The sequence below is a fragment of the Cervus canadensis genome, chromosome 3 (assembly GCF_019320065.1).
Source record: "Cervus canadensis isolate Bull #8, Minnesota chromosome 3, ASM1932006v1, whole genome shotgun sequence".
Lineage (NCBI taxonomy): Eukaryota > Metazoa > Chordata > Mammalia > Artiodactyla > Cervidae > Cervus > Cervus canadensis.
Genome location: NC_057388.1, coordinates 65,882,242 through 66,026,420, shown reverse-complemented (window position 1 = coordinate 66,026,420; position 144,179 = coordinate 65,882,242). Strand labels below are relative to the sequence as shown.

General features: G+C 41.3%; 3 protein-coding genes across 8 annotated transcripts; 2 read left to right on the top strand and 1 right to left on the bottom strand.

Annotated features, from left to right (window-relative positions):
* The first annotated feature begins 42,525 nt into the window (after nt 1–42,525).
* NFE2L3 (nuclear factor, erythroid 2 like 3) lies at nt 42,526–74,048 on the top strand. The gene is made up of 4 exons (XM_043463360.1): nt 42,526–43,413; nt 63,144–63,311; nt 71,662–71,745; nt 72,360–74,048. Exons 1-4 carry the CDS (start codon nt 42,826–42,828, stop codon nt 73,602–73,604), a joined length of 2,085 nt encoding a protein of 694 aa, XP_043319295.1. The 5' UTR covers nt 42,526–42,825; the 3' UTR covers nt 73,605–74,048.
* A 3,477-nt stretch (nt 74,049–77,525) lies between these two features.
* Nucleotides 77,526–87,359, bottom strand: HNRNPA2B1 (heterogeneous nuclear ribonucleoprotein A2/B1). 6 transcript variants are annotated; one of them, XR_006268560.1, is made up of 13 exons: nt 85,434–85,460; nt 84,386–84,421; nt 84,178–84,288; nt 83,865–84,011; nt 83,421–83,631; nt 83,185–83,286; nt 83,029–83,109; nt 82,475–82,537; nt 81,173–81,292; nt 80,811–80,933; nt 80,133–80,215; nt 78,618–78,753; nt 77,526–78,073 (listed from the first exon to the last, which is right to left on the bottom strand). XR_006268560.1 is itself a non-coding variant. In XM_043463362.1 (12 exons), the coding sequence occupies exons 1-11, from the start codon at nt 85,443–85,445 to the stop codon at nt 80,154–80,156; spliced, it is 1,068 nt and encodes a 355-aa protein (XP_043319297.1). In that variant the 5' UTR covers nt 85,446–85,460; the 3' UTR covers nt 77,526–78,073; nt 80,133–80,153. The 6 variants fall into 6 exon arrangements, 4 of the variants coding, with proteins under 4 accessions (XP_043319297.1, XP_043319299.1, XP_043319296.1 ...); XR_006268561.1 differs by having other exon boundaries at nt 78,681–78,753; XM_043463362.1 differs by lacking the exon at nt 78,618–78,753.
* Nucleotides 87,360–88,290: 931 nt separating this feature from the next.
* On the top strand, nt 88,291–99,114 carry CBX3 (chromobox 3). Its single transcript, XM_043463366.1, has 6 exons — nt 88,291–88,434; nt 89,577–89,628; nt 92,541–92,683; nt 94,801–94,963; nt 97,167–97,261; nt 97,838–99,114. The coding sequence occupies exons 2-6, from the start codon at nt 89,605–89,607 to the stop codon at nt 97,962–97,964; spliced, it is 552 nt and encodes a 183-aa protein (XP_043319301.1). The 5' UTR covers nt 88,291–88,434; nt 89,577–89,604; the 3' UTR covers nt 97,965–99,114.
* The last annotated feature ends 45,065 nt before the right edge of the window (nt 99,115–144,179 follow it).

The window sequence follows — 144,179 nt, the reverse complement described above, 5'->3', positions numbered from 1 at the left end:
TAGGTTGTTTCCATATTTTGGCTATTATAAATAATGCCACTGTGAACTTTGGGGTACATGCATCTTTAAGAATTAGAGTTTTTGTTTTGTTCAGATATATTCTCTCAAGTTTGATTGCTGGGTCATATGGTAATTCTACATTTAGTTTCTTGAGAAACCTTCATACTGTTTTTCACAGTGACTGTGCCAATTAACAGTCCTACCAGTCATGTATAAGGGGAATAACCACTATCTTGACAATAACGCCGTGGACTAACTTTGCCTGATAAAAATGGAATCATACAGTATTAGCCCACTTTGTGAACCCAGCTAGTCAGAAAATCAAACCAAGAAACCAAAGCATTTAATTTGCTGAGCTGTGTACTGGAGCAGAATGAGTTACTTGGCACTTTTCGGTTACCCAAAGACAGAGCTGGACTCAGCAGACAAGGCATCATGCCTCACTAGAGGTTCCTCTGTAAGCAATGGAATCTTGCACCACCTCACTTTTCTTCTCCATCAAATGGAGCCAACAGGGGTGTTATAAGACATAATTGCTGTTTATAGAAAACCTCAGCGTGTTAGATGAAAGGTACTAGAGGTGGGTAAAGCTTGTCCAAGACAAGCTAACGCTTTGATTAGTGGAGACCAAGGAAGAAAAATATACCCCATGTCATCTGAGAATTATCCTGCCTGCCAGGAGAAGCAAAGTTTCACTTTACAGAGGACTTGGGGGTGTTTTTGTTCTCATTTGAATAGGGTTTACAATCCTTGAATTTCACTCCAGGTCTGGGGTTAGAGGAAGTCCTCAAACACAAAGGGAAATCCAACTCATTAGAAGCATAAGGCATTCAAATCATTCCTTCTGCGTAGCCAAGCGCAGAGTGAGTGCTCAGTAAATATTTACTACATGGCCCAATAAATTACTTTATTTACTCAAATCTGTCCTGACGTCCATGAAACAGGTCCCAAGGACCAGGTTGGCATAACAGTTTCAAATCACGAAAAGATGAAGAATCCTATGAAATTACATGACTGTTTTGAGTTATAGAAAATGTTCATGCTCCATTAGGAATAATTTAGAGAGCCATATTCATATTCCTTCAGGCTGAAGACAGCATGTAAGCAACAGCAAGCTGATGCATGGTTCAAATGTCGTTTGCATCTAGAGAGACACTAACTACTGTGACAGATGTTTAAACAAATGCATCCAAACTTACACAGCTTCATGAGTGCAAACCTGAGAAGTCTGCCCTCTAAGGTTCCTATTTAGAACTTTATACAGAGCTTGAGGCCTAGTCTCTTTAATATGTTACTGTGGCAAATCTTCATATTTGGAAGGTAACTTTGATTCTTTTACAGAGGTCAAAAGCATTAGGAACAGAGAGGTGATTGAGTATTCTAGGTTAAAGCCAAAGGGGGGATGTGATGGTGATATAGTGAGACTTAGAATTTTCTAACATAGTTGATAAACTGGCCCTGAAGCCAATCCAAAGAAGCAGGTCCAGAAATGGTCTTTGAGAGGTTGATTTGATCAGTCTCCTCACTCCCAGACTGGGGACAAAGCCAGAACAAAGAACACATCATAAGCATCATTACTCTGGGAATATATGCCCAGGAGTGAGAATGCTGGCTCATATGGCAACTCTATTTTTAGATTTTTGAGGAACCTCCATACTGTTTTCCATAGCAGCCGTACCAATTTACAATCCCACCAACATTATAAGATGGTTCCCTTTTCTCTACACCTTCTCCAGTATTTGTTATTTGTAGACTTTTTAATAATGGCCATCTGACTGGTGTGAGGTAATACCTCACTGTAATTTAGATTTGCATTTTTCTAATAATTAGTGTTTTGAACACCTTTTTGTGTGCCTATGGGCCACCCATGTGTCATCTTTTTTTTTTTTTGCATTAATTATGAGTGTATTTTATTTTTTAAATTGAAGTATAGTTGATTTACAATATTAATTTCAGGTATACAGCATAGTAATTCAGTATTTTCACAGATTATATTTCTTTACCACTGAAGATCAAGGTCAGTGGAGCATCTCCTTGATTGATTGTCCCAATAAACAGTTTTTCTGGAAAAAAAAAGTTATTACAAGATAATGGCTATAATCCCCTATGTCATGTGTCTTCATTGGAGAAATGTCTATTTAGTTCTTCTACTCATTTTTCTTTAAATTTTTTTATTATTTTTTTATTTTTTTTAATTTTTTTTTTTAATACTCATTTTTCAATTGGGTCGTTTGCTTTTTTGGTATTGAGCTGTATGAGCTATTTGTGTATTTTGGAAATTAAGCCCTTGTTGGTCACATCATCTGCAAATATTTTCTCCCATTCTGTAGGTTGTCTTTTCATTTTGTTTATGATTTCCTTTGCTGTGCAAAAGCTTGTAAGTTTGTAGGTCCCATTTGTTAATTTTTGTTTTTATTTCTATTTGCCTTGGGAGACTGACCTAAGAAAACATTGGCTTGTGTCAGAAAATGTTTTACTATGATCTCTTCTGGGAGTTTTATGGTACAAACAGGATTTTTAATTAATGAAATAAAATAGATCAAAACAAGCAGAAAATATTAGAGGACATTGCACACGGCAAGGAAGTATGTGTAAAGCATGTTGCAATTACATATGTATGTCCTTGTGTCCGTGTGCGTGCGTTCTGTCTCTGCAGTCGTGTCCACCTCTGTGCGACCCAATGGACTGCAACCCACCAGGCTTCTCTGCCCATGGGACTCTCCAGGCAAGATTACTGGAATGGGTTGCCATGCCATCCTCTAGGGGATCTTCCCAATCCAGGAATAGAACCCACGCCTCTTAAGTCTCCTGCCTTGGCAGGCAGGTTCTTTACCACTAATACCACCTGGGAAGTCCATGCCCATGTGTACTGGGTCTCATTGTTAAATTTATTGTTTGGTGTGGGTTTAAGGCAAACATTTAAACCAACAGATTAGATCATCTCCTAGTTTCCTGCTGGCTCTAGAATTTTGCAGTCCTAAAGAAGTCATTTTTGTAAACCATTTTTCTCTTTTATTATTGTAAAAGATCCTAGAATAAAAGTTACTGTTGCCCTACTTATAGCCCCCAGCACAAGGCCTTACAGTTAGTTCAGTCCCATTAAGTGTTTCTTATATTCCAACACACCCTCAAGAACACACTCCAACATTGGTGCCATCATTGGTGCCATCTTTTAGCGCCAACAAAAGCGAAAGTCCCAGATCTGAGTGACGGTCCCAACCAGCAGGAAAACATCCTCTTGAATATCATTGCCTTTCAGCTTGAGGGAATTCCAAGAGCTCAGTAAGTGCCACAATCATGCTGACTGCAGCCTCTCAGATGTAAACATTGACAATGGGATACAGTCCTGGTTTTAGGAACAATCTGATTTGGTTTCTAGAGAGATGAGCACTCTAGTGCTAAAGAGAAAAGAATAGGAGAGGAAAAAGGGAACAGATACATTCCAGAATTAAAAACAGGCGCACACTAACTACATATCAGCAATGACTTCTAGGAGCATGAAACATGACAGGTCCTGGGAAACCGCTAAGGAAAAACAGGTATAATGTTATGGATTGTTGCTTTGCAAAAGCAGGATATAGAAAGCATGAAAGTTAGCAACTTTTACGTCAGAAATCACAACCAGGGAACCCTTTTGCCACAATTGTGGAACTCTAATGCCCCCCTCTACAAAAAAAAAAAAAAGAAGAAGAAGAAAAAAGCTGTGCCAGAATTTTTATATAATCAAGGCTTCAAGTAAAAATTTTAGCATCCCACAAAATAAATGTCATTTCCTCATAAATTCTTTCCTCAGATAATTCTGATATTAGCTGATAAGATGGAAACAAAGAAGGTCCAATCTTTCAAAAATTAGGAAGTGATATTTCTTTTCCAAAATATAAGAGTGGATCAGAAATGAAAACAGCATTCACTCTGAAGTCTAAACGTGGGCTACGACTGGTCACAGGACAGGCTCGTCCCCAGATGAGGCACCCGAGACCCTGGGGCCACACCCCACACGGGGGTGAGCAGTAAGGGCAGTGAAGTAAGACTGCTGGGAGTGTGGGAGGGACGTGGAGAGACACGGGCTCAGGGCCGCAGGCAGATGGACTGTGCTAGTCAGGGCTTGCCCTGTCCACAGCAGGTCACACTGACAGGACTCACATGCCCAGGATGGGTTAGCAGCCAGGTCTCTCAGGAAGGCTGGGATCGCCACAGCCAACTGGCCACTCTGCTTCTACTGTCTGTTGTTTTTATTATGTTCCTCAACTCTACTTCCCTGGTGGCTCAGGTGGAAAAGCGCCAGCCTACAATCCGGGAGACCTGGGTTCAATCCCAGGTCGATTCCCAGACCTGAGTCGGGAAGACCCCCTGGAGAAGGAAAGGGAAACCCACTCCAGTACTCTTGCCTGGAAAATCCCATGGACAGAGGAGTGTGGTAGGCTACCGTCCATGGGGTCACAAAGAGTCAGACACGACTGGACTGAGCGACTTCACTTTCTTTCTTTCAACTCTAGATATAAATTAAACAACTTCAAAATTAATCCCCCAAATTTACAAAACTGGCACCTAATTTCCTCATGGTCTGTGATGACACTAGACTCCAAATTCCCAAGGAAAGAACCAGCTTGTCTCCAAAATATACCTCCAGCCCAACCCGGATGGCTGCCCTTGATTCACTTACCGCGTGGGCCGTGGCTGATGAGGGAGGCGCGCCCGGGGACTGGCGTGGCTGCTTAGCCAACAGGACTCAGGGCAGGTAAGCGCCACAAACCTGGTGACTCCAGAAGCCTCGGGAAGTTGGATCCCAGGGGAACAAAGAGGCAAATGCCAGCATGGATTCTGACTCAGGGGAACAATACAGGTAGCCAGCGAGTAAAACCAGGGCACCAGAGGGAGGCTTAATTACAGGAAAAAGATAGCAGTTGCCCAGTGTGGGGCATACAGTGAGGGGAGGACAGGGGACACAGTTGTACAATCGCCTCTTGCAGAGAGACCCAGCCCCAGAGCCCTACGCAGTGTAGCAAATCAATAAAGACTGACTCAGCAGCGTATTTAGCTAAAACAGATCTGCCCTCCCACATCAGAATCACGTGGGAGCATGTTTAAAATGCAGATATCAGGCTCCGAAGAACCCAGAAGGAATCCTGAGCTCCAGGGCTGGACCCAGGAATCTGTACCCCGCTGTGGGCTGCAGTGCTGCAGATGTGGGCCATCTGGATCCGCTCAAGAAACTGCTGCATCCTGAATCCTGTTTACCAGGAACTTCAGGTTAAAAGTAATTCTTCTCTGGTTGAACAAAATAGAAGCACTGATGGGCTTCACATAAAGGCGTCTGATGTGACTGGTCCACTGTTCAGGGGGATGTGGTCCAGGGTGGAGGTTCTCTCACTCTACGTGCACCCTGGACCGGCTTTCCCAGACTCTGTCTTACACACAGGCCCCAGCTGCAGGGCGGGCAGTCCTAGTTTCTGCCCTAATCCCAAGAGCAGGATCTCAGCCCCACCCTCTACCCACGGCCACTGATAATTAGGTCATCCTTTCGAGACCTGATGTCGTGGGCCCAGTCAGCCCAGTTCCTAATTGTTCTCAACCCAGAGGGTCAGAAGTGAGCCCTGTGGGTCCACAGACCTCTACGTCCCAGCATCTTACCCGCCTCACCATAACGACCCAGACCACAGAAATGGCTATTGCCTTCTGTTCCCTTACTAGTTTCTTTTTCTCATTGAGACCCAAATATTTATTGAGAACCCACTGTATACCAGGCACTGAGTAAGTAACCAAAGGGAAAGAGTTCTAAATTCCCTAGAGTCTTCAGTTCTCCAAAAGAGTATAAGTTGTGATTTGTTCTTTTTTTTTTCTCCAATTTTCTATCTTCATTTTGATGATAATCTTTTTTAAATTGATATTCTCCCATATAATTCAGAGCTCATATTTATATTTGAAAACATAATCTAATCAAGTGAATGCCCAATGATGCCATGTTATGATGAACAATGAAGGATCCAAAATAATTTAAATAATCTAAGTAGTTGGAATGCCAAGTGTTTTGGTGTCCAAACTGAAAGAAACCTTGGAGTAGGCAGAACTACATTCTCATTCTGTTTGCAGAGTCTGTGTTGCACCTGGCAGCTTGTAAAAGTTCATTTATTGTGAACATAGCAGTAAATGAACAATGAAGAACTTTTCTGTTCCTCACTTTTGCACTCATGTTACTAGACGCTCACTTAAGGCAGACTTCCAGGATCTGTCAGGGCTAACCTTACTTACAAATGAACAAGACAGTTCCACAGAGTTATCAAGTGGCATTTCATTAGAACTGGCATTTCAGAAATGCTCAAGGGTAGACTTTTAATTAACTATGAAGTCTAATTATTCTGCACTAGCAAACAAGACCAGGCTAACTGGTATTCTCTCCTTTAGCATTAAACCCCAGGGCCAAAATAAACACAGAACTGAACCTCAGACCACATCTTCCTACGGTTAAACCCAACATGACCAATTAGTTTCGGAACAATAGCATCATCTGTGACATTAAATGACTGTGACTTACTTGAATAATATTGGTTTTGCAGATGTGTTTGTGCTTTACTCATATATGGTTTGTGCTTCACTCTGTTTTAAAGATAATATAATAGCTTGTACGGAGAGCTTACTGCAGCCCAGGCACTGTGCTGCATACTTTACATGGTTTAGCTCATTTAATTCTTATAACAACTCTGAGATAGGTCCTATTACCCTCATGTTACCGGTGAGCTAACTAAGGCACAAAGAGATCAGCTTGCCTAATGTTACATACCAAGTAAATGGTGGCTCTAAAATTTGAATCCAAGTGGGTGTGGCTCCAGAGCCTGGGCTCTTAACCACAGCACTGTACTGTTTTATAATTGTATCACAGTGGGACTGGCATGGCATGGAATATACAACTGCCCCTTGAAGGCATCAACCCCCTACAGAGTCAAAAATCCACTTATAATTTTACAGTCAACCCTCTGCAGATTCAGCCAACCTCTGATTATGTACTGAGGAATACTAGAGTAGATAGTTATTGAAAAATATCTTCATAGTGGACTTGCACAGTTCAAACTCATGTTGTTCAAGGATCACCCACATATATTTCATACATAAATATAAATACGGAATTATGTAAACACTATGGACAAAAATTTACATAGCTTCATATTTTTACATACTTGAGTCAGTTCAGTTCAGTCACTCAGTCGTGTCCGACTCTTTGCGACCCCATGAATCGCAGCATGTCAGGCCTCCCCGTCCATCACCAACTCCCGGAGTTTACTCAAACTCATGTGCATCGAGTCGGTGACTCCATCCAGCCATCTCATCCTGTCGTCCCCTTCTCCTCCTGCCCCCAATCCCTCCCAGCATCAGGGTCTTTTCAAATGAGTCAGCTCTTCGCATGAGGTGGCCAAAGTACTGGAGTTTCAGCTTCAGCATCAGTCCTTCCAATGAACACCCAGGACCGATCTCCTTTAGGATGGACTGGTTGGATCTCCTTGCAGTCCAAGGGACTCTCAAGAGTCTTCTCCAATACCACAGTTCAAAATCATCGATTTTTTGGCGCTCAGCTTTCTTCACAGTCCAACTCTCACATCCATCCATGACCACTGGAAAGTTCCTCATACTTAAGTAGCTACAGTAAAAGCCATTTGATCCAATATCCAACTGAGAAGTTCTTTTTTTCTTGAGGAATAATTGACATGTAACATTATACTGTTTTCAGGTGTACAACATAATAATTCCTTATTTATATATATTGTGACCACAACAATAAGTCTAGCTAACAGAATTTTTCTTGATTAAAAATATATATATATATATCTATAGTCTATCTAAGTGAAAGAAATTCTGGTCTCGTGGTTTCTGCTCAGGGTAACTAGCACCCAGCCTAAATCCCAGTGATGACTTTGCAAGAGGAAGGAGCTCTGATACCCAGCTTAGCTCTGCAAGCCCCCTGTTCCCCACCTCTCCCTCTCCTCACACTCCAGCCCTCGCTCCCCCACCCCCAGGGAGGTCCTGCTATGCAAAGACCCCTGAACTCAGCTACTTCACCAAGTTTCTGAACATTGCAGTGTCTAGACCCCTGTGAAGGATTCTGCTGTTAGGTCAGACTTCCTGGTGTAGATGGATACTGGAATCACAGCTGAATTTAGAGCCTTTGAACCCAAGGTGTTGCTCAACCCAGCCCACCACCACCTCCACCCCCTTCTACAGGGCAGGTGGGTTCCCCCACTCTCCCCCACAGTTGACGCCTGACTGTGAGTTTTCTACCACAATCAGCTTCCCCACTCTCTTTCTCTCCTCCTTCCTGCCAGACTCACGATGCTGCAGTCCAGGTGCTTCTTCTCTGACTCGGTCAAAGCTCCAATCACTGCACTACTGAAGTCTCCAGTTCACCAGGCTGCTCTATAAAAAGTGAATTACACTATTAAAACTGCATTTCAAGGGAGTCAGAAAGATGCAAGCAATAAGTGCTTCCATTCTGCTGGAGGGTCTGTGAATTACTATCCTCCTTCTTTGCAATACAGAAGATATGACACATAATTATAAGTTAATGAAACTGATTTTTACATGTGACCAGAGAATTATGAAATTATAGAGCTGAAAGGGTCCTCAAAGTTAGATCATTCAGTTATAAGTTACTACTTGTTTACAAATGCAAACACTTTTACTGGCAGCCATTGCTTCAAACTTAAAAACAGAAACTCAATGATCTTGATGCCCTTGGATAGAGTCCTGTCCATTGTTTGATCCTCAGCTTCCTGAATGATGAGAAGTGGGCACAGTAATAGCCAAGTGGCTCCCTGGTCCCTAGGTCACAGCTGTGGCGCTGTGTTCCTGAAGTCAGGCGTTCCTGTCGCGGTCCAGTGGTCACCTTCCTGATGGTGGCACACAAGGCCGGTTTGCAACTGTTTTCCCTAAACCATTCCTCCAGCCAGGAGCCTGCTGCTCTAGCCTTTCATTGATTTCTATGTTCCTAATTTCATGCATCAAATTCCCTTTCTGATTCAAATACTCAGAGTGGTTCTTATTTCCTGACAAGAGCTCTGCCTGATACACTTGACTGATTCATGTAACAACCCTATTGTTACAGGGGGCAGTATCATTATTCCCTGCTTCCAATCTGAGGAAACTGAGGCACAGGAAGCTCATTAGGTTTGAAAGTGGCAGAACTGGGTTTCCAACTCAACATAGCTCCAAAAACCCTACTCTGAAGGGAACACTGCCTCCTTCATCTGCTACTTTAAGTAGCAGGAATTGATGGTGCATCACTGGGCTTGAATCAATTTCCTAATCTGATGCTATTTCACTTGTGATTCAAATTTGCAGAAGAGTCTAATTGGCCCACTTGGGTCTCAGATCCTGCCTCCCCTACCATCCTGATTGACAGTTCCACCAAGACTGTGCATTTCCAGCAAGAGGGAGTCTGGTGGTGAGACAGATCACTTGTAAGTGATGAATGAGCAGCAGGACCAGTCACTCTGGGGTAAACTATAACCATGGGGGCAACCACTCATTAGGAAGCACCAAAGAGGAATCCAGCCTTTTCATGGCAGAAGCTCAATTTTTTTTTTTTCAGAAGCTCAATTTATTTGCTTGAAAGTACCAAAAGAAGGCCTGCCTGACTTGCTGTCTTAAATTTCTTAGCTATGTGTGACCTTGAGCATGGGCACTTCCCTCCTCTGTATTGGGCCGTACAGGGAAACAAGAAAATATATTTCCTCTTCTCATATCAAGATTTCAAGAACAATTTATTTTGTTACCTCTTTTTAATCTTTAAATAAAATATTCTAATGTAATGTGAATACTAAAAAGATATTTGGGGAAAACCCATCACTATCCAGAGAAGGCAATGGCACCCCACTCCAGTACTCTTGCCTAGAAAATCCCATGGGTGGAAGAGCCTGGTAGGCTTCAGTCCTTGGGGTCGCTAAGAGTCAGACATGACTGAGAGACTTCACTTTCATGCATTGGAGAAGGAAATGGCAACCCACTCCAGTGTTCTTGCCTGGAGAATCCCAGGGATGGGGGAGCCTGGTGGGCTGCCGTCTATGGGGTCGCACAGAGTTGGACACGACTGAAGTGACTTAGCAGCAGCAGCAGCATCACTTTATCAAATTGCTCTGCTGAAGCTACCTTATCCCTCCTTCAGTTGTGCAAAGTTAAAATCTTGGTGGCCGTGTGCACTGTTTGTCTGCTCTCTTTACTTATCACTTATTGCTGCCGTTTAGTCACTCAGTCATGTCCAACTCTTTTGCAACCCCATGGACTGTAGCCCACCAGGCTCCTCTGTTACCCAGGCAAAAATACTGGAGTGGGTTGCCATTTCCTTCTCCAGGGGATCTTCCCAACCCAAGGGATTGAACCCATGTCTCCTGCTTGGCAGGCAGATTCTTTACCACTGAGCTACCTGGGAAGCCTTATGTATCATTATGGCAGGGATTTTCCCCGTTTCAAGTGTCATAATCATAATTTTTACAAAAGCATACATCACCATATTGTTGACCCTAACTTAGTAATTCATTTTCCTTTTACTAATTCAGGCTGAAAGAGTCCCTATTAGCACAAAGCCAAAGAAGCTTCCATTTGCTGATAAGAATGGAATTTGGAATTCTATTTGGAGAACATTAACTATATAAGCTCTACGTGACTCCTCGAGAGTGAGACCAACTCAACCGGAATAAGTACCCACTGCAGAGGGCTTAGGGGCTTGTGGAAAATTCCAGAAGCTGAGGCTCCATGCTAGAATTGGGACTAGGGTAACAGGAGAGAGGTGCCCACCTCATGTGCAAAAAGAACAACAAAAAAACAAAACCAAAAACCTCTACATGACAAATTTGACCCAGAATGAGTTATATTTAATATTGCTAATCTTTCACCTCTTAGTTACCAGCATTTAAACCTTTAACATGAATTAAAGGAAAAAAAATTTTTTTTTGTGGCCACACTACATGACTAGCTCCCCGACCAGGGATTGAACCCAAGCAACTGCAGTGAAAGCACCAATTCCTAACCACTAGAGTACCAAGGAACTCCCTTTTTTTCCTTTTGAAATTACTTTAATCATTACTTTTTTGTTAGTTTTTTATTTCATTGAAAAAGGAATAATGCATGTGGCTTTCTTTTCATTGAAGCACAGAGCAGATAATCTCTTACCCCCAGACAAGTATCCTTTATCAAGAAGCAGACATTTCTAATAGCGCCTCTGCATCCTTCCAGAAATTTCCTTTGTATATACATGCATACTGATATATGCATGTCCCTTTTTCTTGTTGACACAAATGAGGACACACATTGTACTGTGCTTGCTGTTTTTACTTGACTTCAGATGGCAGATTGATCCATCTTGGCATATCTAATCTACTTCATTATTTTTTAAAGAGCTGAATCGTTTTCCACTATATGAAAGTGTTATAATTTATTTAACCATTTCCCCATTGAGAGGCATTTTCACAGTTTCTAGATTTTTGTTTTTGTTTTGTAGACAAGTAATGTTGTCACCATAATGTTTTTTGATAGATTCAGGGCAACCAGAAGTCTTAGATCTCCTGGGCAATTTTAATTTAATATAAACAATTATTACTTATTTTTTTATTTGTCTGCACCAGGTCTTAGTTTTGCATGTGGGATCTAGTTTCCTGACCAGGGATTGAACTCAAGCCCCCTGCATTGGGAGTGCAGAGTCCCAGCCAATGGACTACCAGGGAAGCCCCTAAAAAATTATTTTCAATAAAATTATATAGATTCCAGAAAGGCATTTGATAAAACCTAACATTTTATCTCCAATTTAAAAATTCTCAGTAAAGAAAATAAAGTTTTTAAAATTTCACATTTAATAAGGAAATAATAGAAATTTTCCTATTAGAGTTACAAAACAGACAAAGATACCCACTCTCCCTACTATGGTTTAGTATTTCTCTAGAATTAGTAGTTACTGCAAAAGTAAGAAATAAGAGGTTTTAAAACTGGAAATAAGGAGGTAAAATTATCCTTATCTATGATGATGAATTCCAGTAAAGTGTCTGCCTAAAATGCAGGAGACCCAGGTTCGATCTCTGGGTGGGGAAGATCCTCTGGAGAAGGAAATGGCAACCCACTCCAGTATTCTTGCCTGGAAAATCCCATGGACAGAGGAGCCTGGTAGGCTACAGTCCATGGGGTCGCAAAGAGTCAGACACGACTGAGCAACTTCACACACACACACGTGATGATGAATTATATAACTGGAAAACACAGAAACAGAAAATTAACAGAAAAACTTTTAGAGCGTTCCATAAGAGGACTCTCGTATGTTCTCAGTGACTGGTAAACTGGCACAGCCCCTGGTGGGGACAGAGGGTGAAATTTGGATCATTTCTAATGGATACATTTCTTTTCACAAAATCCTTGATCAAATAGATGGACAGCCTTTGTTCAATAAAGAAAAACCTATTGATTGACAGGAGAGGGAAAGAAACAATACTTTAGGTTTTTTAGTGTTTTAGGTCATTGTTGTGCTAGCTCTTGTTGTGTTTTATTTTTTTAATTGAGACATAATCGAGTGTTTTAAGTCTTGAGAGTTTTGAAATGTTCTGACTGTGTCTCTACTCACCAAGTGACTTTACAGGTCAATATTCTTCAAGTGCTATGTCCAGGTACCAATCCATATCACTGAACATGGTGAATTCCCCTGGCAGATAATCCAAAACTGACATAGCTTTCCCAGGGATCTTTAGGGGTTCAGTCAAGTGGAGTGACACTGGCCCAAAGAGTCTAGTCCAGCAGGAGGGAGACAGAAAAGCCATCATGTGGCTGCTCCACTTGCTCAGGCTGCCTCCTCCACCCACAGTGACCATTCCCAGTGACAACATGGTTCTACTCTGAACCCATTCACGTCCTCTGAAGTTCACTGCTAATACATGAGGGGTGCTTGGGTAATTCGAGTGAATGGTATGTAACAAAGAAATCAGGACATATGCTGTTACCAGCAGAAAATTCTACATTTAACGTCAATAATATTTTAGCCTGAAAATTACCCATGACTAAACTATATTGATTACTTCCCAAACCCTAGACCATCAAGAGGGGCCTGGCTACTGCCCCCAAATCACTGGGGAACATCTTTAAATGGAAGAATGTCCCAGCTGCACCTCCAGAGATTTTGCTTCATTGGGTATAGGGTGAGATCTGGGAACCCTATTTTTAAGATTTTCCCCAAGATAATTCTAACGAGCAGCCAGACTTAGCAAACACAGGCGTAAATTATTCAGTTACACCCAGATTATTGTGAACCATGTAGCAGTCTAATAAATTTGGATGTGACCCTTTGGGGGAAAAAAGGCCCAGGAAAAATTGCTATCATAAAAGAATTAAATTAATCCTCAAGAGTGAGTAAATTAATCCCAGTAAACACATTATAGTCACTGCATTAAGTAAAAATTTTGTCTGCCTAATCAATAATGAAATAAGCAGAAAGAGGACATTTTAAAGCCTGCAGGAGACATTATAATTCAAATACTAGCCTAGATATGCTAAATATTTTATAGACAATCAATTTTATTTCACGCTACTTGAGAGATGAATAAGGGCCTACGTTGCTATTTGGCAGCATCAGGTTTTTGAATTGACTTGGAAGCATACAATGTTGGTTAAACGAAAGTGAATTTCTCCCTCAAGGTGAGTATTAGCAACCTCTTAACTAAGAACACCTGGGCACCTTTTCTCCCCAGGGTAGGCCACTTCACGTGGTCTTCAGACGCTGGCTCCCAAGCGCAGTGGGGATGTGCAAGCCTCTTACAGAGTCATGGTCCTGTGAAATGTCCGGCTTCTCCAAGAAGGCCACTCCTGTAGACCTCAGATGCAGATAGGGCAGGATTCTGGTCCTTCTCAATGTCCTCCTGAAGAGGACCTTGCAAAACCTCCGTTTCTTTTTCATTCATCAGATTATCAAGACCACAACAACTAACCGCAGACTTTAGGTAAGTTTATGGGAACGTATCCACACAAAGGGTGGATGTTTTCCCATGGGTTTGCTCTCCCATCCTAAATTAAGTTGTTTCCTAAAGGGTAAAATTAAGTCGACTTCGATAAACCTGGGTTTGACAAACTTACGAAGAGACTCTCTCATACAAACAAGGAATCTAGACTGAAATTTAGGCATTTGGGGGTCTCAGATACCGCCAAAAAATTTGGGACAGAGCAGACCAGCTTCACGTAAAAATGTACTAAAGACACTGGAGTTGTTCAGAAAAAGTGACTGTCAGACTTAAGGCCAAGATTTTTTTTCTAAGAGAAATAGCGACTTTAAAACGTTTCCCCCGTTTCCCTGATCCACTTCACCGCCGGTTGCTTAAGTTATTTCATTTGATGTCAAGGCGGAAGAGAACCTCCGCGGGATTTAACGGGCGTGGCTCAGCCGGCCTCTAGAGGGCGCATTGCGTTAGTGACCTTGGGCTTCCCGGGAGAAAAGGGAAGGGAGTTGTAAATCAAAGATCAAGCCCCCAGGCCCCAAGTTCCGCTTTGAAAGCTGTTCTTTTGGACACAGTGACTCCAGAAGACAGAAAACTAAGATACAGGAAATCGGAAAGCTGTATGCTGTATTTCAAGACAAAAGAGAAAGACACATGCGCGGGGTGTGTCCTGCTGCTGCCCCCAGCCCAGCCCCTTGGAACGGTGATCACCTTTAGTGCAAACTCTCCGCTGCTGTCTGAGAGAACTGTTGCTTGAAGAGAATGTCGTTCCGTTTTGGGGTGGAAAGAGGGGTCTCTGAGCAGGCTCTGTCTAGCAGAGGAGCCACAGGGCGGCAGTGATACGGAGATGCCACCTGACCTACCTAAGGAACTGTGCTTGAGACCCGAAGCTGCTGGGGGTGGGGGGACGGAGTTGGGGGGTGGGGCGGGAATGGAAAAGAAAGCAATGCTGGAGACTCTTCTAAAGAAGAATTTGCAGTCAGAGACGAAAAAAGATCGGGGGACAGTTGAAGATGCTAAATCTACAAGGTTCTTTCAAAGAGTGTCCTGGAACATCAGAGTCTTGTCTGGAAGTTGTTAAAACCACGGAGCCCAGGACCCTGAGAACACCTACCTCACCTTGGGAACAGCCAAGGTGTCTAAATTATTTTTTACAGCCCCCAAAAGTTTATTAGAAGTGTTTTTATTCCGTTGTGGTATATAGATCGTGTCACAAATGGAGCTAACACTGCTGATCCTCTCTCCTCACAATATCATTGTTGATTTATAATATTGTGTTAGCTTCAGTTGTACAGCAAAGTAATTAAGTAATAACCTATAGTGATGATATACCATGATAGGTTATTACACGATATTGAATATTTCCCTGTGCTATACAGTAAATGCTTGTTGCTTATCTATTTTATATATGGTAGTATATACTTCTAATTTATCTTTCTGCCCCTTCCCTCTCCAAAGGGGTGATCATGTTTGTTTTCTATACCTGTGAGTATGTTTCTGTTTTGTATATAGATTCATTTGTATTTTTTTTTTAGATTCCATATATAAGTGATATATCGTTTGTCCTTCTCTTTCTGACCTACTTTATTAAGTACAATATTCTCTAGGTCCATCCATGTTGCTCAGTTCGGTTCAGTAGCGTCCAGCTCTTTGTGACTCCATGGACTGCAGCACACCAGGCCTCCCTGTCCATCACCAACTCCCGGAGCTTGCTCAAATTCATCTCCATCGAGTGGGTGATGCCATCCAACCATCTCATCCTTTGTCATCCTCTTCTCCTCCTGCCTTCACTCTTTCCCAGAATCAGGGTCTTTTCAAATGGGTCAGTTCTTCACATCAGATGGCCAAAGTATTGGAGTTTCAGCAACAGTCCTTCCAATAAATATTCAGGACTGATTTCCTTTAGGATGGACTGGTTGGATCTCTTTGCAGTTCAAGGGACTCTCAAGAGTCTTCTCCAACACCATAGTTCAAAAGCATCAATTCTTCGGCGCTCAGCTTTCCTTGTAGTCCAACTCTAACATCCATACATGACTACTGGAAAAACCATAGCCTTGACCAGACAGACCTTTGTTGGCAAAGTAATGTCTCTGCTTTTTAATATGCTGTCTAGGTTCGTCATAGCTTTTCTTCCAAGGAGTAAGCGTCTTTTAATTTCATGGCCACAGTCACCATCTGCAGTGATTTGAGAGCCCAGGAAAACAAAGTCTCACTGTTTCCATTGTTTCCTTATCTATTTGCCATGAAGTGATGCCATGATCTTTGTTTTTTGAATGCTGAGTTTTAAACCAACTTTTTCGCTCTCCTCTTTCACTTTCATCAGGAGGCTCTTTAGTTCCTCTTTGCTTTCCGCCATAAGGGTGGTGTCATCTGCATATCTGAGGTTATTTATATTTCTCCCAGCCATCTTGACTCCCTTCTCCAGGGGATCTTTCAGGGGATTGAACCCAGGTCTCCTGCATTGCAGGCAGATTCTTTACTGTCTGAGCCACCAGAGAAGCCCATATATATGTTTATATGTGGGCTTCAATATATATAACACATTTTCTTAAGGCAGTCATCTGTTGATAGATACTGGATTGTTTCCATGTCTTGTCTATTATAAATAGTGCTACTATGAACACTGGGGTGCATTATCTTTTCAAATTAGAGTTTTTACTTTTTCCAGATATATGCTTAGGAGTAGGATCATATATACTGGATCATATGGTAGCAGGTCTATTTTTAGGTTTCTTAAGGAACCTCAATACTGTTTTTCATAGTGGCTGCATCAATTTTTATTCCCACCAATGGTGTGTGAGAATTCCCTTTTCTCCATATCCTCTCCAGTATTTATTTTTTGTAGACTTTTTGATGATAGCCTTTCCAACTGGTGTGAAGTAACACCTCATTGTAGTTTTGATTTATATTTCTCTGATGATTATCAATGTTGATCATCTTTTCATGTGCCTATTGATCATCTGTATGTCTTCTTTGGAAAAATGTCTATTTAAGTTTTTTACCCATTTTTCAATTGTTTTTTTTTAATTGAGTTGTATGAGCTATTTGTATATTTTAGACATTAACCCCTTGTTGGTCATATCATTTGCAAATATTTTCTCTCATTCTGTAGGTTGTTGTTTTATTTGGAATTTATTTCCTTTGCTGTGCAAAAGTTTTTAACTTTGATAAGGGGTCATTTGTTTATTTTGCTTTTATTTCTTTTGCCTTGGGAGACTGATCTAAGAAAATTTTGCTATGGTTTATATCATAGAATGTCTTGCCTATGTTCTCTTATAGGAGTTTTATAGTGTCATGTCTTGTATTTAGGTCTTTAAGCCATTCTGAATTTAGTCTTGAGTTTAGTGTGAGGGAATATTCTAATTTTGTTGATTTACATGCAGCTTTCCCTACACCACTTGCTGAAGAGACCATCTTTCACACTGTATATTCTTGCCTCCTTCATTGTAGATTCATTGATCCTAGGTATATGGGTTTATTTTGGGGTCTCTGTTCTGTTCCATTGATGCATGTCTGTTTTTGTGCCAATACCATGCTGTTTTCAGTATTGTATTTTGTGGTATTGTCTGAAGTATAGAAGAGTTGTACTTTCAGCTTTGTTCTTTTTCCTCAGGATTGCTTTGGCAATTCTGGGTCTTTTGTGGTCTTCTGTGATTTTTCTTGTTTCCTGAGGAAGGTCTGTATCACTATGAACTTCCATCTTAGAATTCCTTTGCTGCAACTCATAGATTTTGTAAGGTGGTGTTTTCATTTTCATTTGTCTCAGGATATTTTCTCACTTCTTTGATTTCCTTGTTGACCCATTGGTTTCCTTAGTAGCATGTTGTTTAATCTTCATATGGTCATTCATCTCCTATTTTTCTTTCTGTGGTTGACTTCTGGTTTCATTCCATTGTGGTCAGAAAAGATGTTTGAAATAATTTCTATCCTCTTAAAAGTGTTGAGGCTTATTTCGTGACCTAGCATGTGGTCTAACCTAGAGAATGTGTATTCTGGGTTTTTTGGATGTAGTGTCTCATAGATATCAATTAACTCCAGTTGGACTGTTATTTAGGACCTCTGTTGCCTTGTTGATTTTCTGTATGGATAGTCTGTCTATTGATGTCAGTGGGGTGTCATAGTCTCCTACTGTTATTGTATGATTGTCAATTTCTCCCTTTATGTCTGTAAGTATTTGTTTCATATATTTAGGTGTCCTTATATTGGGTGCATCCTCTTCTAATATTGATCCCTTTATCATTAAATAGTGCCTTCTTTGCCTTTCTCATGGCCTTTGTTTTAAAGTCTATTTTGTATGATGAGTTTTTCTACCCTTGCTTTCTTGCCATTTCTACTTGCATGAAATATATTTTTATCCCCTTATTTTCAGTCTGTTTGTATCTTTTGCCCTGAAGTGAGTCTCTTCTTGGCAACATATTGTAGGCTCTTGTTTGTTTGTTTTTTTTATCCAACCTGCCACTCTATGTCTTCTGATCAGATCATTTAGTCCATTGACATTTAAAATAATAATTGATAAGTATATACCTATTGACACTTTAATCCTTGTTTTTCAATTGTTTTTTAGTTCTTCTTTGTTCTTTTTCCTTTGTTTTTCTTTTTTTGGTTAATTTCCCCAACAAACTTCTGAGGTATTATCTCTGTTGAATAGATAAGGTAGTTGAGGTTCAACCCCGAGAATTGTCAGGGTCACACAGCTAATAAGTGTGGGCACCTGGATTCAATATTAAATTTGTCTACCTCTAGACCTCAGCTCTCAGCTATGATGCCATACACTTGCTATTTGGAATGGTCACTCCTGTTACCCTCTTGGGTACCCCAATACTAGAATTAGTTGTTTCCTTCATTGTGATTCCTCATATCACTTCAGCTATTCCTGTATTACCACACTTACCACATTGCATCATCAAGATTTAAATATGTGTGTTCATATTTAAATATATGAGCTCTATGAGTGCATGCACTTTAATCAACCAGTAGGCCAATTCCAACCACCTCATCCATACCCAGGTGCAGTTACAATAAGTGTTCAGCATCAGTCTCCCTCAATACCTCATTGTTATCTCCTAATAAATAAAACAGATGCCAATAATGAAGGTGGACAAATTAACCAAGTGAACAAACAGCTCAGAGGCAGATCAACTATATATGAGAACTTGACATATGAGATAATGGTAATGGGAAGAGGATGGAGTCAGGACATTTGGTTATCATGTTAAAGGAACAAAATTAGACCTCTATCATACACCATACAAAAATTAATTCTTAATGGATTAAAGACTTCCATGTGAAAACAAAACTTTCACATATATAAAATGAGTAACTGCAATGGTAATTATGGAAATAAAAATTAAGACCATGATAAAATGATGATTTTAAAACTACTAAACTGGCCAAAGTTAAGAAATCTGGTAATAGTGTTGGGAAGGTTTGGGTCACCAGAAACTCTAAATACATTTCAGATATAGAAATAGATATAGAGATATCTCTATAGCTATACATAGAGATACCTCTATACAAATGTAGATATAATACATGTAGATATATCTATATAGATATAATCTTAGGAAAAAGTTTGGCAATATCTAATAAGTAGTTATACTGTAATATATGCAGTTAAAAAAAAAAAAGAGTGATCAGGTATAGTTCCTATGAAAAATAGCATAACAATTCCTCAAAACATGGAACTGACTTTCAGCAATTTGACTTTCAGGTATATATGGCATGGAAATGAAAACAGGGACTTGAGCAAATATTTGTAGAGCCATGTTCATAGCAGCATTATTCACAGGAGCCAAAGCTGAGAGCAATCCAAGCATCTATCTATGGATGAATGGATAACAAAATGTGCTATGTATAAATATACAGTGGAATATTACTAAGCTTTAAAAAGGAGTAAACTTCCAATACATGATAATAACACAGATGAACTTTGAAAACATTATTCTAAGTAAAATAAATCAGTAACAAAAGACAAACACTGTACAATTCCACTTACATGAGGTACTTAGAACAGTCAAATTCATAGAGACAGGAAGCAGAATAGAGTTCACCAGAGGCTGAGGGAAATGGGACATGGGGAGTTAATGTTTAATGGGTACTGAGTTTCAGTTTGGGAAGATGAAAAATTTCTGCTGATGGTGATGGTTGCATAACAATGTGAATGTACTTAATTCCACAAAACTGTACACTTTAACATAGTTAAAATGGTACATTATATGTTATGTATATTTTACCACAAAAATAAAAAAGAATGCACAATGTATCTACTCATCCACCCATCAGTGGACATTTGACATAGTTCCAGTTTTGTTTGTTCATTTGTTTTTGTTGCTACTGTAGACAGTGTTACTATGTACATTCTTTTACATGTCCCCTGTGTATGTGCAAGAGATTCTATAGAGAATATACCTGAAAATGGAATTGTTGGGTCAACTTTACTATACCAAATTGTTTTCCAAAGTGGTTGTACTATTTTACATAATTTACATCATGAAGATGATAATTTGCAAAAGATGTTCAGAAAATGTTATAGTATAGTTAAAAGGAGATAGGTGAGTGTCTCGACATATCCAAACAGCCAGTACACTGCCCAGAAAAGGGCACCCTACCAGACCATACCTGCCATATTCCTTTCTTTGCTAGGCATCCCTTTTAAGACCATTGGCTAATGCTGGACCTCAGGATGTTAAAACATCTGGAAACTCTGAGAGGGAGGAAAGGCTGAATGAGATGGATGCTGGTCTAGAAAATGTTCATGGGCTCTTTGGAGAGTCTAGTTTAGAAGCACAGCTAATGTTCTTTGCTTGGCTGCAGCACTGTTTTCTGTCTGGGAAGTTCATTCTCTTTGATTAACTAAGCCACCCCAGAAGGATCTGGATCTACAGAATGATCCCGGAAAAGGAAAAGGCAAGTTAGAAGACACATGAGACCTAACTTCGGCTGTTAGAAAATCTGTCTTATAGAAGTGCATTCATTCTGGGACATTCAGAGAGCAGGCTGGGTGGTTAAAGGCCACGGGGAAACTATATAAGCTTAGATCTGAACAAGCACCCATGAAGTAGGCTGCCTGTGAAGTCTGGGGCAAGGTCAACCATCTAGCTTGTCAAAGATTCCAAGACTGGAGGCTGGGGAAGCTGGAGACAATAACGGGCAAGGTCCTCTCCCAACCGGTGATGATAGTTCAGATCCACCCAGATGGTTGACACCCCACCCGCCAGTAACAGTGCTCCAGTCCTAGAACCACTCAGTTGACATTTGAGTTGGGTTTTCTCTCATAACTCATTCTGATCTTACCATGAACCACATAAGCCCTTTGAACATAATCTGTGCTCCCCCAGAGAGTTAAAACTGCTGCCAGGGCTTAGGTTTTACTATTAAGCACGCCATGCACTCCACTAATAAAAAGCCACTTAAAGCAGATGCATACACTTTTTTATATGTTTCAGAAAAGTCATAGTTTGCTAGCTCTTCTATAAATGAGTCTACCATCTTTTCAAGATTTTTCTCCCACTTGCATTTTAAAACACTTCCCTATTCTGCCAACAAAGGTTCTGGAAGCTCACAAGATACTGAACTTAAAGATTCAGTAAATGGCCCCAGACAGGGCTGTCCAAGGCACAGCCATGAAGAAGGGGCCACAAATAAGCCAACTAATTACATGTCACTTTAAAACCACTGGGTGGAAACTACAGGCCACTGAAAGGTTTTGATCAATACTGACTCTGACTTGAACACCAGGAAGAATGTGAGGCATGATGCCGATGTCTTTTCCATCTGGCAATTTCTTTTCTCAGAAGTAATTAAATCAGTGAAAACTGAATATAGTCATGTGAGTTGCTCACATTTATTTTAGCAGCACGCATGAAACCCAAACCCCATTGACACTCTAAAAATCTACAACTGGTAAAATTTTAAATGTCAGGTCCTGTGAATTTATTTTGTAAGCCACTCCAGGGAAGCCAAGCAGCAGCCCAAGTCCTCCCTGTGGGCAGGAGGAAGGCTTGTCCACACAGCTGAAGGCAGACTGCATGGGCTCTGTGTCCCTTCCCTGACACCAGGTGGGTGGGATCACTGTGAAATTTTCTGCAGCCACTGCCAGCACTAGCAACCTGTCAAAATCCTAGTTCAATACTTCCAAGTGGGTGCTAAGGCAGAACAGGTGTAGGAATTACCTTCATTGTACCTTCATTTGCATATTGCAGCTCAAGAGCAAGCTGGCTCAGACGTGCTTCCTTCTTTCTTTGGTCATTGGTTTCCGCAGCCCGGGACAGGTTGGCTGCTGGGCACGACCTGGAGGGTTGCTTCATGGCTGATGTTTGATGCATTTCTGACAGCATGTTTGAAGTTGTCCTTTCATTCTTGCAAGGCAACTTCTTTCTGTTGTGGAATCAGTTCTCCCCTCAGAACATACCCGGGGCTGGAGACCCTCAGGAAAGGGGAGCAGTCATGACTTTCGTCTCAGGAGCATCTCACTACTTTTCTCCTCACCCAGAGTGTGAATCTGGGAAAAGAAACACAGGCCACCTTAAGAGACAGGGCTTCCCTTGTGGCTCAGCTGGTAAAGAATCTGCCTGCAGTGTGGGAGACCTGGGTTTGATCCCTGCGTTGGGAAGATCCTCTGGAGAAGGGAAGAGCTACCCGCTCCAGTATTCTGGCCTGGAGAATCCTTGGGGTCACAAAGAGTCAGACATGACTGAGCAACTTTCTCAGGGACAGGGAAAAGACTCTGATTCTGGGAAAGACTGAAGGCAAAAGGAGAAGAGGGTGGCAGAGGAGGAGATGTTTGGATAGCATCACCGACTCAATGGACATGAACCTGAGCAAACTCTGAGAGAGAGTGAAGGACAGGGAAGTCTGGCATGCTGCAGTCCATGGGGTTGCAAAGAGTCAGATACAACTGAGCAATTGTACAACAGCAACAGGTGAAGGAGAGTTACACAGCTCAAAACAGCCTGGAGTTAAAACGCCCCTCCAGGTCCTCCTCACCATTCTATGCAAAACAAAGAACTCTTTCACCGAAAGGAAAAAAAATGGACGTTAAGGTTGATTTGCCCAGCTCCCAGCCGCTCCAGCTTCTGGCCGATCTCCAGAATTCCTTGCCCCAGCCATTTAAGAGATAACTACTCCGAACAACCTTGGAGAAGAACAGGCCCCCTTAAGACAATAGATTTCCACATGTATGCCTATATATACTCACTCTTTTCTTGGGTTGGTGCAGCAGCTCACTAATCTGACTGCTGCCCCTTCTCGCCTCATTAAAGGTGTTACAGATGTTCCTGTAAAGTGCTGGTCCTGTTCTTTTTCCGAACCTCGCCTTCTCTGACTCCCTTACCCTACAACAGGGACAATAAGGAGCTGACTCAGATTCACAAAGAGCTTAGCCTTGAATAAGGCTAATAGTTCAGACTTAGCATCTCCTGCTTTCTGAATGAGCAGTGCCAATTACAGACCTAACTTTTTTTTTAACATTTACTTGGCTGCTCTGGGTCATAGTTCTGGAGTGCAGGATCTTTAGTTGTAGCATGTGGGATCAGTCCCCTGATGGGATCTAGTTCCCTGGACTGGGAATCCAACCTGGGCCCCCTGCATTGACAGCAGCGAGTCTTAGCCACTGGACCACCAGGGAAGTCCCTTGACTTAACTTTTTAAAGTTAATGGTGATTATGAATTGGGGGTTGGCTCTCAGTCTGATCCAGGGACTGAGGCTGCTGCTGGTGTGGGAACATGAAAGTAGTGGATGGGAAACCATCAAACAGTGAAGTTTGTCCTAAATATACCAAGCTGCTGTATGATCCCACAACAGAAAAGTGTGAACCCAGAGCTGGGATCCGCCAAATTGGTCCAGAGGTGGTGCTGATAGAGGGCAGAGGGACCCAGAGCAGGCAAGAGGTGGGAAGACATAGATGCCCAATATCCAGGATGCTTTCCTACCCAAGCACAGGGCTGAGGACACAGCTTAGAGAGGACAGGGCAAAGGTGAGAAAAAGAGGCAGGAAGGTGCTGGCAGAGTGGAGAGGAAGGCAGTTAGTTGCATTGACATCCTTAAACAATTTTTAAACATAAATCAAATATATATTTTTGGAGCCCAAAGTGGAAAGGACTAAATTCTTCCAAAACAAAAATGGGAGTAGGTAGGCTTAGGAGGCAAAAGGCCTGGTAAAAGCAGTGACTTGGTCTCAGTTCAGTTCAGTTCAGTTCGGTTGCTCAGTCGTGTCTGACTCTGCGACCCCATGAATTGCAGCATGCCAGGCCTCCCTGTCCATCACCAACTCCTGGAGTGTACCCAAACCCATGTCCATCGAGTCGGTGATGCCATCCAGCCTTCTCATCCTCTGTCGTCCCCTTCTCCTCCTGCCCCCAATCCCTCCCAGCATCAGGGTCTTTTCCAATGAGTCAACTCTTCGCATGAGGTGGCCAAAGTATTGGAGTTTCAGCTTCAGCATCAGTCCTTCCAATGAACACCCAGGACTTATCTCCTTCAGGATGGACTGTTTGAATCTCCTTGCGGTCCAAGGGACTTTCAAGAGTCTTCTCCAACACCACAGTTCAAAAGCATCAATTCTTCAGTGCTCAGCTTTCTTCACCATCCAACTCTCACATCCATACATGACCACTGGAAAAACCATAGCCTTGACTAGATGGACCTTTCTAGTTTTAGCTAATTATGTAATGAGATGAAACAGGTCCCATGTCACCATGAAGGGATGGAGCTGGAGTCCCACGCCGGGCTGGCTGGTGAGGGGGCTGGTTGTGAAAGCTGGGTGACTGAGCACATAGAGGCCCCAGGCAACAGGCCAGGCAGCAGGGGCAGGGGGACACAGAAGCCTCTGGACACTGTGGTGGGCAGACACTGGATTCTACTCACCTGGCCGTATCCAGGCAGTCCCCCACCCCAGCTTCACCGGGCTCTTGCCAAGAGAAAGGAAAGCTGTGGTTAGTAATCCCAGGGAAGGTTTCTCTCTCCTCCTGTGTGCTTAGTCACTCAGTCATGTACGACTTCTCGCGACCCCGTGAGCTGAAGCCCACCAGACTCCTCTGTCCATGGGTTTTTCCAGGTAAAAATACTGAAGTGGGTTGCCATTTCCTTCTCCATTTCTCATGTAGAAAATAAAGAGGAAAACAAGCTGAGTCATCAGGACAAACTTATAACCTGATACTAGAGAGGAGAGACGAGAGATACACAGGAAGCACTGGAGAGAAGGCCAGGAGGAGGCCCCAGGTAACCTAGGATGCGAGCGTGGCCATGACCCCCTCTTTCCTAGGGAAAAAGGGGCGAACTGTGGCCTGGGCCTACTGGAGTGGAAGGGGGCACTGAAGCCTCCCTGGTTCCAACACCAGGGAAGTCTGCTGAGTCCAGGATCCAGCTCTCCCTTCACCAACTCGCCCGTGTGCAGAGTCTCTTCCCTCCCTCCTTTGCTCACCTGCCCTGGAGCGACCCTGCTTTGCCTCCTTACCCAGTACCCCAGCAGCTCGCAGAGCCAGCAGCCTGAAATCACTGACCTGTCCTCTAGGCCCACAATTTAATCATAATAGGTAACTCTCAGCACCTTCCTATGTGCCAGGCACATAGGTGCTTTTGCATATCTTAACTCCTTTAATCCTCATAAAAGACCCTATGAGATAGGTGTTGCTTTTATCCCCTCCATGGGGTGATCAAGGCACAGAGAGGTGGAGCAACTTGCCCAAGGTCACACAGCTGTTGAGCAGCAGAGATAGGATTTGAACCATGGAAATCTAGCACTGACATCTGTGCTCTCAACCACTCCATTATGCTGCCTCTCAATGCCACCTGTCTGAGGATGCTTGATGCTAGGTCACGTGAGTTAGTTTTTCAGCCCTACTGGTTTAACTAAACAGGATTTTTGACTACACAACTTCCCGGGGGCTTTAGCACATGAGTGGGCAGTGCAGTCTGCAGCAAGGGCATCCATCATATCAGCTTTTCCCACTTTGTGGTCACCAGCCCTTTTCTCCCCCTTGTCTTCCCCTTGGAGGAGTGCATGAGCTTTATTGCCCAGAACAGTGCTGCTTTAATGTTAACTGAGGCTTCCATGTAAAGTAAAGTGGTTAGACCACCTCAACCTCTATGAGAATTGTGCTGTTGGATCCCTACTGGAATAGGCAGTGGTTTTCAGTGGTGGCTGAAATCAATAGATGAAATCAATAGATGAAAGGCCCACAGGGAACATTACCTTATATGGATCAAGCTGAAGCCAACTGAACCCACTGATGAGTCCTAGCACCACAAAAAAAGAGGCATCTCTAGGGACTAAAACAGGCATGCCAGCAAAACGGTACACAAATGTTCACAGCATCATTATTCACAGTGTTATAGCCACGCTTTCCGGGAAACAGACTCACTCAGAAGGACAATGCAGATAGTGGAGTGCAGTTTATTACACCGGCGGGCCCAAGGCAGAGTCTCCTCTTAGCCAAGGACCCCGTCCAGCATTTGTGAAAATCTTTTATACCCCATGCGTACGTGTCCAAACCCACCACCTACCCCATGTGTACGTGTCTAAGCCCACCACCTACCCCATGTGTACGTGTCCAAACAGTCAATAGTCAATAAGCCCGCAGTTACATTCCAACCAGTTAATAATCGATAAGCCTGTGATTACATCCTGATAGATACGAAAAAAAGTTTATGACCTGTCCGGAGACAGGGGTGATTACGGTATGCTTCCTCTTAGGTAATGAGTAGCCTGGATGTGAGCTTCAAGATTCCCCTGTCTGGAGGGGGTCTTATCCTTTCATTGTCGTCCCCACAGGCACTAAGCAGAGAGCTCAGAGTCCGCTGGAGAGGCAGCCGAGCACGGACAGGCCTGAGATGGAGTCCAGGCCCTATGAATTCCTTCTTCAACAGAAGTCAAAAGGTGGGAACAACCTAAACGTCCATCAGTGGAGAAAGGCATAAATAAAATATCCACAAATGGAGCATTATCCAGCCATAAAAAGATACCTGCTATAACTTGCATGAACCTTGAAAACATTATACTAGGTGAAAGAAGCCAGATGCAGAAGGCCATGTGTCTTATGATTCCATTCATATGAAAAATCGAGAGAGACCAAATGCAGATTCATGACTGCCAGGGGCTGGTGGGTGGGAGATGGGACATGACTACTTAATGGGTACAGAATTTCTTTTTGAGGTGACCGAAGAGTTCTGAAATAAGATAGTGGTGATGGTTGTACAACACTGTGAATGTACTAAATACCACTGAATTGTATTCTTTACTGTGGCTAAAATGCTAACTTGATATTATGTATATTACAAATGAAAGAGAAAGAGAAGCAGGGCATATTTCCTGATGGGGTGTAACAGGAAGTTCAAAAACTTCTCATGAGGTCTAGGCAAAAAAAAAAAAAAACCAATTTGGTTACGCCTATAGAACTAACTACCAGTTTAAAGGTGAAACAAGGGGAAAGAGGAACATATTCACAGTTCTATGGGGGAGGTAGTCAGCAAAATCCCAAATGAGGGACATCTAAGGAACCGAAGACCAAGTTTCTTCACAAATAAATGAAGAAAGAAAAAACAGCAACAACAGGGGGTGAATAGTCAGATCTTAAAAGATTTACAAGACCTAACACCCAAATGCAAAGTGCATGTTTGGATCCCAATTTAAACAAATCAGCTATTTTACATGTTGTTCTGTCCCATTCTATTCTATTCCAACCAGGGACGGAACCCTGCCCCCTGCGTTGGTAGTGCTGGGTCTTAACCACTGGACCACCAGGGAGGTCCCCAAATCAATGACTTTTAAAAAGCATTAAGGAGACAACCAGGAAAATTTGATGACTGACTGGATTTTTTTATGCTCTCAAGGAATTATCATTAAATTTGTAGGTGTGATAATGGTAATGTGGTAAAGTAAAAAAGAAAGATTTTCTTTTCAGAGATATATACTGAGGCATTCACAGATGAAAAGATGTGTCTGAGATTTGTAAAGTAATTCAGTGTGAGGAGGGGAAGGAAAATGGATACAGGAGAAACAAGATTAGCCATGAATTGATAATTGCTTGAAGCTGGGTGGTTCTAGCTTAATTTTGTTTTAAGCTTGAAAATACCCATAATAAGAAGTTTTTTAGAAAATAAATTGTCGAACAGCAAATGTAAAGAACCCAGTCCTGGATATGGGATAATTTTCTAATCACCAATCCTCTTTGTAGATGGAGGATGTTAAAATTGGACCTAAAGTTGTACGATCAGGATTTTTTTCAATATTAATGACGTTTTTTTTCTTCCAGTTTTATTGAGATATAATTGACATACAGCACTTACACAGGTAAGTTTACAGTACATAGCATAATGATTTGACTTACATCGTGAAGTGATTATCACTTCATGTATTTAAGTATTTAACAAACATCCATTATCTCAGATGGGTACAAAACTGAAGAAATAGAAAAATTTTTTCTTCTTATGATTTTCTTCTTAGGATTTATTCTCTTAACAACTTTCATATATGATGAGCATGCATACTCACTCAGTTGTGTCTGACTCTACAACCCCATGGAATGTAGCCCACCAGGTTCCTCTGTCCATGGGATTTTTCGGGCAAGAGTCCTGGAGTAGGTTGCCATTTCCTCCTCCAGGAGATCTTCCTGACCCAGGGATCAAACCCGTATCTCCTGTGTCTTCTGCACTGGCAGGTGGATTCTTTACCACTGAGCCACCTGGGAAGCCCAGCGGTGATAACTGTATTTATCATGTGGTACATTACATCCCTAGTGCTTAAGTTGTCTTATAACTGGAAGTTTGTGTCTTTTGACGCTCCCCTCCTCCAAACCCTCTCCCCTCACCCCTTGCCACTGGCAACCACAAATCTGATCTATAAGATCAGGATTTCTATCCTTTCTGCCATATTTTAGAATAAAAATGATCATTCTCATAAAGCAGAATGGAGGTTACCTTTAGAGTCAAGGAAGTAAAAATCTAGAATTTTGAGTACTTACTGTGCACAGTATTTTAAGTGTCTTGCGTGCATGCTAAGTCACTTCAGTTGTGTCCGACTCTGCAACCCCATGGACTGTAGTCTGCCAGGCTCCCCTGTCCATGGGATTCTCCAGGCCAGAATACTGGAGTGGGTTGCCATGCCCTCCTCCAGGGGATCTTCCTGACCCAGGGATTGAACCCACATCTCTAATGTCTCCTGCATTGGCAGGCGAGTCCTTTGCCACTAACGCCACCTGGCAAGCCTTAAGTGTCTTACATGTATTAATCTCTTGTTACAAGTTTCTATTGGCTTTCCATCCCACTCAGAGCAAAATACAAAACCTTCACGAGGTGTGATATCCAGCGTGAGTTGGTGCCTGACACTGCTCTCCCTCATACCACACAGCCCCCCCTTATTCCTTGAACATAGTTGGTGCTCTTCTGCCTCAGAGCCTGGGAACTTACTACTCTGCCTTCCTGAAGTTCTCCTTCCCCCAACTGAACTCCCTCACCTCCTGCAGGTCAGACTTTCCATATCTCCCTCATGTAATGTGTACCTGAACACCCAATTTGCTCCCCGCAGGCCTTCCCCCCGGTTTTACCTATTTATCTTTAGCATATATCAACCCCTGACAAACTATTTGTTTATTGTCTGTCTGCTCCCAATAGATGAAAAGTGAAAGTGCTGGTCATTCAGTTGTGTCTGACTCTTTGTGATCCCATGGACTGTAGCCCACCAGGCTCCTCTCTCTGCCCATGGAATTCTCCAGGCAAGAATACTGGAGTGGGTAGCCATTCCCTTCCCCAGGGGATCTTCCCACCCAGGGGATCAAACCCAGGTCTCCTGCATTGCAGGCAGATTCTTTACCATCTGAGCTACCAGGTACAAACCCCAATAAACCTGAGGTTTTATTCACAGAAACATGTTCTCAGAACAAAGCCTGATGCAGAGTAATATTTATTAAGTATTTATTGAATGAATGCATGCACTTAATCCATGTAAAATCCATTAGATAAACATACCTATGTATCTTTAGGGGATGAAATATATGTTTCTATAGTGGCCAAGACCCTCCTGGATTAGCTGGATCTAGTGAACCTGGGCCAAGATGCCCAAGATGCAGAGCAATGTGGGAAGATCTGCCCTCCTGGTCCATTCCAGCCTGCAGTAGGGACAGCTAGTGGGGGTGGCCTACAGCCCTCTTGAGGCCAGGATAGCTACTCTTTTCCTGAGAAGAACAAAAATAGATGAAGGTCCTGCCGAGGGCTGGCAGCATCTGCTGGAAATAAACTTGGAAGAAATGCCAGAGCTGAATGGCATGTTTGGGGATCACCAGAATGTTGTGGACTCAGGCTCTACAGATGGTTCAAGATTCCTAAATGAATGTATTCTCTGGGGAGAGCTGGACAACACACAGATGGATTGACATTCTGAGTGGCAAACATCCCACTGAGCACTACTCTGAAGGAGGAGGACCAGGCCCTGAGAGCCATCTAATGTATTTTGAAGGATTTCACTCAGACCCAAGATGATGTCTTTAATTACTCTTCAGGTTTCTGCTCATGGGAATCTGGGTTTTCTCCAAGGGAAGTCAGGTAGCCAGGTTCCATAAGGAACCTAAGTCAGGCAACTAATGGTATTTCAGAAGCAGGGCTCTGTGTCTTATGCCTCCCCTCTAAAACTGCAACAGAACTGAGCTTCCATATGTCATAGAAGAAAGTAGGAGGCTTATTTGCTTAAGAAACAGCATGGTTGAAATAATCGAACTCTAAGAAGGAAACTGTGTCTCATCTTACCAGCTGCTCATGTCCTGAAAAACTATACAAGAAAATGACATGTTCATGATCTGAATGTTTCCATCAGCTAGGTGATCCTGCTGATTCAAAGATTCCTAAGGGAAATATTTTGGTAAACAACCCTTAGTTTAGAGTTTCAAACATGAACCACATTTCTATACTTTCCGGTTTACCCACAGCAAAGCCTCTCTTTACATCAGCCAGTTTCAGCTCTGAAAGCCACCTTGCGGAATTTCAGTGTCAGTTATGCCAAGTAACCATCTCTTGGCTGTGAAATGGCTTTCTGGCAGGCTTTCAAAGACAAGGACAGATGGCATTCCATGGGGGTACTCCCAGCTCTTTGTTTTAGCAAATATTGACACTTCTGTAGGAAACAAATCCAGATACTGTTTCTTCCTAACTCATCTTGGCAATCCTGAAGGTTTGGAGAGATATAGGGCAGCAGAAGTGGGAAAGTGCACTTGCCACTGAATTAAGACATACATACATCAGGGAGAGTCATGTTCACAGTTAACTGATGCTTGTAAAAGGCACCAAATAGTAAACAACACACTGATCACAAAGCACTTTCAAACAGAAATAAGACAGGGAAAGAGGAGACAACTGAAGGAAAATGCTCTCCAAAAACATTCCAATTACTATATAAAACTGTTTGTTTTTCTTTAAGATTCTTTCTAATCTAGATGTCAGTAACAGCAAGGCTATGATAGTTTTACTCAGAAAATCAGGGGATATTTGCTGTAATTCAAAATTAGGATACACTGGTAAAAAGCACTGAAGGTCCATCATACACTGTCCTTTCTAGAGGGCAATTGGCAGAATATGTGTAATTCCTCCAAAAGTTTATATTCTTTCACTCAAAAATTTGGGAGAATTTATGCTATGCAAATAATCTGATGCATGCCCAAAATTATATATAAAAGAAGTCTATCATGAAGTAGTTTATAATAGAATATAACAACAACCTAAGCAACCTATTTATCAGTAGAAATTATTTAAATTAAGGTACATCTGTATTCTGAGATAATTTGCACCCTGTAAAGATGACAGTATAGAACTATATTTATTTATATGGAAGATAAGTAAGTGGTGTAAGCATTATAAGTCATTTTCATAAAGCAGTTACCAAAAAAATTGTTACCAAAACAAATTATTTTTATAAAAATTGTTATATAACTTACATGTGGTAAGTTATATAAATTATAAAAACTATTTCATAAAAATAATATAAATACAGGTGTGGGTATTACATTAAAAAAGTAATTTTATCTTGGGTGGTGAAATTCTAGGTGATTTTAAGTTCCTATTGCCTTTCTGTATTATCTATTGGTGTTGTTTAACAAGGAACATATATCACTTTTATCAGCAGGAGAAAAACTAAAAAGTATTTCAAGTTGTAGAAAGGAAGTCACTGCTAAGTTTTATCCACTTCTCTTACAAGAGCCCAACACTGTTTGGCTGGGACCTCCCAGCAGGTGAGAGGTAGGGGACAGGACAAGGGTCAGTGCAGATGGAACCCCTAAGGTAAGACACGAGGCACAGGGTTCAGGTGTTTTCCCAGACAAGCCCCCCACCTGTCTGCCCTTACCTGAGCAGGCCTCCAGAGTGCTGACATCATTGTTGTCACTCCTGTTTCACAACTCGCCTTCCTTTACCTTGGCTCTGAGTTTGCCAGTAACTTGGCAGCACCTAGAGTATCACAGTCTTTACACAGGAAAAAATATCATTCTTACATAATAACAAGAACAAAACAAAAACAGAAGGAAAATTGAAAAATATCTGTATTACTTTCCTAGAAATGCCCTAACAAGTTACCACACAAAAACTTGGTGGCTTAAAACAACAGAAGGTGTTTCTCTCACAGTTCCAGAGACCAGAAAGTCTGACATCAAGGGCGGGCAGGGCCATGCTCTCTGCAGGCTCAAGGGGAGAACCCTTCTGAGCTTCCTCCAGCTTCCAGTGGCTCGTCACTCCAATCTCTGTCTCCATATTCACATTGCCTTCTTCTCTGTAGGGCTGTGGGTGTCCTTGTCTGTCTTTTGGATTCAGCCCCACCCCTAATCCAGTGTGCCCTACCTCAGTCCTGACCTGCACAGACCCTATTTCCAAAAAAGGTCACATTTTGAGGTCTGGGTATGGTGACATTGGGCTTCCCTGGTGGCTCAGACGGGAAAGCGTCTGCCTGCAATGAGGGAGACCCGGGTTCAATCCCCGGGTTGGGAAGATCCCCTGGAGAAGGAAATGGCAACCCACTCCAGTACTCTTGCCTGGAAAATTCCATGGACTGAGGAGCCTGGTAGGCTACAGTCGCATGGGGTAGCAAAGAATCGGACACGACTGAGCGACTTCACTGCATGGTGACATCAATTAGGAGGATCTATTGGCAATCCACTCCAGTACTCTTGCCCAGAGAATCCCATGGACAGAAGAGCCTGGTGGACTACAATCCATAGGGTCACAAAGAGTTGGACGCAACTGAAGCAACTTAGCACGCATGCACATTCAACCCACTACAGTTATCATAAACAAGATTTGGTCAGCAAGCAGAAACTATGACTAGTATTTATCTTTTAAAAAGGTGAGTGAAGGGACTTAGCTAGTGGTCCAGTGGTTAAGAATCTGCCTTGCAACGCAGGGAACTTGGATTCTACCCTTAATCAGGGAATTAACATCCCACATGCCATGGAGGTACCGAACCTGTGTGCCACAAGGAAAGATCCCAAGTGACACAGAAAAGATTCCGTGTGTCCCAACTAACACCTGATGCAGTCAAATAAATAAATATTAAAATTATTACTTTTTTTAAAAAGGTGGGTAAAGGCAGTCAGAGTTTGGCGGGGGTTCAGAAGCAGATCTAGATGGCCCAGGAAGGCCTGCCTTCTGTTCTTGTAGCTTGGCAATCAGAAAGCTGCTGCTGAGTTAAGATCAGATGGAGATTCCAGAATTCGGAAAGATAAAGCTACTAATTAGAAAAACCCAGCAAGGACAAAGAAACAGGCAGGACTTGGTTAATGATGTGAATTAGTAAAGAGAATAGTACAGCTGCAATCAAAAATACAAATATGCTTGAGAGATGATTAAGCAAATGAGAGAATTCAGGTGCTAAACTAAACCTCTGTTAGATAATTTTAAAAATCATCAACCTTATTAAATAACGATCAGGGTCGTTGGCCTCAAAATGAGCTTCTTATTAACAGAGGAGCAGTAAATCGGTCCTCGGCAAACTGCACTTGTATGAATTCTCAGTGGTGGATGCTTGGGTTTCCTACCTTGTGGATGACCAGTGACTTTCCCTACAATCCACCTTATCTGCTGCTTCCCTCATCAAATAGTGTAAAGTTGGAGAGTGAAGATCAATGTGAGTGTTAGACTTTCAAAATGTCATCAGGCAGGGGCATGTGCAAAAAAATAAGGAGGATGAAGCACAAAGATGGAAAGCTGTCAGAGAGGATGCTGTTCAGATTCTTATTCCAGTTGGAGATTATTAAGAATTATTTTCTAAAGCTGTGTGGTGGTGTCATCGGACTGAAAGCCTCATCGTTAAGTAAGAACGTGAATTTGGTTATAATCTAACATAACTCCTCATTGGTCACCAAGACTTTCAGAGACACGCAAGGCGAGAAACCTGTCCAGTTCAAGTTCTGACTGCGCAGCCAAGAGGCACCAGGTCCAGAGATGTAGGGGCCCTTCCCAAGATGATTTGCTTGGGGCAAGTTAGGATTAAACTGAAGAATCCCAAGCTCTCCCCACATATGTACCATAGGCTATGATCAATCTGATCAGGCAGCTCTTTTTTTCTTATTATTTTTATTTTATTGATGTATAGTCAATTTACAATGTTTTGTTAATTTCTGCTATACAACAAAGTGATTCAGTTATAATATGTACACTCTTTTTTATATTCTTTTCCATTATGGTTTATCCCAGGATATTGAATATAGTTCCCTATGCTGCACAGTAGGATATTGTTGTTTATCCATTCTGTATATAATAGTTTGCATCTGCTAACTCCAAACTCCCGACCCAATGCCAAGTTCCCAATAATTTGCATCTACTAATCCCAAACTCCCAATGCCAAGTTCCCCCTTGGCAACTACAAGCCTGTTCTCCATGTCTGTGAGTCTGCTTCTGTTTCATAGATAAAGTAGTCTGTTTCATAGTCTATCTCTATGTCACATTTTAGTGAAAGAGAAGAGAGAAAAAGTTGGCTTAAAGCTTAACATTCAGAAAACTAAGATCATGGCATCTGGTCCCATCACCTCATGAGAAATAGATGGGGAGACAGTGGAAACAGTGTCAGACTTCATTTTTGGGGGCTCCAAAATCACTGCAGATGGTGACTGCAGCCATGAAATTAAAAGACGCTTACTCCTTGGAAGGAAAGTTATGACCAACCTAGATAGCATATTGAAAAGCAGAGACATTACTTTGCTAACAAAGGTCCGTCTGGTCAAGGCTATGGTGTTTTTCCCGTGGTCATGTATGGATGTGAGAGTTGGACTGTGAAGAAAGCTGAACGTGGAAAAATTGATGCTTTTGAACTATGGTGTTGGAGAAGACTCTTGAGAGTCCCTTGGACTGCAAGGAGATCCAACAAGTCCATCCTGAAGGAGTCAGTCCTGGGTGTTCATTGGAAGGACTGATGCTGAAGCTGAAACACACAGTACCTTGGCCACCTCATGTGAAGAGTTGACTCATTGGAAAAGACCCTGATGCTGGGAGGGATTGGGGGCAGGAGGAGAAGGGGACGACAGAGGATGAGATGGCTGGATGGCATCACCGACTCGATGGGCATGAGTTTGAGTCAGCTCCGGGAGTTGGTGATGGACAGGGAGGCCTGGCATGCTGCGATTCATGGGGTCGCAAAGTGTTGGACATGACTGAGTAACTGAACTGAACTGATGTCACATTTTAGATTCCACATATAAATGACATCATATAATATTTGTCTTTCTCAGTCTGACTTACTTCACTCAGTATGATCATCTCTAGGCCCATCCATATTGTTTCAGGCAGCATTTCCTAAATACTCAGACTGTCAGTGTGAAGTGCTGCTCTACTTTGAACAAACCATTCTGGTTTTACATTTGTATGTTAATTCACTATGAGTGACTAAAATAATATTTTTAGTCAAAAAGAGCTAGATACCCAGTAGTACTGAATAAATGGTTTCTGAATGAGTAGAATACAAAAATCAGACCAAGGGGCAGCAGCTCACCAGATGTGCCAGACAGATATCCACCCTCTCCACCCTGGTCTTGGGAAGACCATTAGCCCCATCTTCCAGCCTCCTCTGCACTTAGGTGAGGCCACAAGGCTGAGTTCTGGACAATGCCATGTGAGCGGAAGTCATGGGGGCCACTTCCAGGTTTGGCCCATAAAATCCTCCCAACCGGGCTTGATCTTCACTCTCTCCATCTGCCAGCTGAATGGAGAGAAGGCTGAGGACCTAAAGGAGGATAGAACCAATGAGAAGAGGGCCTGTGTCCTCAAATGACCCCAAAGAGCACAGACTTCCCCTATTGTAAACCCCTTTCTAGACTGTGAAATAAAAAAGCAAACTTTCACTGGGTTAGGTCACTGAGTTTGGGGGTTGTTTATGATAGTGGTTAGCCACCCTGACTAGGTTTGTGTGACTGGTTAGACAGAACAGGCAGGCCCACAATAGTTTAGGGACCCACCATTCATAGGCAGGACCAAGGCTGGCTATGGCCATTTTCCACACACACAGCAACTGCAAACTCTGGAAACTTAATCTGACTTTTAAGAATTCCAATTCACATACAGAGACAAGGTGTGTGTTGGGGGCGGGGGGGGGGGGGGGGCAGCAAAGCTGCTTAGCTTGTTGAGTTTCCCGGCAGAAGCCTGGCCTTACACAAGCATACTTCTCATAGGAGGAGCCTTAGGTGCCCTATCAGTGGCAGCATTTTGCCCCGTTCACATCCTGCTTCCCTAATAGGACTATAAGCTCTTGTCCTCCCCTTTGTATCCCAATGACTGTCACCAATGGGTGCCTACTGTGTCGCTGATAGTAATTGAGGCTGACATGGACGAATAAGAGTCAAAACAGTGTAAGGATCACCAAACAGCCACACCACACAGGCTGCTGTAAAAACAGGGCTGGTTATTTTTGTGTAAAAGATCAAGAAGGACAGAGCAATGTACTGAGAGACAAAAACAGTACTTCATTTCCCTTGAAACTTTGCAAAGAAGATAAGATGTGAGCAGATATTACACCTTCAAAAGCCGTGGGAAGAACGCGGTGATTGAGAAAGGGCATCCTCTCCTGCAGGAAGAGGAGGATGAGTCAGGGGTAAACAAGGGACAGCACGGAGGCGGTGCAGACTGTGGTGGAAAGTGGAGAGACTGAATCCTGACTCTGGCATTGACCAAGGGCATGTCCATGGTCACGACCCTGAAACTCAGGTTCCTTGTCTAGACAATACAAAACAGAGGTAGAACCTACTTCATAGAGTTGCTGTGAGGAGTAAATGAGATCCTGCCTGGAAAAGTCCCAGAAGAGTGGGGTTCAGGACATCGCAGCTCCTCTAATGAAAGCCACGTGTGAGCATGGCTCACAGATGGTAATCATCACCATCCCAAAGTCCAAAGCAACTTTCAGAAGATTATAGACTAACAAGAGAGCAAGAATAAAGTTCCTCTTCATGAAGTATCGTTGATTCATCAAGACTGGTAGATATTAGACTGCAAATCAGGTCATTCATGAACGTATTTTGCAGAAGCCTTTGGCAAAAATGTCTCAACAATTGCAGACTCATTTAAATTCCTGTGACTATGCCTGTTACGAAACTAGCTATGCTTAATACGTCCTCCTAGATAATATGATTTATATCTTAATTTATATCTTAGATTTTAAATATGCTATTAATCCTGGAAATTATTTTGCTTAACCGTGGAATTTTTACCATGAATTTATATTTCTTGTGGCTCATATTAGCAGAAATTTTCTAAAAGAAGGATACAAGGTTTTGACCAGTTTTCTTTCCTACTAATTTCAGATAGATAAAGAAATTGCCATGAGAAAAAATACTTGTGTTTGTCTCACACCAGAAATGTTTCAGTGATCTCTTTCATGTCAAGTTACAATCTTACATTTATAGGGGTAAGCCAGATTATTGCATGAAGGGCTCAGAATGTACTATTGTAATGTTACTTCACAGTCATAAATTATTCACGGAATATTTCACTAACCATACTACACAACTGCAGTTGCAGTTTTAGATTTTCCTTCCACTTGTCTGATGTCCTCTTCTGACACAGATTGTGTTAGTTAACGAGGCTGTGTAACAAATTACCCCACAACTTAGTGGCTTGAAACAACATTTATTATCTTAGAGTCATTTCTGAGTTGGAGTCTATGTGCAGCTTATCTTTAGACTTGGGGATCTTTCACAAGGCTGTGATCAAGGAGTTTGCTAAGGCTACCATCATCTCAAACCTCAAGCATGGAAGAACCTGCTTTAAGCTTGGTCAAGCGGCTGTGGCAGGCCTCAGATCCTCACTGGCTGTTGGTTGAAGATACCAATGCCTTGCCATATGAGCTTCTTTTTTTTTAATTTCTTAATCGGAGGACAATTGTTTTACAATGTTGTGTTAGTTTCCGCCTCACAACAACACAAATCAATGATAATTATATATATAACCCCTCTGTCTTGAGCCTCCCTAGCCCCTCCCATCATACCCCTCTAGGTCGTCACAGAGCACCAGGCTGGGGTCCCCTATGTTACACAGCAGCTTCCCACTAGCAGTCAATTTTGCACAGCCACATGAGCTTCTATATAGGGCTACTCTCCAAGAGGGAGAGAGCAACAGATGCACAGAGAAGGTAAGGGCTGTGGTCTGAATGCTTGTGTTCCCCCCAAATCCATGTGTTGACACCTAACCCCTAAGGTGATGGTATTCGAAAGTGGGGCCTTTGGAAGGTGATTAGGTGATGAGGCCCCTTAAGAAAGCTGTTGAGGGGTTTCCTTGGTGGTTCAGTGGTAATGAGTTCTCCTGCTGATGTGGTTAGATCCCTGGTCTGGGAAAATCCCACATGCCACAGGGCAACTAAGCCTGCACACCATAACTACTGAACCTGCGCTCGAGCCCCAGGGAACCGCAACTAATGAGCCCCTAAGCCACAACTACTGAAGCCCGAGAGCCCTAGGGCCCATGCTCTGCAACAAGAGAAGCCGCCGCAATGACAAACGAAAAGGAACCCCCAATCGCCACATCTAGAGAACAGCCCACGAAGAAAGGAAGACCCAGGAAGACCAAAAATAAATAATTTTTAAAAAGCCACTTAGAAAGCTCCCTTGTCCCTTCCACTCTGTGAGGATACAAGAAGCCGGCTGTTTGCAACCCAGACGAGGGCTCTCACCAGACTAACCATGCCGGCACCCTGACCTTGTTCTTTCAGCTTCCAGGACTGTAAGCAATAAACGTCTGCTGTTTATAAGTTACCCAGTTCTATAGTATTTTGTTATAGCAGCCCAAACAGACTAGGATGGTAAGCTAGACATAAGACACAGTCTCCTTATAACCTAATCTTGGAAATGACATTGCATCACTTTGGCCATACTCTATTTGTTAGAATCAAGTAACCATGATCAGCCCACACCCGAGGAAAGGGGAGGACAGGAAGTCATCTCAGAACATGTCTGCCTCACAAGAATGCATTTAAAGCAGTGCTTCTCAAACTAATCCTGGTGATAGATCAGCTTTCTTTCCCCAGTTACAGGTCAGTACTTTTGTACAATAAAAAAATTCATTTCTAGAAAAATTAAGCAACTACAGTATATAAAAGCATACCCATTGATCATGGCTTGGTTGTTACAACAATGTCAAAAGACTGTAAACATTTCTAAACATTCAATTCTATTACTTACTTCATCTGGACCAGAAACAAATAGTTTATGGACTAATCTCAGTTATGGACCATCCTTTGAGTGGCACTGGTTTAAGGATTTGAATAAACACAGATGACTTTTCAGGGCTTTTACAAGTCAGCGATCCGTACTTTTCACTTGGCTATTCCTGGGAATAGGGATTCTAGAAAAAAAATTTTTTTAAACCTCAAACAAACAAAAAACCTATTCTCCACTCTCTCTGACTTCCTAAAAATGGGATCTTTCGTTATGCTCAAGGTCAGAGGTATGTAGGATTGATTATGAGTCCCCTGTTTAATATTTGACCTCAAGGTCCTTTCTGTGCCTCATTCTCACCAGTCTGTAAGCCACAGATTTGAATTGTGCAGTCTGACTCAACATTAAAAAAACTAAGATCATGGCATCTGGTCCCATCACTTTATAGCAAATAGAAGGGGAAAAATTGGAAGCAGTGACAGATTTTATCTTCTTGGGCTCCAAAATCACTGCAGACAGTGACTGCAGCCATGAAATTAAAAGATGCTTGATTCTTGGAAGGAAAGCTATGACAAACCTAGACAGTGTATTAAAAAGTAGAGATATCACTTTGCCAACGAAGGTCCATATAGTCAAAGCTATGGTTTTTCCAATAATCATATATGAATGTGAGAATTGGACTATAAAGAAGGTTAAGTGCTGAAGAATTAATGCTTTTGAACTGTGGTGCTAGAGAAGACTCTTGAATGTCCCTTGGACCGTGAGGAGATCAAACCAGTCAATCGTAAAGGAAATTAACCCTGAATATTCATTGGAAGGACTGATGCTGAAGCTGAAACTCCAATATTTTAGCCACCTGATTCGACGAGTCAACTCACTAGAAAAGACCCAAATGCTGGGAAAGATGAAGGCAAAAGGAGAAGGGGCGGCAGAAGAGGATGAGATGGTTAATAGCATCACCGACTCAATGAACACGAATCTGAGCAAACTCTGGAAGAGAGTAAAGAACAGAAGAGCCTGATGTGCTGTAGTCTGTGGGGTCTCAAAGATTCAGATGCAACTTTGTGACCGAACTATAAGCCTGACAGATACTATCATTATCAGCTCACATTTTACAGGTGAGGAGTCAGCCCCTTCCCCAACTACATCAGGAAGTTTGAAGGTCCTTCCTCTTGTTCATCTATTCGGATCCTTCAAAACACATCTCAAGTGTAAAAGATTCAATTCCACTGGAAAACACTGTATTTTGAGTACTGACTGAGTGCAAGTTTCTGAGAGATACTACCCTGAAGAAGGTACCACCTCTGTCCTCATCTGGTTTACGGCACTTAATTTATGGTCATTTACATCTCCAAAATATTTAGGCATTGGAGAACATTCTTTCGCTCCCCAATGAGACCATAAACTTACAGAGCAAATGTACTCCCTTTCCTACCCTTCACAACATCAGGCAGTTCAGTGGGTCCTCAGAAAACACTGAGCTAGATGTCTGAATTCAGCAGATGTTAACCAAGCCCCAGAACCCGAAGCCCTGTCCAGGGACTAAGTGTCCCAAACCTCACTAACCTGGCAGAGCATCTCTCTTCCAGCCTCTTCACACCTGATAACCCACTCTCCAGGGCTTAAAGTAGAAGCCGCCTTTTCAGAAGTCTGCTTCTGCTACCCTGGTTCTCATAGAGCAAACTGGCGTCTGGTGTGGAGTTCTCACTACATTAGCCCCAAGACAGAGGAGAAATCCGGGTGGAGGAAGGGGCCTTTAAACACAACCCTTGCTCAGTTTCTTACACAACTGCCAGCCCTCAGCTGGGCATGCCCACCCTCCCTGCCCTCTCCCCAGAAAGGGAGTAAGTTAGCAAAACTTACAATGGCAAGGCCCAGTGCTGAGCACTAAGGTAAGCCAAATAGGTTTTTTTTTTTTGCCCTCAAGAATGTATAATGGACAAATCAGGTCAATTTCAACTACAATGCAAAGTGAAATGTGCCAAGTGTTGCAATGTTGGCATATGGAGAAATCACTGTGGGAGAACAGATGGGGGAAGAGAATTCCAAATGGTGAAAATTCAAAGGATATACCTTTGGGTTAAGCCTTGGAGGATGGGTAATACAAATGATGGATAACACTCTGAGGCCACTTCCTACCTACCCAGTGCTGTGGTTGGTGGTGTACACACCTCATTTAGGGGTCACAACAGGTGTCCTGAAGGGGTGCTCTCATTAGTCACACTTCACAGTGAGGAAACACGTACTGAGAGTGACCGATTTGTCCAAGGTCCACGCTAGTAAGCAGTAGAGGGGGGATTTGGACGTCTACAGGGTAACGATAGAGCACTGCTCTTAACTCTCACTTAAGGAGCAAAGGAGATGGTGAGGGAGGGCCTAGCCTCTGGCAGGGCAAGCCTGGGAGAGGCGGGGGGAACAGACAACAGTTCTGTTTGATCCTTATGGCAACTTTGGAATCTATATGTCAAACTGTCGGCTTTACAATGCATTGTCTCTGATCTCCCCACATCCTATTGAACAGGTACTTTTATCCCCATTTTACAGATAAGAAAACTGAGGCACAGAGAAGTAACTTTTCAAGGTCACACGACTGGTAGATAGTGGCGCTGGGATGTGAACCTACTGTTCCAGCTGAGTGTTCTCACGTGGGTGGAAGCCCTCTGCATGCCGCCCAGTGCCTCGACTTTCCGCCCTCCCTTCCCCCCCGCCTCACCCCCCCCCCCCCCAGTCTATACAGCCTGTCCCTTCCTACCCACCTTTACCCCTGACCCCCTACTTCCACCCCGCGGTTTCAGCCACAACCGCCCAGCCCATGACCACGGGATTGGAGGCCACTTCGCGCCCAGAACTACTTCTGCTCCCAGGAAGCTTTGCGTTCCCCCGGAATAAAGAGCCTTTGAGCGCGGGGGCCCCGCCCCGCGCGGGCCCCTCCCACGGGCGGCCGTGGGCGTGTCCCCTGCGGCGGCGCCCGCGGCCCGGGGCGGAGCCTGGCTGCAGCTTGGGGCTGCGGGGCAGCCCGAGAGGGCGAGCTCTGACCGCAGGTGGCTCCTCCTCCGCCACCCCGCAGCCGCAGGTACCCAGCCGGCTGCGGTGGGGCCGCCTTTGTGCCCTGCTCCGGGGGCCCGCGACGGCCGCTGAGCACCCAGGTCCATTGTTTCGCCGCTCTCTCTTCCGGACAGGTGCCGGCGGCGCGCGGGGCCCCCACGTGCCAGAGCTGCGGCCTGAGCGCTGGGATCAGCGGGCGCCCGCCGGGGCGTCCTGGGACGCGCGGCGGGGGATGAAGTACTTGAAGCCGTGGTGGTCGGACGGCGGCAGCCTTCTTCACTTCACCATCCTGCTGAGCTTGGCGGAGCTCCGCCTGGACCTGGACCTAGACCTAGACCTCGACCTCTACCTGCTGTTTGCGCCGCGCACTCTGCTTGGAGATGAGCTGCTGCTCCGGAACGGCCAGACGAGCCACATCTCCGCGCTCAGTCCTTTCCCGGCCTCGGGAGGGTGGGGGCGCGCGGAACTGCTGCACCCCAAGTGCTGGGAGCGGGACCCAGCGGCGCCGCCAGAAGGCCGGCTGCTCCGGGAGGTGCGCGCGTTGGGGGTCCCCTTTATCCCCAGCACCCGAGTGGACGCGTGGCTGGTGCACAGCGTGGCTGCAGGCGACGCCGACGGGACGCACGCGCTGCTCGGCGCCGCAGCCGCCTCGTCTGCCGGGGGAGTGGGTGCCGGCGTGGACGGCGTTAGCCAGGCTGCTCCGGGTGGCGGCGGGGGTCCGCGAGCGGTTCAGAGTAGCCCCTTGGCCGCCGGGGAGGAGGAGAAGGCACCCGCGGAACCGACGGCTCAAGTGTCGGACGCTGGCGAACACGCGAGCGAGGTAACAGGAGAGCGGGACGCGAGCGTGTGCTGGGGGACCTGGCCCGGAGCCCTGGTTGTGGCGGGTAGGGTGGAGGGGTGGGGGGAGCACGCCTGCGCACCTCCACCCTTCGCCCCCGGCGGGGTGGGGTTTGCAGGTTTGCGGACAACTGTGAGCCTCTCCTTTTTGTGAATTCGACCGAAGAAAGCTTAGTGCTGTCGCTGTGGCTCTTAGGCTTTTGGGAACGAAATGGGTGAAGTCATCAGTTACGTTATAAAGAACACCTGTCCTGTGTTTGACGGCGATCAAGGGTAGTAGTTCGGGGGTGGAGAGGGAGGACAGTATGCTGGAAATTTTCTGGCCCACTGTCTTCGTTCAGTGCCTCGTGTAAAGTGACATGTCTTTTTACGGAACCGAAGGTGGCCTTGGGCTACGGGAGGATACACGTTTTTCTTAACCGCGCTCCCCGGCCCAACGCGCTCACCTCCTTCGGATTTTAACCCATTGCAGTTCGTTTTTTGATGCTTCTCTGAATTAAGGGGCTGTGGTCAGTGTCCACTCCGAGGCCCGCAGACAGACCGATCTGCTCTTACCTAACGATTCTCCACACCTAACAATTCACCTCCCCCCAGAACTTGTGTAACCCCTTAGCATAAAGAACACGGGTACCCTGACAGTCACCTAGTGACTAAGAAGTTTCCTTCGGTTCCTGGTTCAAACCTTTCAGTTTAACTTCCTTTTAAAACAAAGTTCATCAGAATCCGTTGACTGAAGTGTCTGGTGCTCCCAACGGCGAGTTGGTGTCTACAGACACGGCATAGCAATTTCCAAAAAATCGCCTTATACGGAGTTCCTCCAAAGGGACCTCTGTAATGGGCCCAAACCTCAGTGTTAGCAATTGGTATTGATCAGCAAGAGTTCCTTGGACGTTGTTTTTGTGGAGTGCAATCTTACGCAAAAGGGGGCCAGACTGGTTTATTTGCTGCTCTTCAGAATTGCCCTGTTTGTGTAGGCAGTTGCCAGACGAGCTTCTCCGCCCTCTCCTGGAGGGGTCATTGTGCCCAAGTGCCGGGTGATTCAGTGTTAAACGTATCCGATCCCTGCCTCTTCCTGGGGCCGGAACTAATGGGATGGGGGTGGGGGAGTCTCTGTGGGCTCGAACAAACGGAGGGTAGGGGTGGGTAGGTCCTTTCTGCTCGCTCCTCCAGTCTCCACTCTGGTGGGTGGTCTCACCTGAGTCCCTCCCGCTGCAGGGGTGGAGCGCTCTGTGACGCTCCCCTTCCCGATTGATTCCGTGCCACCCAGGGATGAAACCCAGTGTTGGATGCTGTCCCAGATGGCACCCTGCCCCCATCACTGCTCGGTGCCAGCCGGCCTGCGAGGTGTGCGAGGACCTGGAGGCACAGGAGGCTGCTCTTCAAGGACTTCGCTCCCCTGCCCAGGCTCTCCTGGTTGATATCTCTTTACACCAGCAAGGCTGCCATGGGGGAAAGCTAGGCAGAGCCAGACCTTGGATGCCCTGAGCCCAGATTTCCTAAGGGAGAGGGTGAGGTTCACCCCAGGCCATTCTCCTGGTATCACCTACCCCAGCTGGCATGTGCCGACCTGCGGGACTGTGGTAGCTGCCGGGATGACCTGGTTTTGTTCATTCTGGCGATGATTAGCTGTCGAGCACCTTACAGTTTTCACAGCCAGTTCACCTGTATTGGTAACAGCTTTTACATGCCCCTTGTGAGGTCCACGGACCAGGCATCCTTATATCCAATTTATACTTGGAAAATAGAGATCCAGTGAGGTTGAGGGGCTTGGCTAAACCAGCAGAGTTAATTAGTACCAGAAGTGGATCTAGACCCTGAGCCCCCCCTGACCCCCAGGGTGGCACATTAAGCATCTCCACTGCACTCTGGTTTTCTGTGCAAGCGTGCAGCTGGAATGGGCATGTCCCCCATTCCTGACCCCAGCACCACTGCTCTCCACTGCTGGATTGACTTTAAAAAGCAAATTGTACCATCCACAATGCCGAAGTTACAGTTGGAAACCGTGACTGGAGGAAATGGGCTGAAAAAACAAAACAGCTCTGGTTTTTGCAATCAGCAAACCTGGGTGTGGGGGCATCACATAATCATGTGCCCTCATACGGGCTACCTTAACCCCTTCAGGCCTCAGTGTCTCATCTGTTGAGTGGGAGAGTAATGCTTCCCTCGGGTGCTGTGCCCATTAAGTGGGAAAAGCATGTGTGAAGTGCCAGCCTAGTGCCTGGGATGTGATTGTTTTCTTCTTTTGCCCCCATCCTCAACACACCCTCCTTAACCCGCCCCACTCAACATTTAGTCTTGTTTGTCTCTGTGTCTAGCTTGATTGGCTGTCTGTTGAGGAGGTGGGGTGGGTTGGAACCAGACTGCCTGGTTTGGGATCCCAGTTCCACCATGCATTGCTCTGTGACCTTGGGCCATTTCTGAACCTATCTGTGCTTTATTCTCACCTGCACAATAGGAATAATATAGGTTATTATTAACCTGCCTACTGCAGGGGGTTGTTGTGAGAATTAAACAATTCATATCATGGAATAGGCTTAGAACTGTGCCTGTCCCGTCTGAAACTCTCAAGGTTAACTTCAAAGAGAGGGAGTGCTGTGACATAAGAACATCTTAAGTTTGTTACAGACAATTCTGGAGGCTTACATTTGAGTTGTAGGAGATTCTGGTTTTATAGTATAACTTGCCATAATTTTTGTACATGTGCAAAAATATTTTGGAGTAGGGGATTTTCCAAGTTATCAAAGGAAGTACAGCTTTGGTTTCATTTCTTAGTGAGGCTAATCATTAGTTGCAAACAGTATGTGGAATTCCCCAGGGCAGACAAGCTTCCCTTCCTAACCACAACCATTCACTCACAACTTATGAGGCACATGTTCTTCAAAGTCATGCACTGGTTAAACAAAGAAATCAACAGTAGTTGCAGAATTGAACGTGTGAGCATATTTTGCCACTTTAAAACTGAGAGGACTTGTGGTCATCTTGATGTGGTTTCATGCCGTGGGACATGACGTGGGACAGACGGGGACCTTCTGCTGGTTGAGGGGTCCAGCAGGACCTCTGACCTTTGGAATTGGTTTCTTCAGGTCACAGGAAGAATCTAATACAGTCAATATTTGCTTCTAAGAGTACATAAAGGGGAGAGAAAGTAGGTCCTTGATTGTTCAAGTTGGTTTTTGTTTCAAAATCAAAGATAGTCCCTGATGCCTGGGCAGTTGGAGATAGATGAAATTTCAAACACTTACCTGTTTTCAACTTACAACCATGATACAGAAATAGTCTTTTGTGTAATGATATGCATTGCAGTACAGTGTTTCACTGTAGACTTTTTACTTACTAAAATATGCAGTGAAGATGCACCTATGATCTTATGGGGAAGAATAGCATGGGTCACTGTGTTAGTGTTGTTGCTGTTTAGTTGCTCAGTCGTGTCCGACTCTTTGCTGCCCTATGGACTGTAGCCCGCCAGGCTCCTATGTCCACGGGATTTCCTAGAATACTGGAGTGGGTTGCCATTTCCTTCTTCAGGGGATCTTCCTGACCCAGGGATCGAGCCCGTGTCTCCTGCATTGGCAGAGGGATTCTTTGCCACTGAGCCTCCTGGGAAGCCCATTAGTGTCTTAGGGCTGCTGCGACAAAGTAGCATGAACCAGGAGACTTAACAGAAGTTTCCTGTCTCACAGTTCTGGAGGGGAAAAGGTGGAGATAGGGTCTCAGCAGTTCTGAGGTTCCAGGCCTCACTCCTGGTTTCTGGTCATTTGCTGGCAGTCTTCGGCAGCCCTTGCTTTTTACTGCATCAGCCCAGTCTCTGCCTTCTTCACATGGCCTTGTCCCTGTAAGCATGCCTGTAGCCAGATTTCCCTCTTTATAGGACACCAGTCATATAGGATTAGGGGCCCACCTTCTCATCCTAACCAATTACATCAGCAACGGCCCAGTTTCCAAATAAGGTCACATTCTGCGGTACTGAGGGTTCTGACTTGGAACACATCAATTTTGAGGGACTCAGTTCAATCCATTATGCTGTCACCATCTCCCCTTTCTGGGAACTCTCGGGGTGTTCCACTTGCTTACCAACTAGGTACCAGTTGTTGCAAGTCCTCGGTGTCTAGAAGCAGCTGGACTACGCGTGGGACTATTTGCAGAAGGACTTGGTGTAAGTTCTTGAGCAAAGCTGGTTTTTGGCTGGCTTGTTGTGCCACAACCCCAAGGAACCCCAGACTTCTTCCAGTCAGCCCTTGACCTGACGTGGTAGGTTACAGAGACATCATCTCTACACTGTATGAGTCTCCCCTTTGCTCGCCCTACTTCTCAGCTCCACTCAGAGTCGGAGCACGGGGCCCAGGCCTGCCCCTGTGGTCAGTGTGCTGGCCCCGGAGCTTCACTGCTGCCTGCTTATATGATCCGGAGCACACTTGTTAGCCTCCCTGTGCCTTGGCTCCCTTATCTGTGAAATGGGTTGGTAAGAGTCCCTTCAGGAGGATTACAGAGATCACACGTGTTCTTCGGGGTTGGCACTTGGTAAGCCCTCCGTGTTAGCCGCTGCTGTTAAGTCAGCGGGGGCTGGAGGCACGCCAGTGCCCCTTCCTAACTTACTCCTCTGTGCTTTGTCTCCAGAGCATGCCTTGTTCTTTCCCGTTTTCATCTGGGAAGCCCCCCCGGGGCTCCTCATTGGCTACCAGTTTGCTGTTTTGTTGTTCAAGGCTCCCCATCTGATGCAGCTCCCCATTCTGAGTTCATCTCTCCAGCTGGCCCACACCTGGAGCCTACTTTGCTACTTTGACTTTCTCCCTTCCTCTTCCCCAAATAGCCGGTTCTTTCCTGCTTTTGACCCAGAATGCATCCCTTCATTTTTTTCAAATCATTTGCTGTTAAGTTCTAACTCCTCTCCACTGTTACCTCAAGCATTTCCTGTTCTTTCCTTTGTGCCCTACTGCATTTTGTGACATTTCTTCTATGGGACTTGTGTTCTCTACTTTGAACTGCAGCGCCTTAAGTGTGAAAACTGGGTCTTCACTCTAATGTGCAAGTGGCACCCAGGGACAGGAATAGGAGCAGAAGCCCATTTAATCAGCGTGTGTTTAGCTCCTCATTCATCCTCCACGTTGACTCTGCAGAGCTTCTCGGGTGCTGAGAGCTCACATGTCTTGAGACCTTCCAGGCCAGAGTCCCAACTAGAAATATACAAAATATACAAAATCCTGATGGGCTGTCTGACCACTTAATGCCAATTTGAGTGGATGGGGCAGTGGAAAGCAGACTTTCAGGTTGGCATATAATTAACCAGGTGGTGAAACTCAGGATTGCCTAAAGTATGATCTTGCCCAGAATAGACAGGTTACTGTTCTTAAGTGCTAAGATAGACTATGCCACCACTCCCCCGCCCCGCGCCACCCACTAAAAAATTGAAACGTAAAAACAAGTTCCTCACATTTGTGGTAGCCTTTCAATCTGAATAGTTTATTCTCAAAATCTAATTAAAGATGTATAGTAATATTCAAATACACTTCTGGGCAGCTGAAGCAGGCTGAGGCTCCGGCACACACATGGGTGGTTTTTGGTTGAGTTGCAGCTGGTGCAGATCATGGTCAGTGTTGTAGAGGCAAGGAAGGCATGGCCTTTTGCGATTGGGTGCAACTGGGTTCCCTGGCTTAGCCAGGGTTCTCCAGGGAATAGAGTCAGAATGTGTGTGTGTGTGTGTGTGTATGCGTGTATGCTAAGTAGCTCCAGTCGTGACCAACTCTTTGTGACCCCATGGACTGTAGCCCACCAGGCTCCTCTGTCCATGGGATCTCCCAGGCAAGAATACTCGAGTGGGTTACCATGTCCTCCTCCAGGCGATCTTCCCAACCAAGGGATCAAACCCATGTCTCCTGATGCAGGTTTGAGGCAAAATTTCTTCCCCAGGGAGACCTTAGTTTTGTTCCATTTTGCCCTGAAAGACTTTCAGTTGATTGGATGAGGCCCACTTGGATTATCAAAGACACTCTCTCTTACTCAGTCACCTGGTTGGGTGCCACTGTTACCCACATTTGCACAGTACCTCTGCACAGTACATCTGCACAGTACCTTAGTACCTTCACAGCAACACTAGGTTAGCATCTGATGGCATTCTGGGCCCTGTCGCCTGGCCACACTGACATGTAAAACCAGTCATCACCCCATCCCAGCTCCATCTCCTCCTGGGCAAACTCCATGAGGCTTGGTGTCCAAATGGTAAAAGGTGAATATTAACTTCTTTCTGGGAAAGTTCTTTGAGCATTAAATCATACTGTATGTTAAAGGGCTAGCACCAGTTTTGGCATAGTAATAGATATCCAGCAAGTGATTTGCTCTCACTGCTGCAGAGCTGGGGAATGTCAAACTCCCAGGAAACCCCTGACATCTGGAGGAAATGGCGGATGACTGTGAGGTCTTGCAGGAGGCCTTGGGCTTGTTGAGGAGGCAAAACCCTTAAGGCTCATCTGAAAGAAGAGCTGCTTAGCCTTACTTTAGAGCTGGGTTTCTCATCCCAGTGACTGTGTCAATTACCTGGTTGCTTGATACAATGTAAATTTCAGGGCCCACCTGAGGCTGGCTGAATCAGAGCCTCTCAGATGGGGCTTGGGATGGGTCTACAGTTTCTCAGACGTCCACATGATTCTTCTGTCACCCCATCTTGATCTCAGGTATGGTGTTACTGCCTTAGGGCTTTTTGATGCCCAGCAATGTAGGAATGGAGGGCGGAGGGGTGTGGGCGGGGGACAGTGCCTGGTTGAAAACTATCCTTCTGAATTTAAAGCCCAAAAGAGCTCATAGACTGACTGAGCCAAAGTACCTGCTTGGGCAGCAGGACCTGGGCTAGAGCCCTGGTTTGCCAGGTGTTGTTTTAAAGTTAAAGCCTGACCTGTGTAGTTCCTTGCTGGGAATGAGGAACTAACTTGCAAAATTAACTAATAATGAATGCAGAACTAACTTGCAAATAAATGCAGTTCAAAACTAACTCATGCTTAAGTTCTAGAATAGGTGAAGCTAGGGTACAAATATGAGAACTTTCTGGGAGTGTCTGAGAACTTTAAATGTTCTCTCTCACAGTTGAGGTGCAAGTTAAATGGGTGCCTGCATTTGTCAGAATTGTGCAGTTAAGGTTTATAAAGTTCTGGCCAGGTATACCCTACCTAAAAACTATGAGAGAATAATTGAGTAGTGGGGAGGGGAGGGGTGGTGGGATTAGTGATATAAGAACAACAGGTAAGGGACTTACTTACCTGTTGTTGGACTAACCACTGGTGGCCCAGTGGTTAAGACTGCGCTTCCAATGCAGGGGGCTTGAGTTCGATCCCCAATCTCTTCCTGGTCTCAATCCCTGGTTGGGGATTAAGATCCCATCCCTCAGGGCGCAGCTAAAAAACAAAACCAAAAAAGAATGGCAGGAAATTGTTGATAATTTTTGAAACTGGATGATGGGTTCATGGAGGGCTTGCTATGTTATTTTCTGTTTATTTTATGTGTTTGAAATTTTCCACTGTGAAGAAACACAAAAACATCATGCATGTTGAAGGCCGCTTGGCCTGCCCTGCCTGCTGGAGTAATGTAGCATTGCATGAATCTCTCCTGCTCCCCCCTCCCCACCTCCCCTGGGCTCTGCCCTGTCCTCTCCTGGTCCCTCTGCTCCCCCTCCCCCACTCCCCTCTGCCCTCCCCTCTCCAAGGCCCTCAGCCTGCACCTGGGGATTACTTGTGGGAGAAGCAGCTCCTTTTAAAATCAAAGCCTGCAGGTTGGAGTTCATGCCCTTGTGTCCCAGGTGTTGAGTCTCCTGTTTGGAAACACTGGTTGTTTTCATACCCGGCTTCTCCTGGTGGGCAGTCACATTGAATGGCTTAGTTTCAGCCTTGTGGAGGATGCTTGCCAGTTTTTTTAGCTGCTTCCTCTAGGAGCCTTCAGAAATGAGTTTAGTCTGTAGCACATGTTAGGGTGAGCAGTTTCCAGCACATAACAGCAAATGGAGAGAATGGAGATTGGATAATGGAGTCCCGTCCCTCGTCCCTGTCACCAGCTTAACCATCACCAGCGTAGGGCCAGTCTTGGCTCATGTCTCACTCCCCTTGTCCCTCCCCGCATTAGTTTGAAACAAATTCCAGACATCATTTCTTGTGATTCTTGTGCCAGCTCTTTGCAGGGACTTAGTCAAGAGAAGAAAAAAGCCTGGATTTGTTCCTTTCCTGTTCTTCCCACTACCTTTATCAACTCAGAAAATCTTCCATAAATATTTTAAGGTATATCCCTAAAGGACCCTTCTAAACATCAACACACTGCCAAGACCACACCTAAAAAAAATCAGCAAAAATTTGTTATCACTGAATGTCCAGTTTGTATTCAACCCCAGTTATCTTATGATAAATTTTTTCACAGTTGGTTTGTTGGACTCGCAATCCAAGTAAGATCAGTACCATGCACTGTAGCCAGCTGTTCTGCTTGATATTCAGAGAGGGACTTGCTTTATTTATACAGAGCGAACTCTTCCCATGTCTGCAGTTCTTATCTGTGGGATGCAAGTGGGAGCCATCGCGGGTCGTGGTGCAGTTGGCTTTCCTGTAGGAAGAAGGAACCCTTCTTCCTACAGAAGAGGAAATGAGTCTTCAGTGAATGACTTCTCACAGCAGCAAACAGGGGTGTTGGGACACCCAGCGACTACCAGTGAAAGGCGGAGCCCTGGGTAGGGGGAGAAATGTTCAGGCCTCTCCTGTTTCCCCCAATCACCCCCTCCAGCCTCCTACTATACCCTCCCACCAATGAATCCTGCTGGGCGCCCCAGAGTGTGCAGGGCTCAGCTTCTGGGGGACACATGGGGAGCGTGGGGGGGGCGGCAAACAAGAACCAGGACAGTGTCCATGAGCAGGCTGTCAAGTAAAAACACCTGCAGCCACACTCTTTTAAGTCACCTACCAGGTCTGTGACTTAACAGCAAGTTGCTTAACCGCTCTGTGCCTCAGTTTCCCCCTTCGTAAAAGCAGAAAAGAGCAGTACCTGGGATGCCAGGCGACTTCAGTGAGATCATGATTGTGGTGCCTGGCCCAGAGTGAGTGCTCAATCAGTGTGAGCTATAATTATTATAAACTGCTGCAGCAAACCACCCAGGCCAGACAGGACACAGTCTCTCTTTATCTGGCTTCTTGTTTCTCTCCAGACCTGATGACTCCAGCTTACTTCCAGCCTAGAGCCAGGGCCTCAGAATTCTTTGGCCGTCATCCCTCTCCCTCTGATGCCATCCTTCTCGTAGGCTCCACACTGTTCTTTGTCTTTGAAGGTCCTTCCAACCCTAAAGGTCACAGCAGGTCTCAGTCCCGCCCCCCTCAGATGACTAAACGAAAGGCCCAGCCAGCGAAGCCAGCCAGAACTGTTCACAGAGAGTGTTTTCAGGGTCAAACTCTCCATCTTCCTCTTCGGTCCCAACACAGGATAGTAAGTACCAAGTCAGAAATCATGCTGCCAGATCCCAGAACTTCCAAGACTCAGCAAAGAGAAGAGTCTGGCTTTGCTTCTTTCTCCCCTCTCCACTATCCTTCATTGTCTCTGAAAACCTTCCTTTGAGGCTCAGCTCTGCTCCCTAACTCACCTGTGGTGGCACAGATGAGTTAACAGCCAGAGGACAGGTGTCAGAAGGGTACAGCCCTCATTACCAGCAGGGAAGGATGTGGGAGAGGGGTAGTTAGGAAGTTTGGGATTGATAGGTTCACACTGCTGCAGTTGAAATAGATAACCAACAAGGACCTACTGTATATAGCACAAGGATGTTTAGTTGCTCGATATTCTGTAATAACCTAAATGGGAGAAGAATCTGAGAATGAATACATAGATACATGTATGTAAAAAGTGAAAGTGTTAGTTGCTCACTCATGTCTGGCTCTTTGCGACCCTCCAGACTGTGTAGCCCTCCAGGCTTTCTGTCCATTGGATTCTCGAGGCAAGAATACTGGAGTGGGTTGTCATGCCCTTCTCCAGGGAATCTTCCCGACCCAGGGAGATAGATGTATATGTCTCACTGCCACCTGAAACTGAGACAACATTGTTAATCAACTGAACTCCAGTATAAAATAAAAATTTAAAGATTATTTACAGCCCAGTAGGAAAGAAAAGACCCAAATAATTGTAATTTTACATAGAATAGAAGGCATGTCATAGGAGAAACCCTATAGGCCATGGGATTTTTGAGACAGAAGAACCCAGTTTTAACTAAGGGGCCCAAACTGAGAAGGTTTGGATCCATGCGGAGGATGGGGTGGCTGGGCTCCCGGCGGTCAGGGCTGTGGTGGGAGGGCCTGCCTTTTCACCAGCTGCCAGTTCAGCACAAGTCCCTGGGTGGTGTTGAGCACGCCAGCTCACAAGTTTACGATGGCTTCCTGTGGTGAGCATGGAAACTTTCTTCTCCTTTTTTTTAAAAATTGAGTCCCAGCCTGAGAGTAAAAATCACCTACCTACACACAAATAAAAAGTAACTTAATGATGGGTTTTGCTTACCCATTCTTTAAGAGCATGGACCATAAATCTCCACTATATACAACAGTGCTTGTAAAACACTTGTACTGTCTTTTTCAGCTCCTTGTCATTGAGTTGAGGAAAACAGGAAAAGAAGAAAGCAAAGAGATAGTAATTACTGGCTACTAGGGGCTGGGGTCGCTTTCTCTTGGGGTTCTGATTGAGTTGTCAGCAGTTAGTCATTAATTACAACTCTTCAGAATCAAAAAGCAGTAGAAAGTACTGATTAATGTATGCATAGTATCTTAAAATGTATAAAGTGCTTTTCCTCAACCAATTCCTTAAAATATGAATTAGAACTCTTCCCCTTCATGTCACAGACAAGGAGATGGAGAGTCGGAGGGGCCCAAGGTCACAGCTGGTAGGATTAGGAGTGGCCTCTTTTACACAGCTGTTTTTGGACATGAGCCTTCCTAGCCAGGGGGCTTTTGTGGGACCTTGTGGACTGTGCAGAGTATACAAGTACAATAGCCCTTTTTCACTTTCTAAACAGAAATAATGGACCTTCCTCTCCTCCTTGACTTGCGTTCCTGGTGTCTCCACCACCCTCCGCTTAACTGTCACAAATCGGTCCCTGGGAAAAGGACTCTCTCTGAGCCCAAGTTTAGTGGGCAGGATGTTTCTAAGGGAGTACCTTTTTGAATTTGCAGCTGTGGAAAGGAATACAAGAAAGCAAGTTTGGACGGAAGCAGGAGTCAAGCTGTGGAGCAGGTAGGCAGTTCCAGGAGCTCTGGGGCTTACGTGGCCCTTCACAGTGGTCCCATGATGGGTGAGGTGGCCAGGCCTTTGTGCTCGCTCTGCCCAGTCCTGGGATGTAGGTGCCCCAGGAAGGGTGTGACCTTAGGTGAGGGGGCCCTAGGTAGGCGAGGCATTCTGTAAAGGCCCAGCTGGAGGCTCTTTGCTCCCAGGTCAAGGAGAATTCTTTCAAACTTTCCAGTGAGGAGTTCTGATGTTCCATAAAGCTTCCCAATTCTTTTTTCTTTGAAACCAGCATGACAATGATACCAAAAAAGAAAAAGAAAGAATCCAGGAATTACTCTTATGCATATTCCTGCAAAACATTAGATAAAATGTTAGCAAGTTACACAGAAATATAGGTGCATAAAGCATTTCTTTAAATGGATGTATTAATTATCCATTGCTGCAGAGCAGATTGTTCCAAAACTTAATGACTTAATACCACATTTATTATCCCATTTATTATGTGAGTCAGAAATTCGGGAGTGGCTTAGCTGGGTGGTTCTCCTTCCTGGTTTCCAGAGGCTGTAGTGAAGATGGTGATTGGAGTGCATTTATCTGAAGGCTGAACTGGGGCTGAAAGATCCAGTTCTGAGGTGGACCTCTGACAACTGTGGTCAGGAGGCCGCAACTCTATGCCAAGTAGAGTTGGAGAGGCCGAGGCCTCTCCATAGAAAGCTTGAATGTCCTTGCAACATGAGTGCTGGCTTTCACCAGGACAAGTGATCAGAGGAGAGCAAAGAGGAAGCCACAGGGCTGAACCATTACGCCCACCTAATAATACTCCTTTTGTCAAAAACTACTCATTAAGTCTGGCTCCAACTCAGGAGGGGGATTCATCTTTACTTCTTGAAGAAGAAGAAAAGAGTGTTATATATAATTTGTGGATATTTTTGAAACACCTTAATATTCAGTATCCATTTCTACTTTTAAAAATGCCCTTCAGAAATAAGGATAGAGCTTCATACTACCAAATCCTCAGATACAGTCTTGTATCCACTTTCTACTCCTTATCCTGAAATGAAGACTTTATTTTTCTTTCTTTTTTTTTTTTCTTGTGTAATCTTTTTTTTTTTAATTTTTTATTTTATTTATTTATTTTTTTTTATTAGTTGGAGGCTAATTACTTCACAACATTTCAGTGGGTTTTGTCATACATTGATATGAATCAGCCATAGATTTACACGTATTCCCCATCCTGATCCCCCCTCCCACCTCCCTCTCCACCCGGTTCCTCTGGGTCTTCCCAGTGCACCAGGCCCGAGCACTTGTCTCATGCATCCCACCTGGGCTGGTGATCTGTTTCACGATAGATAGTATACATGCTGTTCTTTTGAAACATCCCACCCTCACCTTCTCCCACAGAGTTCAAAAGTCTGTTCTGTATTTCTGTGTCTCTTTTTCTGTTTTGCATATAGGGTTATCGTTACCATCTTTCTAGATTCCATATATATGTGTTAGTATGCTATAATGGTCTTTATCTCTGGCTTACTTCACTCTGTATAATGGGCTCCAGTTTCATCCATCTCATTAGGACTGATTCAAATGAATTCTTTTTGACGGCTGAGTAATATTCCATGGTGTATATGTACCACAGCTTCCTTATCCATTCATCTGCGGATGGGCATCTATGTTGCTTCCATGTCCTGGCTATTATAAAGAGTGCTGCGACCTCCAAGCAGCACTCAACACAATCAACCACTCCATTCTTACTGAAACAGTTTTGGATTCTGAGACACTGCTATTCTGTTCTGTCTTCCCCTGCAACTCATTCCTTGTCTTCTTCAGTCTTTTCTCACCAGCTTTTCTGCTTGACCTCTGAATGTTTCAGTCCCGCAGAATCCTGTCGTGAGCCCCTTCTTGCCTTGTGCTCACTTGCTGGAATCTCACTAGTTCCTGTGTGTGTGTTTATGTTGATGTGTTCCCAGCTTTTACTTCCAGTTCAAACCTTTGCTCTAAATGCCAGATTCTCATCTCAGTAGTGTAATAGATATTTCTGCTTGACTTTTTACATCTCAAATTTGACATTTCAAAAATGGAAGACCTCTCAGTTTCCCTTTTTAATGGTTCTGTTTGTAACTACCCACCATCTTTATTCAAGCCGGAAATCTAGGAGTCATTCTGAATTTTCTTCCCTTTCCTTGATCTCCCATTTCCAGTCCATCAACAAGCCCTCTCTCATTTTCCAAGGTGTATCATGGATTCTTCCACTTCTCTGTCACCACCACCTTTTTGTAGACTGCTATTTCTGTGTGTGTGTGCTAAAGTCACTTTAGTCATGTCCGACTCTCTGCAACCCCATGGACTATAGCCTGCCAGGCTCCTCTGACCCTGGGATTCTCCAGACAAGAATACTGGAGTGGGTTGCCATACCTTTCTCCAGGGAATCTTCCCAACCCAGGGATCGAACCCGGGTCTCTTATGTCTCCTGCATTGGCCAGCAGATTCTTTACCACTAGGCCATCTGGGAAGACTGTTACCTACTGTCAATTATTGTAGTAATCTCCTAACTGGTCTCCCCACTTCCACTCTTGGATTTTCTCTGTGGTTGCAGAGGAAGAAGAAATAACTGTAGCTCAGATTCCTACTCTAACTGTGACTTTTCCTGCCTTGGCCCTTTTGCTCCACATGCCTCTGTCCTTAGGGGAACTCAGGCTTTCTCTCATGTCTCGAGTCTCTCCCCCACTCCTGCCTAGGACTCTTCCCCGACTGTCTTCAGAGTCGCCACTTGTTTCATACATACACTGATCGGAGACTGCATGGGAGAAGGTCTTCCCTAACCAGTCTTTCTAAAGGTGGGCCCCCCCTTCTTCTCTTCCACTTGCCATAACTTGCAGTAATTTTCTTAGTTCACTTGTATTTTGGGCTTCCTCTCCCTTCAAATGTAAGCTCTGAAGAGGCAATCTAGACTTTTTTCCCACTGTTGTATCCCCAGCATCCAGTATACTATTGGGCATTTAATATGTATTGATTGAATGAGTGAATGAATAAGGAAAGCTGTGTGATATCCCTATTGATGAAACATGAATAAAAAATAAGAATGGCAGGTGTGATAATGTGATGTGATACGTATTTAGTCCTCATCTGCCCCCACCCCCCGACCGCTATGTGGCAGAGTTCCCAGAGACCTTGGAATTTCCTAAACATGAGAGCAACGGGAGCATCTTTTGTTATAATATTTGGTCTCTCAGTCCTCAGTTCCTGAAATAGTTCTCGAGCCCTGAAGGTGAAAGGAAGCTTTTCCCATTTATAACATGCCCCTTCTAACCACACCTGACTTATGGGTTGTTTTTTGTTTTTTTAATATTTATTTATTTGGCTGTGCCAGGTCTTTTTTTTTTAGTATATGTGCTGCCGAAGTGAGCACTGTGCCAGTCTTAATTGCAGCATATGGGATCTAGTTCCCTGACCATAGATTGAACCTGAGCCCCTTGCATTGGGATTGTGGAGTGTTAGCCACTGGACCCCCAGGGAAGTCTCTTCATTCTGTTGATGAGGTAGCTTTGGGAGAGCCCCCTAAAGATGGGGGCTGGTTGCCAGGGGAACCAACCACATGATGAGAGGATTAGAACTTTAACCCCCCCACCCCCCACCAGACCTCTGGGGAAGGGAGAGCAGCTGTAGATTGCGTTTAGTCACTAACAGCCAGTGATCGATCAACCATGCTTGTGTAGTGATGCCTCCATAAAAAGCCAGAGGGAGGGCCTTGGAGGTCTTCCAGTGTGGTGACCCCATGGTGGTGCTGGGAGAGTGGCGCAGGCGTGCCAGCTTGTGACCTTCCCACAGTCCTTGCCTTCAGGCATGTTTCTTTCTGAGTTGTGTCCTTTTGTAATAAAATGGTAATCTAGTGAGTTAAATGTTTTCCTGAGATCTGTGAGCCACTCTAGCAAACTAATCACACCAGAGGAGGAGGAGGGTTATGGGGACCTTTAATTTATAGGCACTTGGTGGGAAGCACAGGTGACCACCTGGACTTGGAACTGACCTCTGGAGGGAGAGGTGGCAGTTTTGAGACTGAGCCTTTGACCTGTGGGATCTGATGCTACCTCTAGGTAGATAGTGTCAGAACTGAATTAAGTTATAGAACACGCAGGTGGTGTCACAGAACTGCCAGGTGTGTGAAAAGCCCACACGTCTGGTGCCAGAAGTGAAGTAGCAGACCATTGAGAGTGGAGGGACGACACTGTTTTCCTTTCCGTCAGATATCATCGTCATTATTGAGCAGTATTCTGAAAGCATGAGCAAAGCAATTAGAAAGGAAAGGGAAATAAATTTAAATCATGAGAAGGAAGAGGTGAAAAAGAATTAGTAAAGCAGTCGACATGACTGTATATACTTTGGGGGGAAAAATACAGATTAACAGGAATTATAATGGAAGAATAGTTTTTCTGAGACTACCTTCTGTGGTTGCCTTGGACAAAATGATTTTGCCATGTAGGAATTTTAGGGGATGACTTTAGTTAGATATAATTTCAAACTTTAAAAAAAGTTGTGAGAGTAGTATATATCCTTTACTCAGATTTGCCTGTTGTTTACATTTGGCCCCTTTTGAGTTACCTGTTTATAATTACATCTATATACACATACAGTTCTTTCATTTTGAAACATCTAAGAATGAATTGCAGCCATTACGTATAGTACTTCCTAGTATGATCTATAACCAGTTAACCAGAATCAGGAAAATTTAACATGAATCTAAGACTATAATCTATTATCCATACTCAAAATTTTATCTATTGCCCCAGTAATATCCTATGTAACTACTTTTTCTCCTGGGTCTGTGTCTAACCCAGGAGCACACATTGCATTTACTTGTCAAATCTCTTAAATCACCTTTAATATGGAAAAGTTCTTTCAGTTCTTGACCTTTAGATTTTGGAAGAATATCAACCAGTTATTTTGTAAAGTGGCTCCCAATTTTGATTTGTCTGATGTTTCCTCATTACATTGAGATTATGAACACCACAGAAATGGTATTGTATTATCCTTCATATTGTGTCAGGAGGCATCTTGGTTTATCGCCATATGGTGATGATAGATTTGACCACTGGTTTATTTATTTTTCTTTTGAACTTATTTTGTGTTGGGGTGCAGCCAATTAACAATGTTGTGATAGTTTCAGATAAACAGCACAGGGACTCAGCCATACACATACATTCTTCCCCCAAATACCCCGTGCCCCCATCCAGGCTGCTGCATAACATTTGACCACTTGGTTTAGATGGTGTTTGCCAGGTTTCTCCTGAAGGGTTATTATTTTTCTCTTTGTAATTAAAAAGTAATCTGGGGTGATACTTTGAGGCTACTTAAGTATTTTTATTTTTCATCAAGTTTTTATTCTCTAGTTTCAGCATTCATTCATGATTTTCTAACTCCATCATTCTCCTTCTATATTTATTAGTTGCATTCTACTGTAAGGGAGATATTTCCCTTTCTCCTCATTTACTTGTTTATACTGAAATGAACTCATTGGTCCTTTAACACATTTATTGAGTTATGATCCATTGTTATATGATATAATAGGATTTTTAACCTATTTTCTTGTCATGTGATTTGTAGTCATACAGAATTTCTCTATCTTCCATTCTTCTCCCAAGTTTTAAGGCAGGCCATCTTACAGACTTTTGTTACCAAACTCATATACTCTGAAAGTTTCCTTATGGGCTTGATCTAGTTAGGTATTAGCCACTGGTTTCCTCTTATTGTTTATTTATATATTGTTATAGATAACATTCTCATGTTTGCAAGTTTATGTGTCTCTCTACATGTGTTGTATTTATTCTGATATTACAGACTAAGGGGACCTTGCTTCATAGTTCTAAAATAGATCTTGTGATTTAGAGGTTAGAAGCTCCTATGCCCACCAGCAGCAAATTTATTTGTAAACAAAGTTAACTGCCTCAGGAATCTAGAATTTTGAATTAGATTCTCTTAATGCTTAACAAAAGAAACCTTCTCTTGGCAAAAGATTGAGGTTAAAAGAGTGTTGACCAGTCTTATCTTTTCCCTTCTTCCCTGAATTTAGATGGGAATCAGTGTTTCAGTTGCAGAAAAGAGCAAGACTATGGAATCTCATCAGAAATCACATACAAACTCCTAGGATGTTGTATCTAGGAGTTCATCTGTTCAGCAACTATTACTAAAGGTTTGCTGTGTGCCAGGCTGTGGTGTAGGCAGAGGGCATACAGCAGGAATCGAGCAGAGTCCCTGCCCTCAGGAAACTTGCATTCTAGTGGGACAGATTAGACAACAAATAAATACAATAACATCTTCAATTCAGTCACTTAGTTGTGTCCAGCTCTTTGCAAGCCCGTGGACTGCAGCATGCCAGGCCTCCCAGCCCATTGCCAACTCCCAGAGTTTACTCAAACTCATGTCCATTGAGTCAGTGATGCCATCCAACCATCTCATCCTCTGTCGTCCCCTTCTCCTTCCGCCTTCAGTCTTCCCAGCACCAGAGTATTTTCAAATGAGTCAGTACTTAGCATCGGGTGGCCAAAGTATTGGAGTTTCAGTTTCAGCATCAGTCCCTCCAATGAATATTCAGGACTGATTTCCTTTAGGATGGACTGGTTGGATCTCCTTGCAGTCCAAGGGACTCTCAAGAGTCTTCTCCAACACCACAGTTCAGAAGCATCAATTCTTCGATGTTCAGCTTTCTTTATAGTCCAACTCTCACATCCATACATGACTACTGGAAAAACCAATAGCTGTAACTAGATGGACCTTTGTTGGCAAAGTAATGTCTCTGCTTTTTAATATGCTATCTAGGTTGGTCATAACTTTCCATCCAAGGAGCAAGTGTCTTTTAATTTCATGGCTGCTGTCACCATCTGCAGTGATTTTGGAGCCCAAGAAAATAAAGTCTGTCACTGTTTCCACTGTTTCTCCATCTATTTGCCATGAAGTGATGGGACCGGATGCCATTATCTTAGTTTTCTATGTTGAGCTTTAAGCCAGCTTTTTCACCCTCCTCTTTCACTTTCATCAAGAGGCTCTTTAGTTCTTCTTCACTTTCTGCCATAAGGGTGGTGTCATCTGTGTATCTGAGGTTATTGATATTTCTGCCGACAATCTTGATTCCAGCTTGTGTTTCATCCAGCCTGGCATTTCTCATGATGTATTCTGCATATAAGTTAAATAAGCAGGATGACAATATATAGCCTTGATGTACTCCTTTCTCTATTTGGAACCAGTCTGCTGTTCCATGTCCCGTTCTAACTGTTGCTTCCTGACCTGCATACAGATTTCTCAAGAGGCAGGTCAGGTGGTCTGGTATTCCCATCTCTTTCAGAATTTTCCAGAGTTTGTTGTGATCCCCACAGTCAAAGGCTTTGGCACAGTCAATAAAGCAGATGTTTTTCTGAAACTCTCTTGCTTTTTCAATGATCCAGCGGATGTAGGTGTTAGATACTGTGTGTTGGAGGGCTGGCGGGAATTATCCAATAGACAAGGAAGTATTGTTGACGCAGCAAAGAGGATAGGGTAGCAGAAGCAATGTTTTCAAGCACATGAGCTGCTTGTGATGGAGGAGGTGAATAAGAGATCATTGAGGTAGGAAGACCAACATCCACAGTGTCAAGAATTTGGTACAGTGAACAGAGAAGCAAGTAAAACCAAGAGGGCCATCAGCACATAGCCTCCTTTTTCTTCTGCTCTTGCTTTCTCTCCTTGTTTTAGCATCTGTGTATTTACATTTCTTTGACTTTTATTTTCTTTTTAAAGATTAACATTCCTATGATTTAGAGTAGGGGGGCAGTAATGCTGTCCTTGAGTTATTCCAGTGTGTTTTGTTGCTGGAAGAGCGAAATTAAAAACAGATCCTTGGGAAGAATTTAAGAGGCCTTGATGTTATGTTAGTGGGGAAACAGTATACAGAGAAGTTTTAATATAATTGGAAGTATCAGAATATATATTATATGCTAAATGGCAACTGTCTGAATGGTCAGAAGAATTCTCTAGCCTTTTAATTATCTGTCTCCTAAGATAAAGGTGAAGGACTCATCTGTATAAATAAGCATAGTTGAAAATATCAATGGAGATGTTAGTTTAAGCTTTATCATTAACTTTTTTTCAAAATAAATATTTATTTACCTTTTTCCTGATTGTAAAAGAAATACATGTTTGTGGTAAAACATTCAAACAGTATAGAACTGTATAAAATGAAATCAACTCTCTTTAACCTCCCTGAAGTCAGGGGGTTTATAAATGCCAATAATTTACATTATCCAGATCAGAATAGCCTGTCTCACTGAGTTTTTGAAAAGGACAGGACACAAAACTGACCTTTGTTTCAGAATTAAAATGTTTCTTTGATACCAAAATAATGAAATGTCAGTCTTAGCTTTCGACTTGGGTTTTCCTGATCACTGAGCAGTAAGTATAAAACAGTTTTAAAGATTTTACTTATTTGATGAAATGTGGATTGTACTTAGCACATTTTGGGATCGGTCCTTTTTATAGGAGAATGAGGTATTAAAAGGTGTGGGTCACAGTCCCCAGCATGAAGAAAATGAGCAAAGATCATCAACCCAAAAGGAAAAATCACTACAGCAGAAGAATGAAGATGAAAGTAAAGTAGCAGATAAGCCTGCCTGGGAGGCAGAAAAAACCACTGAATCTAGAAGTGAGGTAAGCATGTCGGAATATTCCAACCATACTATTTTGGCTTTAAGGTAGATTTTATGACTTGACAATTTGTGTTGAGAATGGATTTTATATATGTGTGCCTTACTAGAAGCAAATGTGATATATGAAAATACCTATTTTTTAAAACTGTGGATGTGGTTATTTGGTTTACAAAGGAATCAGCCATAAACCATTATATCTGGTTAAACTCACACACACCCGTCCAGAAACCCGCTAGCAGGTTTTGTTGTGTTTGCAAGGGATGTAGAGATGGCTGGCATCCTGAACCCAGGAATCCTCAATCAAAACCAGCCACTTTCAGAAGGAGTAGACAGGTTGGCTAGTTTTGGGAAAGTGAGGAGAGGACCCTACAGGAACATCACCCTCAATCCGGTTGGAACTTGGGCTCACATTCTCGCTCAGTCTCCTGGTGCACCATGCTCACTGGGCATCCATGAGCCCATTTTGTGTCTTTGGCCTAGGTGGAGTCGGATAGCCTCATTGACTCCTTGCAGCTAATAACCACACTCGTGAGTAGTGGAGAGAGTTGGAGAAAGGTGAACTCCAGGAGCCAGGCTGAACTCCTTCCTTCTTTAACATGGGACCTAATCTGGGTTCTACTCAGCAGTGGTCCAGACAGGTCTGTAATTCCACAGGCCTTTAATCACTTGGTACTTCCCCTAGAAGGTGGCACCCTTGCAGGTCTTGCCCTGAAGGGGCTCCCAGCCCTGCATTGCCCCAGGTGGAATTTGGGGCTGTGCCTTGAACACCCATGGAGGGTAGAGAGTACTATGCCTTGGCCCTTCTCAGGCAGCCCATCATCACTGTAACCTTGACTTTCTAACATCACCCTGAACATAACATGATTGACAGAATGAAGTCTGAAAACAGTTCTGCTCCCTCTGCCCACTCACCACTCCCCCGCCCCTCCAGCCTGTTCTAACCTGTTTTGGGGAACTAGTTCTTCCCTGCATGCTGGGTGAAATCTAGGACAGGCCCTATGCTAGATAATCAGACCAAAAACCTCTCTGCTCATCCCAGTGCAGCAGCTGGTAGACCGAACCAGTGTAAATTCTCAACAAGTCTGTAGTTTCTCCATTCCTATCCCTGCTGCAGCCTCAAAGCCTGGCGGGGTGGAAAAGGGTGTGTGTGGCCAGCTTCTTGGGTTTCTCCAGTTCTTCTTCCCTTGTTTGTTCAGCCATCTTCTCTGAAGCTGAGGGTGTGATGGGTGGTAAGAGCTCAGAAAAGGTGTTCCTTGACTGTTGCCAGTCTGAAACTGGTTTCCCTGGACCGTAGAATGTATTTAAAACCACTGCTCTGTTGGTTAGGCACTTTCATTTTGCAGGTTCTTTAGAGACCCCTACTGGAGTCCCCTCCAGCCGGGAGTCTCTCACTGTCCTTCTCCAGGACACGTGCACCTCCACCTCCAAGTGGCCTCTCAAGCACCTGCTGGTCCTGGAAACCTGCACCTCACCTCCTTTGTCAATCATTTCTCTAGCTGCAGCCCATCCTTGGCCTCTTGTCAATCATTTCTCTAGCTGCAGCCCATCCTTGGCCTCTTGCCCTTATTTTTCAGGCAAGCTCTGGATGCTCATCTGTTGTGTTCCCTAAACAAACCATGTTTCTAAGAGGTCTCTTTGAGTCCTTTTTTGCTAGTCTTTAGAAGATGTGGTTCACCCCAAGGAACCCCTTCCCATTTTCACTTTACCTCAGGCTATTCAACCCTTTTATGAGCTAGTTAAATGAGATCCCACTGCAGCCTGGCATTTCACTGTGACATGCAGACGTATGCCCAGCTGCCTCCGCTTTTACCCACTGGTATTCTCCCCAGGCCTTGTGTTCCTTTGTAATGCATGTACCTTGCTATGGCTTTGCCACCTCTTTATGCGCACACACACACAAATGCCAGAGAATTGTCACATCAGTGCCAGTGAGTGCTGAAATAACCATGTCTGTTTTGAAGGAGACATTTCAGGTCAATTCACTGAGTGCCTCACAAACCATCTTTTTTGAAGCAAAAAATGTTCTTAAACCAGTCTTACTGCCACTTCATTGAGTATAGATTTATGCTGTCGATTCATTTTTTTCCTGGGTATGTCTTTGCAATTATACCCCTTCACAAAGCTTCCCAGAAAAGTAGGACCTTATTTTCTACTTTTTTTGAACTGCCTATAGTAACTCACTCACTGCTAGGTAACAGGCACTCATTGAAGTGATAGATGAATTAGGGAGCTTCCTTGGAGAATTTAAAATATTTCACTGCAGACAGACATCAGTTTGGACAAAACTGTCTAGAAACACAATCACTTAAGAGTGTGGCATTTGTGCCTTGGTTCCTAATTATCAGACTCAGCTCCTTTTTTGTAGGTCCATGTTTCTGTTTTGCACCAGTGTTTAAATTACACTTCTTAAAAAATAAATAAATTATACTTCTTGTAGGAGCTTCTAACGATAAAGCAGAAAGGAGTTATCTGTGACCACAGTGAATCACTGGCATTTGAGAATATTTAGGATGACCAACATAATTTACTCATTAACAGTGACTTCCTTCTAGCTGCATTGCAAGCCTAGACTGCTATTAATAAAAACTAAATACACAAATATATACAGGTTAACTGGTTTGAAAATACGTTCTTCTCACTAAAGACAAGTTGAATTTATGTATTGTTGCACGTTTTTAAAGGTAGAAAATGTGTCCATTTTTTTTTTAACATTCCTAGTGATCTCTGTTCAAAATGCAGTGAATTCTTGGCCAAAAACGGAACTGATTAGGAAGGAGGAATTTTATGTGAAGATTTAGGACCACAGTCATGTAGTCCAGAGTTTAGCCCCTCAAGTAAAAGGTACAAGCCGATGGGATTCTGAAGAGAACTGATGGGATTTTCTTTGTAATGGAAATAAGGGCAGGCTTAAGGGCAATACCAAGAAATAGGGAGACCCCGTAGACAAGCAACTACCTGAACCCAAAACCACCCTCAGAGCATAAAGGAGCCTGGGGAAAAACACAGCTCAGTGAGAGTGGACATAAGAGGTGGTAATGTGGTAATAAGAGTGAGGTAACAGGTGTCTAAGGGACCCTGTCACTTCTTCCTTCCATCTCCCCATCTCTTGCGGAGTCAACCAGAATGCTGGTTGTAAGCAGGTAGCTCCTCAGCCTCCATCGACAGGGCACTGAAGAGGAAGAAACAGGTAAAAAAGATCTAATGAGACATATCTTTGAAAGGCCTGAAGGATCAGTCCATAATTCATTTTAAAGAGAATGATCTTCATACCCGTATTTCCATGTTTTAAATGTTAAGGCTTTCTTTTCTGCAAAGTGTTATTTACCCATAATTAAGGGCTGTTTTTGCGGGAATGAATATAGATTTGTGCTGTTACCCATTCTCACACACTTGTGACCATCAGGCAAATTTTGGTCAATGGTTGGCCAGGACGAATGAATCAAGTTTCTGAAACGTTTTAGGATCTTTCTTGGTATCATTTAGAATCTTCACCAACTGGTGAAGTTTACTACCCACTAAGGATGCATAATTTCCAGTTAAAGAACAAGAAATACTATCCAGCAGCTTATCTTAAATGTCTTATAACATCCAAAGAAATAGACACAGAAAGCCTTGAAAACATGGCAAACCCCAAGTATTTGTACCACATACACAAAATCAAAAGACGCTTGCTCCTTGGAAGAAAAGCTATGACAAACCTGGACCATGTATTAAAAAGTAGAGACATTACTTTGCCAGCAAAGGGCTGTCTAGTCAAAACTATGGTTTTTCCAGTAGTCATGTATGGATGTGAGAGTTGGACCATGAAGAAGGCTGAGTACCAAAAAATTTATGCTTTTGAACTGTGGTGTTGGAGAAGACTCTTGTGAGTCCCGTGGACTGCAAGGAGATCCAACCAGTCCATCCTAAAGGAGAACAGTCCTGAATATTCATTGGAAGGACTGATGCTGAAGCTCCAACACTTTGGCCACCTGATACAAAGAACTGACTCATTGGAAAAGACCCTGATGCTGGGAAAGAGTGAAGGCAGGAGGAGAAGGAGACAAGAGAGGAATGAATTGGTTGGATGGCATCACTGATTCAATGGACATGAGTTCAAGTAAACTCTGGGAGTTGGCAATGGGCCGGGAGGCCTGGCGTGCTGCAGTCCATGGGGTCACAAAGTCAAGACATGACCGAGTGAGTGACCACCACCACCACAAAATCAGTCCAGCTGATCTGAATCTTAAAAAAAGAAAACCCTGGAGTAAAAAGTTATGGGTGGGAGTTACACACAGCACAAGTCACGAATGTGAATTTACTAACATGTAAAGACACCCCTTTGACACACCAGATAGAAATCCTGAATGAGGCACAAAAGCTGAAGATATCCAGATGCCATGACAGAGGCTGGGGTTGAGTAGATCTCCAGTCCATGCCTGTGGGTACCTGAGTTCCCTATTTTTAAAGCTCAATGTTTAAAGGCTCTTCTAGTTTAGGAAATGACAGCTAGGACACTTCTAGCCATGAGCTAGGAGATAGAGCAAGGAAGCTGTCGATCCAACTTTTAGAAATCAGAACACGAAGTGGTGTGGATTCAGACTACCATCACTGTCAGGAATCCCGAGTCAAGAAAAGGTGTAGAAAATGATAGAAAAACTGGCCCTTGAAGAGAAAAATATAAAACTGAGTTGGTAAACACTTGGTATGTGGCATTCCTATAGAAAACAGCTCTCAAAGATGAGCTTTTGCATTAAAAAGAAGAGACAATGATAGAATAAGAAAATCTAAATTACTTCTAATGGAGTCCTAGGAGAGACTGGGAAGTATGAAGAAGCAGTATTCAAAGTTTATGTCAAAATATTTCCAAAATGATCTTAATGACTCAAGATTAAAGGGATACACAGAATCCCAAGCAGAGTAAATAAAAGATTAAGTTCCAGACCTAACACAGTGAAATGACAGGGCAACAAAAACTAAGAAAATAAAACTACCCAAGGGGAGAAATGGGTGAATTTAACTCAGTTGACCATTATATCTACTACTGTGGGCAAATGGAGTAGCCATCATAGTCAACAAGAGTCTGAAATGTAGTACATGGATGCAATCTCAAAAACGACAGAATGATCTCCGTTCATTTCCAAGGCAAACCATTCAATATCACAGTGATCCAAGTCTGTGCTCCAACCAGTAATGCTAAAGCAGCTGAACGGTTCTATAAAGACCTGCAAGACCTTCTAGAACTAACCCCCCTCCCTTCCAAAAAAAGATGTCCTTTTCATTATAGGGGACAGGAATTCAAAAGTAGGAAGTCAAGAAATACCTGGAGTAACAAGCAAATTTGGCCATGGAGTACAGAATGAAGCAGGGCAAAGGCTAATAGAGTTCTGCCAAGAGAACGCACTGGTCATAGCAAACACCGTCTTCCAACACGAGAAGACTCTACACATGGACATCACCAGATGGTCAACACCGAAATCAGACTGATTATATTCTTTGCAGCCAAAGATGGAGAAGCTCTATACAGTCCGCAAAAAGAAGACCGGGAGCTGACTGTGGCTCAGATCATGAACTCCTTATTGCCAAATTCAGACTGAAATTGAAGAAAGTAGGGAAAACCACTAGACCATTCAGGTATGACCTAAATCAAACCCCTTATGATTGTACAGTGTAAATGACAAATAGATTCAAGGGATTAGATCTGATAAGAGTGCCTGAAGAACTATGGATGGAGGTTCATGACATTGTGTAGGAGGCAGTGGGCAAGACCATCCCCAAGAAAAGTAAAAAGGTTGTCTGAGGAGGCCTTACAAACAGCTGAGAAAAGAGACACAAAAGGCAAAGGATAAAAGAAAGGATTATACCCATTTGAATGCAGAGTTCCAAAGAATAGCAAGGAGAGATAAGAAAGCCTTCCTCAGAGATCAGTGCAAAGAAATAGAGGGAAACAATAGAATGGGAAAAACTAGAGATCTTTTCAAGAAAATCAGAGATACCAAGGAGCATTTCATGCAAAGATGGGCTCAATAAAGGACAGAAATGGTATGGACCCAACAGCAACAGACAATATTAAGATGAGATGGCAAGAATACACAGAAAAAGTACACAGAAAAAGTGAGGTCACTCAGTCTTGTCCGACTCTTTGCGACCCCATGGACTGTAGCCTACCAGGATCCTCGGTCCATGGGATTTTCCAAGCAAGAATACTGGAGTGGGTTGCCATTTCTTTCTCCAGGGGATCTTCCCAACCCAGGGATCAAACCCGGGTCTCCCGCATTGTAGGCAGATGCTTTACCGTCTGAGCTAGACGACCATCATGACCTAAATAACCACGATGGTGTTATCACTCATCTAAAGCCAGACATCTTGGAGTATGAAGTCAAACAGACCTTAGGAAGCATCACTATGAACAAAGCTAGATGGAATTTGAGCTATTTCAAATCCTAAATGATGATGCTGTGAAAGTGCTGCACTCAACATGCCAGCAAATTTGGAAAACTCAGCAGTGGCCACAGAACTGAAAAGGTCAGTTTTCACTCAAACCCCAAAGGGCAATGCCGAAGAATGCGCAAACTACCGCAAAATTGTACTCATCTCACACGCTAGGAAAGTAATGCTCAAAATTCTCCAAGCCAGGCTTCAACAGTATGTGAACCATGAACTTCCAGATGTTCAAGCTGGGATTAGAAAAGGCAGAGGAACCAGAGATCAAATTGCCAACATTCGTTAGATCATCAAAAAAGCAAGAGACTTCCAGAAAAACATCTACTTCTGCTTTATTGATTGCATCAAAGCCTTTAACTGTGTGGATCACAACTGTGGAAAATTCTGAGATGGGAATACGAGACCACCTGACCTGCCTCTTGAGAAATCTGTATGCAGGTCAGGAAGCAACAGTTAGAACTGAACATGGAATAACAGACTGGTTCCAAATAGGAAAAGGAGTACATCAAGGCTATATATTGTCAGCCTGCTTATTTAACTTATATGCAGAGTACATCAGGAGAAACGCTGGGCTGGAAGAAGCACAAGCTGGAATCAAGATTGCTGGGAGAAATATCAATAACCTCAGATATGCAGATGACACCACCCTTATGGCAGAAAGCAAAGAACTAAAGAGCCTCTTGAAACAGAAAGAGAACAAAAAAGCTGGCTTAAACCTCAACATTCAGAAAACTAAGATCATGGCATCTGGTCCCATCACTTCATGGCAAATAGATAGGGAAACAGTGTAAACAGTGACAGACTTTTGGGGGCTCCAAAATCACTGCAGATGGTGACTGCAGCCATGAAATTAAAAGATGCCTGCTCCTTGGAAAAAGTTATGACCAACCTAGACAGCATACTAAAGCAGAGACATTACTCTGCCAACAAAGTATCCGTCTAGTCAAAGCTATGATTTTCCCAGTAGTCATGTATGGATGTGAGAGTTGGACTATAAAGAAAGCTGATCGCCAAAGAATTGATGCTTTTGAACTGTGGTGTTGTAGAAGACTCTTGAGTCCCTTGGACTGCAAAGAGACCCAACCAGTCCATCCTAAAGGAGCTCAGTCCTGGGTGTTCATTGGAAGGACTGATGTTGAAGCTGAAACTCCAATACTTTGGCCACCTGATGCGAAGAACTGACTCATTGGAAAAGACCCTGATGCTGGGAAAGACTGAAGGCGGGAGAAGAGGACGACAGAGGATGAGATGGTTGGATGGCATCACCGACTCGATGGACATGAGTTTAAGTAAACTGTGGGAGTTGGCAATGGGCTGGGAGGCCTGGCGTGCTGCAGTCCACTGGCTTGCGAGGAGTCAGACACAATTGAACAGTTGAACTGAACTGAAGGGGGAGGGGGGAGGTTAGTTATGTGTACTATAGGTCTGTCATTTTATAACTAAATGCCACAAGACAGTGCTGAGGGAAAACATTAAGCCTGACCTAAGCATGAAGGCAAAATAATTCCAAATTGCAATGACTAAGGAGTTCATGAAGCCACTCTAAAAAACTATCAAATTACCTCAACAAGAAACTTAAACCCTTTAGGAAGGCAGGAGATGAAGCAATAGTGAATAAAGAGGTTGATAAAACTTTGGTAACTTTAAATACATATTTGAAAATTCCAATATCCTCTAATCACTCTGGAAGGTTGGCTGGGGAGGGACAAGATAATGTGGAACTAAGAATACAAGCCAAAAAAATCGATGGAAAATGATTAGGGCAGGAATGGAGTTGTTAAATGTTCTTGTTGACTACTGAGTACTAAAAAAAGAATATAAAAAATCAAGATAAAAATTCAGTTTGGATATAACTTGGTTATCCTTTCTAGATTAAGTCTAAAAGTCCCAGGCAAGCACTTTAACCTTTTAAATGACTTTTTCTACAGAGATATCAAAATGGAACAGATGCATTTTTCTCTCTGGAAGACTTATTTCAATTGCTTTCATCGCAGCCTGAAAACCTACTGGAGGTAATTGGCTTTTATCCTTGCAGGAAAATATCTGCACTGACCTCTTTGTGAGTATATGTAACATTTTAACCTGGGATATACAGCTTTAGTACTTAATAGTTCCTAGTGCATTATAACCCCATCGACTGTAGCTCACGAGGCTCCTCTGTACACATTGTTCCCCCTTCCAAATAATCACAAAGGTATAATCAAATTCATAAAATCCATGTTGAATCAATATGACAGTACATACTTTACAAAGGCACACCTTAGTCTTTCTGGTAGCACTGTAGTTCCATGACAGTCCACAGGGTGGATTTAGCTTAGCTTATAAACAGCTAGGATAAGTAATAACAGGAAGATAGTATCAGATATAAGACCAGCTTTTATATTGACAATTTTAAAATTTTCTGTGATGTTTAAAGACCTAATCTTTCCCCCATTATACCATAGTCTCATTTGAGCTCACATTGTGTAGTCAGTTGCCTGCATTTAAGGGAAGTTATTCATAGCCAACAGCATATCCTTATTTGTATAGAGGAGGTAACAAAGAGAACTAGAAATACTGCTTTGTGTATTAGAACTGGTGTTGAAATAGTTCATGTATTTACAGCATTTTTCCTTTCGTTTTTCAGGGAGTCTCACTGGGAGATATTGCTCCTCTCCCGGGAAGTATCAATGATGGCATGAATTCTCCCACACATTATAATGTAAATTTTAGCCAAGCTGTAAGTCATGATGTAAGTCTCCACGAGGCCATGTTGCTATGTTCTGACAATACATTTAGAAGGGATCCAGTAGCAAGGACTTCACAGCCACAAGAACAAATTCTACAGTTATGTTCTCCTACTACCAATACTGAACAGACCTTTCCTGGAACTAATTTGACAGGATTTCTTCCGTTTGTTGACAATCAGATGAGGAATCTAAGCCAAGACCATTTGTATGACCTTGATATAAACATATTTGATGAGATAAACTTGTCTTTGGCCACAGAAGGTTTTGATCCAATGGAAGTTTCTTGGCTGCTTGAAGAACCAGGTTATGATTCTGGGCTTTCCTTCTCAAGTAACAATAGCACCTCTGTTATGAAGTCGAATTCTTCTCACTCTATATGTGAAGGTGCTACAGGTTCTAGCAGTGACCTTTCCCACCGTGACCTAGAAGGGGCTGTAGGAGGATACTGTCCAGAGCCCAGTAAGCTTTGTCACATGAATGACAGGAGTGATTGTCATTTTCATGGGGACCTTGCATTTCAATATGTATCACATAACCACACTTACCACTTACAGCCAAGTGCACTAGAATCCACTTCAGAATCTTTGTCATGGCCTGGGAAGTCACAGAAAATAGATAGATACCTGAATGACACAGACAGAAACTTAAGCCGTGATGAACGACGTGCTAAAGCTTTGCATATCCCTTTTTCTGTGGATGAAATTATCCGCATGCCTGTAGATTCTTTCAACAGCATGTTAAGCAGGCACTATCTAACCGATTTACAACTGTCGCTCATCCGTGACATTAGACGAAGAGGGAAAAATAAAGTTGCTGCTCAGAACTGCCGAAAGCGTAAACTGGATGTAATTTTGAATCTGGAAGATGATGTATGTAGCTTGCAAGCAAAGAAGGAAACCCTTAAAAGAGAGCAATCCCAGTGTCAGAAAGCTATAAACATCATGAAACAGAAACTGCACCACCTCTATCGTGATGTTTTTAGTAGGTTAAGAGATGATCAAGGTAGACCAATCAGTCCAAACCAGTATGCTCTTCAGTGCACCCATGATGGAAGTGTTTTGATTGTACCCAAGGAATTAATGATCCCAGGCCAGAAAAAGGAAAACCAAAAGGGAAAACGAAAAAATGAGAGAAAAAATTGAAGATGGATTCCACCAATACACATAAGCAGTTAGAAACTGATAAAGGATCACAAATCTGCTTCCAGGTTTAGCTCGTGTTAACTTTTAAGTACTACAACTTGAATCACTCAGTATGTTTTCAAGCTTATGTGGACAAGTTTAGGTATCAGTATCAGACCTGGGGCAGAAGCCACAACTTCATGAAGTCCTAATAGTATGTACAAACAATGTGACATATAACAGGCTACTTTGGTAGCCATTTCTTAAAGATGGTCTTTTTAAAAGAACACTGGATGCAGTTATTTCCAAACGTGTGTTTTTTTTTGACAAAATACAATTTAACCTTAAGGTTTTTTCAGTTAGCACTGAAGTTTAGTGACTTTTCAAGAGCCTTTTTGCTTAATTTTTATGAATACTTAACTTATACAGCTTTTTCTGTGGAAATAAACTTTATATTTGATTTTATTAAGTTTTCACTTTTGCCTTTCATAGATTCTAAGCAAATTTATAGTTCTCCAAAATACCCACATTCAAAAATCCAGGTGAGTATCCAGCAAATAGGACAGCAATAGTATTAAATTACAAACTGATCAGACTCTAGCCAAACTGGTCAGTATGCTGAAGTGACAATATTAGCTCCCAAGCTAACATAGAGCATGACACGAAATAGACCAGGTTCTACTCTGGGATGCAGCACCACCACCCCACCCCCAATAACCCAGGAGCTTTCAAAATACTACACTACGTTTAGGCTTTAATGTCTGAGGACAGAGAGCCTCCCCCCACGTTAACTACCTGCATACGGGAAACTGGAATTCCCTGGCAGTAAAGCCAGCCAGTACAAGTTCACACCAAAGAAAAAAAAAAAAGACACCCACTTGCTTAAATGTGAAAACATTATGGATCATACAAAAACTCAAGACTTACACAAAGGGATAAATCGGTGAATGAGCAGACTGAACAAATAAAAGCAAAATGAACATTCTGAAATAGGCAAAAAAAAAATGCTTTTATAAAAAGGACAAAGGAAACTTGAAAACTAACTTGGTCAGGTCTTAGAACATGACAGCTGTCCAAACTGTTGGTGGTTTGAGAATAGTAACACAGATCTGTCCCGTCTGATAGGGCTCCTTGAATGGTGCTAGTGCTAAGAATTTACCTACCAATCCAAGAGATGCCAACTTTGATCCCTGCAACAAGTGGCTGCCCATTTCAGAGTCAGGCACAACTGAACACCTACACACACAGTATCTGATTAGTAAAATATAAGGTCAGATATTAGAATCTTCACTACCTAGTATCACATTGGTTCTTTTAGCTTACTGAAGTAGAGTTATAGAAAACTTCCATTTTAAACTGAACCTAGGCATGTTTCAAAGCATAATGCCAAAGTTCAGCTCTTCTGACTAGTTCTGTACAATGCCCACTTCAGTGTTGATTGGCTTTTTTTGCAAGACAACACACCTCATGCATTCTGGCTTCTTAGAGGCAGGACCACAAGTTATTTCAAGTTTGTAACAATGTCCATAAAACCAATTTACTTGTAAAAGTTTCTGCAACTGCAGATATATCCTGGTTTGCTCAATTGAGTGTCCTTTTCAAGCTCACCATCTTCCCTAGTCCCTGAAAACATCACAACACAACATAGAATATCAAATGGGGAAGAAAAGGGTACAGTTGAATAGCTGTAAACACTCACAGTAAAATTTAAACATTTCAAGATCTAAGGTATTTGGTGCACTGTCCCCAAAGGCGCATTAATAGAGCTATCACCAGCCAGTTCAATCTCATTTGCCATGGGCTTGTCTGGACAGTCACTTTGTACAATACACACATTGGACTCTGATACAATACTGAAGCTGCTTACTCTCCAGTGGTTATCAGCAGTCAAAGCCTCATCCCAGTATTGTTGAAGTTCCCTACTTACCAATTCATACCCCAAGACTGACCAGACTGTTCTAGTTCCGAGGTCTTCCCGAGTTCAGACTGACCCAAACGTTTCATTTTGAATTGCTCTCAACATGAAAGTAGTCCCTTTCCTATAGAACACTGTTGGTCCTGAAATCATCCCTTTGTGATAAAATTACATCAGTTGAAAATAAGGTGAAATCTGGTTCAACCATTTTTTTCCCCCTATTAAAAGCTTACATCCCCCTTCTGGTACCTAACAGGCTATGATATCCCCAGGTGAAATTAAGTTACTACTGTATGTAGTTCAAGCAATTCATGTGTTAAGTCAGTCATCTCTTTTTGACCCCATGGCCTTGCTGGGATCCTGTGGAACTCTCTGGGGAAGAATAGAGTGGGTAGCCATTCCCTTCTCCACCCAGGGATCAAACCCAAATTTCCAGCACTGCAGGTGGATTCTTTCCTGAGCCACCAGGCAGTTCAAACAATGGGTACTCAATAAGATCTGGATATTTGGGGTCCATTTCAAGGCTGGCTCCAGTTCAGCACTGACCCTTACGATACAGAAGCAGTTGAAAGCCTAAATGCCAGAATTCCTACCACAGAAAAAGTCATCCTATGGAATATGTATCATTGTTTGACAATTTAAACATATTTCACTTAAATGTTAAAATACCTGAATTAGTCTCCCTTCACCCATCATCTTCAAAGATCTGAATTTGCTTCTTTTATTACTTTCAGTTACAGCAGAGCAGCATTAAAATCATTGAGTACATTGAGTACCTGAGAACATGTTTCAAATTTTGAAGACATGTAAGTGAAACCAAGACAAAATTGTAAACATGCACTTCAGGTATACTGAAATCAGTGATATTTTCTGCCTCCTGCAAAGGCACCATATACCCCACACTTCAACAGTAACTGGATACAATTCGAGAGTTTGAGACCAACTTTAACTTGTACTCACACACTTACTTGGGATAGTGAAAACCAAAGAATATCCAGTTTCAAAACATTTCACCAGAGAAGCAGACACCAGGGGTGGGAGCCACCCCCCAAGATGGCTCCCAGTAATGCTTGCCTTTTGGTTATCACATGAGCCAACTCCCCCCCTGCCACATGTGATCACAGGACAACTTTCAAACATGGGTTGCATTTTTAAGTCTGTTGCTTCACTATGGGTGAAGGAAATAGCCAGCACCTAGCTTTAGGCCATTTTGGATTCAAATTTTCAAGCCCCAATCACATTTTCAAGCTCAGGTTATACAACCCTGAGCTTCAGCTAGAATCAGTTAAGCTGTTTCCAAAAGCTTTATGTATAAATACACTGTGAAGTGAATATATTTAACAGTACTAATTTCCATCTTTCCACAAACTTTCTTAAACCTCATTTCTTTTAGAAAATTAGCAGCTCAACACAAGACACGCCAACATTCCAGATTACCTATTTCAAAATAAGTTCATTTCAGGCTGTTCATACATATTAAAATGTCTTCCCCCCCATTTGTGCTGGTGTTAAACACTGGGTGTTCTAGGATTGTATTATACCAACTTGATTTATCTTCAAAGTTTAACTTCTTTGCAGAGCTGGACATTTTTAAGATCTTATTTTTCCTAATAAATCCACAGCCAGTATTAACAAGTTTATAGCTAATGGATGCAGATTTTAAACAAAGCTCATCTTCTGTTAGCCATTAGTTTGACTTACCTGTGAGATACCTCCTTAAGAACCAAAATAGTAAAGTCAACTTTACTTTGTCCCCTTTAGTTTTTCATTGTTTCAAGTGAACATCCAAGTAACAGTCTTTGCTCGCTATACCATCATGTTTAACCCTTCAAGACAACCATGATACTAAGTGTAATACAACAAAACAAAGCTAATTCATAGATTTTATGTCTCCATGCATTTGCATAGCCGCCTCTTTTGGACCACTTCAGCTGGTTAAAATCTGCAATTATTTTATAAACACCACCAGCAACGTTATACATACAAGGCAAAGCCAGAAATCTACAGCATTATTCAAACGCTGAATATACAGTGTATAAAGAATGGCATTTTATTAGGGACAGCCAGTAATGTCCACAATGCTTTTCTCATTTGTCTATCAATATTGAAAGGAAAATGGCAATATGCATTTGCTTTGTGAAACTGCTTTAAAAATCTAGGGGATGGCAATCCTTTAGACAACTTAATGTTCATAGAACAAGATTCACATTTTATGTGTAAACATTACACCAAGTATTTGAATACAAAAGTATTTATTTTATAACTTTATATTTAAAATAGAATTTTAATCTGTCTACTCACAAAACCTAATTCAAAACATAACATTTATCTCTCTAGCTAACTTGATGTTTACTCTTTTACAAACAATACTCAATTTGTAATTGTTTTATATTAAGACCCTGTAACTAAATGAAGTCTGTTTTATCAGAAAACATTTCCCTTTAATCTTAAAAGAGTGCTTTTTTAAAATGAAGGCACCAACAAGAACTACTTTCAGATGGTACAGAATTTCTTATTTCTTGAAGACTCTGTGGTTGACCACTTCTTCATTAGTTACCTGCAGCAAGACACCTTCCTGCCAAAGGAAAAAAAAAGTATCTGAAGAAGTTTATCATGTTTGTCCAAAGAACCTAAATAACTTCAGTGGTGGTCTTAGGATCAAAGACTCCTCACAGGTGCATACAGTAGAATATGCCCTGATTATCACATTCCTGAAAAGGCAATAAAGCCAGGCAATCAATCTGATGACATCTAAGAAATGAAATTTCAGCAGCCAACCTATATCTCTCCTATAGGGTAGGGGATTGGGAAAGAATTACCGCATTTAAACCCAAGTATTTAGAATTGGATATGTACAGATTTATAATGTAGACACTTTATTCATAAATACATATTATCTGAAAGTAGATCCAACCATCTTGCCCTACCTTTTCCTTAGCCTGATCCTGATAGGCATGTAAAGCTAGAACAGTATCAAAATAAAAAAAAGTCTTTATTTTTAATAATAAAAAAAAACCCTAGTTCACTCAAAATGCTTGATCCAAGAAATGTGAATACAGAAGGGTGTAACGATGGGAAATTTCATGATTTATTGAACTTGCAGCCTAACTTTTACCTACCATTTTACTACCAACACCACTGAAGGAACCAAGAAAAGCTTTATTAATGATCACTTGGCTTGCCTCAGCTGTTGAAATGAAGCACTTTACAGTCTTTGTGGCAGCAGAATATACTTGTCCATGGTTCATATCAATGCTAAAATTCCAGCAGGGAAAAAAATGATATGTTAAGCACCTGAATCTTCATAGAGGGGGAGGGGGTGGGAAAGAAGGAAAAAAAGGGGAAAAAAAACAACCAAAATAATATAAGTAAAATGACAGATTGGAAAACAGGGTTTATAAAATTATTCTCTTGAGTTTATAAAATTGTTAAACTCAATTTAATTTATAGCTATGTTATACTACATAAGAACCAACTATACTGAAAGACCATTGAAGAGTATTAGTTTATCTTTGGGGGAGGAAAATTAAGAAAGGAAAAGTAAATGAGATCTTACCTAAAGAAGTTTAACTGAAGCTTAGAACTATTTTGCTCTACACCCTCAGCTTTCGTTGGCATCCTTAAAAACTACTGTAGTTAAAGCTTTGTAGAAACAGCACAGTTTCTTAAGACTGGCTGACCTTAGTAGCCGTCAAAGAGTTCTCTTGTACTAGACCTGTATCCCTGAAGAGTACCTCGCTGGGGTTATTTTCCTTTCCTTGCATTGAAGCAGCAGCATCTAAAAGATCTAAAAAGGTGTTTCTCCTTGCAGAGATATCCCTTAAGTTATCTAGATAATTTAATCCTCATGAATTGCAGACAACACACTTAACATCTGACCAGCATTTATCTTACACAAATATAACAACAGCTTTGCAATAGACCTTAATTATACTACCCACTCCTTAACTTATTTAAAATAAAAAGTCTATAATTACACAATTTCCTTTAGAATTATTTTATTAAATCATAAATGTACAACAGCTTCTTAACTCTACACACGCACTTAAATTTTTTTAAAGGAAAAACGTTATGTCTTATTACACCATGATCCTGGCTAATAGCTTTTCAAAACTTTGAGAAAAATCTTAAAAAAGGTTTCACATGTCACCTGAAACTTACAAATTTAACATTATCAAAGAAGGAATGCTTCTACACTCTTACAAAGACCACTAGAAAGAAACAACAATTAAAAAGCTAAGAAACTGTCTCAAAGGCATTTTTTTTTTACAATCCTTCCTCCACAGTAAGGTAATGTTATTAAATAATCCAATCCATTCACAAAATGGCTCTCTGCATCTGCTCTGGTGTCTTCTGCCATATCACTGCATATTTATGCATGACTGAGATAAGATTTTCCTTAACATTGTTATTTCGATAACCTGAAGCTGTTCTGTTACCTCTGGGCTCTCATCCTCTCCTATTTATACAGTGAAGCCTGTTTCAACAGAAGTAAAGAGTAAAAAAAAAATAGGTTATGAAATTATCCATCTAACCAGACTTTAAGGAAAGATAACATGATCCTAAAAAGCTTTTAACTCCTGGCAGCTAGGTCTCCCAAGATATTAACAATGTGAAATTTAAAAGCTACTTACCCATGGCAAATAGGAAGAAGCTCAGTATCTGCTTCTCCCTCCATAACCCCCACTTCCTCCACTGCCTCCTGGACCATAGTTTCCTAAAGTTAACGGGATAAGAGAAAGCAAACTTAATTTCCCAAATTATTTTATAACCATTCTTTAAAACAAACAGATCACAGACCATTACTTGTTTCTAGTTTTTTTACTCGAGACAAATTTCCAGATTCATAGATTACCACTGCTATTCTATTAGAGGGCTCTTTTCCATAATCATACAAGTTAAAAGAGATTTTGAAGTATATCCAGCCTAAGAAAATGTAAAAAATCTAAACTTTCTCAACAACAATTTGAACTAAAAATTCAATTTACTAAGCTAGCTTTCAAAGATACAGTTATACAAAATTTATACCACTTGCAAAGTGCTCTCACAGCAAATTTGGCTTTTTCTTAGTCAGCCAAAAGGAAAAATCCCACTGAAAACATGTAATTCATTTATTTTACACTACTGGATACCCCACCTCTCCAACAATCTCCCAAAGTGATGCTGCATTCTTCTTTTCCCACAACTCTAATCTCCTTAACACTTTGTATTTGGTGGGACATGTTACCCAAACATAAATAATGAACAATTGCCATCTTCCTTCAAGTCATGAAAAGTTAATATTTCATCAGTAATCTGAAGAATCTAATTACCTCCACCATATGGTCCCCCCATGTTCCTGCTACCACCAAAATTTCCACTCTTCATTGGACCATAGTTAGAAGGTTGTTGATTATAATTTCCAAAATCATTGTAATTTCCACTCCCATAATTTCCTGTAAAAAAATTTGGAAATTTTTGCACAGTGAACCTCATACAATCAAGTATTAAACCGATGATACATGCTAAGTATTTTAGACAAATTTCCCACAAAAACAAATCAGAATGCAAAACACCTATCTACAGTTCTACATTTTTAAAAACTGTTGACAACAACGAAATGAAAAATCTTACGTGTTAAAGCCATTAATTCCAATCCAAATTCCCACATAAAGGTTGCAGGTGAATTTATTACCTCCTCCATAGTTGTCATAACCACCTCCGTAGCCCCCACCCTGGTTGCCATATCCAGGTCCTCCACCACCATATCCTCCTCTTCCTCCTCCATAACCAGGGCTACCTCCAAAATTGCCACCTATTATAAAATAAGCCTTTAAGTAATTAGTATTTTCAACGCCATTTGAACTGTCTTATTACATCCATTTCCAGCTTTCCAAAACAACTCAATTTTATAAGTAAAAAGATTCTTTCTATAACATCTCCTCTAAAATAGCCTCAAGGGCAGATTCTGAATATCTACCTTGGTGAACAGTTGCCAATGGGGAAGGCCTACCCACAAACCAACTGGATAAAACCTTTACAAATAACCTGTAATACCACTGGTATCCCCCAAAACTAAAGATACTATGGATTCTCTTGACAGTATCTTGAAATACTAGTTTTATTTGTGTAAGATTATGGGGTAAGGTGGGACAGACAAGATGTGTGGGCTAATGTGGGTAGCTAAGAGAATTACCTACCATTTCTCTTAAATAAAATGTCCACCACACCTTTCTCTTCAGTAGAAATGGGGGGGGGGAGGGAGAACCAGAAATTAGGAAACTTGCACTGACTTAAAACTTTAATCAGGAGTTTCAGATTGCTTGCAGTTAAGTGTAAAAAGTAATCTTTCTCATAAGTCTAAATCAATATTTGGATTTCAAAGCAAAGCTAAATATAGTGACGTGTAGGATTAACTTAAGTTATGCCTCATCAGTGCAAAACCAGAAATGAGGTCTATCCTCAGCTCAGTTTCAAACTTCCTTTTTATGACATTTGTCAGTAGGTACCTATCTTTTCTGTACTTCAACAAAACACATGAACTAATACTTAACAGTGGCTTAAAACCTTAACTGGACATAGAAGCACACTAGGTATGTTCTGGAAAAATTCTCTTGGGGGCTTTTGGGACATTGTCCTGGTAGATTCATCCTGGTAATCGATGAGACAACACAGTGCTCCTACAGACACTACCCTATCATAGTGTTCATCTTGCTCATAACCACTTTTTAAGTTTTAGGGAAAACACTATACAAAATATCACTCTCTCTCTCCAATTCTTTTGCTTGAGAAACAATAGGGCATCTTTTAAATTCTCATTTAAAATCTACCCAATTGATGTTGCAGCAGTATACCACCACCCGCAAGTAACTTTTTTGCTAATTTTCAATAGTTAAGATGAAAATTTAGAAGAGACATTTCATGTTTATGCTCAAATGGACAGCACAGTGTGATTAAGATTTTAGACACGTATTATCAAAAAGTAGAAAAAACTGACCTCCAGGTCCTCCTCCATACCCATTATAGCCATCCCCAAATCCACGGCCACTTCCATATCCATCTGTTAAGGGCAGAAGAAAAGAAGGATTATTTTATTCTGGTTCATGTCACTCAATTTTTTAGCCTCTACTTCCTCCAGGTTGTCCACTTATAAAAAAGCAGTTAACAATGGACAGTGGCAGTTTTTCTACTTACTACATAACTGAGATTAACCCATAAAGCCTAAAACAAAGAAACTTTTAGATCTCTTCAAACCTCTACAGTACTTCCACTATTTGTAAAATGTCTCCTAAATTTAAAATGGCTACAATGTCCTTTTAACTCTTCCAGAAACTGAAGACCATAAAACAATCTCTGCAATTATCTGTCCTTGATTAGAGCTATACAACTCTGATTTTAAATGTTACCTCTTGCCAACCAAATTAGAATATCCCATTAGGACAGATCTCACTTTAAGTCTTACAGATAACAAAGTAGGTTGGACTTCCTAGATTCCAATCAAAACTGTTTTTCAAGCACATTCACCCTCCTAAGCTTAGAAGGTGGACTTACCAGATCCTCCTCTAAAGTTACTTCCTGGTCCCGGTCCAAAATTTCCACCGCCACCACGAGAATCTCCAAAACCAAAGTTGCCTACAATACACACCCTGGTTAGTAACTAACATTTATACGAATAAATCTTAAGAAAAAAATAGAATTACAAGTTACCTCCTCTTCCACTTCTAGAGCTTTGGACTTCCTGCATTTCTTGTCTAGACAAAGCCTTTCTTACTTCTGCATTATGACCATTGATAGTATGGTATTTTTGCACTGGAATGAAAAGTTCAGAGTCCATTAAGTCAGCATCCTGTAAGAGCTCAGCTTTTTTAAACAAAGTTATAGGTGTTAACATACCCCAAACCTAAAATGTAAGAGCCACAATCCTAGCACTTATGGACACTTACACACAATCTTATCCACAGGATCATGGTCATCAAAAGTAACAAATCCAAAGCCTCTTTTCTTTCCAGACTGCCTGTCAGTAATTATCTCAATGGTATCAATTTTTCCATATTCCTCAAAGTAATCTCTAAGATGATGTTCCTCAGTATCTTCCTTAATTCCACCAACGAACAGTTTCTTCACAGTTACATGAGCCCCTGGCTTTCCAGACTCCTGAAATAAGAGGGAAAAAAGTCATCCTGATAAAAAAATCACAAACAGGAGTAAGAGCACACTAGGTAATAAGTATGGCTTCTATCTTATGGCCAAATACTAAGTAAGGCACCTTTATGATAAAGAACCTAGTCTCATACAGGTAACTTTTTGTTCTTTCAAAAGCCACTAACTGTGAAACAGAATTTCGGCCCAAATTCTTTATTGAACAAACAAGTTGCCTATTTGCTCACCTCTCTTGCAACAGCACGTTTTGGCTCAACCACTCTCCCATCAATTGAATGAGGTCTTGCAGCCATGGCAGCATCAACTTCAGCCATGGAAGAAAAAGTCACAAAACCAAATCCTCTTGATCTTTTGCTTGCAGGATCCCTCATTACCTTGAAATACAAAGCAGTGATGTTACCATTTAATCTCATTACTTACAGCATTTTAAAATAATGGAACATGAATTTAAGTGATTTTTTTCTAAGTCACTTAACATCTTTAACAGAAATCTAACAGTTGAAGGACTAGTACCCCTAAGCACTTCCACAATTAACCTACCACACAGTCTGTAAGTTTTCCCCATTGCTCGTAGTAGTTCCTCAAACTTTCTTCTGTAGTTTCAAAGCTCAAGCCACCAATAAAGAGTTTACGGAATTGTTCCTTTTCTCTCTGCAAAGGAAAACAGCATTTCAATTTTTATTTACATTTTCTCTTTGTATGCTGGAAATAAAATTCTTAAATATGAGGTGACCTGCTGGCAGAGTACCTTTTTCCTCTCCAAAGGAACAGTTTCTAAAGTTTTCTGGGGGGAAAAAAAAAACTTACATCAAATTTAAACCATATGTTAAACTGCATATTAGCTGTGTTACACCAAAAAAAAAATTGCCTCAGCCAAACTACATGTTTCAAAATCATTATGCTTGATATAAATTTACTTGACATTAAATGAGTTTAAATAAATATAGCATCACTTAGTTTAAAAAAAACATCTTTCTGAAAAAAGAAGAGCAAATCTATTCCCTGGTGACTGTAAAGTTAAAAGATTCTTATCAACATCTGCATTCGATCCTATAACTCAGAACAGAAAAGTTCACTTTTACATACTCAAATACAAATTTTAAAAATATAACTTTTGCTTTATAACCCACAGTTCCCATTTATTTCTGGATTTAGCATTTAAAAATGAGTTTCCCTTCATTGCTCCCTCTGGTGGTGATTATAATGTAACTCAATTTTCAAAACCCTGAAAAACTTATTACCAACTCTCCAGAGAAAATCTTAAACGTTCAATATATGTAGCAAAATAGCCTCAAAATTTATCTTTTCTGACCAAGGTAAAATGACTTTTATGATTTACGGTGTCTAAAGCACATAGTTTTAACATAGCTGGTTTTGTTGACGGCACAATAAACTATTACTGAACCAAAAGACAAATGCAGTAAAAAACACTGTAATCACCTCACTTTTCAAAAACCATAAAATATTTAAATGACCACTGTGACGATCCCCTCTAGTTACAAAGTATCACTACTACCATTTACACTTCACCATGTATAACTCAGTGGTCTTCTGGCAAATTACACAGCATAAAACAACTTGCACGTGAAAAGAGCCTGAGCTGAAATCTCAATCCTTACAAACCAGCAGGCATGTAAGTTACATTAATAGGTCTGTATTTTGGGCTATCAGTTACGGAAGCTTCTTGGATCATTGTATTTGGTTCTCAGTTGACTAGGTTAAATAACATTCAGAAACGAAAGTTAGCCACCAAGTGGATGTACTTAAATTTATTAAATAGAACTACAACACTCAACCCATAATTCCATGAAGTTTCTCTCTCCATGCACGAAATTCTCCCAATAGTTCAGAAACCAGTGATAATTCAGACTTCTTTGCCTGTATAGTTACTTTGAAGATTCTGAAATTTTTGAAAAGACAAATTCTCAAACTAGCTTATGAAACACTTAAAGAACAATCTATTAAAACGGTAACTTGGCATACTGGTATTTTGGACACTCACTTAAGCATATTTTATTTATTCCAAACACTTGTCAGTTAACTGGCCTTTTAAAACCCAAATACATTATAGAGACTAAAATACATCTACAACATTACAAATCACTAACAAAAGGCAAAAACTCATTACTTACCTCATTTTCCAAACTTACCCGCTGTCCACTATCGATTACAAACAAAGTTATTTTATAAGCGTGCTTAGGGTCAATGAAAATACCCAGGCAGACCCCCTTCGCTTGAGACCTTATGCTTATCAATGTAATCATCAACCATGATTGCAAACATAAACGAGAAAAGCAAGTGACAAAGTTCAAAAACATAGTGGCTCAGCCTAATAAGTTTTGTATACAGCAGAACACGCATTGAGGGACCGAGCCACGTTTTAATAAGAGTACAACTAAACTCATAATTTCAAGTATATCACTAAAAAACACCCGTGGCCTTACCCAGTAAAGATTAAATTCCCCGGTAAAAATACTACTTAAAATACAAATAAATCATACGATTAAAAAAGAATCCGTCAGGAAAATAAAGGATTCTCAACAGAACACCGCCCCCCGCCAAAGACCACCTTCCCCACGGCCTCCCGCAAAATCGACAGTAATATTCTCTAAATTTTTCATTTTAAGTTTCCTACGATTTAACTGTCTTTTCAATCACCGCAAACGCAGGTAAAACTGTTACTCAAACAAGGACTGAAAAACAAAACATGGGGTCTTTATACCGTGGCTCGCGTGAAACCGGGCCCAACACCCTAGAGGGTTTTACCTCCTAAGCCGAGCGAAACCGCCCAGGAGAACGCCGCCCCTCCCCCCGCCCTTCGGTGCGGCTCCTGAACGCAATGGCGCCATTTCATCGAGGGGAAGGGAGCGAGCCTCTAATGAGGTGCGCAGGACTTTAAAGCTCCCAGCTCCCTAAACACTGGGAATCCACCTCGAAACAGCATGAAAACAGTCCGAAAAGAGAAAGAAATAGTTACCCACTTCTACTCCTCACTGATAAAAAGTCAAGCTAGTCAAATTTAGAGAGTTAAAAAGAAATCGCTGCGAGGAAGGAGAGAAATGAAAATGGCGGCCGCCAAATCCGGTTCCCGGGAGGGGGGAGGGGAAGCTCCGCAGCCCGGTTCGCTAGGACCCGAAACCAGCCGAAACGCTCCAACTCGGGGACGCCGGGACCCCCAAACCACCCTTCTTTAAAAACGGAGTAGGAATTCCTGCCTCCGCGCCCCACTTTCAGTTAAGTGGGGCTGCGTCCGCCATGTGGAAGCTTCCCATCCCCCACCCCCATCAAAGGGAAATGGCGCCGTGAGGCTGAGGGTGGGGAAGGTGCTGTACAATTAGGCCTCTACTAACGACCCTCTCCCAAAATATCCTGAGACCAACCGCTTATGAAGTGGCCCAATTTCGCTGCCGCTCTCCCACGGAGGCGGATGGCCGACTTCCAATAAGGCGCCAACGGCCTCGCCATGCCCTTTCCAACAACTCATTGATTTCAAACCCGTTACCTCCATCGCGGACTCAGTCGCTTCAGCCCGATTTCCCGCAGCCGAGCGAGATGAGAGAGATCTCCGCGTACGAACACGAACCGGACTCGTCCTGGCGCTGTAGTGAGAACTGCCGCTGCTCGAGAAACACCACCGCTGGAGCACCTCCACTCCAGACCCGGCGCTGCTGCTACTGCCGCTAGAGCCGCTGCCGCCGCTTTTCTAGAACCTTCCCCCCGACTAACGCGTCTTCCCCTACGTCAGGCCGTTGCGTAAACGTCCTAACCGCCGCCAATGGCGGGAACGCTCTACGACCTCCTAGCGCCAAGTACGTGCCCCTCCCCCCTTAAGGCCAGCACTGGTGCTGGACGTCAGTTGCGTAAAAGGGCTCTGTAAATTGCGGAAGGCTCGAGTCCTGCGTATTTCTGTCTCTCGGAATTGGAGCCTGCCCCCTCAAGGCAGGTGAGAAACGGTCGCGCAGTTTGAAATTAACGCTGTTGGGAGGAGCTTAATCCTCAACCCAAAGGTCCAGCCCCCTCAACCCGGGAGGTGGTCCTTACAGCCACGCTTTGATAGCTTTTCCCCGGCCTCCAGTTTTAAAAAAATCTTTGTAGCCTCTTCCACTGTTTTCCCTCCCCCACCTTCTCCTATCCTCCCCTCTCTGCGCGGAGGACCGACTTGCCCCTTCCGGAAACACCCGAAGCGACTTCTAGTCAACAAATTACACTTAACGATCCACCACCCTAACCCTGGCCAGTGTTTTTGGGGTCCACATTTCGGGTAGTCGCAAGTGGTGCTCGTTCTTAGTTCCCGATTCCTCCCACCCACCCCCAGCGTTTGGAGGCACCCAACCCCAGGGGCGAGGAAGTGGGCGGAGTCCTGTTTTGGCGCCAGTCGCTAAGGCTGCAGCAAAGCAGGAAACACCTCCGCCGAGTAGACTTAGGTCGCGGCCCTCAGGCCCCTCTCGCCCTCCCCTCCCGGGACCACCAGGCGCCACGCCGCGAACTCTTTAAGAGCCTCTGCCACCTCTCCCTCCTTTCCCCCCCTCCCTCGGGCCTGGGCCCGGGCTCGGGCTCTGGCTCGGGCTCCCAGCGGGCACTGCGCGGCGCGCGGCCCCACCCCCCCGGGGCGCGCGCCCACCCCGCCCCTCGCGGCTGCCTGGCGTGGGCGGTGCCACCTTCCCCTCCCCCCGGCGGCGGCCCCGCGCGCAGCGCTGCTCCCCAGCCCCCCTCCCCCTCGAATGTGACCGGAGCTTGAGGCGCGCAGGGCCGGAGACGCCGCAGACCCGGGACCCGGAGCAGCTCAGAGGCGGTGAAGTCGGTGTTTTTCTTTCTCTCTAGCTTTCACTCTGTGGTGTTGCTTAAGATACCACATAAGCCCCAGAGACCCCCATTTCCCCGCTTCCTATCCTTTCTCGCCGGACCCCGAATCAGGAGCTGGCGGGAAGGAAAGGAGAAGCGAACAGAGACCCCGCGACGGGCCTGGCTCCGGGCCGGCGTCTGTAGTTGGTTTAGGGGACGAGACTTCACAAGGTTGAAAGCTGTATTGCTAGTCGCCTTATTTCTAGACAAAGCGCATTTTCTCCCCCTCCCCCATCCCGGACGAGGTTGAGGGGGCCTTCCTTCCCGTCCCGTGCCTGGTCGGCGACTTGGGCCTCCAGGGAGGGCGGTGCATTCTCCCTCATCCGCGCAGGCGAGTGTCCGCAGACTGCGGCGGGCGCTCCGTTACGTGGCCGCCTCCGGGTGGGGAGAGGCGCGGGCCCCGTGGCGCAGTGCCCTTGAGCCCCCGCGCCACGGCCTTTGTTTCTCCCCGCGGATGCGCTGACCACGAGGCCCGCGCTCTCGTGTGGCGGGGGTGGGGGCCGGGCGCTAAGGCCTCGTTAAGCCGGGCGGGGTAGGGGTTTAAGGGGAATGGATGAAAGTGCAGAAATAGCTGATTTGTTTTCAAAAGTGGCACGAAATGTAACTCGAGCATCTCGGTGTGTTTTAGTTTTTCGACTAGCGATTGGGAAGGTCTCTAAGAAGAAACCAAGTTGGAATTATATTACATAGACGACTCTTCGGACTGTTAATAAGTATAGAGGAAAAATTCACACTAATTATTGTAATCGATTGGGCAGTTGTCTGGTTTTGAACCAAGTTATTTTGCTCGTTTTTTAAAATGCTGACTATGGTTTAAATGGGATTTGGATTGGGAAAAAAAAATTGTCAAATTTTTACCCTGTAAAGCTTTCGCGGATATTATGTCCTCAGTAAGGTTGTATAGATAAGTCACAGCACTGATACACTCTCAGGCACGTATCCCTAGTTTACACAGTCTTAAAACTGCTTCTCATAGGGACTTGCATATACATTTGATGACATGAGCTACCTAGGTCGGGGTTGGAATCCAAAGAAAACTTGTGTGTAGCTATCTTTTTATGTCTTACAAACTTCTTAACTGTCATGCATTTTTCTAGTAATAGCTCTTCAAGTCTGCAATAAAAAATGGCCTCCAATAAAACTACATTGGTAAGTTAATGAAAACCTCAAGTATTTAAGGATCTAACTCAAACTTTTTTCCTCCAGAAATTTTAACTTTGCATCTCTGTGGTTGAGAAATTACACCCATATATAGTTCCAAGTCCCCTTTCCCCCACAGCTGTTATGGGGAGAAGTTAGGAGCGAAAAAGGAAATTATTACATTCACTTAACTTCATAGTGTTTCGATTCATTTAAAAGAAACCTAATTTTGGGAGGGTAGCACAATGTGAATTTTGCCAAGTATTTTTATCTTGGAAATTTATGTGACATGGAAGAAGGTTACAAGCATAGACAGACAAAGCAATAAAACCTTGTTGATTGGTATACTGTTCTCTAAGTTACTCTATACTGAATTCTAGAGAAAGCAGGTATTTTCAGTATTGCCCTGTTTAAAGAACGGATATCTTGTACATTGAGACGAAAGTCATTGTGTCTTTTGAATTGTTTTGGTCACTGTCATATTTCAAACGTGCTTATTCTAAAATACAGAAGGGCCTTAAATTTAAACCATTGCAGTGCAGTTTTTTTAAATACTCAGCCTGAAAAACATCACACACATGTCCAGAAAAGAGAGAAGACTAGATCTTCTGAGCAGTTTTTTTCCTCTCCAGCGGTTTCTTAAACCCACAGTTTGCATTCTTAGATTTCATTAAAAGTTCTAAACCCACAGTTTGCATTCTTAGATTTCATTAAAAGTTCTACAAATATGTTGACATATGTGTATTCAGCCATGTTAAGCTACAAAGTTTAACATAAGCATTGAAATATTTACGAAAAAATCACGAAATTCAAAGTTATGGTTCCCACAGTATGTAATTCTAATACGTTGCATTAATAATTGCAAGTATATGAAGGTTAGTGTTTTAAAGATTTAAATGAGCAAAACATTTCATTTTGGTTTGTGAATTCTCCCCTTGGGTTTCACAACTAAAAGGGCAAGTTGGTGGGTTTTTTGTTTCATCATTAGATTGCACTTTTAAGTCAAACATCCTGAGAAATGTTTAAGTATGGAATATAAAGCCTGTCTGGTGGCATTATTTATTCCCAGTCACCGATGGGGAAAGCCCAAAGCATCTTCCAACACTTCTCAGGAATGAACTGTCTTTCAAATTTCATTATCAGTAAACCAAAATGTAGATAATTAAATTGACTTTACAATCACCAGTAACCTTAAAGTATTGGATGGGAAAGGAGCTACCTGTCCGAGACTGTGGGGATGATTATATAGATACAGAAAGCAAACAGATGTTTCTGTTAAAGTTAAATTGCTCCTGCTTACAGTTTGATAGTCTTCCGTATCTACCTTTCATTTTAAAATTTCGTTGGTGTTGTGAGGTAATGTGTGCTTTAAATGGGAAAGTGAGTGGATTTTCTCTTAAAAAGAGAAAGATGAGCATTTGAAACTAGCTTATGAGTGCTATAGTAGTAAATACTTTGTTTCCTCTGCTAAATTTTTTTTTATTTTTTAATTTTCTGTGTTTATTTTTGTCTCTTTACTCCCTTAGCCTCTTAACTTTCTTGGACATAGTTTTGCTTTTCATTTAGGATCAGTGTTTAGTAAGTTTTTGTCTATGTTAATTTTTCTTCATCCCACTACCACTACCTTTGTTGTACTGTACAGAGGCAGAAAGTTATTGGACTGAGTACAATACCCAAGTATCTTGACTCATGAAAGTTGTACAGCTTAACATGGAGAATGATATCCAACAAAATCAGATGCTTGCTGCATTATTTAAATTTCACAGGATTTTTATTTTTTTTCCACAGGATTTCATTTCACAGGATATTTATTTAGAAGTGTGTGTATACACTTCTAAATGATTACATATTTTTTAATGTCCTTTGTAATCTTGAGGCATTGGTGTTAATTTCCCTGCTTTCATGCAATGTGAGGGATGACTAGTAATTGGACAATTACGATTTTTTTTTTTTAACACCTGTTTTAAGGTGAAATGATTCCAAGATGAGCATAATGTGGAGTTTCCCCCCTTAGTCTCCATTTTGAGTTACTGGAAAGTACTTTGATTGGAGAGGATCTTGGTGTCCTGCTTCTCTCCCAATAGTGTTAAACACACACACAGACAGACACACTTAAACCTGGTTTTAAGTGAATTTCATTGACCAATGTAGAGTCTTTCTCTTGAGAAAGCAAGAAAAAGGATTTTTTTTTTCTCTTTAGAGAATTTAAATGATCCAGCATTTTGGCCTCTTGAAGTAACAGTGTTACAGATTTGTTTCAGGTGGTCAGTAATGTCTACAGAAATTATGGGGAAACCTTTTGTCCTCCTTAACCTATTCATGGTCTCCTTGGTTGACCCTGCAATTGATATCAGGGTTCTGAACCACGTTTTCGTTCTGCAGCTGTCTTTTCTGTTTATTGTTCAGATTTTAACGTTGGTGTTTGAATTGAAAAAGGGGGGTCTTATGTAGTGTTTGGGGGCTGTATTTTTAATGGGTCTATGGTTCACCTAATAAGACCTGTTGCTGTTATTCTCCTTTGTATTAATCTCTAGGAGTTTCTAATAGTTGTTTTTTGCTGTCTTGTAGTTACAATGAGTGAAAACTCTACTAAACTTGGTCTTGTAGACTATGTAGAAATAAGACTATGAAAAGATAAAACAATTTTCAAGAGAAATGTCTTTGATTAAATTATTTCAGTGAAGGGTGGTGGGTGATAGGTTTGAGCTAAACCCACAGAATCACCCATTCCTTTATTTTGCTGATTATCTGTTAACTTATTCAGAAAGTGTTTGCCTTGGGATATAAAAGTGAAAATTTAGGTGTTAAGCGAGCAGTGTTAGCCTTTATTTATTTATTTATTTATTTTAGCCTTTAAAATGTACTCAAAAATCTAACAAGAAAGAAAAAGACATTTCTTAAATCTCTCTCTTTTGTTTCAGCAAAAAATGGGAAAGAAACAAAATGGAAAGAGTAAAAAAGTTGAAGAGGCAGAACCTGAAGAATTCGTAGTAGAAAAAGTACTGGACCGCCGTGTAGTGAATGGGAAGGTGGAGTATTTCCTGAAGTGGAAGGGATTTACAGAGTAAGAAATCTCAGTACTTTTAGTATATATATATATATTTTTAATTATATGTTTAACTGTACTTAAGTAGTGTTTAAAATTAGTTTTTAGCCTAAAATCTTTTTATCCATTTTCTTATAGGTTTTTTTTAATTTAAAGGCACGTTTAATCCAAGGTATCTTTTTTAAAGAGTCAAGTCTTTAGCCTGCAATTGTTAACAAGTAGATTTGAGACTAGTTGATCACCTTGTGGAGTCAAATTTATATAATTATATAGAGTACAGGTTGCTTTTTTTAATGTAGTTGGATACTGTACTAATTAATTATATTGTTTCCCTGCAGTGGACATTAAAAAATATTGAAGCTATATAAGGTATACTAGTAGGTCTTAAACGGAAGTGCTCATCATAATTCAGATCCTACTCTAGGCTTACTATTCTCCTAATCTCTAAGTAGAGCCTGGTCATTTTTTAAGCGACCTGGTTCTTCATATTCCCTGTTACTAATTGCTATCAAAACCAGTCTTTATGATACTGTTTTATGAATAACTTACATGCAGAAATTATACTCAAACTTTATCATGTACAGTCTACTTCTTACACCACAAAAACAGCAAGACTGAGTAGTGACTATTGAAAATGGGTAGGTGGAGATGGACAAAAGTTTCCTGAGCTTAGTTGAGATGGGGAGTATGATGGTTCTCTTATCTTCTGCTTTTTTTACCATTCACATTTAAAATCGCCTCCACAGCAATTTGGGAATTATGATTTGAGTGGAAGATTTATGTTTCTCTGTTTTATTCTTGCAGTACCCTTAGTTGAGCTTAAGTATATATATGTAAGTTTGTGGTTTAGGCACTAGGAAAAAAATTCCTGCAATTAGAACCAAGTCTGTAGTATTTTAAGTAAGACTTAACCAATTTGCTAAGAAGTGATTACCCTCATATGGCAGACAGTTTTGTGGGCTTTTGTTTTATCCTGTGAGGCATTAAAAGCTGTTTGTATCTTACCCATCAAAACATTGGAAAATTAACTCCTCCCTTTTTCTCTTCATGGTTAGTGTGGCCACTAGTGTGAATAGGACCTGATATGTGCTGTATAATGTATTAGGTAATATTTTATTATAATAACACTGCAGAATGCAGGCTCCACTTTAGCTCTTTTGTCCTCCTCCATTCTTAAGTCTGCCAATTTTAGAGTCTTTGAGACATCAACAGACCTTGTTGTAACCAGAGGTTTAGAGCATCTTTCCTAGCATCTCTAAATGATTCGTTTCATTGTGTGTAGTTCTGTAAAAGTCTTTTGGATCAAAGCACAGAAAGTTGGCAATCTTGTCACAAATGTTGCAGGCTGATCTCACTTTCACATTTGGTAATTGATATTCATTTTCTTTCCAGCCCTTCTGAAAAACATGAAAATGATCATCTTGGCCTTATATCAGGGATTGGCTAGCTTTCTCCCTAAAGACCCCATACTAGAAGATAATCTGAGCTTTTGGGGCTGTGGCTTTCTGTCCCAGCTACTTTGTGACTGTAGTACAAAAGCAACAACAGGCAATATAGTAAACAGTATTCTAATAATGCTTTTGCTTATGGGTCCCAAAAACATGGTTTTTATTTTGAAATTTTTTCCCAACCAATTAAAAATGTAAAAAACATTCTTCATTTCCCAATTTGAGTACCCAGCAGAAATTGAAAATACTGTCTCATGTTTGAGAATGCTTCTGAATTACGTTTTTTAAAACACAGTATTGGAGGCCTTAACCCTAGGCACTATCTGATAAAGTAATATGGGGTGGAATCCAGAATCTGCTTTTCTGAAAGAAAGGGAGAAATTCCAAAGTGAGTTATCTGTGTAACTGGGAAAAATATTAGCTGCGTTTATTCTGCTAGTCAGGTTCAGTTACCTGGGAGGTAGTTCAACAGATTACCCATTTAGCACGGACTGTGGAAGTAGACGCAAAATGAAGTACAGATTCTTCATGTAGGAGCTAGGGGGTAGGGGGAAGTATCTGCAGTACAGAGGGTTTTTTGTCAGGTATTATTAAATTGATCTGGACGGTGGTTATTAACCAAGAACTTTTTTTTGTTTGGTTTTTTTTTTTTTTTTTTTTGAACTTTTTTTTTTTAAAACAACACAGTGCAGACAATACTTGGGAACCTGAAGAAAATTTAGATTGTCCAGAGTTAATTGAAGCATTTCTTAATTCTCAAAAAGCTGGTAAAGAAAAAGATGGAACAAAAAGAAAATCTTTGTCTGACAGTGAATCTGATGATAGCAAATCAAAGAAGAAAAGAGATGCTGTAAGTATAAAACATTGGCCGGCAGACTGGCTTCTTTGTAAAAGGATGGCTTGATTTTTTTAAATACTTTTTAAGACACGGATACTTCAAAAATATCATTAAAAAGGCTCTTTAAATACATAATATTTAGGATGAAAGGAGAGGCATGGTTTAACCCTACATTGTATAAATGTCCAGTAAGCACTTACATTTCTTTAAATCATTGTGCTACAGATATTTCGGATACATTGATGGATTTGGCACCAGATGAGGCAATTTCCTCTGATCTAAACCAGCTGTGTTAAAACAATACAAAGTTAGATCATCAAAAATCACTTACGATACAGTGAAAACAATCTACATCGCACATTCTGATTATAAATCATTAGTGAGTGGTAGTGACCAAAACTTTGGCGTTTGATCCTTCTATTTCCAAAAAATACTTCGATTTTGAAGTATATAATCTTGGATAATAGTTTTTTTATTGGCTGAATTGAGAAAACTGGTTCACTCACTGTGTGTATATTTTGAACCAGCCTTTGCTTTATTGATTCTCTTTGGCTTTGGGCAAATTACATCCTTGCTTCTACCCTCAACTTTAAAACTGATTATATTTGCCCTGCCTTTTGGCCTAACATGGTAATTTAGGGAAAAGTCTTGGGTCTGAATTATATCTAGGCTTGGGGACCTAACATACAATACAGATTTCTTGATAGGGACTTTGGATTTAAAAATAAGTAATTTGAACTATATTCTAAGTACTTTACAGGTAGTCCATTAACTTAATGACAACTGTGTCAAGATCATAGGTGTCTTATTTTTGTTTTTATAGAAGGAAAACAGATGTGGGCTACAGATTTGGTTCTGAATGCTTTAGCAACCAAAGCAAAAAGGTGGCAATGTTAAGAATCAGTTATAAGTAAATTGAAAGTCTACCACATGCTCCACAGAAGCACCATTTAATAACAGTGTTGTTTAGTTGCTAAGTCCTGTGGTACACTTTTGGAACACCATGGACTGTGTAGTCTGCCAGGCTTTTCTGTCCATGGGATTTCCTACGGAAGAATACTGGAGTGGGTTGCCATTTACTTCTCCAGGGGATCTTCCTGACCCAGGAATCAGACCTGCATCTCCTGTATTTGCCAGTGAATTGTTTACCACTGAGCCACCAGGGAACAATGGTTATCCTGTATTGTGCCCCTGTAATGTGCCAGGAAGTGTTCTGAATAACTAAATTTGCGTTTCATATACTTCGAAATGTCTATGAAACAGATAGAATTAATAGTATGTATTTTATGGAAAATGAGCCTGAATCACAAAGCAGTTAACTTGCCCAAAGCGACAAAGGTAAGGCATCATTATCACCTAGGCAGTGTGACTCCAGAGCTTGAGGTAATGATGTAAAAGTCTCAAGGGGGAACAAAAGGATTTGTTACACTCTACAAAGTTCTCGAGGATCCCAAAAAACTTGTTTATATGGATTATAAGTATCAGTACTAACTGCATTTGAAATTAAAGTAGAATTTATAAAATACTGTATTTTCAGTTAAGAATAACAAGGCCTGGCGTTTTACATTTTTGCAAATTTTGTCAGTGTTTGTCTTAATAAGACTTTAGTTCAGTATTCAGTTTGCTGTGAATGTTGCTTGGTAGAAGTATGTGAAGATTATGTAAAGTCACAGATACATGAAAAAAGGAGATCATGAAGATAAATAGTCCAGAAGGTTTCCAGCATCCCTGGGGTACCTCAGACCACACTTTTGAGAGCCACGGGTTTTTTTTTATAAGGTTTCTTATCATTCAGATTGATTACAGTACTGATTACTGTCAGTTTTTTAAACTTTTTATGATTTTGCTATTTATAGTTTGTACTTTAAAATATGTAATTTAGACTGATTCCTAGAAGTAACTTGAAATACTACTTTCAAGAATTTATAATCATTAATTAAAAATAAGAGATTTGGATTTTTTCCTGCCTTGTGTCTTTGAAAAAAATTTGTTTTCTTGATTTATGATTCAGAATATTTTTAGAGACATCCAGATTTATTTTTTCTGCTTATAAGTTTAATGTAAATTAAAAGGTGTTTTAGTACTCTTCCTTTAATCATTTGTTTCGCTATCAGAAGGCTATATGTCATGAAGACAAATTGGAAGTTAATATTAGTTTGCTCTATGTTGAAATGTGTGCGAACATTTATATAATCATTTAACTTCTTCTGAACAGGCTGATAAACCGAGAGGTTTTGCCAGAGGTCTTGATCCAGAACGAATAATTGGTGCCACAGACAGCAGTGGAGAATTAATGTTCCTCATGAAATGGTGAGTGTGCTATTATTATTATATTTTAAAGTAAGAATAGATGTTTTTAAAAAAAAAAAAAAACTTGTGGATTTTTAAAAAACCTGTCTACCTAGGCTTTATAAATTGTTAACCATCATTAGGTAGCAAGTTGGTTTTGGTCACTAAGTTTTGGCTGACTCTGCAATCCCAAGGACTATCACCCACCAGGCTCATCTGTCCATGGATTTTCCAAGCAAGAATACTAGAGTGGGTTGCCATTTCCTTCTCCAGGGGATCTTCCTGACCCAGGGATCAGACCTTTGTCTCCTGCATTGGCAGGCAGATTCTTGGCACTGAGCCACCAGGAAAGCTCTAGGTAGAAAGTAGTTATTTGCTGAAAAAATGATTCACGTTACTTAGCTAAAGCAGACATTGGCAAACTGACCTGTCTTGGAAAAACGAAATTTTATTGGAACACAGCCACAAGTAACCACATAACCTTCTTGAAGCACTTAAACATGTTTTGATTAAATTACGATTTTTTAAATGCATGGTTATCAGTTGACAAAAAAATGTTCAGGCTTTTTAATTGAATAATTTTTTCTCTCATGACAGGAAAGATTCCGATGAGGCAGACTTGGTACTGGCAAAAGAGGCAAATATGAAGTGTCCTCAAATTGTAATTGCTTTTTATGAAGAGAGACTAACTTGGCATTCTTGTCCAGAAGATGAAGCTCAATAATTGTTTGCATTGCCTTTTATATATATTTATATATATATATAAAATGTGGGTCTTGGTTTTTTGATTTATTAGTGTGAAGAAATAACTACATTCTCTAATGAAAATCAGGTTTGATATGTTTGTTTTGAAGTAATATTGGGGAAGTTACATTGGGTTTTTTGTTTTTTTTTTTCCATCTGTAGCACTGGTTACTTTGAACAAATAAAAGCTTTCTGTAGTTGCTTCCTTCAGTAGGAAAGAATTTGATACCATGGTATATTATTTCCTCAGCATTAGAGAACAGTTTTTCTAAATGTTCGAGGAAATCTCCATAGTCATTACTCAATCAGAATTTAGCATTTAACTCATATATGCCTGAGGACCATTCTAAGTTTTTTGTATGTGTATACATAAAAGACACATGTAAATGGTTGGGAGTTAATTTTTTGTTGTGGTTTTTGTTTTGGTAAATATATTTAAACAACAGCCTTTCATAACGATGGATAAGCCCATGTTCTGGAATTACATCATTTTGAGCAATATAAGAAATAACTGCAACTTAGATTGAAAATTTAAGTCTGAACCTTTCAAATTAAATAATTTTGTAATTAGACAAATTAAGCAGTTTAAATTGGGTAATTTTTTAAAGCATCCATATCTGCATATAAATGCAGAAACCCTGGAAGGAAAATTTTTATCACCATCAACAACCTTCCCAACCAAATAAAAAAGTAGAAAAATTCTGGTATGTTTTAATATAGCAAAGCAAAACTTAGTTAAACAGACACTTGATGGTTCTTTTTGGTGAACCATTGTTTTACAAGAAATTGAAGTCTTTGTGCTATATTTAGGAAAGGTTGTGACACATGGGATGTCTCAGATTTGTTCATGGAAACCTAATCAGATAAATATTGGCAATTTACAATCTACAGGAACAAATGAGTGAACAAACTTTTCTAATCTAGGCTTGACCTGCATGTTTTTTCAGACTTGACTCCAATCCATTCCTTACATGAAGGCTCAATTTTCTCAGTATTTTGGGTTACTAGTTCAGCATAAGCCAAGAAAAACAATAACTTTGTAGTAATCAGAATGTTATTCAACTGTATATTGTTTACTTTATTGTAAATACTGGTGAACAGTGGTCAATAAATAGTTTTATATTCCTTTATATGATTACACTTTTTTTCTTTATCTGATGACCTTTATGGTGGGAGTAGAGACACATTCATTGAATCAATAACATCATGTTTATAAATATGATCAGTGGTATCACCGATAGCTTACTGTGAACGATGTCGGATTTGTGATCTCCAAAGATTTAGCTTTGGGTCCAGGGACCAGGGTTGATCACTCAAGAGCTTTTGTGTAGCAGAGTTTTATTAAAGTAAGAAAAGGGACAGAGGAAGCTTCTGACACAGACATCAGAAGGGGGATGGGGAATGCCTCCCAAGCTAGTCTTACCAAGGCCTTACATGCTTTTTTCAGACCCACTCCCACAACATACATCTTTAGTTAACAAGATTACAATGAACAATAGATTTTACTAGACCCACTCCATAGTATACATTTTAAGATGACAGGATTAGTCAGGTTTTTGTTGAGGAGAAACATCCTCTAGCTAGCAAGACTACATTGGTATATTGACCAAGACAAAGCAATGTAGAAAAGAATTTGTCCTTTTCTGCTTGAGAGCCCCAGACCCCTTTCTCCGTTTCTAGGGCTCCAGATCCGTTTGTCTTTGGGAACCCTGGACTTCTTATCAAGCTACCTAGGAATTGACTCACCACTAAGGCATTAGAGTACCTGTTTTAGATCCTTTGAGTTTAGTAGTTTCAACTGGAATATGTATTAACATGAAAAGATTTTCTGACTAAAATTTCCAGTGATGCTTAAGAGGAACTTTTCATCAAAGTGAAATTTTGATACTTAGTTTCTAGGCTGTTGAAACTGCCATCTTAAATTATAGGTATTCTGAGGACTGTTGTGACAGTCACATTACTAATTTCAAAAGTTTATACAGAGAAAAGGAAAAATTTATACTAAACTGTTTGTTAACCTTTTTGTAGACCTGTTTGCTCTGAACAGTGGGTTTGTAAGTGATACAGAAACTTGCTTTGATCAGAAATTGATGACCCTGCATTGAGCATTAGACCATTTCTGCAAAATGTTGTCCATGTATTTTAATATTCCTTATCTTTCTTGTGGGTGCTTTAAAAAGGCACGAACTTGAGTGGCTTAAAACAACACATTTGTTTTAGTTCTGGAGGTCAGAATTCCAAAATACAGTGTGAGGGCTGGTTCCTTCTGGAGGCTCTGATGGCAAAATCTGCTTGTCTCTGTTCCTAGAGGCCATCTCTTCCTTGGTTCCTGGCCCCTTCCTTCTTCAAAACCAGCAGTGTAGTGTAGTGTCTCAAATTATTCGACCTCTCTGTACTTCAGTTTCCTCATCTGTAAAACATAAATCATGATGAAGTAATAATTGTGTGAGACACAGTGTCTTGTAAGTGGTAAAAAGAATTTTTTATCTGATTTTAATAGGGACACTGTGAGCTGTTGTATGGAGGTTCCCCAACTGAATCAGTTACTGAGTATGAACACTTAGGTTGTTTGTAGTTTTATGCTTTTAGATGATTTGTGAACATTCTTTTCCATAATGTATAGTAAGACTTGAGTAGTTACAGATGGATTCCCAGAAATTTTTGAAGTCAAGCTTGTACTGATGTACTCTTCTATCAGTAGTCATTATCCCACATCTTCATTTGTACTGCAAATTAATACTGAGTCTGATTTTGTTGCCAGTCCAGTGGCATCTTGTTTTAATTTGCATGTCTGATATTTTTGTTGAGCATCCTTTTCATACCGTTTGCATTTCCTTATCAATAAATTGCTAGTTTTACAAATTATTTTTAATTGATAGGAGTTACTTATGTAGTAATATTTTTTGTGTTACAAATAATTTTCCTGCCAATTTTTTTGACATGATTTATGAGATCCTTTTGTTGTAACAAATGTTATGTGGTCAATTTTTTTTAAAAAATGTATATGACTGCACCAGGTCTTAGTCACAGCATGAAGGTCTTCCATCTTTGTTGTGACATGGGTTCTTTAGTTGTGGCATGCAGGATATAGTTCCCTGGTCAGGGTTCAAACTCTGGGCTCCCAGCATTAGGAGCACTGGATCTTATCCTCTGGACCACCAGGGAAACTCTTGTCAGTCTTTGGATTTCATGTCATGTTTGAAAATACCTCTCCCTTTCTGAAGCTGGAGTTACGTGGATAGTCTTAAAATTTCTTCTATTCATTTTCTTCCTTGCATTTTTATAGTCAGGTGTTTAGCCAGAGATTTTGTTCCATATTGTGAACATTTCTGATTTTTGTTTTCCAAGATGGACATCAATGCCTCTGAAGAAGTCAGATGTGTAGATAGCAGTTTCCCTGATCTCATGGATCGAAGAAAATAATGCCACTACAAAGAAAAATTTGCCCCACATATAAAACTGAAGTTTTTCTTTTTCATAAAAGGCCTGAAATGTGTTCAAATACCTGGACAGATTGGCATCAAGGAAAAAATAAAAATCTCTGTAAGTTGAATGTGAATAGTGTGTGTATTTGTACGTCCACTGTATGGTGTGCTTAGCTGCTCAGTTGTGTCCAACTCTGCAACTCCATGGACTCTGCGTAAGCCTGCCAGGTTCCTCTGTCTGTGGGGATTCTCCAAGGCAAGAATACTGGAGTAGGTTGCGATGCCCTCCAGGGGATCTTCCCAACCCAGGGAACAAACTGGGGTCTCCTGCATTGCAGGCGGATTCTCTACCGGCTGAGCTACCAGGAGAGCCCCACCATATATGATACATAGACCCTTTTCTTCTGTTTAATAAATGAATTTGTACCTTTGAGTATTTGCTAAACAAGCGGAGCAATTTTAACAACTTAAAGCGCCAGTAGGTGATTTGGTATAACTAAGGAGGTTGTAGTAGGTGCCTATCTATCCCATTAATAATACTTCATAGTTCAGTTCGCCTTATGAATGTATTTCCTGTAAATGTGCTGCACTATTCAGATACATAACAATCTTCAGCATATCTGCTAGTTGAGTATAAGGAGGGGGGATTTAGAGTTGTTGGGTTTTATGGTGGGATTTTATGTGTGTATTCTAAGAATTTATGTTCAAAGATTTCTGCAGGCAATCATGTTAACTGGAAAAGTACAAAAATATGAAATTGTTTTCATGGAATCTTTGCCATTACAACCCATGTTTTTACTGTAAAAGCAAGCAGTATGAAAATCTCCTTGATCACATGTAAGAATGGTTTCATTCTTAGAAGAAATACTCTGATAGTTGAATGACTACTGATTTTTATACTTTATCACATTTAATTCTCAAAATAGCCTTCTGGAATAGGTATTATTGACCCCAGATTACAAGTGAGGAAAAAGGGCACAAAAAGGCTGAAGGAAAGTCAAGGTCAGTTGTGTGAACCAGAGCATTAACTATGGGAATAAAGAAGAGGGGACTGGCTTGAAGGTAAGAGTTTTGTCCGTAGTGACTGCCCAGTATGTGCTTGTATAATAAAGTGGTTTTGCATATAAAATGAGGTGACGTGGAGGTTAGGAAGAAAGGGATCCAGAATGATTCCTAAGATGCCATTTTTTCTGTAATGGATGACAATGTCATTTAGTGAGGAAGGGAAGCTAGGAGAAACCGTGAGGGGGAGGATATTAAAAGTGGCTTTGGACATATATCGAGATATTCCTTTGGTTAGTGTATTACTACACATATTACATAATTTGGCCAAAAGTGGGACAACTAAAACTTTGATGAGGGAAGTTACTTGCTGGCCTGGAGACAAAAGAACAGTGGTTCAGAGCATGGGTTCTGAAGCCTAACCTATTTTTCAATATTATCCATAAAACTAGGAGGATTATCATGACAGTTTTTATCTCTTAGGATTTTTCAGTGTTCAATCAAAAACACCTAGAGCTGAATCTCCAGTACTTAATAAGGACCAGATAAATATTACCATTCTCCACTGTAAACCTCAGGATGACTGCAACCCTGGACTGGCACAATCCCAAGACTCACCATCTCCGGTTTTTGGCTCTCTTCTTTGGAACTGATTTCTACAAGTCAAAAACAGAAGTACAACATCTCCCAGATCTCCAAGTCTGCTTCTATAGAAACTGAATTTTTCTTTCTCTGATGCCCAATTCAAAATCCTGTAAGAGATCTGCTTGGGTTAGATGCCCTCCCTGGAACTATCAACTATAACCAGAGGGGAGGAGAAATACAATTAGATCAATCACTGGAAGAGTGCTTTCCAGAAAAAAGATTTTTTTTTTTTAAAGTAGATATTTTTTATGAGCAAAATGTATAATGCAAAGGATTTCAGCCAATTTGAAAACACCTTCTTAAAATACCCTTTGAATTTGCCTTTTAGAAAACTTCTAATGTGAATATTTTCAGTGTCTTAGAACATCGTAGAACATCCTACCAACTCTTCAAATGAAGGTTGAAAATCTCCCCTTTTACTTAAATATAAGTATTGGGGGGAAAATTGACCTGTGAGAGTAAGACAAGAACATTGATATTTAAAACTGCTTTTAGCTCTGTGACTGCTACGGGAAATAGAAGTGCAAAGGAGACCCCTCAGCATGGCCATGTGGTGCAAGGGTCTCACTCTCATGATCTAGGATTCTCTCAGTGATGTCTTATTCTTGAATGGTTCTAAGTTGTTCTTGTCAGGGGGACCGAAGTCAGGAGTGGATTATTGTGCCGTCTCGGTGATGTCATTCCTCACTTCTTAAAAATAAAACCATACATTCAATCTTTTATCATTATTCATAAATCCTGCATTTTAGCTTCTTAAAGGAGAAAATAACGACACTGAAACTAAAGTGACCTTTCATAGCAATCTTTTTCATTACCAGCATACTCCAATATGACTATATATATCAGGCGCATTGGTATCCACCATCTCCTATGTCTTCCCCTGACACCTTTGCTGGATACTGATAGCACCCTAATACAATGTCCTGAAGTAGTTGTTGTGGTATGTTAAGCTTATATTTTTCTCCAAATTCACTTTTTAGTATCTCAAAGCTCTTAGCCATTGATGAGCAGTAGGAGAGAATCAAGTGGAAAGAGAAACAAGAGGCAGATGTCTGGATAGGGGCAGAATCTACATGAGAATGGGCACTGAAAAATTTGAGACTGTGGTTAATAAGCCAAAAAAGATACATATTACATCAGGATTCAGACCCACACTTAACAAGGCCTTTTTGGTATTTCAGTAACTGAATATCCTTGGATAAATCCCAGGGTGGACTCACTTTTAAGTGAAATCATCTTTCTAGCAAACAGTGTCACCATAAGGTTCCTACTATACCTTCTCACTCCTCTGGTCTCTTTATTTAGCTTTCATGGACATCTAATACCTCTGCACCAGGAATTTCAGAGTTCTAGAAATTTATCTCTGATGTGCTGAAAGGGATAAGAGTGTAAATTTTGCAGAGGGAATACTGTAGCTTTCTTGCATTTTGCTGTACAGAGTGGCAATACAAAGGAAAACTCAGTTTTACTCTGAAATCCCAGTTTTTCTCCAGAGAAGGCCATGCTCAGCAACTTTCTAGCACCAGAGCACCTAATAGGAGAGGCTTCTTAAATTATACTTTCTTATACTACCATAGATAAATAGAATATTGATCTCGCTACAGGTGGGTGTTACCAATTGAAGGCAGAGAAAAACTGAACGTTCCTCTTCTAGAATGTAAGTGTCATGGGAGCAAGTACTTGTCTTTTTCTCTATAGTGTGCCTAGCCCCTATAACAGGGCCTGGCATCTGTTTGAGGAAGGGAGTGATAGAGAGGGGGTGGGGGGAGCCTGGATTTAAATTTGGGCTTGTAATAAATATAATGTTGCTATCAATCAAAAATTCCAAAAGGATCTGTCAAAAGAGTAAACTAAAATAGGTATGGGGAAAAGGGAACCCTCTCACACTGTTGGTGGGAATGTAAGTTGGTACAGTCACTATGGAAAACACTATGAAAGTTCCTCAGAAAACTGAAAATAGAACTACCATATGATCCAGCAATCCCACTCCTGGACATATACCCACACAAAACTATAATTTAAAAAGATAAATGCACACCTGTGTTCATAGCAGCACTATTCACAAAAGCCAAGACATGGAAACAGCCTAAGTGTCCACTGACAGATGAATCGATAGAGAAGGTGTACATATATACAATGGAATGTTACTCAGCCATAAAGAAGAATGAACTAATGCCAGTTGCAACAGCATGGATGCAACTAGAGATTATCATACAGAGTGAAGTTAAGTAAGAAAGAAATACTATATGATATCACTTATATGTGGAATCTAAAATAAGGCACAAATGAAACTACCTACAAAGCAGAAACAGATACACATAAAGAACAGACTTGTGGTTGTCAAGCAGGAGAGGGGAGGGACTGGGAGTTTGGAGCTGGAATAAATGCAAATTATTACATTTAGAAAGGAGAAACAACCAGGTTCTACTGTATAGTACAAGGAACTATATCCAGTTTCCTGGGATAAAACATAATGGAAAAGAATATAATAAAATAATATATATATGTGCATAACTGAGTCATTATGCTATATAGCAGAAAGTAGCACAACACTATAAATCAACTATACTTCAACAAAAAATTTTAGCTTAATTTTAAAAAGGCAAAAAATAGTAAACCCCTAAATCGAGCAAGCTCTGTATATGGACCTCATATTAAGGCTGAAAAGGGCAAAGTTATATATTTTAAAATTTAAAGTGCTGTATTTTGGGAGAGTCAAGTGCCTGAATTAATAAAAATACATCTGGGAACATTCACTCTTTTTTTTTTTTTTTTTTTTTTTCAAAATCATGAAGCCTACTTTCATTTACCCTCACATAATTTACAATGGTCTCCCTTGTGCTCATCAATGTTTTTTAAACTTCTGATAATTTCTATTACTTCTCATTTGTCTAACCAGAGCATAAGTATTTGTCTTCAGTAGCAAATACACATTCCCCATTAAGCATATATATTCCAAGAAAAGTGGACTCAAAGGGTCCTATTTTTGCTGTTTTGAGCTGAAAGAAATAAGAGAAAGGAGGAAAAGTAAGAATGTAGAGATTGTGAGTACATATTCATTTTCACGGATGAATTAAATCTATGGTGGAAATCACAATCATCCCTTCCAACAAACAGGTTCCAATTAAAAATGGTACAATTATTAAATAAGTGTCCATTTTCTCTGTTCTTGTTTGGTTCTGTCCTAGGTGGTGGATGCAGGTCTATTTTAGACATACTGCTTTTCCTGGTGGCATTTACATTTTAAGATGGACACTAGTGAGAATACCCAATCAGGTTGACCTAAAAATAAAGCATTGAATAAAACAGACATTCAGTTGTGAAACCATGTTCAGTCAACCAGAAAAAAGAATGTGCCACATTTAAGAGTCATGCCTCTGGTTGAATATATTGAAAGTCACTGAATCGTACACTTTAAGCTGGTAAATTTTATGGTATGTAAGTTATATCAATAGTTTTTAAAGAAAAGGCTGGGATATGAGAAGGCTCAACAATTTTTTAACTTTGGCAGACTTTCAGGTTTTCAACAGAAAGTTAAAAAATAACCCACTTTTTTTTTTATCATTTGTTTACAAATTGATTTTTACTGATTTCTCCTTGACCCTTCCCTCTGCCCCACCAAATTTCAAAACGAACATGCAAAGCAATCTCTAACCCAAAGAAAAATCCTACAATAAAGTATTAAAAAAAAAGTTGGCAAATTTTTAGAATAATTTCTCCTAACGTGTCAAATAAACTATTATTATCAACTTGTTCCTATGCAACAACAAGCCAGCAGTTTAATTCTCAAACACAGGAAACAAATATCTTTAGGATAACAGGCTTTCTTGATGGTTCAGACGATAAAGAATCTGCCTGTGCTGCAAGACATCCGGGTTTGATACTAGGTTGGGAAGATCTCCTGGAGAAGGATACTGCAACCCACTCTAGTATTCTTGCCCAGAGAATTCCATGGACAGAGGAGCCTGGTGGGCTATAGTCCATGGGATTGCAAAGAGTCAGACATGACTGAGAGACTAACACTTACACTAGGTTACAAATCATAAAAGAATCCTTAGATCTTAACTGAAATTTTCCTGAGAGGCATCATACTTCACGCTCATTGATAGAATTCTTGTACCAAATTGGTCAACTAAATTTTAGAAGAATTTTTTTTAAGTTGTGTGATTGTCACAGTACTCTGATTTGTAGCATACAAAGATGTTAGAGATGCTAAAATAAATATGACAGCACTGAAGTTTGCAGAATGACTATACATACTAATCAGTGAACAGGCAGTTCTGTTTGTTAAGGGGATGGAAGGTAGAGTGAGTCAACTCTAAAATTATACCTTGATGTTTATATCCCTTGATTTCCCCCTGTATTTTAAGTAAGGAATCACCCTAGATTAATAGTTCATATGTAGATTTATTGCATTTTTTAAGCTGTCTTAGCTCTAATGATACGTTCCCTAAGAATTAATATGAATGTGAGTACATGAGAAAGATCTTTGTAAAATATCTCTCTAATCCAACTGGTGTATAAGAAATTCAGAGGTCTGTTTTTATTTCATTGATATTAGCCCCAAATAATTCATCTCATCACTTAAATCTTCTGATGCCTATTTTTAAAAACATTTGTTTATTTATTTTGCTGCACTGAGTGGGTCTTAGTTGCAGCAAGTGGGATCTTTAGTTGCGCCGTGTGGGATCTAGTTCCCTGACCAGGGATTGAACCCGGGACCCCTGCATTGAGAGCACAGAGTCTTAGCCACTGTACAACCAGGAAAGTCCCATGCCTTATACCTTTATTTAAAGCAGAGGATGACAAACTTTGCCTATAAAGGACCACATAATACATAGTTGTGGCTTTTGTGGACCATATGATTTTTATGGTAACTACCAACCTTGCCACTGTAGCAGGGAAACAGCCATAGATGAATGAGTGTGGCTATATTCCAAAAAAACTCTTTATTGATACTAAAATTTGAATTTCATGTATTTTCAAGTCATTAAGTATCTGTCAATATTTTTTTCAGCCATTTAAAAATGTAAAACCCATTCTTTGCTTTTGGATCACTGAAAAACAGGTAGCTGATCAAATAAGCACAAGCAGATTTGGCCTAAAGACAGTAGTTTGCCAATGCCTGTTCTATAGCATTAAGTGTGTGAATAAACCTTCTTTCTAAAAGAATGGTTAAGAATCTTTACCCTACATTATTAGTGAGGCATAGCTTTCTTTTTATTCATGGTACACTACTACCTTCCAGGGCCAATATCTGGAAAAATCACGAGATTTCTGAGTCCCTCGTCCTCGCTTCCTGAGACTCCCCTTTCCTTCACTGGTTCCTAAACAGTTGCCCTGGGCCTCCTCTACAGGGGACTACCCTGCCTGTGCCTTAAACCAGACATTCCTGACCTGATGCCAGAGGCCCTATGCAAAACAGAAAGAGAGAGAGTATGTGTGTGCGTCTTGGGAGAATGGTGTTGTGTGTGTGTGTGTCTGCGTGTCAGGGAGAAGAGCCCATAATTGGAACACATTCTCAAATACTTCTATAACTAAAAGTTGGTTTAAGACTACTATTTTAGTTCTTTTCTGCAGCATTTTTCAAAGCCACATGTCCTGTTTCTATCTTTCAGAACCATATCTAAGTCATATTTGCAGGCATGTTAAATGAGAGGTAGCCATCTCCATTGAGGGGAAAAGAGGTTTGTGTGAGGGGACATGGACACAGCTGGAGCTCGAGTGTGAGTGTTGTAGCTACATAAGAGTGGCCACAGGAGGCTCCCATGAAATCTGTAGAGGGAAGAAAGGCAGTTTGCTTGCAAAAGAAAATATTTTTATTCAATTGTATTTGTTCAGTGGAAGAGGGGAAAGAATCTTGCAGTGTCTTCTGTGGTGGAATTTAATTACTATGTTAAAAAGAGTCCCATTACCCATTCCAAAAATATTATTTTTCCACAGTAAAATAGGCAAACTAAAGAAATACTTTAACCCTCTTTCCCCATCCTTTTAATATGTGTGTACTTTAACAGTATCATTGTAACAATACCCAAACCCAAAGTTTCCCAAGTGGCACTAGAGGTAAAGAACCTGCCTACCAATGCAAGAGATGCAGGTTTGATTCCTGGGTCAGGAAGATCCCCTGGAGGAAATGACAACACACTCCCATATTCTTGCCTGGAGAATCCCATGGCAGAGGAGCCTACAGTCCATGGGGCTGCAAAAAGTTGGACACAACAGAGTGACTAACACTTACTTAAACCCAAACTGGAATTACTGGTAGGCTAGAGGTCTCAAAATGCCCCTTACAATGCTCACATAGACTTAGACATGCCCTGCCCTTCTGTGATCTCCCTTCTTTTATTTATCTCCTCCATTTCTTACCAAATCTTTCCCCTTCTAAAAAGAACTTCGTAAGTTAGACTTCCTACCGTGAGCTTCCTGCTTCTGCCCCATAGCACCTCTTACCTCTCATGATATTATAAATGCTGGTTCATTTGCCTGTCTTCCTATGACAAGCCCCTAGGTGGCAGGGATTATGCCTTGATCACCATTTGAGCTTCTGTGTCTAGCACACACACAACTGATTCTGATTAACTATTTGACAAAGATGTAAATAAAAGCTCAACTAGTTAACCTGTTCAAGCACCACACACATCCACATGCTCCCAGAGCCTAAAGACTATTTCCATGTAAACGTATAGGTTTATCCTTTGTAATGTCCTTACCTCCCTTTGACCTAAAACTTTCAACTCAGTTCACAAACCAGACACTCCAGCCCTAGTCAGATGCAGTTCATGCATGTATACATCTTGTAAAATTCCAAATATGTGTAACATATCCTAACAGTACATCTATATTAAACAGTGTTACTGTATCACAGCAACAAAGGAAGCCCAGTCTGGTTATTTATTAACTCCATATCAATAATTCACAGCTCATTCCTAACTCCTAAGTACAGACGCCATTGTTCATCATCTATAAGCATGAGATAGATGCCCCTGAAAGATAAAGAAACCAACTCTTCAAAAAACAAATTGGGAAGACAAGTTTCTCGAATTTGTAATATTTTTAACTAAAGGGCTAAAAACTCTACAATTTATTGCCATCTCTTGATGGCAATTCTGAAGCATCTTAACAGTATTTTAAAAGGTCTAGTAAATTATAAGGTTTGGGGATTATATTATCCAATTTCTTACTCATCTTCAGCTCTTTTCTTTAATTTCTCCTGTCTCTGAATTCTGTGTGTGCCGAGGCTGATCACTGCACTGATTCTGAAGGGAGATATGAACTAGAATCACCAGAAACCAGGGTTTCACCTGTGAATGGAATGACTGACTGGGCATGTTGAGGGGAAGGATGTTCCCAGAAAGACAGCAGCTCTGACTGCAGTCTCTATCAGGTGGGTCATTTCTACTCTTTGTCTGGTATGACTTGCCTGCCTTCCTCCACCAGAATGTAAGCTCCATTAGAACATAATTGTTTTGTTCTCCACTGTACCTTTACCACCTACAACAGGTCCAGGTGGAGCAGATGCTTAGTAAATATTTGATGAATGGGTGATTACTGCAGAGATAGTGTCTCCAGTATATAATTAACCCAGTTTTACCTTTTCCTTCTTATCATCCATGAATTAGATCAAATTGGCTTCATTATCCTCAAGGATCATGGCTAAGGATTTCTTAATAGGTTACACCCACAACTCAGCAACTATGTGGAGCAGGCTTCTCAAACATTTTGATGGTAAATCTTAAGATATAAAGATATATATATCTTAAGATATAAAGATATATATATCTTAAGAAGATATACATTTCACATAAGCAGAAGTGTATATACCCACCCACCCACATATCTGAAATTAAAGTTTCACAAAACAATACTACATGTTTTCTAATATTTTTCTTTTATTATTATGATTATTATTTTGCTGATCCCAGACCACCACTAATTTTATGTACAACCTATTAGCAGATGGGAAACTGCAGTTTGAACAACACTGGCACAGAGCATGCTCAGTCCTGCCCAGCTGCTCCTGAATGGCAGTCAGGAGAGCCCTGCTCCTTGTAGGAAGTAACAGAAAAAAAGACCATAGCTTTTCTAAACTGAAACATGAGTGCAAATTCTCCTAATACCACAGGGTGGAACTGCAAAAACTTCTCAGCCTCAGTTTCTTGGAAAAGGAAACCGAGGAAAGGAAAAGCCTCCTTATCTGGAAAAAAGAGGATAAGATCCTTCTGTGTCTTCTGTGAGGACTAAATGAGACAGTGTATAGCATGGTTTCTCAACCTTGCCGCTACTGACATTTGGAGCTGGATAATTACTGTTGTGGGGGCTGTTCCATGTATTGTTGTTGTTGTTGTTTAGTTGCCCAGTTTTGTCTGACTCTTTGTGACCTCATGGACTGCAGCATGCCTGGCCTCCCTGTCCCTCACCATCTCCCAAAGTTTGCCCAAGTTCATGTCCATTGCATTGGTGACGCCATCCAGCCATCTCATCCTCTGACACCCTCTTCTCCTTTCGCCCTCAATCTTCCCCAGCATCAGGGACTTTTCCTATGAGTCGGCTTTTCACATCAGATGACCAAAATACTGGAGCTTCAGCTTCAGCATCAGTCCTTCCACTATTTGGGGTTGATTTCCCTTAAGACTGACTGATCTGATCTTCCTGCTGTCCAAGGGACTTTCAGGAGTCTTCAGCACCACAGTTCAAAGGCATCAATTCTTTGGCACTCTGCCTTCTTTACGGTCCAACTCTTACAACCGTATGTGACCAACCACTGGGAAGACCATAGCCTTGACTATACAGACTTTTGTCAGCAGAATAATGCCTCTGCTTTTCAACACAACTGTCTAGGTTTGTCATTGCTTTTCTGTCAAGAAGTAATTGTTCTGATTTCATGGCTGCAGTCTCCATCCACAGTGATTTTAGAAGCCAAAAAGAGGAAATCTGTCACTACTGCCACCTTTTCCCCTCGATTTACCATGAAGTAATGGGGCCAGATGCCATGGTATTAGTTTTTTTTTAAATATTATTTTTAAGTCAGTTCTTTCACTCTTCTCCTTCACCCTCATCAAGAAGCTCTTTAGTTTCTCTTTGCTTTCTGCCATTAGACTGGTATCATCCGCATATCTGAGGTTGCTGATGTTTCTCCCGCCTATCTTGATTCCAGCTTGTAACTCATCCAGCCCAGCATTTCTCATGATGTGCTCAGCATATAGATTAAACAAACAGGGTGACAGGAGACAACCCTGTCATACTGCTTTCTCAATCTTGAACTAATCAGTTGTTCCATACAGGGTTCTAATTGTTACTTCTTGATCCACATGCAGGTTTCTCAGGAAACAGTTAAAATGGCCTGGTATTCTCATCTCTTTAAGAGCTTTTCACTTTGTTATGATCCACACAGTCAAAGACTTTAGTGTAGTCGATGAAATAGAGGTAGATGTTTTTCTGGAATTCCCTTGCCTTCTCTATGGTCCAGCGAATGTTGGCAGTTTGATCTCTGGTTCTTCTGCCTTTTCTAAACCCAGCTTGGACATCTGGAAGTTTTTGATTCACATAATGCTGAAGTCTAGCATGCAAGATTATAAGCATGACCTTACTAACATGGGAGATGAGTGCAATTGTCCGATGGTTAGACCATTCTTTAGTACTACCCTTCTTGGGAACTGGGATGAGAATTGACCTTTTCCAGTCCTGTGGCCACTGCTGGGTCTTCCAGATTTGCTGACATATTGAATGCTCCATGTATTGTAGGACGTTAAATAACATTCATTGCCCTGCCCACTAGATGCCAGTAATACCCACTCCTGCTGGGACAGCCAAAAATATCTCCAGATGTTGGCAATTCTCCCCGGAGGGTAACAACCCCTGGTTTGGGCTTACTGGTGTTATAGAAAGTGTCTGCCACACTCCCTGGCCACCATTATTCCCTAATGCATCTTGCTTTGAAGAGACTGGTTTCATTTATGGGAGAGGACATATAGGAAACAGCATCAAGCTGTGTTTCCATCAGAGTAAGTGAGGACATGAGCGCTGTGGTGGCAGAAAGATAGGCATGAACGGTGTGTCAGCTATGCCATTATGACAGGGCCAGACTGAGTTTGGAGTCAGAGGAACATTATATGGTGAGAACACTATGCTAAACCACTCCCAGATCCTTGACTCTCAGAAGACACGGTGAGCTAATAAATGTTTTCTGCTTTAAGCTGCTAATTTGTTATGCAACGATAGATAACTAATACAGATGACTTCCTTGTCTTTCACACAGAGAACTCTAAGAAAACTGGATGAAGCTAGTTTTGTTAATCTGGCAGAACACCAGCGTGAGAATAAATAAATAAACCCAGGACAGAAAATCAAGCAAGTGAAGAATCCTTTAAGGAGAGTCGGACACGACTGGGCGACTTCACTTTCACTTTTCACTTTCATGCATTGGAGAAGGAAATGGCAGCCCACTCCAGTGTTCTTGCCTGGAGAATCCCAGGGATGGCGGAGCCTGGTGGGCTGCCGTCTAAGGGGTCGCACAGAGTCGGACACGACTGAAGCGACTTAGCAGCAGCAGCAGCAATACCTCATTAGATTGCTCCTATAATGTTTATTCTTTATTAATGAAGTATTAACATCCATATCATTTTTAAAATTTCACTACACCCATGCAACTATGCTAGGTTGAACATGTCCACTGAGACAAAGAAGAAAGATAAAACATTTATGTACTTCCCCTCACCTGTCTTCAGGGGGTAAGTGACTCAATAATTGTACATTGAACTCTTTTTCCTGTAAAATTATTAAATGATGTATAAAAATGAAATTCCAATGCCACATGACTAATAAAAAGTCAATCACTAGAGGAATGGTAAATTATGACACAGATATATTATGAACTCTTAATGGAGCCATTTGAAAGAATTTTGATGATGAACACTGAAATTGAGAAATTTATGGGTACACAGCTAATATAGAACTGTATAGAATATTACACTATTTATATGTAGAACATGTAACACTAATAAAATGCATTAAAGGAAAAAGAAGCAGAAGGTATTAAGAAGAGGTGGCAAGAATACACAGAAGAACTGTACAAAAAAGATCTTCATGACCCAGATAATCACGGTGGTGTAATCACTCACCTAGAGCCAGACATCCTGGAATGTGAAGTCAAGTGGGCCTTAGGAAGCATCATTACGAACAAAGCTAGTGGATGTGATTGAATTCCAGTTGAGCTATTTCAAGTCCTAAAAGATGATGCTGTGAAAGTGCTGCACTCAATATGCCAGCAAATTTGGAAAACTCAGCAGTGGCCACAGGACTGGAAAAGGTCAGTTTTCATTCCAATCCCAAAGAAAGGCAATGCCAAAGAATGCTCAAACTACCACACAATTGTACTCATCTCACACGCTAGCAAAGTAATGCTCAAAATTCTCCAAGCCAGGCTTCAACAATACGTGAACCATGAACTTCCAGATGTTCAAGCTGGTTTTAGAAAAGGCAGAGGAACCAGAGATCAAATTGCCAACATCTGCTGGATCATCGAAAAAGCAGGAGAGTTCCAGAAAAACATCTATTTCTGTTTTATTGACTATGCCAAAGCCTTTGACTGTGTGGATCACAATAAACTGGAAAATTCTGAAAGAGATGGAAAATTCTGAAAGAGATGAAACCAGACCACCTGACCTGCCTCTTGAGAAATTTGTGTGCAGGTCAGGAAGCAACAGTTAGAACTATACATGGAACAACAGACTGGTTCCAAATAGGAAAAGGAGTACGTCGAGGTTGTATATTGTCACCCTGCTTATTTAACTTATATGCAGAGTACATCATGAGAAACGCTGGGCTGGATGAAGCACAAGCTGGAATCAAGATTGCTGGGAGAGATATCAATAACCTCAGATATGCAGATGACACCACCCTTATGGCAGAAAGTGAAGAGGAACTAAAGAGCCTCTTGATGAAAGTGAAAGAGGAGAGTGAAAAAGTTGGCTTAAAGCTCAATATTCAGAAAACAAAGATCATGGCATCTGGTCCTATCACTTCGTGGGAAATAGATGGAGAAACAGTGGAAACAATGGCAAACTTTATTTTTTGGGGCTCCAAAATCACTGCAGATGTTAACTGCATCCATGAAATAAAAAGATGCTCCTTGGAAGGAAAGTTATGACCAACCTAGACAGCATATTAAAAAGCAGAGACATTGCTTTGCCAACAAAGGTCCATCTAGTCAAGGCTATGGTTTTTCCAGTAGTCATGTATGGATGTGAGAGTTGGACTATAAAGAAAGCTGAGCACCGAAGAATTGATGCTTTTGAACTGTGGTGTTGGAGAAGACTCTTGAGAGTCCCTTGGACTGCAAGGAGACCCAACCAGTCCATCCTAAAGGAGATCAGTCCTGAATGTTCATTGGAAGGATTGATGCTGAAGCTGAAACTCCAATACTTTGGCCACCTGATGAGAAGAGCTGACTCATTTGAAAAGACCCTGATGCTGGGAAAGATTGAAGGCAAGAGGAGAAGGGGACGGCAGAGGATGAGATGGTTGGATGGCATCACCGACTCAATGGACATGAGTTTGAGTAAACTCCAGGAGTTGGTGATGGACAAGGAGGCCTGGTATGCTGCGGTCCATGGGGTAACAGAGTCTGACATGACTGAGCAACTGAACTGAACTGAACTGAAAGGAAAAAGGGTATGAATGAAATTTTACTTGTGACTGTCACTGAGAGGTGAGGTTATGGGAGAATTTTTTGGTGGGGCAGGTAGAACAGAAGGTGTTTTCCCATAAGATTAGCATAATAATAGGTTTGGAGTTAAAAACTCTAGCTATGCCACTTAAAAACTATATAACTTTTGGCCAGTTAGTTAATTTTTCTCTCTCTATGTTATAGTTTCTTTATCTGGGGAATGGGGATAATGTTAATAGTGTCAGTGCTTACAGGCAGAAAGATGTCTGTGACAGACCAAAAAAATAATATAAATAAAGTACAGATCTTCAGTTTATAATGGGGTTATGTCCCAACTAGGAAATCTGTCATAAATTGAAAGTATCTTAAGTCGAAAATTCATTTAATACACCTAATCTACCTAACATCATAGCCTAGCTTTGCCTACCTTTAACATTCTCAGAACACTTACAATAGTCTACAGTTGGGCAAAATCATCTAACACAAAGCCTATTTTGTAATAAAGTGTTGAATATCTCATGCAATTTATTAAATACTGTTCTGAAAGTGGAAAGCAGAATGGTTGTTTGGATACTGAAAGGCTGTAAGTGTATGGTTGTTAACTAGATGATTGTATGACCGACTGGGAGCTGTGGCTTGCTGCCCTGCCCATCAGGAGAGAGTGTCATACTATGAATCTCTAGTCTGGAAAAGGTCACAATTCAAAATTCAAGGTATGAACAAGGGCCTACTATATAGCATAGGAACCTGTATCCAATCTCCTGGGATAAACCATAATGGAAAAAGGATATTTTTTAAAAAGAATGTATATATGGATATAACTGAGTCACTTTGCTGCACAACAGTTTGGCTCAACACTGTAAATCAAATATACTTCCATAATAAAATGTAACTGGAAAGTTTTATAGGCTGCTAAAAAATTCAGATACACTCAAAAAAAGCCCACGGATAAAAAGCTCAATGACTTAAAAAAAGAATACATATATGTGTGTGTATGTATGTATAACTAAATCACTTTTCTGTACAGCAGTAATTAATACAACACTATAAATCAACTACTTCAATAAAAAAAGTATAGTTCCTACTGGATTGTATCACTTTTGCACCATCTCGAAGTTGAAGAAGTATAAGTCAAACTATCATTAGGTCAGGGACCATCTGTATTAACAAATATATAATATCTATTACATAACCCCTACTCGTGACTGCATTGTTTAAAATTTCTAAATGATTTTAATTTCCTTGCAAAGTAGGGGCCACAGAGTCAACTTAACAGTTGAGTTCCTAAGTGTGTATTTTAGTGTGGGGTTGGATTTGAGGTAAGAACGGGAGTATCCCATTGGGTTGCAAGCCCCAGGGCTGTGCAGAGCAGTATCTGTATAACCAAGTATGGTGGGGTAGGGATGGGATTGGTGGTATTTACAGGCATCTCTACATGATGAGGAGTCTTTGGAGAAAGTCTTAGAAGCAGTGGGTTTTAAAACCAGTTCTCGAGGCAGAGGTAAATCAAGAGAAGCAGAAGGAGGTAAGCCCAACCTAGGCCCTCGGTAGCCTTTCCTGATTGTGCTGACACAGGGGGTGGCCGTAGTTCCAGGTGCTGAGAGCCCTGCTCTGCAAGGTCTGGGGTGTGCCCCAGTCATCATGAAGCTGTGGTTGGTCACTGGACTCACCTAAGAACCATGCCTTTTAGGCCAATACTGGACTTCTCAAACTAGCCAAAATATTATTAGGCCTGCATCTACAACAATGAAAATAGCATAAAATTGAAAGTTTGAAAACAATCCGAATGTCCAGCAATACAGGCCTGTTAAATACAGACAGTGTTTCCAGCTGATAAACTAGTATATAGTCATTACAAATGAAAATTACAAAGAGCAGGTGCTAATGTTATAATAAAGTTACAAGAAAAAAGGAGACAGAAACTATATAGCAAACTATAGCTATATAAATTATTTATGTTTATGGACAAGGTTTAAAAAGAAAAACAAAAATATCAGAAAAGTTTGTTTAAGTGGTAAAAATGAAATGGCTTTTTTCATGAATTGTCATTATTGATAAAACATGATTGTGTAAGTAATTTTAAAATATATTCATGTTTTTAAAACCCAGAAATTTGACTCAACAATTCTATTTCTAGAAATGTATTCTAAGAAAATAAAGCAAATACAATATATATTTAAATATAAAATATATATCCATTTAAGATTATTCAAAAGAAGCATTATTTGTAATACAGAAATATTAGAAGTAACCTGTGATGCTAAAATAAGGTTAGTTACATCAAAAGAACTGTGTGGTTATATCATGAGACCTGTGTAATTATTGAGATGACGCAGTTTTATGTTTATAAATATGGATAAATGTTGTGATATGGTGGAAACCTAAAGAAAATACAGCTATGCATATACCAATACAAAGAATAGTCTGAAAGGACACAGGCCAAAATATTAGCAGTGGTTATGTCTGAGCATTGCTGTTTCAGTGATTATTTGAATTTGTGCCAAATCTTGATTTCTAATTCTTCTACAATTAAAATGTGTAGTTTATGTAATCTTACAAAGGGGGAGAACCTTAGGTATATAACTGTGCTGCATATTCTTTCTTATCTTTTCACCTGAAAGGATCAGAGACCAATTTGATGTCCAGGTGCACATGAACAGTTGCGTTGAGCCCTAGTACACACCTGTCAGATGCACAGATGGGAGCAGCTATGAGAACCTGTGGCCCAGAGGAATGAGCAACAATCCCAGAGTTAGCCTTTGTTCTACCCCTCCTTCCTCAGGGATTTGGACAAGTCTCTTAACTGATACCTCTAATATTTTTTGAAAGCAGATTGAAAATAAATCATTATAAATAAAATCAGTTATTTATTTCCCTGAGTCTTATTTCTCTTTATTTACTAGATGAGAATATAATGTCTGTTTTTCCCATCTGGCAGAGTGGCTTTGAGAATCAAGTGAAAGGATAGGAGAATATTTCTAAACATGTCAACATCATCATTTCAAGATGACAAATATGCACATTATGATACAATGTGGGAAAATATTTTCTTATCAAAATAAGTGAAAAAGAAGATATCACATCCTTGCACATACGTGCAGATCTTGTTCAGTCACTCAGTCATGTCCACTCTTTGCAACCCCATGAACCACAGCACACCAGGCTTCCCTGTGCTTCACCACTGCCCGGAGCTTGCTCAAACTCATGTCCACTAAGTTACCGATGTCATCCAACATCTTATCCTCTGTCCTCTCCTCCTCCTGCCTTCAATGTTTCCCAGCATCACGGTCTTTTCTAACGAGTCAGCTCACTGCATCAGGTGGCCAAAGTATTGGAGCTTCAGCTTCAGCATCAGTCCTTCCAATGAATATTCAGGACTGATTTCCTTAGGCTGGTTTGATCTCCTTGCAGTCCAAGGGGCTCTCAAGAGTCTTCTCCAGCATCACAGTTCAAAAGCATCAATTCTTCGGTGCTCAGCCTTCTCTATGGTCCAACTCTCACACCCATACACGACTACTGGAAAAACCGTAACTTTGACTATACAGACCTTTGTTGGCAAAGTAATGTCCCTGCTTTTTAATATGCTGTCTAGGTTTGTCATAGCTGATGACACTGCTGTAAAACAGGTGTTGGGGTAGAACAGTGAGCAATATTTTTGCGGTACTTTATTGAGATAAAATTTACTTACAATCAAATGCCTAAATCTTTACAGTTACAGTTCAATGACTGCTTTCATAGGGATCCAACTATCAGACCATCACCCAGATCAAGGTAGAGAACGTTCCCTGCTTCCCATGGAGTTCATTCATGGGCATTTCCAATCGAGCCTCACCCCTACCCAGAGGTAATCTGACCTTCATTTTATTTTATTTTATTTATTTTTAATTTTTTTTTGACCTTCATTTTAACCATAATGTTAAAGTTATAAGTGGTTCAGGAGTTGCCTGGAGGTCCAGTGGTTAGGACTCTGTGCTCTCACTGCCATGGGCCTGGGTTCAATCCCTGGGCAGGGAACTAGGGTCCTGCAAGCCTTGCGGAAAAGGATGTTCAAAACTCCTTCAAGGTCATTTGACGTAGAAGCTGAATTCCTGCATTCATGCCTGAGATGCCCTTTCCTATGGGGGAGTCACAAATGCTTTTAGTTCCTCCCATTCCTCATCTGTTTAATGGGAATGATAATTCTCCCTCAGCATTCATGGCTGCGGGGAAATTTAAAGCACCATGAATAAGTCCTGCGGTATTCCTGCCCACAGGAGGCACTTCACAAACGTTGTTGCTTGTGTATTTTTCCTGTAGTGATTAGTGTTCTAGCTGAAGTCCTGGGTTTGGATTTCCGTTGCCTCCCAACCCAGCTGAGCAACCTTGGTCAACTTTTTAAAAAAATAGTTGTGTTTATTTATTTAGCTGTGCGGAGAGCAGGGGCTACTCTTCATTGCAGTGCAGAGGCTTCTTACTGTGGTGGCTTCGCTTGTTGGGGAGCACAGACTGCAGGGCATGAAGGCTTCAGTAGTTTCAGGATGTGGGCGCAGTAGCTGTGGTTCTTGGGCTCTAGAGCACAGGCTCAATAGTTATGGCCCACGGGCTCAGCTGCTTCACAGCATGTATAACCTTCCCAGGTCAGGGATTGAACCCATGTCTCCTGTATTGGTAGGCTATTCTTTCCCACTGAGCCACCACAGAAGCCTCAACCTCAGCCAATTTTTAATCTATCTCTTTCTCAATTTCATTGTCTGTGAATTAAATACCTTATTGTTTTCAGAATATATAATGTGCAGAGAAACCTGCAGGCAAAAAGGTTTTGAAAGCTGGAGCTAATGCGCTATTCTGAACACTGGGACGCTCTTCCAGGTCACTGTTTAAACCCTTTGGGAAATGGGCTCAGAGGACCTTGAACACAGTGGATTAGTGACGGAAGTAAGATCAGCTTTGTGTCATGTCCAGGTTTGACCTTTACACCACCAGGCATCTCTCTTCATAGCCATGTAATTGTAAAAGGACAATGAAAGCAGAAAATGCTCTATGGAAATCACAGTCAAATCTTCTTTCACTGACAATTTTTTAAAAAAACATGACAATTTTGTCTCAGAGACTACATAATTACTTCTTGTTATCTTGTCATCACATACTTCTAAGCCAACTTAGTGTCATCTATATCCATGACAACAGCTGCCAGTGCCTACTTCTGCCTTCACCATGGAAGCATGGAAAAAACAAACATGATTGAGAGAAAAATTCCCAGAAAACTGGATTTAATACAAAGTAAAAAAGGTAAGCTTGGCAAAGGTAAAGCTATTAATATAGCACCTTGATAGTGACAGCAAAGTGGAGACTGAGTGTTTACAGTATATTATTAAAAGGAAAAGCAAGAAAAGTTGTACTTAGGAGCATTTCTATTAACACTGTTTTATTTTTCAATTCCAAAGGTAATTCTTATTAATTCTTAAAAAGAGCCAAAATTGAGAAAAATTCATTATGTGAATATTTTGATATACATTCTTCAATCTTCATGCACACTTTAAAAAATCTTAGAATTCTGTTAGATATAAACTCAGCTGTGCAAGAAAAAAATCATAACTCTTTAAACTCTTCTATATAAGTGAACTTAATATTTTTTTCAAGCCCCCTTCCATCTAGGAGTGGAAACTGACTCTCTGTAGATTAAATATCCTTCCCCTTTCTCTGCCCAAGGTTGGGGGAAGGAAATAGAAGACTAGTATCTGGTCTGAGCTCATTTTCATCTATCTACACTGGCCTGTTCACCTTTTGAACCTTAAAAATCTTTCGCTCTTCTACTGAGATGACAACTACACATACTTAATGGGAAGAGAGCAAGTGATTCAAGGAAATGTGGGGGACGCTTTCTTAATGTCCCCAAAATGTAATTACATATTGTTTGGCTGACATTATTCTCTCATATGGATATTATAATTTACTTAACTACCTTCTCTTATTAGGCACTTTAGTGGGAATTTTTATTTGCTTCCTTAGTACAAATTCCTTCAAGTGAGATTGCTGCATCATGTGCTATGCTAATGTTGAAGGATTTGGAAACAAGATGCCAAATTATCCTTGTAAGGATTGTAGGAATTTACCCTTCCATCATATGTATGAATTTCTATTTATTTGTACATTCCACACAATATGATTTTGATCTTTCAGAATTGAAATAAATCATAAAATTGATATATGCTAATTAAAAAAATTAAGCAATGCTGAAGAACAATTAGCAGAAAGTGAAACCTTGCTTCTCCCAACTCTACTCTTCACTTTTAAATCAATACCTTTCTAGGATTCTTTTCAGAGAGTAAGGTAGAGATAGGTAAATGATAGATAGAGAAAGGGGGTGGGGCAGAGAGAGGCAGAGACATATATATAATACAATGTAACACAGAGATACATATATTTTTAAAAAACAAAAATAGAAATATATATATTGTTTATAACTACCATTATAGATTGATTCTTCCAATAAATATTATTGAATATCTACCATGCGCCAAACATTGTTTTATATACTAGATATTTTTCTATGTCAATAAATATAAATCTGTATAATCATTTTAATGGGTACATAGTATTCCATGCTATAATATGCCACAAGTGGGAAACAAATTCTCTATTATCATCATTTAAAGCTACATTTAATTCTTATGCAACCATCTTTGTATATTTGGATTATTTTCTTAAATTAAATTTCCAGAGGGGAAATGCTGAGGCAAAGGACATGCACATTAAAAATGTTAATACATATTCTCAGATATATCCCCAGAGAGATGGTTAATCACACCAGTAGTGTATGAGAATTCTTGTTTCTCAATATCTTTAGCAATATATGAACTCTTTACTTTTTTAAATTTTTGCCAACAAGATAGTCAAACAAATAAAATAAAAACTCCCAACTTGCTATTCTATTTTGGTTTTAATTAGTTCAGTTCAGTCACTCAGTCATGTCCAACTCTTTGTGACCCAATGGACTGCAGCATGCCAGGCTTCCCTCTTCATCACCAACTCCTGGAGCTTGCTCAAACTCATGTCCATCAATGATGACATCCAACCATCTCATCCTCCGTCATCCCCTTCTCCTCCTGCCTTCAATCTTTCCCAGCATCAGGGTCTTTTCCAATGCGTCAGTTCTTCACATCAGGTGGCCAAAGTACTGGAGCTTCAGATTCAGCACCAGTTCTTCCAATGACTGATTTCCCTTAGGATTGACTGGTTTGGTCTCTTTGCAGTCTAAGAGACTCTCCAGAGTCTTCTCCAACACTACAGTTCAAAAGCATCAGTTCTTCAGCACTCAGCTTTCTTTACGGTCCAACTCTCACATCCAAACACGACTATTGGAAAAACTATACCTTTGACTATACAGTCCTTTGTCAGCAAAGTAATGTTTCTGCTGACTAGGTTGGTCATAGCTTTTCTTCCAAGGAGCAAGCATCTTTTAACTTCATGACTGCAGTCGCCATCCACAGTGATTTTGGAGCCCAAGAAAATAAAGTGTCTCACTGTTTCTATTGTTTCCCCCTCTATTTGCCATGAAGTAATGGGACCAGACGCCATGACCTTAGTTTTTTGAATTGTGAGTTTTAAGCCAGCTTTTTCACTCTCCTCTTTCACTTTCATCAAGAGGCTCTTTAGTTCCTCTTAGCTTTCTGCCATAAGGGTGGTGTCATCTGCATATCTGAAGTTATTGATATTTCTCCCAGCAATCTTGATTCCAGCTTGTGCTTCATCCATCTCAAAGTTTCTCATGATGTACTCTGCATATAAGTTAAATAAGCAGGGTGACAATACACAGCTTTGACATACTCCTTTCCCAGTTTGGAACCAGTCTGTTGTTCCATGTATAGTTCTAACTGTTGCTTCTTGACCTGCATACAAATTTCTCTGGAGGCAGGTAAGGTGGTCTGGTATTCTCATCTCTTTAAGAATTTTCCACTGTTTGTTGTGATCAACAGTCAAAGGCTTTAACATAGTCAATGAAGCAGAAGTAGATGCTTTTCTGGAATTCGCTTGCTTTTTCTATGATCCAGCGGATGTTGGCAATTTGATCTCTGGTTCCTCTGCCTTTTCTAAATCCAGCTTGAACATCTGGAAGTTCTCAGTTCATATACTATTGAAGCCTAGCTTGGAGAATTTTGAGCATTACTTTGCTAGCGTGTGATATGAGTGCAATTGTGTGGTAGTTTGAATATTCTTTGGCATTGCCTTTCTCTGGGATTGGAATTAAAACTTTTAAATTAGTACTTATTTCTCTAAGCAGTTGAGAGAGCCAATGAAACTTCTGAGCAGGGAAGGACTCTGCTCATCAATATGAGGGCTGGAGTTTCAGGAGGAGACCTGGGAATGGGGAGACCTGATGAGAAGTACTGAGGTATGAAGCAGCCTGTGAAGATGAGATTGACTTCAGGGCAGTCAAAGTCAATTAAAATCATCCGGATGAAATATCAGGACAGTGTGGTCTGATGTGGTTATAACTAAGAAAGGTCAAACTTTATATAAATGTAAAATTTTTGTCTTTTATATTGTCCTTCAAGAAAGAATTAATAAAGAGAGGATAATATGCATGATAAATATGGGTACATTTAGCCAGTTCTATGGAGAGAAGGAATCTGACCCTAATCTTCATGAATGAATGAATGACCTGCCCCAGTGTACCTTGGGGGAGAACTAGATAGTTCATTCAAATCTACCATGCCTGGATTTTTTTTTTCAATTCATCAGAATAATTTTTTTCCCCTGGAGGAAATCATGTTCATCATTAAGAAAAAAAGATCAAACATTACTAGTGTTTATACAGTGAAAACAAGCATTCTTGTCTTAATATGGCCAGAGTTAGAGACTGCTTTCCTTCCCTCTCTGGGTATAATATGACAATAGATCACATATTTCTAGTGGTTACTGTGTGCCAAAAACTAAACTTCCTACATATATTAACTCATTCAACCCCCACCCCCCACCACACACACAGCTCTCAGAATATTTTCAGTTTATGATCTCATTTTTCAGATGAGAACACTGTATCACAGAGTTCAGTAAGTTAAACAACATTGCAGGATTTATGAGCAGTGGATTTGGGATTCAAACCCAGATGAACTGACTTCCCAGCCTATTTGCTTAATCTCATCACACTGCCCAAAGTACTTTTCAAGGTAGAGGGACATTTCTGGACACAAAGAGACAAAGGTCACTAAAAGGGCTTTACCTTATTCACTATCACAGTGATGCTAAGCAGATTTCACCTACCTGACCTCAGAGCTGGTGAGGGTCCCTGACTGGTACAGGTGGTTTGTCCATAGCTATCCATTATCTCCATTTCTCATGTACCCTTCATGGGTTATAGAAGTATATGCATAGTGTTTCTATATAACTTTTAACAAAGTGGTTAAAAATTCACCTTGGACATTATTATTTTTCAATTCATAACTAACTCATTCTTTTTTATCAACTGATATTCCATTTCTTTATTTAACCAATTCCCTGGTAATAGATATTTAGACTGTTTCTAAACAATGCTCCAGTGAATATCTTTGCATATATGTCCTTTGCATAAGTGAAAGCCACACTATATTCCTAGTTGTGAGATTATTATATGCATTTTAAAATTTAATAGATTGTACTTAATTGCTCCCCAAGGTACCAATTTGCCATTGCCATCAAAGTGTATGAGAGCATCCACTTCATGGATTAAATATAGTTGACCCTTGAACAACTCAGAGGTTATGGGTGCCAACTTCCACCGTCAAAATCTACCTATAACTTTATAGTCAGCCCTCCATATAAGTGGTTCCAAATCCTGGGATTCAATGAACTGCAGATCATGTACGTATTTAGTGAAGAAAAAAATCTTGTATAAGTAGATAGCACAGTTCAAACTGGTGTTGTTCAAGGGTCAGCTGTAAATATATCTTCTGTCTGACCCTGCCCTCTCACCTCCAGAAATACATACCCTGATTCTACGCTTCCAGGAAGCCTTTTGGTCAATAATTCTGCCCCTATGGGCAGAAGAGGAATACAGTGATAGAGGACACACCTATTCCCTTCACTGGATAGTTACATCCTCTTCACTGTAAAATTAATGAACAGAAATGGTATGGTTAACCTAAGTCTGTTTGCTTAATTCTGGCTTATGGACAAAAGCAAATTTCTAGAGCCATAAATCTGTGCACGAGACCTTAAAATGATGTGACCACATCAAGACACTGGTCAACACAGATGGGACCTTATGCTTCCAATGATAAGTCTTAAAGTGAACATTGACTGGGGGCAGATGGGAATAGAGCATGTAGAGCCTTGAAAATCACTGAAAGGACTTTGGCTTTTACTCTGTGGATTTGAAGGACTGCCATCAGAGGAGGATCTTTAACAGGAAAAAATCCTCTTCTCACTGGTCCTCCAAAGGGGTTTTGTGAGAACTTGGCTAGTTGGCGGCACATTTTTAAGCCCTCCACTTGGTTGTTCTTTCAAGTCAAGATTTTATATGCGGTATCATCTTTTTGATTTGGTGCTTAGGTTGTATGGCATGGCTGCGGCTGGATCTGTCCCATATAAGAAGATGAAGACCATGCATCACCTTACAGGGAATTTCACCACTGTTCTGTTAGGACCAGCAAGGATTTGGTCTTGAGTTATCAATTGGACCACTTAGATTTGGGGCCGGATAATTTCTATGCTTTGTTTTCCTTGATTTCCTCTCTTCTGCACTCCAAGAAGGTAGTTAGGCTCTTTAAGTGTCCTTGTTTTCTTGTGTCTTTTTTTACAGGACTTAAAGAAACTTCTTGAAAATGGCTATTCCTGCCTTTTGTGAAGAGATTATGCTAGAAATCCAGGAGTGGGCAGGGAGGATGATGGATCCGGAATAGATCCTGGGAGAGGTAGGCGACAGGCCTCAAACTTGGTAGTGTTCCCATTAGGGGGCAGGCAAGCTAGACATAGAGATCACAGCCTCGGCAGGGATTTCTGATCTCTAACTTTGCAGGGTGGCCAGACTGAACAGGGACCTTGTGGCTTGGAAATGAGGATATGAGCAGTGACTGATGGAATGGATATGAGCTAGAAGTCTGAGGTCTTCTATTGTTTTCTAGATGCCCTGGAGCTTTGTGTGGAAGGTAAGGGAGCCCCAGGAATGACTGAGGTTGAATTTCTCACCAGCCTGGTGGAATGAAGATTCGATAATAATTAGATTTAGAGAAAGAAATGCAATACTTTGTTCATAATCTTTTAGCAAGAACACTACATATTATATTATATTTCTGATTGCATCACAGCAGAAGTTCCCGTTATTTTGTTTGATTAATTCTGTTGATACAAGGATCTAGTTGAGTCCCTTAAGCAAGTTACTTAAACATCCCATGATTCGAAATTCTCATTAATAAAATGGGGGAAATAATGGTACCACCTCATAAAATTTTATAAAAATTAAATAAGTTAATATACACAAAACACTCAAAATAAGGTCTAGCATGTAATGTTTGTTGCTATTATTATCCTCTATTTAAGCCATTAGAATTCTTATTATATCCCAAATGCAAATTTTTGGCTTGATGCAAAGAGATGGTGGGAACTCACTAGGCTGGTAGCTCAGGTCTGGCTTCAAGTCATTTAAAGCCTGGTATAGTGGTAGATATGTGGTAGATATTGCTTGAACTAATCAGTAGCTGGTTCCTTGCTGGGCTTCTGGGAAACTGCACTCCCCAGTGAAGTTGCTCAGTCGTGTCCGACTCTTTGTGATCCCATGGACTTTAGCCTACCAAGCATCCATGGAATTTTCCAGGCAAGAGTACTGGAGTGGGTTGCCATTTCCTTCTCTAGGGGATCTTCCCAACCCAGGGACTGAACCCAGGTCTCCTGCACTGCAGGCAGACATTTTACTGTCTGAGCTACCAGGGGAGCCAAAGCCTGGTACAGAGAATTTAAAAGGCAGCTTAACTCAATCTACGGTAACAAGCCTAGAACTAGAAGAAAGACACACCAGACACAATGAACGTGCCTAGAACTCAGGTCTTCATTTCTTTATTTTTTATTTATTTTTTTTTAACTAATCTGTAACTTGTTAACTATCAGCTGCTAATTCTTTTTTTTTTTTATTTATTTATTTTTTCCAGTGGGTTTGTCATTCATTGATATGAATCAGCCATGGATTTACATGTATTCCCAATCAGGTCTTCATTTCTAAGTTAACTAAATATCATTCTCCTGGAAAAGGAATCAAGGCTCCTTGAGAAATGACAGAAACAGAAGTCCAGGGTGGAGAAATTACCTTGAACTTCTTATTGCACTGAAAAGTAAGGAAATCCTCAAAGAATTATGGGGAGCATGTCAAAAGGACATAAACCCAGTATTGAGGGGTTCCCACTGTATGATATGTAATAATTTATGCTATAAAAGTAATTTTGTTTTTTATAAATAATTACATCAGATTTTAACATAGTGAATAAGGAATCTTTGAGTCTATTGTGATAAAAAAATGGGTAGATAAATGGAAAAAGTAAAGCTCTACCTTTTAGTATATGCCAACAAATAAATATAGAAGGAATATTAGAATTAGAAAAAAAATCAATTGACCACCACTGTAATAGTAGTAAATGATTCAGATAAGAATCGTCAATAAATCCTAAAGTATATGGCTGAAAGTTGAATGAGGAACAAGATATTTAAATAGTCTCTTTTCACAAAATAGTAACTGATTACTTATTAATTAATAGTGCAGAATACTTACTAATTAACTTTATAGTGGGAAAACATGGAAGACATTAACTTAACCAAGTGCTAAGAGTTAACATCACCAGTAATGGAACAAATAGACATTATGTACCTTCTGATATGTTACACTGAGAACACATCATCACTTGTATATTTTCTTTGTCAGCAGTGCATATCTTGAACATAATTATGAGGAATTAGGCAAATCCAAATTTCAGCACAATTTTCAAAGCAACGAAATGGTTCTTTTAAAGTATGTCAAGGTCGTGAAAGACAAACCGTTCCAGAATAAAGACTCAGAAGCATAACAGTCAGTGCAATTTTAACCTTGGATTGGATCTCAGCCCTTAAAGACATTATTGTGATTAACAGTGAAATCTGAATGAGGTCTGTGGAAACATGGAAATACAGTATCTATGTTAATTTTGTTGATTGTATGTAGTTATGTAGAAGAGCATTTTTGTTTTTAGGAAACATAACCTGGAGAATTAAGAGATAATGAAATTTTATGTTTGCAACTTACTCTCAAATAGTTCAGAAAAATATGTATGCAATACAAAGATAATAACAGGCAAATAAGATAAAATCTTATCAGCTGGGGTAATCCAACTAAATGATACATAGGAATTCTTTCTAGTCTATGTGCAACTTTTTGGTAAGCTGAAATTATTTCAAAATAAAAAGTTAAGACAATCTTCAAAAAATAGAACAAATCATCAAGACAATAAGAAAACTTTACTAAGCTTTCAAGAAATAGATCATTTCCAGTTTAATAAAAGATTTCCAAAGAATACAAAAGGAAGAAACAGTCCTCAATCTTGACACCTAAACAAAATGTGATAGTAGAAAAAGGGGAAATTACAGGCCAATCTCATGCATGAACATAGGTGAGAAACCCTAAAAAATATATAAGTAAACTGAACACAGCAATGTGTAGAAAAGATAAATTAAACTAAACTAAATTCACTTTATCCCTGGAATACAAGTCCAATCTAGCATTAAAAGTTTTATAAACGTAGGGGACTTCCCTGGTGGTCCAGGGGCTAAAACACCATGCTCCCAATGCAGGGGCTGGGGTTCAGTCCCTTCTCAGGGAACTAGATCTCACATGCTGCAGCTAAGACCCAGAACAGTCAAATAAATAAATAAAAATAAATATTATTTTTTAAAAAGTTTTATAAATGTAATTCATTACATTAATCGATTAAAGAAGAAAATTACTATATTCTCAATAGTTGTAGAGAAAGCCCTTGTGAAGAAAGAACCTTGGCAAACCAGAAAACAGAGTTAACTTTTCTTTAGCCAGATAAAGAGTATCTACAAAAAACCTACAGTCAAATTAATCCTAATTAATAAAACATGAGAAACGGTATCCTTAAAAATCAAGAACAAGAAAAAGATGCTCACTATTATCTACACTATTCTGTTTTACACTGTACTAGAGTTTTAGCCATTGAATTACGGAACGAGGGGGAAGAGGGAAGAAGAGGGGAGAAGAGGGAGGAAGAGAAGGTAGGAAGGAAGGAGGGAAGAAAAGCAGGCAAGTATTAGGGTTAGAAATAGATAAACAAAATTGGTTTTATTCACAGATGATAAATGTCTACACAGAAAACCCAAGATTATTCAGACAAATTAATAAATTTAGTAAGATGGAGAGATACAGAGCCAATATACAAAAAACTCATTATATTTAGATGCGCCAGCCATAAAGAAAAGTTTCCAAAATGCCGTTAACAATAGAAAGATAAAGACCCTATCAATGAGATAGGCTGAGACCTGAGGCCCTTTACCTCAGTGCTTGCATCTGAACAAAGATCTCCTCCAGCAACAGAATACCATAAGAGACTAAAAATAACTGCACTCATGCACAGGTGAGGCACATTATGAACCAAACGGCACATTAATATACAAAAGGGCCAAGACCCAATTGCCACTTCTAAGGTGCAGGGAGCATGATGCAGGGTATTATTCATAATCTCTGCACACAGCACCACCAAGGGGGTGGGCAGACCGCCTAAGCCACCCCTCACACCCACCCCACAGAACCCCCCTCCACCATCCCAGCATTTAAAGGACCAGCTTGACCAGCTTGCCTCCCCCCTCCCCCGACCAACACACACACACACACACACACACACACACACACACACACGGAGTAAGAGTACACGCACATACACACTCACACAAAGGAGCAAGGGCACCTGTTGCATGTTCTTGCTCCCACTCCTTCAGCTCCATGAGCCCCAAAAAGCCTTGCCTGAATTCCTCATCTAGCCTCTTTTCAATTTCTATTGATACAAGAGTCTAAGAACTTAGGTCTCTAACAGTAATAAGTATAGTAGAAATGCACAAGACATTAAAGAACGCTTAAATAAATGCAGATACATCCATGTTTCTAGGCAGGGAGATACTATCTTAAAAGCACAGCTTAAAAGCATAAACTCAGGATCCAGATTGCCCTTGATTCAGCCACTCTGCAGCAGGCAAGATACTTAACCCCTTAGCATGTCCATAATAATAGCACTTAAGTCACCAGGTTAAGAGGATTACACAAAACAATGCACATGAGAAGTTTAGAACAATACCTGCCACATAGGAAATCTTTCAGGCCATATAGTGAACTTGGGGTGGAAATCAGGCCTTGTGGAGCAAAGGAGCAACAAAGTAAATTATAGTCCCCTGACCAACAAATGTGTAGTGGGCTCTCAGTTCTTATGTGAGAAAGTGAAATAACCTTTTACCTTGTCTAAGTCACTCTTGTTTGGGGTTTTCCTTCCCTTATTCCTGAGCTTTATCCTGACAAATACACTGGCCAACTCAAGCACCATGAGCAAGCCCCAGTCTTTCGTCCATCCTCCACTGTAGCCACTCTTCCAGCCTCCCAATAGCTGTGGGAGTCCACATGAGTCACTTGGATCAATAGACTGTAAGAGGAATCTCCAGAGGGTTTCTGGGAAATTCCCCCTCTCCTCAGAGGCAGGAGGACAAAAGAGCTTCTGGTTCTGGTGTCATCACCTCCTGTCCTAGCTTGGGTTACCCTAGCAGTAAACTCTGAAATAAGGATGTGAGCATCAGTGGTTTCTTTGGAAGGTGTTTCCAGGAAACATTGGTAGAAAAGTGGGGAAGAGAGACCAGGAAGGACAAGAAGACAATAAAAGATGAATTCTCAAAGCAAGTCACCCAGTGTGGGTAATTGAGACATATTCCCCCTGGGGGAGCAACGTAGAACCTTAACTTTAATGTGATCACCCCTTTCAGGGTCAAGGCAGCAGGATTTACTCACCAGCTCTCATCATTTATTACTTGAGTGCTGTTCTAGGAGGTTTTGGTGGCCAGAGAGAGATCAGCAAGGAGTGGGGTGGTGGAAAGGTGCTGGCAGTTGGACTCTGAGCCAGCATCCCTGAAAATGGAGTCTGCCACAGAGATATGGGGTGACTACATCTGCTACACACAACGTGCTCACTCTGTCTTACAACCACGATGGGAAGGCAGATTGAACTCAAGAGATGTGGCCCCAGGTCCTTGGTATCAAAGAGTTTCTGAACCCAAATAACAAAGCCCTACTTCAGGACTATCTATTGATTGAAAGAAAAGAGAAACTCCTCTTTATTAGGCCACTGTTTGTTGGATCAAATGCATTCTTAATGCTTTTTGGTGTGTTACTCGGGGAAGCTTAGGTTAATCTCAGTGGGGTTAGGGTTTTGGAAACCAAAGGAAAACATTGTGGATGAGCAAGGGGTGGAGAGAGAAGAAGGAAGGATATGCGGTAATATCTGTAAAATATCCTGCCACGGTGGTTCATGATGGCTAGAACTTATCATGTGGAAGCCAGGCCTGCATCTAGGTTAACTCCCCAGGCCCAGCTGTCACCTGTGTGTAGTCCTCTTGCCCCTAGCAGTTCTCCGATAGAGACCTGAGAGCTGACTAGAACTATTTCAAGAATTCAAAACAATTCTGAAAAAGTCTGAGAACAACCTAAGGATATAATTTGTTTCCCTGACCATACATGTTGTGTTTAAACTGCTGTGGAGAAATATCTGACAGGATATGAGTGCAGAAAGTAGAGACACAAGGAAAGACTGATACTTTCTGGGGTGAAATTACACAGCCTACTCTTCTTTCTTCCTTAGCTACCTTGGCTTCTTGTATTTCTCTGTCAGGATTAACCCTATGGTTGCCTGCACTCAGCGCCTGAACTTTCTCTTTTAAAAGTTGCTCCTTCGGTGATTGGTAGAAATTAATCTCAGCCTTAATACAGATAATATTTAATCATTAACTTGTGATTATTAAATTAAATTTGTGTCTCTAATTAGATTATTAGCTCCATGAGGAAATGGACAATATCTAGTGAACCAACTAGTAGACTGACACTTAGTAGGTGCTCAATAAATATCTACTGGACTGCCAGCTAGTAGGTGCTCAATAAATACATATGGATTGAATTAATACACTTTAAGAAGATAAATATAAACCAAAGCAGGGGAAAAGAAAAGGGTTGCAATGATCTATGGTTGTGGGTTTACTCTGATGGCCTTAGTTACACAGAGGGAATTGTGAAAAACAAAGAAAGATATTTCAATATTTAGAAAAAATAAGTATGGAGGTGATGTTTTCTAACTAGGGTATTGATACACAGCTGAAGTGTATTCATTTCTGTATAGGAAAAGTATTCCAGAACAGCCTGAACTGGGTTCATCTTGTTCACACTAATTTCCAGGAAAAGAGAATCACAGTGAAACTGAAGAAAGAGAAATATTCCAAATGAGGCAGTGGAACAGAACAGACTGTGATTAGCTCTGTCTCAATGCTGCTTCACGCAATTCAATGCTACTTGTATTGTTAATTTCATCTTCTCTCAACTGGAAATTGAACCGGGCTCTCTAGATAATAACACTTAAAAAAAATTCCAGGACAAAGTTATTATCTCTTTAGGGCTTGACCAAGGTGAACCTGAGGGAGAAAGGAAGAGACCCTCTCTTTAAAGGACTCTTATCAAAAAATAAAAAAATTAAAAAAAATAAAGGACTCATATCTTTGGCTTGATGCAAAGATACGGGCTGTTTGTTTTCTTTTTATAAAATTTGTGGAGTTTTCTTCATTTCCCTTTGCTTAATGAAATAGATATTAAGGGAAAAATCCACAAACGCTATCTCTATTCCCTACACAATTCTGTTATTTAGTTGGAAAGATATTTCTGCTGAAAGAAAGGTCACTTTGTGCATTAAAGGTGTACTTAGAATTTGTTTTAATCAGATATAGTTAAGACCCACAGATGTGGCCGTGATTGTCCTGAAGACGTTTATCCACGCTGATCCCTAGATACAGGAGGCCCACCACGCCCTCCACACAAGGCCACATGGGGAAGGACCAGAGACAGCCAGGTGGCAGAAGAGAGGGAGAGGGCAGAGCCTGGCCCAGAGCCTTATTGAGATTCTCTTGGGAAGGAATGTGCCAGGCAGAGTAGGTACACTGAATAGATTTGGGATGGGATGGTTTAAATGATTCCGGTAGGCTCAGGGCTATTTACAGCTTCCCAGGTAGCACAGTGATAAAAAATTTGCCTGCCAATGCAAGAGAGGGGAGTTTGACCCTTGGGTTGGGAAGATCCCCTGGAGTAGGAGATGACAATCCACTCCAGTATTCTTGCCTGGAAAATTCCATAGACAGAGGAGCCTCAGTTCAGTTCAGTTCAGTTCAGTTCAGTCTCTCAGTCATGTCCGACTCTTTGCGACCCCATGGACTGCAGCATGCCAGGCCTCCCTGTCCATCACCAAATCCCAGAGTTTACTCCAACTCATGAGTCAGTGATACCATCCAACCGTCTCATCCTCTGTCGTCCCCTCCTCCTCCCCCTTCAATCTTTCACAGCATCGGGGTCTTTTCAAATGAGTCAGCTCTTCACATCAGGTGGCCAAAGTATTGGAGTTTCAGCTTCAGCATCAGTCCTTCCTATGAATATTCAGGACTGATTTCCTTTAGGAAGGACTGGTTGGCTCTCTTTGCAGTCCAAGGGACAGAGAAGCCTGGTGAGCTACAAAGAGTCAGACCCTAGACTGAGCACACCCACACACTGGGCACTGGGCTATTTGGGTGGTAGCTAACTTTCAGCACCTGGCCCTGGGGCAATTTAAAATGAAAGTGAAAGCTGCTCAGTGGAGCCTGACTCTTTGTGACCCCATGGACTGTATAGATTCTCCGGGTCAGAATACTGGAGTTGGTAGCCTTTCCCTTCTCCAGGGGAATTTTCCCACCCCAGGGGTCGAACCCAGAACTCCCACATTGCAGGCAGATTCTTTACCAGCTGAGCTACAAGGGAAACCCAAGAACACTGGAGTGGGTAGCCTATCCCTTCTCCAGCGATCTTCCCGATCCAGGGATCGAACAGGGGTCTTCTGCATTGCAGGCGGATTCTTTACCATCTGAGCTGTGAGGGAAGCCCCGGACACTTTAGGGCAGGGAGAATACTGGCTTGGTGTGTGAGAGTTTGATAAACCAGAGGGTTAGGGCTTGAGCTCTGAATTGGTTGGTTCATTTGTATATTAAAGGCACACTTGCAGGGGAGTCATTTGCTTTTTCTAGGAATTAGCTGGTCCGGGTAGGGGAGGTAGGGAGGGACAGTCTCTCCAGGATCAAGACCCCAAAAGCATAAAGAATAGAGAAAATAGGGACTTACCTGGTGGTCTTGCAGTGGTTAAAACTCCGTGCTTCCATTGCAGGAGGTGTGGGTTTGATCCTGGATTAGAGAACTAAGATCCCATATGCCTCACAGCGCAGGCAAAAAAAAAAAAAAAAAAAAAAAGAGGGAGAGAGAGAAAATAGGTCAATACACCTTAGGATCAGCTGACTGGGGCTTTCTCGGCATGTTTTGGGTTTTTGCTTTTTTTTTTTCCAGAGCGTTCCTTTCAGCTTACTTCCTTTTTTCTTTCCTTCCCTTCCCTCATCTCCTCCCCCTTCCATCCTAGTGAGTATCGAGGCCCTACTCTCTGTGTGTTGGGCACTGTGTCTGGAGCTACAGATGTCTGCAGGCACAGCTCCTGTCCTCAGGAAGCTCAGTCTAGTGGGGACGGTGGACATCAGCCTTGTGGTGAGGCTGGAACTTCAGGGATCTTTCCAGACTTGCTTTCAAAACGTCTTCCTCTCTCTTTGCTGGTGTTGTCATATCTATCTCTAACATTTCCTGTCCCCTTTTGCTTTCTGGGCTACCACATAGAGAAGAATTGCAGTAAATAAAAGGAGAAGAGGTCTGGCTGAATTTTAAGGGGCTCTTATCTGTGAGGTGTTGGGCTTTCGTAATGGGGTTGTACATTCTTCTTAATAATTGTGGAATTTGTTGCAAGCAATTGTGCTGGCCAGAATTTTCTAGTGAGGGGGTGTTACTCTTTTCTTTTTCATCTCATCTGGAAAATATATAACATTCTATCCTCTAAAGATGTAAGTAACGTGTAACAGGGAATACTTATATATCCCCCGTTTGACATCTATGTACTTCAACTACTCCCATGGTGGGGGCATTGAAGGATAAAGTAGGATGGTGCCTGGCACGTGGGACATAAATTCGTGGCAACTGTTTCCAGAGCCAGTACATTTTCTCGGCAACCCTTGACCTCCCTGTGGGCCAGAGCGGTAGCTACCTCAAGAGCCTGATTTTGTTTGTTTGTGGGTAGGAAATTCCCTTCATCTAAGTGTATCTTAAATTTGATTTCACTCTTGAATGATCAATTAGCTAGACAAAAAAAAAAAAAAATTCCAGGTTGTCATTTGTTTTTGCTAAGCATTTCCGGTATCTGTTGCTGCTGGTGAGAAGGTTAGTGAAGTGAAAGTTACTCAGTCATGTCCTACTCTTTGTGACTCCATGGATTATACAGTCCATGGACCTCTCTAGGCCAGAATACTGGAGTGGGTAGCCTTTCCCTTCTCCAGGGGATCTTTCCAACCCAGGTATTGAAGCCAGGTCTCCCGCATTGCAGCCGGATTCTTTATCAGCTGAGTCACAAAGGAAGCCCAACAATACTGGAGTGGGTAGCTTATCCCTTCTCCAGGGGATCTTCCCAACCCAAGAATTGAACCAAGGGTCTCCTGCACTGCAGGCGGATTCTTTACCGAAGGTTATGGTCAGTGTAAATAATTCCTATAATCTACTTTTTCTCTCTGGTAGCTTCATAGATTTTCTTTTATCCCTGATGTTCTAGAATACCACTTTTACAACTCTAAGTGTAGGTTTAGTTTTATTTTTCTTCCTGGATTTTAGAGTGAACTTTCTATGTGAAGAATCATGACTTTTAACAACTCTGGGTTGTTAAACATCACTGCAGATGGTGATTGCAACCATGAAATTAAAAGACGCTTACTCCTTGGAAGGAAAGTTATGACCAACCTAGACAGCATATTGAAAAGCAGAAACATTACATTGTCAACAAAGGTCTGTCTAGTCAAGGCTATGGTTTTACCAGTGGTCATGTATGGATGTGAGAGTTGGACTATAAAGAAAGCTGAACGCTGAAGAATTGATGCTTTTGAACTGTGGTGTTGGAGAAGACTCTTGAGAGTTCCTTTGACTGCAAGGAGATCCAACCAGTCCATCCTAAAGGAGATCAGTCCTGGGTGTTCATTTGTAGGACTGATGTTGAAGCTGAAACTCCAAGACTTTGGCCACCTGATGAGAAGAGCTGACTCATTTGAAAAGACCCTGATGCTGGGAAAGATTGAGGGCAGGAGGAGAAGGGGATGACAGAGAATGAGATGGTTGGATGGCATCACCAACTCGATGCACATGGGTTTGGGTGGACTCCGGGAGTTGGTGATAGACAGGGAGGCCTGGTGTGCTGCGGTTCATGGGGTTGCAAAGAGTCGGACATGACTGAGCGACTGAACTGAACTGAAACATCACTTTACAACCTTTCAATCCAGTGTCTCTTTTTGGAGCACCACTTGTGTGTATTTTGGACTCTCTCAATGCTACTAGCCACATCTCTCAACTGTCTCTGAAACATCCTGGGCAAATGCTGCAATTATGTTTTCCAGTTTAATAATTCTCTCCTCACCTGTGTCCAGCCTAGAGTTTATCGCATGATTTTTAAAATTAAATCTCTTGAGATTGAAATTTCATTGACTATAATTTTCCCCAGAATTTTTATTGGCAATTTTTTAATACCCAATTATTCTTGCTTTTTTTTCTGCCTATTTTGTATTTATGATTTCTGTTTTCTCTAATGCAATTACTTATTTGTCTTTTTAAACATGCTTAGAACATGCAGTGTTTTTTTCTTTTTTTGTGCAGTTTCATCAAATGCCATGGCACAGAAATAACATGAAAGGACTGTGAGAGTTTGGTCAATGGGCATCTCAGTGAGAACCAGTGGAGACTAGAGATCTGAAGCTTCCTCAAATATTTAGCTCTGAGCAAAATCTCTGGTTCCTTTTTAAGCCTGGCATGGAGGCAGGAATCAGACTGGGGGGAAGGCATTAACAGGAATTTAGTAATGCCTGAGATTGACTTTCCCACTAATCCAGTGGAGCAGGGTTTACAGTCAGATTTATTTTCATAAACAAAATAGAGAAATGGGTTATATCTTGAGAAAATGAAATTATGGTTGTCACTTTGTACCTGCTCTATGTGCCTTCTCTAAGAAAACAAAAATGAAAGGGTAATTTACATAGCTTTTATAACCTGCCATTTTCACTACTTCTTTCCATCCTTATATTTTTTCTTTTGCTTTTGTTAACTTTTAAAAATTAAAATATAGTTGATTTACAATGTTGTGTTAGTTAGTGGGTTCTTTATACCATCTGAGCCACCAGGAAAGCCTGTACATATACTCAGTTGCTTTAGACGTGTCTGACTCTTTGTGACCCCATGGACTGGAGCCCACCAGGCTCCTCTGTCCATGTGATTTTCCAGGCAAGAATATTGGAGTGGGTTGCCATTTCCTTCTCCAGGTGATCTTCCTGACCCAGGGATCGAACCCACGTCTCCTGCATTGGCTGGTGGACCCTTTACCACAGAGCCACAAGGGAAGCCCATATATATATATATTTTTTTTTTTTTCAGATTCTTTTCCATTATAGTTTGTTGCAAGATATTGAATATAGTTCCCTGTGCTATACAGTAAATCTTTGTTGTTTATCTGTTTTATGTATAGTAGTCTGTATATGCTAATTCAAAACTCCCAATTTATCCCTCCCCGCTCTTTCTTTCCCCTTTGTTAACCATGAATTTGTTTCCTATGAGTCTGTTTCTGTTTTGTAAATAAGTTCATTTGTATCATTTTTTAGATTCCACATATAAGTGATATCATATGGTATTTGCCTTTCTCTCTCTGACTTACTTCACCTAGTATGATAATCTTTAGGTCCACATGTTAATTTTATTCTTTTATTTTGCTCTTTGTTCAGATCAGTTGCTCCTTTATTTCTCCATTTTCTTTTTATCTGATTATCTTTGTTTCATTGGTAAACTACTTGTGGGCACCCTAATTTTGTCCTGTGGAGAAAAGATGGAAAGTGTGCTCCTTCAGGCCTGTCTGTTGTCAAGGAGACAGAGACCAGGAGATGCTGGGGGTGTTGTCAAGTAGAGCCAATGCCAGCCAGGGTGGCAGAGGAAACCATGGCTTGCAAGAAACAATTCTAAAGCTGTCAGATTGTCTGAGTTCCTAGAATACTCCTCAAAGCTGGCTTGCATTCAGGAAAGGGCTGACTGTCTTCTCCTGTGCAGTGACAAAACAAGAGGAAAGGCTTGGGGCATTCTGTCTCACGCACTGGAGAGCAATGTGGAAGAATGTCTGGGCCGGGTCAGCTCATGCAACAGGAAAAAGCCAAATTTTCTCTCCCAACTTGGCTCCATCACAACAACTAAGGCGAACTTCCTTGAAGTATCTTTACTTCAAGTGGACAGTAACTTGGAATTGTTGGAGCAATAGAGGAAGAATATGATGATTCCAGATGGTGACTGATGCTGACAGATTTATCAACACATGAGGACCGCTTTGGGGGCTTCCAAAGATACCTGGAGGAGGGGTCTGAGGAAAGGGAAGCTGAGATTGTGCTCTCAAGCAGGTGATAGTTCAAAGCGTTATGATCTGGCCTTTAACGTAGATGTACCATTTTTTATACTTATACATGGAGTTCATTTGGGGGCCTTCACCTGGGGTTATTTTAAACACTAGTGAATCTGTAGCACATCTGTACAAATTAATTACCTAAGAATATGATACAAGGGACACTTGCTAAGGGAATATGTTATGGCCACTCAGAAAAAAATAGAATGGATCCCAATCCCAAATTTGGTTGGGATGTTGAAACTGATGATGCCACAGACAGATCAGAAAGGCATGAAAGCACTTCCCTGGTGGTCCAATGACTGAGACTCTGCACACTCAATGCAAGCGACCTGGGTTCAATCCCTGGTCAAGGAACTAGATCCCACATGCCACACGTCACATGTTGCAGTGAAGATCCAGTGCAGCCAAGTAAATAAATAAAAAATTTTAAAAGGGAGCATGAATAGGTTTATTACTCACTGGGGAGAATAGGGTGGCTGTTAAACAGGTCTGAATAGCTGAGAGAGCAGGGAAAAGAGACTGCCGTGAGGGTACTCTAATGTTTGGAAGTAAGGCCAAGGTAAGTATTCTGTATGTGTTTGAACTTCCTGCTGGTAGCAAAGTGGGGAGCACCAGACTCATGAGCGAGATGTGAGACTTAAAAGCTGTCAGAGAACTTAAAAAAAAACACGAAAAAAACAAAAAAACAGGAGTCAAGCTGTTTATTACAGTATGTGACCTTGTTAACAGTTATCTTGCTGCCAGCTAGTTGAAGCTGATGTTGATGTTTTGCCATAACATACTTTCATGCAGACAAAATAAACCACTAGAGTTGTCTTTTTAAAAAAGGGGGCTGAATCATAAACACTAAAGAACACCCCACTCTATCCCACTGCATCCCTGAGCCTCACTTCATCCTGTAATTTTTTTCCTTTTGATCATCTCCAGGAAGTTGCTCCTGCTGCTGCCTCCAGCAACAATAATGATGCCACTGTGATGGACAGTAGGTTCTCAATTGTGTCTCTGGATCGGGAGGCCAGGGAGGCAGGGCAGCATGAACAAAACTGTATACAAGGAGTGTTAAATAAGAAAATGCTTCACCCTGCAGGAATTAATGTGATAGTCACATCTAGTTGAGATTGCAAAAAAATTTTGCTCGCAAAAGCCATTTATTCCACTTTGATAAGATTCAACCAAACAGGGACTTTCCTGGAGGTCCAATGGTCAGGACTTCACCTTCCAATGCAAGGGATGCAGTTTGATTCTTGGTCAGGGAGCTGAGATTCCACATGCCTCAAGGCCAGAAAACTATAACATGAAAAACTGACACAATATTGTAACAAATTCAAAAAAGACTTTTAAAAGGGCCCACATTAAAAAAAAAAAAGATTCAGCCAAATAAAATCATTCATTAATGGCTCAAGCAAGCTTCACAGGGCTGAAAACAGACAACGCTGGCCCAGGGAAGATTCTACCTGAGCGGAATGAAGACCTTCATGGAAGTCAGATTGCTCAAATTCTTAATGCTGCTGTTCTTGCTTATGTAAATATTGAGCAGGGAAATTCTTTTCTTTTTAAAAAAAAATACCTATTCACTTCATTTCTTTAATATCCAAACGCTGAGCAGGGAAATTCTTAAAGCTCTATCTACATTTTCCAATGATGCTTATCAGAATCCTCAAAGGCAGTGAAAACTGCCAAAAAATGAAGCAATGAAAAAATAATCTCATGAAGGGGAGGCCAGAACCACTGTTAGGACCAGCAAAACAACGGACTTGACTTCAGTGGTTGTTCGAGAGTGCCACAGAGTGTCCGGGGAAGATGTCTCACACGGTGGAGCACTGCTGACCCTCCCTGAGGACCTCGTCCTGGAGAATTACCAAGCCCTTCAGCCAGGAGTCAACAGTTTCCCATTCCCAAGAGGAAATTCTGAGAAGAACCTTTAGAGGGCGTATAAAGAGCTTACACTGGCTTCTCTGATGGCTCAAACTGTAAAGAATCTTCCTGCCAATGCAGGAGATGTAAGAGATGCGGATTTGATCCCTGGGTCGGGACGGTCCCATGGAGAAGGGCATGGCTCCAGTATTCTTACGTGGAGAATCCCATGGACAAAGGAGCCTAGCAGGCTATAGTTCATGGGGTCTCACGGAGTCGGACACAACTGAACACCAAGTACATAGAGTTTACAGGAGGGAGATTAGATACAGTGGTCTCTTGGCTGGCAAAGGCTGAGCTGTGAGATGTGTGAGGGGAATCTGCCCAGATCTTTCTGTCTCTCTGGGCGTCCATTCTCCATATGCACCTGTGTAGACACCAGCCAGGTCAAGAAATAGAATATTACCTCACTCCCCTTCCAGTCACAACCTCCCACTGCCATGACTAATAAAGCTGCAGATGACTTCTGCCTGTTTTGTATTGGAGTTTGGCTTCTTTCGTGGAACAGTATGGGATAAGAGTCATTTACACTGTTGTGCATAGCAGTAGGTGCGTTCACTCTCAGTGTTGTATGACTATGTAACTGAAAGTGGGGTCTGGCTGCTCGCTGCTCAAAAGCAGATAAAAGGCAAGGCTGGTGGGAAGGAAAGTTTGCCTTATTTTGGATTCTGGGAACCAAGGGTGTAGGGTGAGGAAGGGTGGACTCCTGTCCAAAGGCCTACTCCCCCCATCCCCGCCCCCCCACTGACAACCACTGGGCAAGAGCTTTTATAAATGGAAGAAGGTGGCTACATGTGGAAACAGCACAGCCAGCTCCAACAGTCATCTTGAAACTGGACATGTCATCTTGATTGTTTTAAGTACAGTTAATCTTCAGTTCTAGGGTTGGTTTGTCCCCATTTTCTTTCTTTTTTTTTTTTTTATTTTATTATTATTTTTAAATTTATTTATTTATTTCTTTTGTCATACATTGACATGAATCAGCAATAGATTTACACATATTCCCCATCCCGATCCCCCCTCCCACCTCCCTCTCCATGTCCCCATTTTCTTGAGAAGAATTCCCAGAATTCTGGCAGCTTACATCATGGCTACCATCTGGTCATTATGTAGTTAACATCTTCCACCTGGTGGGAGGTTTCAGCATCCACAAGACAGCTCACAGGAGACAGCTCAGATTATTATCTATGGCCCTTGAAGAGGAACTAAAGATTTTTTTACTATACTTAGTGACTAAACTGTTATTATTTAGTTTTGTTGGACTATTTTTCTTTGTTTAGGCGTTTTCTCACTTCTCTGATTAAACTTATTTTTTGGCTAATTCTTTCCACAGCAAAAGGTAGGTAGAGGACATGGTGGGAAGGACCATGTATTTGAAATCTATTCCGTTTCAAATACACCACAATTTATTTCTCTCTCCTGAGGCTCATGGACATTTGGGTTATTGACAGTTGGGATATTATGAATAGTGTTGCTAAGAACCTTCCTGTATAGCCTTACAAGTATTCAGGAAACATGTATGTGCATTTATGTTGGGCATCTATCCAGGAATGCACTTACTAGGCCACATCATATGTGTATGTTCAGCTTACATAGATGACATCAAAGGATTTTCCCAAGTGGATTATGAGAGTTCTAGTTGCTCCACATCATTGACAGAATTTGGTATTATTAGTCGTATTCTAGTTGACATTTTTAATGTGTATTTCTCTGATAACTAATAAGGCTGAATACTTTGTTATATGTTTATTGTTCATTTGAATATCATCATTTAGGAAGTTCAAAATTTTGCCCATTTTTCTTTTGGGTTGTCTGACTATTCAAAAATTGATTTTTAGGAGTTGTTTATATACTCTGAATATAAGTCCTGTGTCACATATCACATATTGCAAGCATCTTCTCCGACTCTGGTTAATTTTTTTTACTCTCTTAATGGTATCCTTTTTTTTTTTTTTTTTGACAGGGGCAGTGTTTATTGATGTAGGATCTCCTTTGATTGCCTCATGGAAAGGTTGGGTCATAACTCCTGAGTTAATTTCATTTGGTTTTGTTAAAATAAGAGTCTCTAGTGTGGATATATAGTTATCCAAATCTGGACCTGACCCCTTCTGGGTGTCTGGAGTTAAACCATCATGCCCTGACTGTCCACTCGCAGGGGGCCCATGTTGACAGCATAAAGTCCCCTCCTGAAACTCCAGAACAGTGCTCAGTGTTCTGGAATTCAGGAGGGAAAGATGGACAGGATAGGTGAGAAGCAAGTGAAGAACAATCTACCCCAAGGCATGGACATGTCTCTCCTCACCCTGATTTTTTGCATTCACTGACATTGGGCCTTTGAGGATCACAAAACATTAACAGACATGAAACTGGTAAGAATAGCAGTGAAAGTTCCTTAATCTTCAGATCTAATAAAATCCCTGCAAAATAGGTGACTTTCTGCTCCCCTCCTGAGATACATATGCCCTTGTCCAATACAACCTTATAAGATGCTGCTGCTGCCAAGTCGTTTCAGTCGTCCGACTCTGTGTGACCCCATAGACGGCAGCCCACCAGGCTCTGCCGTCCCTGGGATTCTCCAGGCAAGAACACTGGAGTAGGTTGCCATTTCCTTCTCCAATGCATGAAAGTGAAAAGGGAAAGTGAAGTTGCTTAGGTCGTGTCTGACTCCTAGCCACCCCATGGACCGCAGCCTATCAGGCTCCTCCATCCATGGGATTTTCTAGGCAAGAGTACTGGAGTGGGTTGCCATTTTAATGGTATCCTTTGATGAACAGAACTTCTTAATTTTA

Bases quoted from the DNA above. Each gene is read 5' to 3' on its own strand.
- HNRNPA2B1 (XM_043463362.1), bottom strand. The intron at 84,012-84,177 runs GTAGGTTAATTG...TTGTATTTCAAG, and splicing joins GAAAACTTACAGACTGTGTG to GTAATGAGGGATCCTGCAAG. The intron at 80,934-81,172 runs GTAATAAATTCA...ATTTTTTTACAG, and splicing joins TTATGACAACTATGGAGGAG to GAAATTATGGGAGTGGAAAT.
- CBX3 (XM_043463366.1), top strand. From the start codon at position 89,605: ATGGCCTCCAATAAAACTACATTG. The intron at 94,964-97,166 runs GTAAGTATAAAA...TCTTCTGAACAG, and splicing joins CAAAGAAGAAAAGAGATGCT to GCTGATAAACCGAGAGGTTT. The intron at 97,262-97,837 runs GTGAGTGTGCTA...CTCTCATGACAG, and splicing joins TTAATGTTCCTCATGAAATG to GAAAGATTCCGATGAGGCAG.
- NFE2L3 (XM_043463360.1), top strand. From the start codon at position 42,826: ATGAAGTACTTGAAGCCGTGGTGGTCGGACGGCGGCAGCCTTCTTCAC. The intron at 43,414-63,143 runs GTAACAGGAGAG...TCCTTTTTATAG, and splicing joins CTGGCGAACACGCGAGCGAG to GAGAATGAGGTATTAAAAGG. The intron at 71,746-72,359 runs GTAATTGGCTTT...TTCGTTTTTCAG, and splicing joins AGCCTGAAAACCTACTGGAG to GGAGTCTCACTGGGAGATAT.